At 36.6% G+C, this 120,156-nt stretch overlaps 9 protein-coding genes and 2 non-coding genes across 19 annotated transcripts; 6 read left to right on the top strand and 5 right to left on the bottom strand.

Moving 5' to 3' along the window:
* Positions 1 to 13,278: 13,278 nt before the first annotated feature.
* On the top strand, positions 13,279 to 14,941 carry tcf21 (transcription factor 21). Its single transcript, XM_052594647.1, has 2 exons — positions 13,279 to 13,872; positions 14,494 to 14,941. Exons 1-2 carry the CDS (start codon positions 13,438 to 13,440, stop codon positions 14,581 to 14,583), a joined length of 525 nt encoding a protein of 174 aa, XP_052450607.1. The 5' UTR covers positions 13,279 to 13,437; the 3' UTR covers positions 14,584 to 14,941.
* A 2,318-nt stretch (positions 14,942 to 17,259) lies between these two features.
* Positions 17,260 to 71,841, top strand: eya4 (EYA transcriptional coactivator and phosphatase 4). 5 transcript variants are annotated; one of them, XM_052594594.1, is made up of 23 exons: positions 17,260 to 17,397; positions 30,361 to 30,417; positions 30,760 to 30,828; positions 31,338 to 36,839; positions 45,264 to 45,335; positions 52,763 to 52,812; positions 54,194 to 54,312; positions 56,328 to 56,396; positions 58,224 to 58,301; positions 60,478 to 60,544; positions 60,726 to 60,868; positions 60,980 to 61,123; positions 62,010 to 62,083; positions 63,105 to 63,282; positions 64,315 to 64,451; positions 64,548 to 64,631; positions 66,546 to 66,635; positions 66,765 to 66,823; positions 67,014 to 67,174; positions 67,966 to 68,080; positions 68,168 to 68,289; positions 69,163 to 69,263; positions 71,183 to 71,841. In XM_052594594.1, the coding sequence occupies exons 4-23, from the start codon at positions 36,837 to 36,839 to the stop codon at positions 71,261 to 71,263; spliced, it is 1,947 nt and encodes a 648-aa protein (XP_052450554.1). In that variant the 5' UTR covers positions 17,260 to 17,397; positions 30,361 to 30,417; positions 30,760 to 30,828; positions 31,338 to 36,836; the 3' UTR covers positions 71,264 to 71,841. The 5 variants fall into 5 exon arrangements, with proteins under 5 accessions (XP_052450554.1, XP_052450551.1, XP_052450555.1 ...); XM_052594591.1 differs by having other exon boundaries at positions 17,261 to 17,397; positions 56,328 to 56,411; positions 62,007 to 62,083; XM_052594592.1 differs by lacking the exon at positions 69,163 to 69,263 and adding an exon at positions 69,006 to 69,106 and having other exon boundaries at positions 17,262 to 17,397; positions 62,007 to 62,083.
* An 845-nt stretch (positions 71,842 to 72,686) lies between these two features.
* rps12 (ribosomal protein S12) lies at positions 72,687 to 75,400 on the bottom strand. The gene is made up of 6 exons (XM_052594655.1): positions 75,302 to 75,400; positions 75,127 to 75,172; positions 74,279 to 74,395; positions 73,982 to 74,084; positions 73,197 to 73,298; positions 72,687 to 72,780 (listed from the first exon to the last, which is right to left on the bottom strand). Exons 2-6 carry the CDS (start codon positions 75,138 to 75,140, stop codon positions 72,718 to 72,720), a joined length of 399 nt encoding a protein of 132 aa, XP_052450615.1. The 5' UTR covers positions 75,141 to 75,172; positions 75,302 to 75,400; the 3' UTR covers positions 72,687 to 72,717.
* On the bottom strand, positions 74,154 to 74,238 carry LOC128012210 (small nucleolar RNA SNORD100). Its single transcript, XR_008182723.1, has one exon. It is a non-coding gene; the product is annotated as a small nucleolar RNA SNORD100 (small nucleolar RNA).
* On the bottom strand, positions 74,471 to 74,544 carry LOC128012701 (small nucleolar RNA SNORD101). The gene has a single exon (XR_008183184.1). It is a non-coding gene; the product is annotated as a small nucleolar RNA SNORD101 (small nucleolar RNA).
* A 174-nt stretch (positions 75,401 to 75,574) lies between the features above and the next one.
* Positions 75,575 to 77,602, top strand: zgc:153284 (uncharacterized protein LOC751696 homolog). 3 transcript variants are annotated; one of them, XM_052594660.1, is made up of 4 exons: positions 75,575 to 75,615; positions 76,048 to 76,169; positions 76,470 to 76,637; positions 77,426 to 77,602. In XM_052594660.1, exons 2-4 carry the CDS (start codon positions 76,125 to 76,127, stop codon positions 77,486 to 77,488), a joined length of 276 nt encoding a protein of 91 aa, XP_052450620.1. In that variant the 5' UTR covers positions 75,575 to 75,615; positions 76,048 to 76,124; the 3' UTR covers positions 77,489 to 77,602. The 3 variants fall into 3 exon arrangements, with proteins under 3 accessions (XP_052450620.1, XP_052450622.1, XP_052450621.1); XM_052594662.1 differs by lacking the exon at positions 75,575 to 75,615 and adding an exon at positions 75,729 to 75,747; XM_052594661.1 differs by lacking the exon at positions 75,575 to 75,615 and having other exon boundaries at positions 75,963 to 76,169.
* A 1,099-nt stretch (positions 77,603 to 78,701) lies between these two features.
* On the bottom strand, positions 78,702 to 87,596 carry LOC128011884 (SH3 domain-binding glutamic acid-rich-like protein 2). Its single transcript, XM_052594657.1, has 4 exons — positions 87,367 to 87,596; positions 81,668 to 81,853; positions 80,394 to 80,465; positions 78,702 to 80,030 (listed from the first exon to the last, which is right to left on the bottom strand). Exons 1-4 carry the CDS (start codon positions 87,409 to 87,411, stop codon positions 80,016 to 80,018), a joined length of 318 nt encoding a protein of 105 aa, XP_052450617.1. The 5' UTR covers positions 87,412 to 87,596; the 3' UTR covers positions 78,702 to 80,015.
* A 1,262-nt stretch (positions 87,597 to 88,858) lies between these two features.
* Positions 88,859 to 91,471, top strand: LOC128011857 (uncharacterized). The gene is made up of 2 exons (XM_052594617.1): positions 88,859 to 89,063; positions 89,852 to 91,471. Exons 1-2 carry the CDS (start codon positions 89,052 to 89,054, stop codon positions 91,085 to 91,087), a joined length of 1,248 nt encoding a protein of 415 aa, XP_052450577.1. The 5' UTR covers positions 88,859 to 89,051; the 3' UTR covers positions 91,088 to 91,471.
* Positions 91,472 to 91,515: 44 nt separating this feature from the next.
* LOC128011852 (uncharacterized) lies at positions 91,516 to 94,857 on the bottom strand. Its single transcript, XM_052594611.1, has 5 exons — positions 94,645 to 94,857; positions 94,326 to 94,474; positions 94,011 to 94,055; positions 93,378 to 93,410; positions 91,516 to 92,578 (listed from the first exon to the last, which is right to left on the bottom strand). Exons 1-5 carry the CDS (start codon positions 94,786 to 94,788, stop codon positions 91,516 to 91,518), a joined length of 1,434 nt encoding a protein of 477 aa, XP_052450571.1. The 5' UTR covers positions 94,789 to 94,857.
* Positions 94,858 to 94,898: 41 nt separating this feature from the next.
* lca5 (lebercilin LCA5) lies at positions 94,899 to 107,900 on the top strand. Of its 2 annotated transcripts, none has more exons than XM_052594580.1 (8): positions 94,899 to 95,312; positions 96,736 to 97,086; positions 99,986 to 100,527; positions 100,775 to 100,912; positions 101,033 to 101,129; positions 101,476 to 101,606; positions 102,161 to 102,404; positions 104,698 to 107,900. In XM_052594580.1, the coding sequence occupies exons 2-8, from the start codon at positions 96,744 to 96,746 to the stop codon at positions 105,492 to 105,494; spliced, it is 2,292 nt and encodes a 763-aa protein (XP_052450540.1). In that variant the 5' UTR covers positions 94,899 to 95,312; positions 96,736 to 96,743; the 3' UTR covers positions 105,495 to 107,900. The 2 variants fall into 2 exon arrangements, with proteins under 2 accessions (XP_052450540.1, XP_052450541.1); XM_052594581.1 differs by having other exon boundaries at positions 94,900 to 95,312; positions 102,164 to 102,404.
* A 1,443-nt stretch (positions 107,901 to 109,343) lies between these two features.
* Positions 109,344 to 116,003, top strand: LOC128011876 (high mobility group nucleosome-binding domain-containing protein 3). 2 transcript variants are annotated; one of them, XM_052594649.1, is made up of 6 exons: positions 109,344 to 109,511; positions 111,546 to 111,596; positions 111,752 to 111,781; positions 112,117 to 112,167; positions 112,454 to 112,561; positions 113,916 to 115,261. In XM_052594649.1, exons 1-6 carry the CDS (start codon positions 109,497 to 109,499, stop codon positions 114,132 to 114,134), a joined length of 474 nt encoding a protein of 157 aa, XP_052450609.1. In that variant the 5' UTR covers positions 109,344 to 109,496; the 3' UTR covers positions 114,135 to 115,261. The 2 variants fall into 2 exon arrangements, with proteins under 2 accessions (XP_052450609.1, XP_052450610.1); XM_052594650.1 differs by lacking the exon at positions 113,916 to 115,261 and adding an exon at positions 115,268 to 116,003 and having other exon boundaries at positions 109,347 to 109,511.
* The last annotated feature ends 4,153 nt before the right edge of the window (positions 116,004 to 120,156 follow it).

The raw sequence follows: 120,156 nt of genomic DNA, 5'->3' as shown, positions 1-120,156 counted from the left end.
GCTGAAGAGAAACTGGAGTGATGTTTAAGGGGAAAAATTTATGTGTTGGCAAGATATTTGAACAATTTTTTGTGGATTCATTTCAAGATTATGTTTGGAATGGAGCTCTTGAATCTACATTGAGTTTGAGATTTATGCAAACTAGTTTAACATCAACGCTGACTGGTTACAAAACTGGAGAACCAATAAAGTTAAGTCATTGGCTTCAACCTGGTGCAATAGTCATGTCGAGATTCATTTTTATGCTTTCCTCTATTAAATTATAGTTATTCAAGGCATTCTTTTGCAATAGTTTCAACAATAAGAACAAATTAAACAGTTCATTGTGGAATATGTAGAAGTTTGGTCATGTTTTCAGAAATCTATTTTTATATTTAAAAAAAAATGTTTTCTAATATTCTAAAATAATTATATTCTGCCATGAATTCCAGACCTTCAGTCTGAACTACGTGAGACTACTTCAAGAGTTTTAACTTTGATAAAGAATATCTTTTGGGATTCAAGACTTTAGTCTTTGCAAACTTTATAGATCTTCTTTATGCTTAACTTAAAGTTATAAGTTTAGTTATCTCTAGTTTAGCTGTGTTGGCTATTTAAGTTCAAATTTTAAGTTATAACTAATTGCAGCAACATTTTTACAGTAAAGAAAGTCAGGTGGGTTTGGAATTGCAGAAGGGTGAGTAAATGACAAAATGTGTTAATTTTGTGTGAACTGTTGCTTTGAGAGACAGCAGTAACTATCTAGGTGTGTGTATGTGTACAGGAATGTCATTAGCATGAGTGTTTTTCCACAGTGTATGAGTTCAGCTTCGTTCTTCTGCTAAATTCTGTCATGTTTACAAAGTGAGAGAAGGATGAAAGGACCATGGGGAGGAATCAGAAAATGTATAAGGTGTTTATATGTACCCTTGTGTGTGTCTGACTATGTGAGTGCATGTGTGAGTGATTGAAAGAAAGATTCATAACACATGAATCGCTCAGTCTTGACTATCCCCAAGTGTTGGAGTTAAATAAAATGGCTCAATCACCAGTCATTTCTCACCTCATCTCTGTACAACAGAGCTTAAATAGCTAATGAAGCTTCAGCTCCATAGAGAGAGTGTTTGTGAACATGGGAAGTGTCACAGAACGCCTGCAGCTGGTCTCTTGAGAAGCAGGCACACACTTAACACTGTGCTAGACAGACAATAAACAAAGATAAAAAACGTAAATACCGCCAACTAAACAAAACAGTAACAAATATGTTCAAAGGAAGAAAAATATCTAGCAGTTTAGCTTTTCAGAGTCACTGTTAATGATATTGCATTCCATGGTAAGAACAGATGGAGATAAAGAAGTACTGGAGAGAATAAGAGGTGGAAAACATGAGATTGATTGTGTTTTAATGACCCTTATTCTTCAGTTACTCTACACACCTAACACGTGTGTGTGTGGGCTTACTTAGCAATACTTTTGTGGCAAAATTAGATAAATCTGACAAAAAAAAACCTTAAATAAAATAATGGTTTAGGGTGCAATACTGTTGAAAAGTTTGGGGTCAGTAAGATTTTTTTAAAAGGAAATGCACAGATGCATTAAATTAATCAAAAGTGTCAGTAAAGACAGTAACGTTACAAAATATATATTTCAAATAAATGCTTTACTTTTTAACTTTCTATTCATCATTGAATCATAAAAAATAATGGTTTCACAAAAATATTAATATTAATACCAGCACAACTGTTTTCAACATTGATAATAATAATAAATGCTCACTTGAGCACCAAATCAGCATATCAGAATGATTTCTAAAGGATCATATGGCACTGAAGACTCAGTTATGCCACCACAGAAATAAAATAAATTTTAAAATAGATTCAAATAGATTAAATTAAATTGCAGTAATATTTCACGATATTACTGTTTTTACTGTATTTTTGATCAAGTACATCCTTGATGAACAAAAGAGATATCCTTCAAAAATATTACAAATCTTACCAAATGTTTCTTCTTGTCTTAAGTAAATGTGTGTGGTATGTAATGAAGAATGCTATTGATTAATAGACTTACTGCAGCATCTCCTTGAACCATTGCCTGCTTTGATGGACATTTTTAACACGTTTAAGTTTCACAAACACTCACACCCCAGGGACCACTTCTCTCTCCTAATTTTCCTTCCTGTAGGAACATCCTTTGGAAGACATTAGAGCGCATTAGACCAACCCCATCTGACAGAGCGCTGAAGGATTTTGAAGTGGCAGTTCTGGGGGTTCAGTCTCTGCTCTGACCCTCAATTCATTTCCCTCCAAGATTTACAAATACTGCAGTCCATGGGCAAGAACTCAAAGCCACAGATTCAGATCAGACCATGGCCTTTTAAAGGAGTAATTCAGCCCAAAATTTGTGTATGATATTCCAATTCATGTGAAGAAAAACACATTAGCTATATATGAGGAACAGACTGAAATATACGTTTCTATTCACTGATAATTGTCCTATCCAGCGGCCTGTAGCAGATGTTACTGTTGAATTCTTGTTCTTGAACCAGGGCTGCATTTCCCAAAAGCAGCATAAGTGTATTACTCCCAAATTACAGATAACATGGTGACAATGCCTTCTATACTTTGAATAAAGTAGGCCCAAATCAGTCTGATAGATGAAGTGTATCTTCCAGTTTGAAAAGTTATGAATCCATCAAAAAGTTTTAAATCAAAAGAACAAATGAAAGATTAATTTACTGATTAATTTGGAAACAGTTAATTTACAAACAATTCATTTATTGACTTATTCATTCATTCAGTCAACAACAATTAATTTACTAAATAATAATTAATGAATGATTCACTCATTTCTCTCACAAAGTCTTATAAACATACCACAGGGAAATAGGTATGATACTGAAATTTTCACTGGATGGCAACTTAAAAAATAATTTTTTGGAGTATTGATTTCTTAAATTAACTTTTTTTTTGATGATGATGATTTTATTACAGTTTTTGTTTGTTTGTTTTTTAGACATGCATGTTGGTTCTAGGTTTTTAAAGGAATCCTGTTTCACAAAAGCATAACATTTTACCATGTTTTAACACCAGCACACGGTGGTTTTCTTTAGAACTCAAATAGTGAAGGTTTGTAAAATGACACTGTTTAATGTAGGGACTCCATATCTGAACTATAAGGCCTCTCTGTGGTTGGAAATCTATAGAAAATAGAGAAAGCCATGTGTGTTTGTGTGTGAGAGTAGGGAGGCAAGTCATGTTCGGTATCATAACCGTAGGAGTATGAGACATATTGCATTAGAGGCAGTCACTATGTCCTCGCTATCACTGCTGTGATAGGTCTTCTCTCTGTCTGGGCAGACACTCGGCGGACTCCAGTCTTCCTCTCCACCTGATTATCAGCTCCACGCCGTGAGCTCAGTGCTGCAGATGCCCAAGGGAGCTCCACCTGAGCCCCACTGATATCAAGGCTTCCTGGGAGTGGGTCAGAACCAACCTCAAAACTGCTGATTACCATAATGTTTTTTGGCAGGCACTGTTTTCAGGATAATTTTGGTGATAAGACAGTGTGGGGAGTGGATGTGGGAGCAAATGCACACATGTATGAATGCATACCCGTCACATTAAACGGTAGACCGCAAAACATGATTTTTCTATCGGAAACCTGACCCTTGACCTCTGACGAGGAGAAAAAAAACACTATATATCCAAATCTTTCACTTTAACATCTCCCCCCTCTCATTTTAATTGCATGATATTAATTCCTGTTTGTAGATGTAAACAAGTGGTGTCAGGCTTGTCAAACAGACTGATGGAAGTATGATGCTGGAGTATGAGTTTAGTATGTGTATTTTTCACAGATGCAGCATTACGAAACGAGGCGCACAGAGCCAGCTCTCTTCCTCTCATTATCCTGCTAATGGGCCGACTGGCAAAAACACAGCCACTAATGTTGAGAAATATCAGATGTACAGTATATGTGAAAGGAAAACAGAAGTTTGTCAGTGTTTTGCATCAAATATAGTATCTTTTTATTCAAGCTTATTTCAGCTTGTGTACTGAAAACAACAACAACACATATTTCTGAGTGGATGGATGCCAAGAGATTTCCTATACTATTAGTTTTTGTTATTTTAAATAAACTTTTATGTGATTTTTTTAATATATTTTAATTTTTTATTAATCTTCTTCTTATTATTATTATTCATTTTTAGTTCAGCTTTATTTTTTTATTGATTTCCAGTTAGAATTTAGCTTATTTCAGTTATTGTCAAGTTGAAGATTTTTCATCTAATATTAACATTCTTATTTTAATAATTTATATTTCAGCTTTATTTCAAAATTAATTTCAATTTAATATTTTAATCTTTTAATCTTAGTAGACAATATATATTATATATAAAAATATATTTTAATATAATAGAAATAAATAAAATGTTTGTTTTTTGCACATTGTGATAAAAGTTCATTATTTTCCATAATTTATTGATAAAATTAAACTTTCATATATTTTAGATTCATTGCACACCAACTGAAATATTTCAGGTCTTTTATTGTTTTAATACTGATGATTTTGGCATACAGCTCATGAAAACCCAAAATTCCTATCTCAAAAAATTTGCATATCAAGAAAAGGTTCTCTTAACGAGATATTAACCTAATCATCTGAATCAACTAATTAACTCTAAACACCTGCAAAAGATTCCTGAGGCTTTTAAAAACTCCCAGCCTGGTTCATTACTCAAAACCGCAATCATGGGTAAGACTGCCGACCTGATGCTGTCCAGAAGGCTATCATTAACACCCTCAAGCGAGAGGGTAAGACACAGAAAGAAATTTCTGAACGAATAGGCTGTTCCCAGAGTGCTGTATCAAGGCACCTCAGTGGGAAGTCTGTGGGAAGGAAAAAGTGTGGCAAAAAGCGCTGCACAACGAGAAGAGGTGACCGGACCCTGAGGAAGATTGTGGAGAAGGACCGATTCCAGACCTTGGGCGACCTGTGGAAGCAGTGGACTGAGTCTGGAGTAGAAACATCCAGAGCCACCGTGCACAGGCTTGTGCAGGAAATGGGCTACAGGTGCCGCATTCCCCAGGTCAAGCCTCTTTGGCCTACAGAGAAGCAGCACTGGACTGTTGCTCAGTGGTTCAAAGTGCTTTTTTCGGATGAAAGCAAATTTTGCATGTCATTCGGAAATCAAGGTGCCAGAGTCTGGAGGAAGACTGGGGAGAAGGAAGGCCAAAATGCCTGAAGTCCAGTGTCAAGTACCCACAGTCAGTGATGGTCTGGGGTGCTATGTCAGCTGCTGGTGTTGGTCCACTGTGTTTTATCAAGGGCAGGGTCAATGCAGCTAGCTATCAGGAGATTTTGGAACACTTCATGCTTCCATATGCTGAAAAGCTTTATGGAGATTAAGATTTCGTTTTTCAGCACGACCTGGCAAGTACCAAAACCACTGGTAAATGGTTTACTGACCATGGTATTACTGTGCTCAATTGGCCTGCCAACTCTCCTGACCTGAACCCCATAGAGAATCTGTGGGATATTGTGAAGAGAAAGTTGAGAGACGCAAGACCCAACACACAGGATGAGCTTAGGGCCGCTATCGAAGCATCGTGGGCCTCCACAGGCTGATTGCCTCCATGCCACGCCGCATTGAAGCAGTCATTTCTGCAAAAGGATTCCCCACCAAGTATTGAGTGCATAACTGAACATAATTATTTGAAGGCTGACTTTTTTTGTATTAAAAACACTTTTCTTTTATTGGTCGGATGAAATATGCTAATTTTTTGAGATAGGAATTTTGGGTTTTCATGAGCTGTATGCCAAAATCATCAGTATTAAAACAGTAAAAGACCTGAAATATTTCAGTTGGTGTGCAATGAATCTAAAATATATGAAAGTTACATTTTTTTCATTACATTATGGAAAATAATGAACTTTTACCACAATATGCTAATTTTTTTTAGAAGGACCTATATATATATATACAGTATTGTTCAAAATAATAGCAGTACAATGTGACTAACCAGAATAATCAAGGTTTTTAGTATATTTGTTATTGCTACGTGGCAAACAAGTTACCAGTAGGTTCAGTAGATTGTCAGAAAACAAACAAGACCCAGCATTCATGATATGCACGCTCTTAAGGCTGTGCAATTGGGCAATTAGTTGAAAGGGGTGTGTTCAAAAAAATAGCAGTGTCTACCTTTGACTGTACAAACTCAAAACTATTTTGTACAAACATTTTTTTTTTCTGGGATTTAGCAATCCTGTGAATCACTAAACTAATATTTAGTTGTATGACCACAGTTTTTTAAAACTGCTTGACATCTGGGTGGCATGGAGTCAACCAACTTGTGGCACCTCTCAGCTGTTATTCCACTCCATAATTCTTTAACTGTTATTCCACAATTCATTCACATTTCTTGGTTTTGCTTCAGAAACAGCATTTTTGATATCACCCCACAAGTTCTCAATTGGATTAAGGTCTGGAGATTGGGCTGGCCACTCCATAACATTAATTTTGTTGGTTTGGAACCAAGACTTTGCCCGTTTACTAGTGTGTTTTGGGTCATTGTCTTGTTGAAACAACCATTTCAAGGGCATGTCCTCTTCAGCATAGGGCAACATGACCTCTTCAAGTATTTTAACATATGCAAACTGATCCATGTTCCCTGGTATGCGATAAATAGGCCCAACACCATAGTAGGAGAAACATGCCCATATCATGATGCTTGCACCTCCATGCTTCACTGTCTTCACTGTGTACTGTGGCTTGAATTCAGAGTTTGGGGGTCGTCTCACAAACTGCCTGTGGCCCTTGGACCCAAAAAGAACAATTTTACTCTCATCAGTCCACAAAATGTTCCTCCATTTCTCTTTAGGCCAATTGATGTGTTCTTTGGCAAATTGTAACCTCTTCTGCACATGCCTTTTTTTAACAGAGGGACTTTGCGGGGGATTCTTGAAAATAGATTAGCTTCACACAGACGTCTTCTAACTGTCACAGTACTTACAGGTAACTCCAGACTGTCTTTGATCATCCTGGAGGTGATCATTGGCTGAGCCTTTGCCATTCTGGTTATTCTTCTATCCATTTTGATGGTTGTCTTCCGTTTTCTTCCACGTCTCTCTGGTTTTGCTCTCCATTTTAAGGCATTGGAGATCATTTTAGCTGAACAGCCTATCATTTTTTGCACCTCTTTATAGGTTTTCCCCTCTCTAATCAACTTTTTAATCAAAGTACGCTGTTCTTCTGAACAATGTCTTGAACGACCCATTTTCCTCAGCTTTCAAATGCATGTTCAACAAGTGTTGGCTTCATCCTTAAATAGGGGCCACCTGATTCACACCTGTTTCTTCACAAAATTGATGACCTCAGTGATTGAATGCCACACTGCTATTTTTTTGAACACACCCCTTTCAACTAATTCAACTAATTGCCCAATTGCACAGCCTTAAGAGCGTGCATATCATGAATGCTGGGTCTCATTTGTTTTCTGAGAATCTACTGAACCTACTGGTAACTTGTTTGCAACGTAGCAATAAAAAAATATACGAAAAACCTTGATTATTCAGGTTAGTCACATTGTACTGCTATTATTTTGAACAATACTGTATATATATATATATATATATATATATATATATCTTTAATTTAGTTAACAATAATAATCCCAGTGATTGCTAGGGGAATGCTATGATGGTTTGGGTGGTTCCCAGGGTGTTACTATGTGGTTGCTAAGGTATTCTGAAAAATAAGGGTGCTTTGGATGGTTGCAAACTGTGTTTTTAAAAACAGTTAGGATGCATTTCACTGACTAAATATATCTGAACCAAAGGGTTCTTCCACAGCCTATTAGGGAAGACATGAAGCTGAAGAGAGTGACACAGACAGGAAATCTCCAATCTTTGGACACAGGAGGTTTGATAGTAAAGTTTTGCTGGGAAGTTTGGGGGTTGTTAGCTGTCTGAGCTGTCTTCACTGGTCTGTACTCTCATCCTGATGATAACGCACTCTCTGTGGACACAGAAACCTTTGGCTTTATAGATTGTACTGGCTCTGCTCATTTAAAAATCTTTCCCATGTGACTCCCTCCCACAGTACTCGCAAAAATAAAGATTGCATCCTTCCATCTCTTCCTCTGTCTTCCAATCTGTCCCACTCTGTCTCCATCATAGTTTTCACAGTATGAAGTTTCATGCACCTGGTGAGTTTGAGCATGTGTGTGAGCAAAGACTTTAAGCGATGAGAAGAGGAGCAGTAGGTTGAGTGTGATGAAGCTCATATAGACGAGAGAGTCATTTATCTCTGGCCGTGTGAGAGATATAATGTAAATAACCTCGGCCTCACACGATCGATTTATCAGACCTTCGGCTCAATCTCCCATAAACACAGCTTTGGGGTGACCCCACATCTGTCCGGCCGTCCACACATGTACAGCTTTAAGATGAACCAAGATTGTAAGAAAGCCTGCCTGCCTTTTCTAGAAACATATCTTTAAAAGAACTGCCTAGTGAGAATTATTACATTTGTAATAGTTTTCCGACTGAATAGAGCACCAACAATGGATAGAATGCCAATGTGTGTGTGTGTGTGTTAATTTAATTTTTTATATAATAAAAAAATGTATTTATATGTATTTTTTATATTTTAAACTATATTTTATAAATAGTGAAATTAATAAAAGAAAGACAATCAAAACCTCACTGACTCTGTATTTGAAGGTATGGATAATAAAAATAGCTAGGGGTATTAAAAAAATTTTTGGAACTATTCTAAGCATTTATTTTAAAACTGGAAAAGCATATGATTCCAGCCACATTGCACATTATACTACATTAATTTGGAGACTGAAAAACAGAGCCATATTTGACAATATATGGACCCTGATGTGTGTGTGTGTGTGTGTGTGGGCATGTTTTTGTGACATATCAGGACACAACTCTGTATAATGACATGGGTATGACACAGGTATTACAAGGAGAGGGTGACTTATGAGGACATAACCCATGTCCCCATTTTTCAAAATGCTTATAAATCATACAGAAAGTTTTTTTTTTTTTTGAGAAAGTAAAAATGCACAAAGTTTCCTGTGAGGGTTAGGGTTGGTGTGTGGCAATAGAATAAACAGTTTGTACAGTGTAAAAACCATTACGCCTATGGGATGTCCCCACTTTTCACAAAAATCAAACATGTGTGTGTGTGTGTGTGCGTGTGTGTGTTTCCACGGCTTCATGCACTTTGACATCTGAATGTGGAATTTGTTTATTAGAACAGTATTTTGAATGTTTAGGTTTGTGTCTGCTTGAAAAAATTCACAGTTCTAAGGAATAATTCAGCACATCACAGATTTACAACAATAGATACACCCCAAAGATGAATGATTGTTTCCATCTTTGTGCAATAACTTACAAAGACTGTATCGTTGACCAATGATAAACACTGTAAGGGTCTGACTTTGTTTTGAGCAACACCTGCCAAAGAACCCAGCAAGACAGCATCTCCTTTGTATTGTTTAAAGTGATTTTTCTTTGAAAGTATTCATGTCCGGAGTTGTAATGTCCTCCCTTAAACTTTGCGACAAGTCAAAACACTTGTGCATTCCGACTATGGACATTGACCTTGGCAGTTTGCAGCTCCAATGCAGGGGAGTAACACCGCCACTCCCAGCCTCCCTACCCCGAAACACACAGAAACACAAACACAAGCCACACACACATCCACAAATACAACACATGGACAGCTGCAAGACATCTTGATAATATCAGACAGCCAATCCATTCCAGGTCAGTGTTCGTACCAGACTGCACTCCATGCCCTCGTCTCTCTCCACACTTGCGTCCATGTCCCTTGTGACACAGTAACCATCCTACAGGTCAGATGCACAGACTTAACTGTATATGATTATCTAAACAAAAAACTACATCTTCGCTAGCCAACAGATTTGTCTCATACATTCCAAAGTATTGTATGTGTCAGGCTTCCACTTTTAAAAACAGAGTACTTAAGCAGCATTTAAAACCACACCATCTGTCTATATTAAACAGTTTGTCAGCTATAAAGTCTTACATGAGGTGTTATGTTTTTATTAAGCGCCTTCACAATGTTTGACCCAAGAGCTGCCTAACTGGAGAACTTGTATTCAAGCCAGTAAATGTTCTTTTTTTTTTGTCTTGTTTTGTTATATTAATTAATCTCTTTATTTTTTACCGGGGTCGTCACTTAATTTTTTCCCGTCCTAGAGTTTAGTTCTGGCCTAGAACTGCCATTTGTTAGTTGCCACGTTGCAGAGAGTGTGTCGTTGAGTACATGTAAGATTAAGTGTGTGTGCAGTTGCTGTTATCTGTCATCTTGCGAGTTGGGTGACCGCCTCTCCTTTTTGTTTGTGAGTGTGTGCGTATCTCAGTATTAGAGTGTGTTTGTGTGTGTGTGTGTGTGTGTGTGTGTGCGCTTGAGCTCTAAGTCGGATGTGGACATGTGAGTGTCCAGTTTCCAGTAACCTTTGACCCTACACAGCTAATTAGTGATCTCCTCACTAACACCACTGAGAACTTCACATTCTGCAGCATTTGTTCAATCATTTTTCATTTACAAAGACTGCTGCTCACCTGTTGCTGTCTGTCACCATTACACCAGAGTAACTCAAGGACAAATGAAATGCAGTTAGTGATAACAAAAGATTTCTGAAATAAATATCATATATGGTCATTATTTCCATGTATTATAAAATGCATGCAAAATGTGTATTTTGTAATGCCTGTGCTGTCATTTTTATTTATATAATTAATAATTTACTTTAAAAAATCAGCTCAGGCATTATAAAATATGTGTGTGTGTATATATGTAATATAGTTAATAAATTTGATGTTGAATCAAATAAAATATTTATTTCTAAAGCTTCTCTTTGTAATGCATACTTAATACTTTCTCATTTAACAGAAAAATAACATGAAATAATCTTTTGGGGTCATTTTCACATCCAAATATATGTATATGTTTATGTAAATATAAACAGTATATGTTTATTATTATTAACAACAACATTAATATTAACAATAATTGCAGTATTTAATTGGTCATCCTTTTTTTTTTTCTTATATGCATTTTTTTTCCACTGTAGATATTTGATTATGGCTGTTCCAAAAATAATGTATATATGACTATATGTATAATGACTAATATGACTAATAATAATGTATCAAAAATGATAAATGTAAACATGATTTCTGCAGGTCACGACTGAGTTCCTTTTATAATGTTATTGAATACAGTATATGAACTGTTCTGTATTAGGCTGTCTATTTATCTTTCTGGGTTTTAGTGTCAGGGAAGATGAGAGAGCTCAGTCTGAGACTGACTGTGGAAAATGGTGGCTATTTTAAGCTCTTCACATAATGCTGCACCAGGACAGGACGATTAATCTTATATCCCGCTTTTATTTTCTTTTGACCAGCCCACCCACCAGGGAGGAAGAAAGAGAGACACTCACAGTCAGAAAGACTGTTTGGCCCTATTGCCATATCCTCATACTTTTTATATACCAGCAATGAGCATCTGAAAAGGTTCCTTCAGTTACTTCAGTTTAAGATAATTGAAAACAACTCTCTTTGATTTATCACACCTGTAATTTCTGTAAAAACCTGATATGCCCCTGCAAGAAACAAGATCTGTCCACTCATCTGTCAGGTTAAGAACTATGGCAAGGTTAAAATACCTTTGGTAATTTGCTGTGGTAGAGAGAGAGGAGGGATGCTGTTTGTGAGACACCGGAACTCTGAGGTGACAGAGGGCAGATCTCTGGAGATTCTGTCTCCTTCTTTGGTAATCCCTAAATTTGTAATTAGCACGTGGACGTCCAGTTCTTTTTGTAATTTTACACATTCGTTTAATGTGCGTTCCTATAACTAAGTGCGTTTGAGGATGATGGGCACTGACTAGCATGCTGAGAGGAGAGCAGATGCCCCGCGTGTGTCGTAGCAATCATCACCTGATTTAAAACCGCTCTTGAGTCGCCTTCAGCCGCGCCACTTAAGAGCTCGCACAGATCGGGATGTTTTGGTTTGAATTAGTCGGTTGTATTAGAGACCGGTGTGGGATACCATTAGAAAAGCAAAACATGGGGTTTGGGGACACGGTGTATCCATTTCACGTGCCCCTCCGGAGGCGCCAGTGGGCCATTTGAGACGCTTCTCGTGGGATCCTATTAGAGGGCATCGGTGCTGAAAGCTGCACGGACTCTCCCACGAGCACTGTGCGATTACGCGTGGGGTCACCACTGTACCATTTTATGAATGCCACTGTTGCAGTGCGCGCACAACCGTTATTTCCGGTCAGATACTCATCATTAAAATCCTGTCAAATGCCACCTGACAAATCCTAGGAATTTAGAGAGCCTGTGCAAGTGATGCTCAGTGTGAACAAAAACATTTACGTCCGTCAGCAGTTCTACTTTAGAAATGTGTAGCTATTTTCCTATTCCAACAGACAAAAAAAATGTAAAATGTAATGTAAGCCTATCGTTTTAGTAATAATAATAAAAATATTTATCATCATTAAGTAAAACCGCTTTTGGAAAAAATACAGCTAGTTGCTTTAAAAATTGAATCTAAGTTTATTGTATATAGGCCTACTGAAAAAAAAGAATAGCAATTTTTCGTTTTTCAGTTCTGATGAGTAGACAATTCTTTGAAATTAAGAATATAAAAACAATTAAAAATACATTTCTCCCCAAAATTACGTTTCTTAACCGAATGAAATTGGAGGGGAGGGCAAAATGTTTTACTAATACTGAGAAAGGAAGATGCTGAATTGTGCTCTGAAAAACATAAATTTGATATTTTATTGGAAACATCTACAGTTATTTTAACTGTTTAAAAATAGTCTGAATGGATGCTTATTGTGGTTTTATTGTCATTGGATAACTTGTAGTATAAAGTATAAAGATATACTAAATAATACTTTTATTAAAAATTAAGTAAAATTTTAATTATGTTATACTACACTATAATATAATATAAATTAATAGGATACACCAAATTATTCAGAATAGCCTAAAAATGCACCGTGAATGAAATCCTACAGTATACCAAAGTTTTTTTCCGGGTTTTTTTTTTTTTTTAAGTTTCCTGAATACTTGCATGCGGGATAAATGGCAACATAACACTAGGCATATATCACTGCAAAACTGGTGATCATCGTTGTGATTATCTGTGCAGGTTTTGTGTTTGCATCCACTAGGAGTATGTAGCCGCGTGCGGGGGTTACGCCCCTGAGCGCGAGAGATAAATGGTAAGATCCTTCAGCTTGTGAGTTAAGTTACGCTCATCCTCAGCTCACGCATGACACGTTTCTGCTCCAAAGGAAGTCGCGTTATCTTCAGGTCCTTTTAGAGAGCAACAATCTCGCATCTCCTAAGACTTAACTTTTCTCCACTACATCCTCGTCCCCAGCTCAACATGTCCACCGGCTCCATCAGCGATGTGGATGAATTTCACGAGTCCGAGCTGCTGGATGGTCTTTTTAAATTCGGTTCCGGCAAAGATACATCAAATGAGAGCACGGAGGACAGTTCCAACTGCGAAGGGGCATCGGTTACAGAATGTACGGGGAAAAGGCGCAAATCAGCCGCGATGCGTAAATCGGCGCCCAATGGTGTGGCCCAAGAGGGCAAGCAGGTCCAGAGGAACGCGGCGAACGCGCGCGAGAGGGCGAGGATGCGCGTGCTGAGCAAAGCTTTCTCCAGGTTGAAGACGACGTTACCGTGGGTTCCCCCCGACACCAAACTCTCCAAGCTGGACACGCTACGACTGGCCTCCAGCTACATCGCGCACCTGCGACAGATACTCGCCAACGACAAATACGAGAGTGGCTACATACATCCAGTCAACCTGGTGAGAGACTTTTTCAACCTTTTTTAAAAAAAAGGAATCCTAGTAAACAAGATGTGTTTGTTGTATATATGGTATGTACAATGTAACATGTTTTTGTTATAACAAGTTTCCATCCATTTAACAGTATTTTATGTAATTTCTATTAGTTTCTATGAATTTTCGTAATTTAAATTCGACTTTCAATGTTCCAAAAGTTGACTTTGGCAACACTTTTAATTTACATACGAAATGGAGGAAAAAATTAAACTACTAAGTTTTAGTGCATTGAATGTTTTTAATTTATTTTGAACTAATTTGAGACAGAAATTTAATTTGAGAGTATAAATGGTAAAAATATCATGCCTAAAATACAAGTTCTGGAAATTATTTGTCTTTCAGAAACGATATGCTAGTTGACTAATACCATCTTGGTTTTTATTTCAATAGTGTGTAGACGGTATAGGCTACTTGACAAAATGGTATGGAATATCCTTAGTGTATATAGCTACTTTATGTAGATTATGTTTACCTTTATTTATATACATTTACAAAGCAAACATAATTTATCATTCCACTGTTATTTGGTGTGTTTGCCGATTTTGATTGAACTTTCATTCATATTTTTTTCCCCTTTTCCCACAGACGTGGCCATTTATGGTGGCAGGCAAACCAGAAAATGAACTTAAAGAAATGCTGAATACTACACGTTTATGTGGGACTACAGCTTCCTGAGACTCCAGATGGACTAAAAAAATGGACCTATTTGAAATATTTGAATTAAAGAAAAGTATAATAACACGTCATCTCCTATCTAAACACACGAGTGGGAATAACTGGGGACAACATCCTCACTCGCATTCCTGTAAAGAGAAATTTATATCTATTTAAATATTCACACGTGGGCCTTGCTGGTTCAAGGCAACAATGTGTGATTTTATGCAACTGTTTTTATAAAGATTCTGTCATCACATTTTTTATTAAAAACACGAGAAATCATTATACATAAGGCTTTGGTGACGCAATGTCCTAACGTCACGCGCCTTTGTTGTTGGCATTAGAATAATTGTAAATAAAAATGTTATAGATTCAAGTGGTGCAAGTTACCTCTTTGATCGAGCATGGACAGAGTTCATGTTTATTCACTTTGCTTTGACCTGTGTGAACCCTGTTATCATTTCGCCCCACCCTTTTCTCTCAAGATTTCTGGCAAAAAAGACATGGCACCCTGTCACCCTGCCTGCAGAAGATAACATGATTAATTCCCTTAATCGGAAGAAACATAAAGCTTCTCTTTATCATGATATATCTGTCATCAGATAAGCATGGTTTTAACCGTTTTGGAAATCAGAGCGAGCGCTTCTAAGTTAACAGAGATAGAGAAACCAAAAACTCTTTTAATTCAGAATTATTTTTTAAGTAGTCAGGCCAGAAAAAAAGTAGGCTGACGTGGTCTGTGTTTAAGGTCAGTTGTTTTTAGACCAGTAAATCGCGCAGCTCTTAATCTCACTGTGCAGCCGTTGTTTAATTTCGCGCGGGGTTGTGACCGTTATGTTTATAGCGCTCGGACAGATATTTATGCGTCACTCCTCCGAGGGGCGCGAGAGCACGAGTTACCCGGAGTTACCGATGATGGGACGCCCGATGTCACAGCCACGCCGCGGTCTCACAGCTTAGAAAAACACTGCCCCCGCGTATATAACTGTATTCCACATTAAACTAGTCATCACTGTTCTCTCGCTGAATTACAGAAATCCGCGCAGTGAGACTGACACAACGGTTTGATGGCGCAAGACAATAACAAACCCGCCGCCACCATCCATCACGCGCTGTTATTGTAAGGAGAGGCTGAGGGGTGATCTACGCGAGACTGAGAGCTAGGGAGGCTTATGCACAATTGGGCAATAAAGCAGTTCTAAACATTGTGAAATCTTCTGATAAGTCTTAAAATGAGATATGACTACAGGAATACTTTTTATACTCACACATTTTAGGCCTTAGGGTTTTAAATGAGATGTGTCGGTCACTGGGCTATTTATTTATAGGCCTATGCTTTGTTTTTGTTAGTTTTTTTAATTATATGTTTTGACTTTTTTTTCTTTTTTAATCAACAATACTATTCGGCATTATTTGAGATTATATTAATGGCAAATCCAGACTGACGCAAAACATTTGTTAGCCTATTAGAGCTGTCATGACGCCAATTTGAAGGCCTATCCTGAAGGCTAACTGGGTTCCCTCGGAAATATCCTTTTGCTTTTAGCACGGTGGTTAGTGATTTATGCGATTTTGCGTTCAATTTCACTTAAATCACACATGTTATATATCAAACTCAAAACACAAACAAAAAACAACAACCAAAAAATGTTGCTCGCAATTCGTCATGAAAATTATATATATATATATATATATATATATATATATATATATATATATATATATATATATATATATATATATATATATATATATATATATATATATGTAGCCTATAGCAAGAGAGAGAGAGAGAGATTAATAAATTAATATAGCTAGTGATTAGGCCTATGGTTGACTGTGCAATTTATATTGTAAAACAAAACATACAAATATTTTAAAGTATATTTTTTATATAGTTTTTAGATTAATTAGTTAATAAATTAATATTGTTAAACATTCATAATATAATCGTAGGCAAATACTGGTGTAGGCTAGTTGTAGCCTGTTGTTTAAGCAACAATTGGAGCAGTAACTTGAAGATTTCTGACAATCGAGATTTTTATATTGCCTATATTTTAAGACACTTTTTTAAAACACCACTTTTTTATTGTTCTTTTTATAAAATAGTCTCAATCTGCTGCGACAATTAAAGTGGCATTTTCTGTGTATACTTTTAAAGGCACTCCAGAGAATGTAAAAATATTTATATCGCACGCTCATAAGTTTTATGGGACATCTTTTTCTCACGAACGTTGGAAAGATCCCCTCAGAGAATAAGACAGAAAGATCATTTATTTCTCCCCTTCTTCGTCTTCTTTTTCTGTCATCACCTGAAAATCAAAAGAAATACTTTTTTTATTATTTGAAGGAGTTCACCTTACTTCTTGTGCGAAGCGCACGTTCATCGTATATATATATATATATATATATATATATATATATATATATATATATATATATATATATATATATATATATCAGCAAGGATAAGTCGATGCTCTCCATCACCACAAGACCACCGCGGAGAACACTGAACAGTGTCCGGGTCAGCTGCGCTCTGCCCGGCAGGGGGAGGGGGAGGAGGAGGCAGGGTCGGTCATTAGAAAGATAAAGTGGACCCTGGATTCCCATGCGCTTAGAGAATATGGCTAATTGTTTTGTTGGACTGCTGCCCAAAGCTCTCTTTTATAGTCCTAAAGTCTCTTGAGAGGGAACATTGGCATGTGGTCTAGATGCACATAACTAAAAACGGCCAGATAAGAGTGCGTGTATGTCAGCTAAAGTTTATGATGAGTCTTGGTTTTGAACGGCTAATGTTAAACCGCTCGTGTCTGGACTGCATCTGAGCTGGTATGTCACCCTTCTCTCAAAACTTTTTAGTGGGTTAACAAATTTATTTATACTTAACATAAAACAACACAGACATTAAACGACCAAGACCCTTTAAAATTTTATTTTGTGAGCGCGGTGGGAGAAACTGCATCAATCATGACACAAGAGGTTTCAGCACCTATAGACACGGAACAGCGACTGAAGAGCTCAATCAGTCTCACTGCTGTAGGTTACATCAGCGACGTGAAACCCAACATTGTAGCATTTTACAGGCTGGATTAGGACCAAGTGCACCACAGAGTAACGAAGGAACGAGTACATAGTAACAAATGTAAGAGTTTGTTTCACTGTAGGTCTGCTGGTGCAAGAGAAGCCTATAAAAATCAACCATCTGAAACGTAAAAGCTTTTAAAATAAGACGTTTAATTGTGCTACATTTTAAGTAGATCAAAACTAACAACCTGCGGTGGTGTGTTGTTTGGCACTTTTTGGACCACTTTGAATTATTACTGATGAAGATTTAAACTCTGTAAAATCATAAAATCGTATAAATTACTGTTTCATCAATTTTCAAATTAAAGCTGCGGTAGGGAACTTTTGACGCTCTAGCGGTTAATAAACAGAACTGCTTGCGTCTTGGAAGAACATCGTAGCCGGAACTAATTCTCTCTGTTTATGTCTATGAAGAATCACAAAGGTACTGGGTTACTCCGCCGCGGTACCCCCGAAGCAATCTAAAATAGTCCGAATATAAACACTTATTATAGGTGCAACCTAGTGATTCAGGACAAGCCAAAAACACGGTTTGGAAAATGGATTCATGGTGTACTCGCTTTTATATACATGTTTCTACATTTTGAACACAAACAAAGTTACGGACCGCAGCTCTGATTGGTTATTTTTTACCGGGAGCGATGGAGTTTCTGCAAATGGCAGTAGGACCACTGGGAGGAGCCAGAGGAGCTTGATTTTTTCAGATTATCTGTCTCATATTCTACTGTCAAGACATAATGACAGGTTTAATAAATATGTAAAAAATATTTTTTTTTACAAAAGTTCCCTACAGCACCTTTAAACCAAAAATAAAAAGATTATACTTAATATCCTGTTTTTCTCTCTCTCCATTATTATCTCTAATGTCTCTCATGGTGCTTGAATTCATTATCACTAATTAATTAATCAATATTACCTATTAATGACTATTAGTTAGAGCAAACGCTTCAGGTTTTTACATAATATTGGAATTACTTGTGGGGGAAGGGTGGACTGTATATTATTACACTGTTTAAAAAGTTATAAATAATGCAATGATAATTGGAGTACTTTTATAAAATAAATTAAGTGTTGCTTGCTCCTTCTTTGTAATTATATGTAAAAAAAAATACTTGCAATTTCTGAGATATATAGTCAACCTTTAATCATGTGTTTTCGTTCTTAAATTGTATTTTAACATTTTAGTGTTACTGCAATGTGTCGTGAAGCGTTCAGTGCTGGACCAACTTTCATGCAGAAATGCAATATTTAAACAGAAGGTCGACCATGTCCTGCAGAGGGAGCTAAAATACAGTTGTTCACAGAACATCTAGATTGTGTCACCAAGAGTTCAAGAAAATAGCCATTGGGTGGCAGTAAGACTGCAGACAGTCAACTACAGTATGATCTCATGGAAATCGTGCATGTATGCGTATATCTGCTATGAAATGAATAATTTAAAAAACTAAAATAAAACTGTTCTCACACTCCAAAAAAGTACCATGATTACATGCTTGTAGAAATCCCCCCCCCCCCCCCAAGTCTAGTCCTAAAGCTGTGTCTGTAGTGTGTTAGGTCCGTGTACGTTTTGATAGTTTGTTTTCCAATTTGAAATGAAATAAGCAGAAACGAGAAAACGGCCCATTTATTCGTTTTTTCGTTTTTTTGAAAAAAACGAAAAACGAGATTTCGGCTTGAGTTTTCGTTTTTTAGTTCAGAGGCATAAAACGAATAAATGACTTCAAAATCCGTTTTCCACATGTGGGCGGTCCTAAGACGCCCCCTTCCGCCGATTGGTCAAGCAAATCTGAGCATGTGACGTCATCAGTTGTCGCTCAGGTCTGTTCAACAAAATAATAGTCCTCTAACGTTACTATGGCTACCGATTCTTAAACTGTGCAGGGCAGGTCCTGTTGGGCTTTCTTCTGTGCAACTTTACGCGTTTCACAGAAATCTTTACATCAGAAATATTAAATATTAGTCTGCCACCAGCCCGTTTTAATTAGCGGTGCGGAGTTAAATCTGTGTGGTGAAGCTGCGCTAGACAGCGCCGAGCGGGAGAGGATCACTGACCAGTGTTCAGTCAGCAGTCAGAACTTGGGTACCGATGATGGGGAAATACATTTTTACTGAAAATGACCACGCGAGTATGATTGACAGGACGATAGCGGAGACAATTAAAAGCGCAATATAACGTCTGTTAACAAAAAAAAAAAAAAAAATATATATATATATATATATATATATATATAATATATAATATATTATATCAAATATAATTAATATATTATATAAAATATAAAAAATATATTAATATAAGCGAATTTGTCTTTGTTTTTAATAAAATAATTGTGAACCACAAACCGAGCCTTCGTTTTAAAGGGTGATTTCCAAATATATTTTATTTATTTGTTATAATATGGGTATTTTATGTCACCCGTCTTATTAGTTTGATTATAGTAGGCTATACGCGATTTTTTTTTTTAATTATTGTACTATTTTACTGTTGTTTTTTTTAATTAACAATATATCATAACAACTTAAAAAAATAAAAATCTACAGAAGAGATTAACAAGTAACATTGGTGTTGTCATAAGTTAACTAATCAATGGGAAATTTTCCTCACCGGCACAACCCTATTCTTAATGTTGGCTACATGTTACAGATTTAATGTTGAGCACATAATGTTAAAGGCTTCTTAAATACCATCACATTCAGTTGAAGAGTCAAGAAGGATGTGTTAATTTATTCAATCTTTCATTAGTTGGTGACCCGGTGTGATTATAATAGCATAAATAAAAAAAACACGTAATAGGCTATGTATGCCAATAGACAAAACACATCTGTTTTCCTCTAGATCACTTTACAGTGTGATGGAAATAAACTTTTCTTAAAGCGTGATGAGGTTTGGTAAATTTAAATCAACAACGTAAGAGGCTTCAGGCTGTCTGATGAACTCTGTATGGACAAACACCCAGCTTTGCAGTATAGGTGGCACAGAAACAGCATCTGACCTGGCATTTAGATGTACTTTACACACTGTCTATTGCAGCTCAAAGGAGGCACTGTGAATTTACATTACAATTTCATTCTAAGAGGCTATTAAATGTGAAGTGACAACATGAAACACTACTTTTAATATATATATATATATATATAAACACCAGCAGTTGGTGGCAAGTAACCCTGATAATGTTTAAATACCAATTTACTCATTTAGGCTCACAATAAGCAGATTACATAATTATACCATGAAAAAAAAAATATATATATATATATGTGTGTGTGTGTGTGTGTGTGTGTGTGTGTGTAAAAGCAAGAAGTCCAGTCCTGGCTGTATAATCAAACAATAAAACGAGAAACAATGAATGCAATCAAGAACATTTTTTATTCCACAGGAACTTGATCCAGTTCACTTGTTAAAGGATACTCCACTTTAAAATAAATTCTGTCATCATATACTCACTCTCATGTTTTTTTCAATCCTTTATGAATTTCTTTCTTAAGCATGAATTCGAACAAGATCAATTAGTATTTTCAAAGCATTTTGGAACTCTTCTTGTTGGAAATTGACAACACGTTCATTTACATTTACATTTATTCATTTAGCTGACGCTTTTATTCAAAGCGACTTACAATTGCTATATATGTCAGGGGTCGCACGCCTCTGGAGCAACTAGGGGTTAAGTGTCTTGCTCAGGGACACATTGGTGGCTCACAGTGGATTCAAACCCGGGTCTCTCACACCAAAGGCATGTGTCTTATCTACTGCGCCAACACCACCACCTCATCGTTCAAAAAGAGACGCAATGTCAGGACACTGCATAGAGAACTGCCTCTCCACAGCAACCTGGTCCTCTGTTGACTGACATGGATTCTGCCCAAAAGTTGCAACTGGTGTCAATGAAGATCTTGCTTCACGGTCATACCTGCCTGCATCCTCCACTGCATTTGGCAAAAGATCCACAGACACTCTCTTTTGGCATCCTCCATGAGCCAAAACATTAGGAACCCCCTTTTCTAATAATAATAATAATAATAATAATTAGACAAAAGAATATGTATCTTATCAACATAATTTCAGTAATTTGATAAGGAAAGGGACTTCTAGCAGATGATAGAAGGTAATTTACAAAATCTGAGGCATTCTTGACTCTGACACAGTCACGGCCTGTGACATTTACATTGGCAGTCGATTGATTCAATTACATATGCCTGTACTCTGTAAGATTTACTGCGATAATTAACAGGGCCTATCATGAAATAATATTTGCCAAAAGTGTTCAATTTTCCTGAATGCGCTGTAGAATAATTTACATCCAAAGATTTTCAACATTACAATTTTTAGAGGAAACGTTCTTGAACTAAAAATAGCAAAAGGGAGACAGACACATTAACTGTCATAAATGGTTAATGAAAAGGGTCAACTCCAGATACTGTACATCTAATTGGGTGTCAACTCTGTCAATTTTTTCTGTCATAAAATTTTGTGGTTACCATTGTGCTGAAGAGTATTGCTGTCAATTGCGATTGTCACTTTGATTGAACTCATGAGCAGGTGCACATGTGCCGAATGTGTCCATCCTGAGCAAGCATTAATGGAAATTGTATGTTAAGTCAATGTAACTCAATTAGGTTATAACGGCTTTTCCCTGTTTTATGTTTCAACGAACTGATTGAAGTAGGTCACAGCAACGACATTAGAATTTCTATGTAGAATCAGGTAGAAATACCTCCTTAAAGCAACCAGATTTAAGATCCACTGCTCTAGAGGTCCAAGATTGTATGTAATAAACTAACTTCCTTAACTGTATGTAGCTGTTGTGCTAGTCTAATTGCTTTCCTTTTTTTCCTTTTAAATAAAAAGAATCACACAATTGAAAGAATATGGCCTGAAGTAAATAACAGAGTGAATTATCCAGTGAAAGGGGCACTGATGCAATTAGTGAACCAGGAGGAACTGGACATGGAAGATGACCCGAAACGTTATTGCGTGTCTGCACTATCTTGTCAGGTTACTACAGTTCGTCTTGACCGTGTGGTGCAGTCCTGGTATGCTCACCGGATTCCAGGTAAAACAAAGTTTAAGTGTGAATTATGTAATAGGCATGTGCAAGTATCAACATTTCATATCACAGTAATTACTTAAGGTTCAAGTTTTTTAATAGTATTGCAATAAAGAACAGGTTTTTAAAAAATTTGCTTTGTTAATGACAAGTTTCAATTTTTGTGATGTATATTAAAATATCATGCAATATGGCAAAAAAAAGTATAAGTTTCAGATTTAAGAAACAAAATTAACCTAAATAAGCTAAATACTAATTTAAATAACCCTAATGCAAACATTAAATGAAAACAACACTTTTAAAAAATATAAAATAGTGGTTGCTTGCCCATTTATGATCAATCAGATCAGCCACAAGCTAATAAATTTCAGCAAATAATTTATTATCAAAGCAAGGGAATATTCTAAAATGCTTACAGTTTTTTTTTTCAACTGCTTACACACAAATTATTACTTGTCACACAATTTCTAAAACCAATTTCTAAAGACACTCAGACAACAGAACCACACACTAAATCTGCAAAACCATACACAAATGTTTGGCCTTTTACTCAGTTTTCAATTTCGTTAAACACTTTTTGCAAAACACAACACACAATTTTCTATACAACACACCAGAATCTGACAGGAAGTTTCTTGATTTCCTTTTATAAACACAACCAATCAAAATGCCACACTAATTCATCAGTGCCTCACACTAACTCCTCACATGTGCAAACACTTGTTGCTTTACTTAACAGCAACCAATCATAACTTTAGTAGTGGTCTATAAGCCAAAGGTCAAGTAATAGCTTTTGGATAATGGATGCAAACACTGCAGACAGAGTAAGAGGAGTTGGAGGGAGAGCCAGAGGACGAGTTCGACTAAGAGGAGGAAGGGGAGGAAGAGGATGAGTCAGAAATGGAAACAAGGCTACAGTAGTCGATCATGTGATAAACCATGGTTTAACAATGAGAGAGGCTGGACTGAGAGTAGAAAGAAATTCATAAAGGATTGAAAAAACATGAGAGCGAGTATATGATGACAGAATTTATTTTAAAGTGGAGTATCCTTTAACAAGTGAACTGGATCAAGTTCCTGTGGAATAAAAAATGTTCTTGATGGCATTCATTGTTTCTCGTTTTATTGTTTGATTATACAGCCAGGACTGGACTTCCTGCTTTTACACACACACACACACACACACACACACATATATATATATATATATATATATATATATATTTTTTTTTTCATGGTATAATTATGTAATCCGCTTATTGTGAGCCTAAATGAGTAAATTGGTATTTAATCATTATCAGGGTGACTTGCCACCAACTGCTGGTGTTTATATATATATATATATATATATATATATATATATATATATTAAAAGTAGTGTTTCATGTTGTCACTTCACATTTAATAGCCTCTTAGAATGAAATTGTAATGTAAATTCACAGTGCCTCCTTTGAGCTGCAATAGACAGTGTGTAAAGTACATCTAAATGCCAGGTCAGATGCTGTTTCTGTGCCACCTATACTGCAAAGCTGGGTGTTTGTCCATACAGAGTTCATCAGACAGCCTGAAGCCTCTTACGTTGTTGATTTAAATTTCAAAACACAATTCGACATTTGCTCGCAATGATTTTTTTTTTTTTTTTTTTTTTTTTTACCAAACCTCATCACGCTTTAAGAAAAGTTTATTTCCATCACACTGTAAAGTGATCTAGAGGAAAAGCAGATGTGTTTTGTCTATTGGCATACATAGCCTATTACGTGTTTTTTTTATTTATGCTATTATAATCACACCGGGTCACCAACTAATGAAAGATTGAATAAATTAACACATCCTTCTTGACTCTTCAACTGAATGTGATGGTATTTAAGAAGCCTTTAACATTATGTGCTCAACATTAAATCTGTAACATGTAGCCAACATTAAGAATAGGGTTGTGCCGGTGAGGAAAATTTCCCATTGATTAGTTAACTTATGACAACACCAATGTTACTTGTTAATCTCTTCTGTAGATTTTTATTTTTTTAAGTTGTTATGATATATTGTTAATTAAAAAAAACAACAGTAAAATAGTACAATAATTAAAAAAAAAAATCGCGTATAGCCTACTATAATCAAACTAATAAGACGGGTGACATAAAATACCCATATTATAACAAATAAATAAAATATATTTGGAAATCGCCCTTTAAAACGAAGGCTCGGTTTGTGGTTCACAATTATTTTATTAAAAACAAAGACAAATTCGCTTATATTAATATATTTTTTATATTTTATATAATATATTAATTATATTTGATATAATATATTATATATATATATATATATATATATATATATATATATATATATATATATATATATATATATATATATATATTTTTTTTTTTTTTTTTTTTTTTTTTTTTTTTTTTTTTTGTTAACAGACGTTATATTGCGCTTTTAATTGTCTCCGCTATCGTCCTGTCAATCATACTCGCGTGGTCATTTTCAGTAAAAATGTATTTCCCCATCATCGGTACCCAAGTTCTGACTGCTGACCGAACACTGGTCATTGATCCTCTCCCGCTCGGCGCTGTCTAGCGCAGCTTCACCACACAGATTTAACTCCGCACCGCTAATTAAAACGGGCTGGTGGCAGACTAATATTTAATATTTCTGATGTAAAGATTTCTGTGAAACGCGTAAAGTTGCACAGAAGAAAGCCCAACAGGACCTGCCCTGCACAGTTTAAGAATCGGTAGCCATAGTAACGTTAGAGGACTATTATTTTGTTGAACAGACCTGAGCGACAACTGATGACGTCACATGCTCAGATTTGCTTGACCAATCGGCGGAAGGGGGCGTCTTAGGACCGCCCACATGTGGAAAACGGATTTTGAAGTCATTTATTCGTTTTATGCCTCTGAACTAAAAAACGAAAACTCAAGCCGAAATCTCGTTTTTCGTTTTTTTCAAAAAAACGAAAAAACGAATAAATGGGCCGTTTTCTCGTTTCTGCTTATTTCATTTCAAATTGGAAAACAAACTATCAAAACGTACACGGACCGTGTTAGTAATGCTTTTGTGTGCGCCTGTGTCTGGTGAATCAAGGCTAAACTACTTCCATTTGTGTGAAATTGACCAGCTTTTCAACTGCCCCACCACCCTATGCACAGACTCTTTAAATTCAAACCAGAAGCCTACTGCACATTAAAAACACACAAAGACTGTCCTTCATCTCTTTAAGTATTTCATTAGAAAGTGTATTTTAAATTGAAGTAAATGTGTGTGTGCATGTGTATTTCGACTAATTTGGATAAGTGTGCAGTCAGGGGTGGATAGTGAAGTCTTGTAAACTCTGCCATGATGAAAGTGCAGCGAATAAATTGCACACAAGGTAAATGTTACAGGAACACGATCGTGAGCGTGTGTACAGGGTGTGAAATGTTTGTCCAGGTGGGGGTGATTACTGATTGAGTGGTGCAGTAGAAGAGTAATTCACTGTGAATCCATGTCCTTTGAGAATAAGCAGGTGTTTTTAAATGTATGAAATATTTTTTTAGGGGAATATTATGGGTTCAAAACAAGTTAAGTTCAGCTGGCAGCCTTTGTGGCATAATATTGATTACCAGAAATAATTTTGACTCATCCCTCACAAATTTGAGGTTACGGTGAGGAACTTGAAAATAAAAGCGAAGGAGGGCAATTCTCAGAGGACATATTAATTTTAATTGTTCTCATAAACACAATAGGTTTAAATCTCAATTAAATACATATCTTTTTAGCCAAGCATTCACATAATGCTGCTCATAAACCTATACATTTATATCTGATCAAATAGTTCTTAAGCTGTTGCCTTCATTAACTGAATGCTTGATGTTTACAAACCACACATGCGTTTTTGTACAGCTGTATATTATGGACCTTACTTGACACACTCATCTCTTAATGATGATAGAATTCTTCCATAAACATGCATCAAAAAATCATTTTGAAAGTGATTCCAATGATATCGGTTCACTGCATTGTTTAAGTTGTGGTTTGGATTCTGATGTTCCTTTAAATTTAAAACCTTTTTTAAGACTACATATTTATCCTTATCATTTTAGATATTTTCTTGGTGCCAACTGGCCTTAACCCAGATTTTTAAACTCAGAATATTCCTTTAAATACTTGTTTGTCTTTCTCATTTCTCTCTGTCCAGTCTGACTGTCTATAATGTTTGTGAAAATGATTTCATCCAGCACTATAACAACCACTGCTGTTTCTGCACCCACTTTCTTTAACTGAAGCTCAGCTGTGTGTGTGAGCATGTTAAAGTGTGTGCTGCTCTCTGCTCAAGCGTACACCTCCCTGATAGCCACACGGATTCAATTAAAGCTGGAATTCCCAACCTAAAGACTGGAATCATTCATGTCTCCACCTCCGTGATATTCCAGGGTGTCCCCAACCATGTACTCTGTGTTTGTACGTGTGCATAGAAGCATCAAGTCTGCATGTGTTTGAGAGTAGCTACTTCTGCATAAGCATGCAAACGCATGCGTGTGTGTGTGTGTGTGTGTGTGTGTATGAGGGGAATTCTGAAGATAATTGAGAGAGGGTGAGGTTCCCACTCTCCAGCAATGAACGCTGTAATAAGACTGTGTTTGGGCTGAGACAGGGAGAATGTCTGATTTTACCGTTCCTTTAAACAAAAGTGAACAGTGCTCTCATTCAAAACAGATGGTGAAGGTCAAATCGAGGAAACAGTGACAGGAGTGAATGAGGGAGAAAGAGCGACAGACAGACGGAGTGAGAGAGACAGAGAGGAAGGAGGACAATAGAGAGACAGATCGAAGAAGAGGTAGAGGGGAACTGAGGTAGAAAATGAGTGGAAAAATAAACTCAGCTGGACTTTCTAATCCTTTGTGGGATGGGAATGTTTATCCACTGTACCTGGATAAATGAGAGTGATGTAACCCTGATTAGTCAATCACTTAACTAATCACAAGGTTAAAGTGACGTTTATAATGCTATTGTATATTTATAATACATTTTTAAAATATATTTATTTTAATTTATATTGTAGTCATAGGCTTTTATGTTGACTTGGTAGCTATACTTAGTATTGATGTCTGTATGCATTGTTGATGCAACATGACTTTGTACTAACTTAACTATCATTATTAGTTCCTCGATTGAGTGCTTCAAGTTTTCATGCTTGCTTCTTTCACTGCGTCTCCGTTTGTCCACCCATGAGGCCACGATGCCCTTCCGGAGCGGCCAAGGATCATTTTTCACGCGACACCGGATAACAGTCTCCCTCCCGCTATTAATATTTAATCAAGCAGCGCGCCCGCTGCGGACAAATGATTTTTTATTTCTGACTGATGGCGGCAGCGGACTCGAGTTACATGCGTCATGCGGGAACGAGCCTCGTGTCCCCAGTGCTTCTGGCACGGCGCACATAATACACGCCAGTGCACGCGCTTGCCGCCAAAACCCATCAAGCGTTGCGCTGCAAGCACTAGGACGCGACAGTTTCATTAATTCGGGATTACGGAGACTTTTCATCTAATTTATATAGACTAAATTAGGTCTACTTATTACCCCTTGCCTGCTCTTTTGACGCTTGAGATGTGTGGAGATATCTGTCAGAGGTAAATTGGTCGTGTTGGCAGCTGACATAAATAGGCCCTATAAATCAGGATGTAGAGTGTTATATTCTACATAAATTAAAAAATGAGGAGGAACAGAGGTAAAACGTCCGACGAACCAGTCCAACCAACTAGTTCAGTGGTTCCAAAACCTGGTCCTGGATGCAACACTGCATGTTTTGCATGTCTCCTGAAACACACCTGATTCAGGTCATCAGCTCATTAGTAGAGACTCCTGAAATTGTCAGAGAACGGAAACGTGCAAAATGTGCAGTGTTGGGGTGCCTCCAGTACCAGGGTTGGTAACCACTGAACTAGTTGGTTAGTGATTTTATCGAGTTTATCAAATATTTTTCACAAATCTGTCTAATTCTATGTTAGTGAGCACTTTGCCAAGATATTCCATCCACCACACAGGTGTGCCATATCAGGATGCTGATTAGACAGCATGATTATTGCACAGGTGTGCCATAGGCTGGCCACAGTAAAAGGCCACTTTAAAATGTGCAGTTTTACTGTACTGGGGGGTCCGGAGGAGTCCGAAAACCAGTCAGTATCTGGTGTGACCACCATTTTCCTCACGCAGTGCAACATATCTCCTTTGCATAAATTTATAAGGTTGTTGATTGTGGCCTTTGGAATGTTGGTCCACTCCTCTTCAATGGCTGCGTGAAGTTGCTGGATATTGGCATGATCTGGAACACGCTGTCGTATACGCCCATCCAGAGCATCCCAAACATGCTCAGTGGGTAATATGTCCTGTGAGAATGATGGCCATGCAAGAACTGGGATGTTTTCAGCTTCCAAGAATTGTGTACAGATCCTTGCAACATGGGGCCATGCCATATCATGCTGCAACATGAGGTGATGGTCGTGGATGTCACAACAATGGGCCCCAGAACCTCATCACGGTATCTCTGTGCATCCAAAATACCATCAATAAAATGCACCTGTGGTCGTTGTCCATAACATATGCTTCGCCATACCATAACCCTACCACCACCATGGGCCACTCAATCTACAACGTTGACAAGCACTCACCCACACGACCCATACACACTGTCTGCCATCTGCCCTGTACAGTGAAAACCGGGATTGGATGTACTGCGAAATTCTTTGTCTTTGGAGATGGCTTATGGTAGATAAATGAACATTCAATTCACGGGCAACAGCTCTGGTGGACACTCCTGCAGTCGGCATGCCAACTGCATGCTCTTTCAAGCCTTGCGACATCTGTGGCATTGTGCAGTGTGAATAATCTACACATTTTAGAGTGGCCCTTTATTGTGTCCAGCCTAAGGCACACCTGTATAATAATCAAACTGTCTAATTACCATCTTGATATGCCACACCTGTGAGGTGAATGGATTATCTCGACAAAGGAGAAGTGCTCACTAACACAGATTTAGACAGATTTGTGAACAATTGCCAATAATAAAAACTTGTGTACATAGAAAAAGTCTTAGATCTTTGAGGTCAGCTCATGAAAAATGGGGGCAAAAACAAAAGTGTTGCGTTTATAATTTTGTTCAGTGTATATACACAGTAAACATACATTATGTAAACAAAACCTTTATTCTGGATGCAGTTAATCATGATTAATCATTTTACAGCACTACTTCATTAAACTTTTTTGTTTTGATATTTTTATTAACAATGTTTAGCAGTGCTTTATTTATAACAGCCCACATTATCAACTTTTAAAATATTATCTTTATTAACTGATGATGTCATTCACGCATCTGCCTTCTCATCAATTAAACTCAATTTCCCATGATGCCTCAAGAGACACAAAAGGTCACAACTCAGGCAATTCTCCTGTTACAAATCAATACTGGGAGTTATTGGCATTGAGCAGTAATTCATTAAGTGCCATATCAGATGCAGCCTAGTTTGGCACTTAACTAAAATATATCACCAAAATCATATGTAATGAGAAATATGTTTCATATTTGGAAAGTATCTCTTTACAATGTTTTATTCTGATGTATAATCCACTGTATCTAATCTGTATCACAAGTATTTACTGTTTGCACTCTGATCTTTAGGTCTGAATATCTGTATTAAGTTCAAATGGACATGGAAGTGTCTACAGAACTGTAAATGTAAGTATCTAATGTCTTAAAAATATTAGATATAAAACAAAAGTCAATTTACTATCTATAATACAAATTTCATAATAAAATGTTATAATGTTGTTTCTTAACACTTTTTTAACTACCTGTTTACTTAAAAATAAAACATTAGTGTGTGGGTGTATGTTATTTGCAGCCTTTTCCATTGTCTGGTGGTTTCTAGCTTCAGGTGTTGGTAAGGCTTATTCTGTCCTTTTTCCATGTCTTCGTTTCACTCGCTCTTTCTCTTTTGTTTCTGTTCTTTTCTTTCCTCTGAAGCTGTCTGTTTTTGGGACGGGCCAGGCTGAAAGGAGTTTTTTTTTTTTTAATCAGATCATTTACTAAGAGAAACTCGAGATGTTCAGGGACCTGTGTTTGCCAGAGACACACCGGAGGATTACGGTATGACCCCCTAGGGACGCTCACAAATGTGCACACAAACACCCACCTACATTCTTAAATGGGCACAAAAACAAATGTGCACAATCAGGAATAAATGTGCTGAAACACAATATTTATAACAATGAGGTTTCTGAGATTATGGCGATATCATTTGAAGGGGAGAAAGAGACACAACAGACAAACATCCCTTATAAACAGCGGCATAGATATTGCCTCTCATACACCTGGTGTCCCTGTCCGTACCTGTGAGTGTGCATAGCAGCTGTTGAGGCAGTCAGAGCCAGGATGTCCTGCACTACAGATGGTGCAAGCATGGTTGAATAAGTGATTTAAGAAGTTGAATAAGAAGTAATGATTTATTGTATTTAAACAAATGAATTTGCTCAGAAGGCTGAAGTATTCATGAATGAGAGGTTATCTCTCTCTATGTTTTTTAAATCCTGAATTTTGAAGTTATGCCAAGTACAAATACTCAGACTGTGTGAGCGTCTGTGTGTGTGTGGGTGAAGGGGACGGGATCATTTTACCCCAAAAATGTGGCAGCTACACAAAAGCATCCCATCCGGCTGGACCTGAGGGACCAGAGGAGGGAGGGGTTACCACGGCGATGGCAGAATCCAGGAAACTCGAGATGACATAAAAGAATGCATTAACAGAGAGAGAGAGAGAGAGAGAAAGAGAGAGAGGTAATTCCAAGAGGGCAAAAAGAGGTAAAACAAGTTAATCATTTTGAACTGCTGTATGAATGAGTACATGATTTGTGTGTGAGAGGGACAGTGTGGGTGTGTGCATTGTTTGTGTCCATGTTTTTTGGGTGTGTTTAAGGACACAGTGCGTCAGGTGTAACATTACTTTAGACAGATTCTGAGCTGTTCGCAGCACGTAATAAAACATACACATACAGTAAATATTACAGTTATAAATGTGAGTGAGCATGTGTGATATGTGACTACTGTGAATTAAGATGTATTAGAAAGGTAGAGATTGTTATCAACTTCAGTGTGTATTGTAATCAACATTAATCTAGATCTTTGTGACTGACAAGAATGGCTGCTGTCTCTTATATACTCTCTAAGGAAACAGCTAAGTTTCAGCTCTTTGTATGAATAGCACTTACAGTATTGCTTGTGTACAACTAGACCTATAAGTCTGGGTTAATTCACCCAAAATTTAAAATTGTGTCATCACTTACTCACCTTCGCATCGTTCCAATCATGTACGACTTACTTTCTTCTGTGGAACACTTTTTTTTTTGTCCTTTTATTGAACTTCATCGGGGGCCAGTGTTGTTCAGACTCCCAGTGATTCAAAACATCATCTTTTTGTATTCTGCATGAGAGCGAATGTCGTACAGACAGTGTTGGGGAGAAACTAGTTACGGTAACACATTATTTTACGGTTACATTTACTTTTATAATAACAATAAATTATGCACAATTACATGCAAGTAAACCTGAGACAAACACTAATCCTAACTCTAACCATAAAGTAAGTACAGGTAGTTAATCAGTATTACTCAGTACTTAAATGTATAATTATACTGTAAAAAGGAAACCTTAAAATAAAGTGTAACCCTAGTTACATGTAACATTTACATGATTTAATTACAAAATAAATATAAATAAATAAATATACCTATTACTGAGAAAAAAATTTGGAATTAAATTATTTACTTTACATCTGAATATTTGCACACACACACAGATATTTGATTTCTTTCTTAAATTGCATTTGAAATATGAGACACCAGTGTTTCAGAAAATTAGGACACAATAGGACACAAGCTTATTCAATAACGTCTTATTTTATTTTCTGTTTTCCAGTGTTTCCTGTCATAACTATGCAAATAATTGATTTCAAAAACAATATCATAGCTATTAAACTATATCTTATGATTTGAAAACAGCATTTAACCTCAGAATGATCTCAAAGTTAAAAGGGGTGCTGAAGTCTGATTTTGTAAAAAAGTAATCAGTTGCATTAATTTAATAACGTAATTCAAATAGTTACACTGATTAATTTAAATATGGCAACTTGTAATCTGTATTCTATTACATTTCAAAATTAACTTTCTCGGCACTGCGTACAGATTTGGAATGACATGAAGGTTAATAAATGATGAACTAACCCTTTGTTATAGACATAGACCCTGCATAACCATGCTGCAGGACATAACAGCCTTCTTAAAATTGAATGATAATAAAATTTACAAAGTTTTCTTTAATTCTCACTCAGAAACAAAGAAAACCAGAGCTTCTATTACCTAATGAAAAAATCATTAGCATTCCCTTGATAGCATAAGCCATGACCCCTTGAATCAAGGATATGGATTGGTCCTTCTCATCCAGGTTCAGGTCACACTTTTTCAGTTGCAGCCTTGTTAAATAAACGATTGCATTATTTGAAATGTGAGCCTGTGTGGTTTAAAAATAGTGAAGGTTTTTATGTTGTTTTATGTTGAACAACAGCTAATAATGGAACTATGTAAACACGGTACTCAAGTAATAATTTTTAAGGAATCTGCTTTGTTAACATATGAAAATAAAGGGGCCAAACATTGCAAAAATAATAATGGTTTTCAAAAAGATTTTGGACTCCCTCATTAGCCCCAATATTTTAAAGTTATTATAGGCATTTGGCAATAACTGATTATGCATTTGGGAAGTAAAATCTATTCCAGTGTATTGGTTTGCTCAGACTGTTTATTTCAGTGAACTCAACTGGTTCAAAATATGATTCACTAATGTATTACACCAACACTCATTCTGTTCTCTAGAGTTTCCCACTTAAAATTGTTTAAATCTCCACGGCAGCCATAGTTTCCACCAAAATATGAAAAAGTCACTACAGTTCTTGCTTTAACTGTAATAACAAAACAATAATAATGTTTTATAAGTATTTGTAATTTCTTTGTTTTTATGAATAACAATAACTATATAAGCAATAGTATTTTGAAGGAAAATGTGGTCTATTTTTGGTGAGGTTCATGCTGCATTTCATGGCTTTTTGTTGGTAAAATATATTTTAGTTAATACTGCTTTTATGACCATTTTTATTAGTTCCCATCTAAAGTTAGTCATCCAAATTTGTTCTTTACAGTCAAGCAACATTCAAACTTGAATCATTTAAAAAAAGATCTGTTTCAAAATAACAATCTGACATCACTAGTTTGTAGTTTAGGTTATCAATCAAATCAGTGGTCAGTGTACCACAAAAGTGTTTGTCCAGCGGTCGGCTCCTCTGATGACAGAGAGACTCCCTCTCTGGTTTGTGTGTCAATGCTGGCGCCAATGCTGGGGGGATTGGCTTTGTGTATGTATGCATGTTTAGATATATGTGTGCAAGTCAGGGAGAGGGCAGTATGGCTTTTTGTATTTGAAATGGTAAATTAGCAGATTCCAACCCTCCCAGTAAAGCCTTCCCTTTGTTTAAACCTTAATGTCATCGTAAATTAAAGGGTTGATATCCTCAGTTTCACATTTTTTTTGGTCTCTTGATCTTTATGTTGCTCTTACTCTTTCATAAAGACAAACATGAAGCACAGGAAATGAATTCAGGTGTCAGAGTCCAGCAAGGTTGGTTGGTAGACGGTGACTAGTTAAACAATGGGTCAATCAAAGAGAGTTACAGACCTCTGTTTAATAATGTGTACTGTCTAACAGAACCATCTTCCATGACAGATAACCAGTGATCTTAATTAGTTTCCAACAACACAGCAGGGTGCTCATCACTATACAGAACAGTGGCTCCTCACAGCTCAGAACAAATTCATTCTGTGCGCTTCGCATGATTTGATGCTTTGGAACTTTTAAAAATTAAGGAAAATGTGTAGTTTGATTATTGTAAATGAAAGTTAGCAACAGAGTTGAGTAAACAACCAGCTGAGTAAAGCAGATCACTGAAAAAGAAAAACATGTGTGCTTGCTGGGTTGCATTTTTTAAATAAAGGTCATCTTTACATTTTTGTGGTGCAAGAAAGCACCAAGAGCCATGTGTGCAAACCAAAAAAAGATTATACTTAAGATCAAATGTGTATTTGTGCATAAAGGACTAAGTAATTCATGCAAGTTACTTATCAGGATCCTATCACATTATTTTGAGGGCCTGAGTTGAGGAGGTATAATTAGAAAGTGATATTTGAGAGGCATTTCCAAAGCATGCTCAATAAATGTGCATAACCTGATATGATTTAAAGTGCCTCAAAGATCTTGCCAAAGTCAGATCCGTGTTCTAGGAGTGGGAGTCATGAGTTTGATTTTGGCTCGCTTTGTGTATTAATCCCAATTTGACTGTCACCCCATAATTTCCTATCATCTCTGTAAAGCGGACCACCACCAAAAAGAGATCTTTGAAATTGCACAATGTTCCTCTAGGCTGCCCTGACTTTAAAAAGTATGTAAAGTTCCAGTTCATGTCAGGGTATTTCTGAAGAAGAGCCTATTTACTTTCATTCTGGACAAGTTTGACTGCCTTGTAAAAAAAAAAGTGTAAAATGGGAAAAGTGAGTTTGTATTAACCCCTTGTCAAGAGAGTGAGTGAACATTCAACATCTGGAGAAGTCTTTCGAAAGTTTTGATTAACCAAAAAATTGTTTTGCTGTGTTGATTAATCAGAGCACAATTAAATTCTGTTTATACTTAATGTTATATATAATCGTGATTCACAGTTTCCCACTTTGTGCAGCTAAAAAGCCATTTAGACAGCTGATTATGATATAAAGCTGAATCCAAAATTTGTGCAATCAGTGTCCTTGTACGTTTTATTCAGGCTGATTTATTGAGGGCTCTGGCTTTGTCTTAATTTGGTGTCTCAAGGCTCTCTCCGGGCTCGTAATTGTCAATTTAATTTCACAGGGACATTTCACTAAATTTTTATGGTCATATTTGCAGGTGCAGGTCATTGGTATGAAATGTGTTTTTTTTTCTCTCTCCCTGAGCTGGTCGACAAACCTGTTCTCTGTCACTGCCAGCACTGAACTACGAAGTTGAGAGTAATTGGGGACCTTTCAAACATGAGGTCATTAGCTGTGGAGATATACCACACCTAGAATCAAAATGAAAACATTTCTGTTGATATTCGTGCTGGAAGTTTATAATTAAAGCTTGGAAGGCTAATTAGTTGGATTATTAAGGCATGTTGAAGGAATGTGCCTCTAATGGAAAATAGAAACATGTGAACCGCTCTGTTTTTTCACTCTTTCATGCAGTTATTTTCTGATCATGTCTCTGCTAATATAACCCTCCGTGTTTATTTCCCCTCATGCGCTCATTAGAAATGAAAACATTGTGCACGCTTTTGCTCGCAGGTCTTGGACAGAAGTGCATTGTATGTGTTTGTAAGTTCTATCAGGGATTCCAAAAAGAGGGAGGGTAAGAGATCAGCAATTCGAATATTATCCTTAGACATGGTCATTGTTGCCAGAATATCGAAGCCAGGGCCACAGTCCCAAAGCATGCTGGGAGTTGCATGCATTCCACTGTATCCACATCATTTTGGGGTTGCGGGTAAGATGGGTTCACTGTCTGATCAAGACTCATCGGTTAACAAATTAACTAATTCACTTTTCGTTTTTTAGCTCTTCACCATGACTGCTCATAAACTTTCAATTGTGGTAGCCCACTAATTAGTATATACTGTGAGGACACGCACATGCTGACTTCAGGCACCAGAGAATAAGTCAGTAGTCAGACACAAGCGCTATTGGCAGCCAAAGATGTGGTTTTGTTCAATTCACCAGACTAACATAGTGGAATGCATTCATATTCTAGCAGTCATTTAAATGGCAGTATACAGATGGCAATTATGTCAGATAATTTCTTCTCCACCTACACAAACATACTAATGCTTTATGAAGACATCATTCTGTAGTTTATAACCTTTCTGCTATACCTTTCCAGAGACATATAAATTGCTAGTGTAATTCCAGTGTCTGAGGGTTTCTTCCAGTCGCAGATGACCAGTCAGGATCCACTCTGGCATGAAGGAATGATTTGGAGTGCAGCTGAGCCATGGTATGTTACTAATTCACCTTATAATAAAGTACAATTTTTGACTACTCGTTGAGTCATAGTCTAACTCTAAACCAAGAATATTTCCTGCTGAAAAGACCACACTGGCTCCACACTGAAACTAAAATGGTTGCAAAAGTAACAAAAAAATAAACAGTTGTAACATCTAGACTTCTAGTGCAATATTTGTGTGTGCATATGTAGTTTTGTCAGATATCATGTTAGTGCACATCAGTGTTTCATGCATGTTGCAGTGAACATGTGTGATGTCTGATTGGCAAACAAATGATTTGTTCAGTGAGTATGCAATCAGTCAAAAGTTTGGAATGATTAGGCATTTTAAATGTTTTTGAAATATGTATCTTATGCTCACTAAAGCAAGCTCCATTTTTTTTTTTATCTAAACCCAGAAAAATGGCAATTAAATTAGAAAACAATTATTTTAAATTGTAATAATATTTCACAATATTATTGTCTTTTTTGTATTTTTGATCAATAAAAAAAATGCAGCCTTGGCGAGCATAAGAGATGATTTTCAAAAACACAAACAAAAAATAATTATTCAAAACGTTTCACCTGTAATGTGAATAGAAAAGTGGTATATTAAAAAAAAAAAAAAAACATTCACTGTTTTTACATTTTGGTTTAGCAGAGTGAATCCAGTAATAAAGTTGAAACAGCTGTAATGTAATCTTTGTTTAGAATAAGACTGTAAGGTGATTGTCATGTTGGAAGCATATTCTGAACAACTGGCTTGAGAATGTAAATTTGGCAGATAAAGTCAATTGGCTTGTAAATGTTTCACTTTAGAAGCCAATGGCTCCCTTGTCATTTTTTTTCCCTCTGGTCTGGAGCTCTGATGCATCTTTAAGGTACATGTCAAGCTCTTTATTCATTTAGCACTAAGCTTGCCTTGTGATACTTTAATGGAAAGTCCATGTGTCCATGAGAGAGAGAGAGAGAGAGGTTCTTTAGGTCCAGCCGACATGCTGAGTTAATGGAAGTAATCCTACACCCTAATGAAATAACAATGGTGCTGGACAGCACACAGACACAGACACAATTCTTCTCTGCCGCTCTCCTTCCCCTATGTCTCTCTCTCTATCTCTGTCTAGCTGTTCAGATATGATGTGCCCTCTAAACTCAGATTATGTGCAACTTTAGATCATGCATCGCCGCAGTGACCTCTAGACAGTGCATAGTCACATATAAAATTAGTTTAATTGCTGGCACAGACTGCATTTCCACAATTCTGTTAGTTTAGGGAGGATGGTGAAAGTATTTAAGTGATTTGACCTTTGCCCTTTTAGTGGATGATACCAAATTTGATCAAAAGATTGTTTGTCTGTGTGTTATTTGTTTGCTGCCACCTTGATGAAGAATGAAGTGCTTCAGTGGGATATAAAGCCTGGCAAATGAAACTCTGCTCTGTTAGTTACAAATATTTATGATTAGACCCAGAGTATCCAGTGTCTGCATAAAAACAGAAGTCAGAGAGTATACAAACACATAAATACACACTCTCCCACATGCACATAGACATGTCGGCTTATTTTCAAACTGACGCTTACAATAAATGAATCAAACGGAAACATATGCATTGTACTGTAAGGGGAAATGTCGTGAACAATTTCCAGAGGCAACTTCACTCTCTCTCACATGCAAAGACACATGGAACCTGATACCAAGACGTCTACATCAGCAACAATTCTAAAATAACAAACATGTCAGAAGTATTTCTGTCACACTCTCCTCTGGTCTCTCTCCCTCTGTTGATTGTTTCTGACTCGCTGAATTCACTTTGTAAGTGTTTCGGATTGTGAGCATATTTTCTGGGCTCCTTTCTTCAGGTATTAGCAGAATTTATGAGGTGTTAAATATTTCCTTTGTTCCCCGAGCAGGCAGCTGCTGGAACCATCAGAGGCCACACGGCCAGACCGAGTTCATTAGCTTGCTTAAGGAGCCTGTCTCTGGGGCTCAGTGACCACAGTCCTCCCCTCTCTACACTTATCAAGAGTACGGTTACAGCACTTCAAATACTAATGAAATCTATTAAATAATGTCTTTTCATTACAGTCTGCCATTGATGCATGAATCACCGTTGAAAATGCAGAGGAGAACTACTGCACTGTCAAGCCACAGTACATCAATAACACTCGAATAACAGACACTGGCACTTTACAAATGAGACTGGGACAGCATGTTTGCAGAGCACCAGCAAGCCTTTAGAGATGATAAACAGTCATATTTAATTATACAAAATTAATCACTGTCACCACAGATACTTCAATAAATGTCCACCTGCTGCTCTTTGTCCAACAACTTGGTTTAAATGTAAGTTCATTAACTATTTAATTAACCATTAACATTAGAACAATTTGAAAATGTGGTCATCATTTACTCATCCACATATCAGTCCAAACATGAATGCTTGTTTTTTCCTGTGGAAAATAAAAGAAATTATTGGAAAAAGAAAATAGTTTTGCTCACCATTGTTCTGATTGGCCACAATGTTTCGATCATTCATCAGTTAAAGGGAAAAAAATATTCAGAAAAGTGTTCTTTATTGTTAACAACCTTGGTCTTTTAGACTTTAAGTATACCAACTGAGCATTACTGATCAATTTTCTTTGAAAAACAGCTGAAACATTTTTTTAAACATGGGTGAGTAAATAATGACAGAATTTTAGTTTTTTTTTTGTGTACAACTTAAATCGCTATTAAAACTGCAGAAAAATGTGAAACTGCAGATGAAGATTACATGCTGCACTTATTGTTTTTCATACACTTATTGTGCAATATCTGGGCAACATGGGCCTATGTGCGCTGTGGGGGAGGGGTGGCATAAACCGTGCGTCTTCACGCCAGCATGCCAGATGCAACCCCATTCGCGCCCCTCTCGATGTATTTTTATTCTTTGTTTGACAGGCATCTTCTGGTTCTACCGTGTCAGCACAGTGCAGTGGCAGCCAAAAGTTTTGCACAGGTCTATAAATAAGACCCCGCTCAGCGCATGCTAGCCCCCCAGCCCCAAAAAGTACAGCCTGCCTGCACTTGCTCTTAAAGGCCTTTGTACTAATTTAATTTTGTTTTTTAAATTAATAGCTTTCTGTCATCCAGTTCCTTTGAACGGACTTTTGATTCCACTAAACTGCGCTAAAATACACTAAACTAAATACAAAGTGCTTTTAAAATGACATGGGCAGAGGTGTGTGCTCGTCTCCCTCGTGTTTTGAGAGAGTGGGGAAATGTTGTTTCTTTCCTGATGTTTATGGAGCCAAATTCTCATGCAGCATGTGGAGTTAAGCCTGCAGATCAACAGCAGCCCCCTGCTAGTTACATTCCACTCAACAGCATGAAATTCTTGTTTTCTTTCTGTAACAGTGTGTCAGTCAAACATGGCCCTCAGGAGCATCATTTTTCAGTGCTTGAGGAGGAGTCTGGCTAATACAGCAGTAATCGCTGAGCACATTCAAGTGGCAATTTACTTCATAGTGGAGCTTTATTGCTTTCTGTTGCACTCTTTTAGTCTTTCTTTGCTCATTGCATTTCTTTGATACAATACAGATTTTTTAAAAAGGCTTTTACTTGCCCACAGTCTGTTTGCTCTCTGATTTGTATTGCTCTCTGTAGACTCAAAATATTTTTTGCAATTTTTTTTCTGCACAATATTCACAGAGACTACCTGGCCGTTATGTCAATGTTTTTTTCCAGGCCAATTTGTGGCTAAGGATGGCCATTTGCTGTGCATGTTCTCAAAGTCAGTAAACTGCAATCATACAAGCATCAATAACTTCCCTGCAACTTGTGACGTTTTCCTGTTTCTTTCTCACGCTGAATTTGAGTCGGACTTTATCCACCCTCCACCTAAATTTTTGACTGAATAAACCTGAGCTATTTTAGTGGTTTGGCTACTCGAAGTGTTGATAAATGTTAATTAGAGGAGCTCTTTTCTCGCGGAAGTGGAAGTCCAATACTGTGGTGAATCTGATCCCAAGACAAGGGTCTGACTTGGTTGTTGTTGTGTGGTGGTGGTAAATAAAACTGCTGATCACTCGGACGAAACTATTAATAAGAGCCTCATCCTGGCCCTTGTGCTGTGCCCCATTACTGGCTTGGGTGCGAGCCAACAGCAGCACCACGCATGGCAGCTGCGCGCATGCGCATCAATGAGCGCTCTTGCTCCGCCGCTGCAAGAGAACTTTAATAATGAAGTAGACCACGGAGTGCGCGTGTGCTCACGTTAACTTCAGGAGCGTAAATTTAAGGGGAAAACACGGCTAGGGCAAGTAAGCGTTCCTCGGAGTTTGGGTTATAGTGGTGATCTGTCGTTTGGAGCGTTCCGCTCCGGTACAGCTCTCATGAACTTAGGGAGGACTTCCCCGCGAGCTTCACTGACAGTGCGTGCACTGACTGGCGTGAGCTGTTCCTCGCGCTCCACGCAGCTCGGCCACTTGAATATTTCTGGATGAGCATGTCAACAGAGTGAATGCGAACGGACCTTCTGGAGAGTTTGGAAATCGTAGCAACGCACAACTCATAAGAGTAAGTACCCATTTTGAATAGCCACAAAATAACTTTTTTTCTTTTGTGGAAAAGTTAAAAAGTTTTGCTGATTATTTATTGTAGCAGTTTACAAGCGTAAGATCAGTTTGTTGGAGCACCTGCTCACGCCTGATACTTTCACGTGATTTAAACGTCTGAGAAAATTGGTGCTCAAAAAAGGTGAACTAAATTTTATGTTAGATAATTTCTGCATTCCGCATGAGACGACCTATAAAACCTGTGGCACTATTATTATTTTTTATTTATTTACCAATTATCACTTTAAAATGTCAACATTCGAAATGAAAACTGCTGCCTGAAAATTATTAAATAGTCAAAGTGGTTCCAAAGAGACCTTTTGTTTTGTTTTTTTCTTTTTGGACTTTTATTTATTTTTTATTAAGATGATCAAGAAAATCGATTTTAAACGTTGAAAACTGGAGAAATGACCAAGTTTAATGGATGGGGAAAATGTTAGGACAGTGATACCTTTTACAGTTTAAGCACATTATAACATGTTCACTATTCTCGATTACAGGGATTTACATTAATCTCTTTCAAACTGAGTTACAGAAAGCGCACCATTTTTGCTTCTGTTTATTTGATTTTATTGTAGGCTACTTTATGGACGAAGTGCAGTGATTATATTCACATATATTCAAGAGGTCTTTTGATAGACTTCATTTATTGTAACTTTTTTTCCATTGAAAACCTACCGAATAGCCTAGTGGTTCTGAGTTTGTTGGGTGATTCCCGTATCCGTTTGAATCGCGCGTCCATGTCCGTTTTCCCATGCACGTGGAGTTTGTGTTTGTACTTGATACGGAGGAAACGGGAATATCATGCCGACACTGAAGCCGCTTCACTGCGCGTTGGCCATTGGTAGCTTTCTCGCGCTGTCGATAGCAGCTCGAGCCGATACCGGAGAAGGAGAGACCGGATTAGATTACACACTTAACACGAAATAATTCACAACACACAGGTCTCTCTGGTGGCTGGTAATATGATGGAGTGTACTAGCCAACGATTGCATAAGAGGACATCAGTGACCTCCTCTTTGGCCATCTCCAGGCCTCAAATTTTGGAGAAAAACTCGAGACTGGTTTACATCTATTTTTTTAAGTTTTGTAGGACACTTTGGCTGACGGGTTTACGGGGCACAGTCTTGGATTTAATGGTGCGACATCATTGTAAACGCTTTTTTTCCTAAGTAGATTGTAGAGTCTAGATGAAATCTAATAATAGGCTAGCCTTTGTTTTAATCTCATACAGTTCTCTTTAGTGGGTGAAGGATTTAATTGCACACACAAAAGTCAGTTTTTCTTCTTACTTGTAAACAAGAAAAAAATCTGTCCTTGATGTTATTTTGAAAGTTACACATCTGTAAATGGGTCTTGGTTCATTCCTGTTTTCGTCAGCCATATTGAATGTTTGTTGTTATTAGCCTAATTTAAAATAAAAACATAATGACATATAAGAGAGTAGTCATGTAGAATTATGAGTAAGGGTCAAAGGTAACCACCTATGGTGGATTTGATGTAACATCACACCCTGAACTGTTAAAAATGTATTTTCAAGATCTGTGCATTTGGATGCCATTTTCAATTTCACAACAGTTAACGACTACTATTTAGTAAATCCAGTAAACAGTAAAAAAATAAATAATAATGTTTATGTTTTGTCAGGAAAGACCGCTCTTGAAAATTAATTAATTAAATTAAATTTGTGGCATCTAAGGTATCAAAAACATTTTCACTACAGTTCCTAAGTTGAGCTGTGGTTCTTTTGGAAATCTTGCACAGACTGGATAGTTTTCTGAAGAAGTAAAAGGCTCTTTTATCAACATTTTGGAAATTAGAAGTTTCTCACGTGGTGGAGGAGAAAACATTTAGGCAATGCCATTAAACCTGAGGCCTGTCTAATAAATACAATCAAATCAGTTCTAATAGCAATGAGTAGCTAATGAATCTAATGCATTTAATAATAAAAAATCCCTTAACACAAAGTCTTTTGCTCAATTAAAAACCAATTGTTCCCGGTCCAGCTTGTTTGTTTATTAATAGGCGGTGTGTTTTGACAGTGGAGTGAGCGATGATGATTTAAAGGCAGGAAAACGAAGGCTTTGACGTATTTGGCTTTCCTGCGCGTTGCGCTCGTGCCGCGGCTCTGTCGAATCGCGAGCAGAATGCCGCTCCGCGTTCTTTCTTGACAATAGCAGTAAAGCGCGTAGGCGCGCTTTGTTATTTTGAGACGGATTGATCTTCTCTAGTTGGACCGTTTACAATCCCCAGAATGTTTCCTTATGTGTTGTTTACCTTGTTTGACTAAATCAAATATTTTGGTCTGCGACAGTTGTTGCATATCAGTGTTTTTTTTATTTGAAAATGTGTGTGTTGACAGAAGGCACATAAATTTCAGCTCAATGGTTCAGTTACGTGGTTAGTGTAATGTGTCTTCTGCTGGCTGTCCGTCTGTTCATTGTGTGTGTGGCTGCGTGTGCGCGCGCCAGGATGTAGAACATTGTGTGTGTGTGTGTGTGTGTGAGGACAGTGAGCTCAGAGGGCACTGAGTGATATCAGTAAAAATCAATGCTGCTCAGCTCATTCCCCCGCCTGAGCATTAAAGGCTAGAATTTCAGAACACAGCTTCACCAAGCAAATGAAAAATTCAAATGATCTGTTCTTCAAACTGTGCCCTTCAACTCTCTTTCTCTCCCTTCCACTCACACACACACACAAGCTTGTAGACAGTACATATGTTTGTTGGGACTTCCCATTTACATCTATTGTTCTTAGATCATTGTAATGCTACCGTAAACTAAAGCATATTCTCAAACAGAAGCATCATGACTATTTGAACGGACCTTTCAGGTTTTTGAGCAAAGTCAAAAATTGTTTCAATGAAGATAGAATCAGGTGTTTGTATATTGTATAATGATTTGACAGAAATCTTCAATTCACATAAAACTGGGCAGTTCAACTGAGTAGAATGCATGCTGGCTGTCAAGATAAAAATCAGTTTTGCTTGGTTTATTTAGAACACTGGCCTCCTTTTATGATAAACAAAAATAGCATTTCAAGATTTTATTTGGTCAATTTATGAATTCTTTGTGCATTTCTATAAGCAGGATTTTCTCCACTAGCTGCATAGTGAAGTTCATTTAGTGATTAATAATTTTTTTAATCCAATATAACCTGTTAATTTCAATTTTTTAATATTTATTTATTTATCTATTTGTTTTCTTTACAGTATGTTGTTTCTTGAGATATGCAAACACATTTAATGTAAAAGAATACAGCAGATCGCAGACTGGTTTGTAAACCACAGGTCTGGTACCTGCAGCAGGACAGAAAATAAACCCATTCTCCTCATCCTGAGGCTTTCAAGGTCTTACAAAGGGTTTTTGAATAAAAGTGCTTTTCATTACTGAGGCCTCGGGAGGTTTCAAAGCAATTTACAGAAGTTTCAAGCTTTTAAATGACAGGGGAAGGATGGGAAATTGAGAAAGATAAAGATGGAGGCTGGGATGGGGGGTGGAAGGGGCTTCAGCGGGGGACTCAAAGTTGTTTTTAGTGACTCCTGCCATCCTAGCATCACCGTTACCTTGACAGCTTGGCTTTTTGTGTGTACTGTATTAGTGCATTTGTGTTTGTGTTACATTGATTACATTTCTCTCATCCCATTGTTTAATGTTTACTTCTGTAAATTATATTTACTTCAGCCTAGCTGGCTATGATACAGTGAAGTTACCAGACTTCTTCCTTCCCCTCCTACATGCATATACCCACAGACACAAAGGGAGAGAGAGAGACCGAAACGAGAGAGGGATGCCTATGAATTCTATTGTGTTTATGGCGATTTTGAAGCATCCTTCATTTGCAGGTGTCTGGACTGTCGTCGAGGGGAGTTGAAGTTCACCTGATGGAGAATACACAGGAGCTGAATGAACAGAGCGTAAGTGAACTGCAACACACACTATTCAGATGTGTTTCACACCATTATGGCTTTAAGATGATCTTCTTCTCTTTCATTGTACTGAATTCATCACTCCGCTAATTCATTAAATTCAGAATTGGCCAGTGTATTGTGCAGTATCATTTGAAGAGTGTGTATGTGTTGTATATCTGGATGTGTGTGGGTAAAATCCCATCCAGCTGACTCTCTGTACCAGTGATTCTCAATCAGGGGTGTGCAGATCCCAGGAGGTACTTGGGAAGATATTGATTTTGGTTTGTTAAACCTATCCATTTTATCTTTAATGAAATGCAGGCATGGTGATTTGTAACTTGAATGTGCCAGGCTTCTGTAATGATAAACACAAAGGTTTGTAGCGCAAATAGTTTTAAAATGTATTGCACTATTATTCTTCTAGTTATTTACATACAGTGGATAATGAATCAAAAGTCTTTCTCATTCGCAGGAAATAGCTTACATCCACATCGAAAAATACGGAATTATTCTAAATATTTACTGTTTATCAGCACTCTTGGAATGTTGTTTGGCCAATCGAATTGTATCAAACCTGTAGCATCAATTATATTATTATATTTTATTATACAGTACTTGATTAGGTAAAAAGGTTGTTAAGTGTTTCTCAAGAAGGTGCCTCCAAAAGCGATCTTTCTGTTTATCAAAGAATCATGAAAAAATGTATCATGTTTCAACAAAAACTGTTTTCAACATTGATAATGACACATTTCTGAGCGTCAAACCTGCATATTATAATGATTTCTGAAGGATCATGTGACACTGAAGATTGATAGCTGCTGAAAATTCTGCTTTGCCATCACAGAAATAAAGAACGTTTTTAAAAAAGTTATCTTAAATTGTAATAATATTTCACAATATTGCGATATTGCTCAAAAAAAAAAAGGTTGAGAAATAATATATGCGATAATTGGAAAGATTGATCGTACGGTTTGAAGTGTGAGAGTGTTTGTGTGCATGAATGAGTGTCTGTGGAAAGGCCACCCAGGTGTGTACTGAGCAGCATTAGGTCTTTAATACACAACAGATGTCAAGCACAGTAGCCATATGGCCACCACGATTCACATACGCACACATTGTGACAGTACAACACACACACCGCTGAAACCATTTCAGCCTGTTTTCAATGCATTTGTGTGTCACGAGAGAGTCAGATAATTTAGTTTTGTGGAAAAAAAGCTTCTTTAAAATATTAATTCAATAGCATTCGATGAATGATTAAAACAGTCCTGCAGATGTGTTGCAACATCTCGTTCTTGTGCTTTTCATACACGTGCATGAGCATTCTGGAAAAGACAGACCGGCGTCCATAATCCAGAGTAGGACAGATACCGATCTGGGGGTGTTTGGGGTAATGGAAGGAGGGGAATGGGGAGATTGAGGTGTGGGTGGGAGGGGGGGTGTATTTTGTGACTCAGGGGATCAATGCTTTTGGTTCTGGAGGAAAAAAGCAGAGGAGTAAAATGAAAAGGGGGGTTTAGCTGCAGCCTTTTCCTCTGGTGCAGTCTGTGCCCCAGAGCCCCAGAGCAGAGACCACAGACAGAGAGAGAGGACTCAGGTTACACACACTCTCACACACACACACACACACACCTACAGAGAGGGAGGAAGAGGGAACGAGGCGAAGAGAGGAGAACAGAAAGCACAGCTTCACGCTCACATATTTACACCTCCCAATTTAAGTGTAATCAGCAAATAACCACTAACAACATACAGTACAGGGTCTATCGTAAGCTGTTAAACCTACACAGTAATATTTACGAATCTTCTGTACTGTGAAAAGAAGTAGGACTTGCTTTATAGTAAAACAAGCACCCTGTATTTAACATCAAAACAAACAGCAACCGAAATGCAGATACGAACTGAAGTTTGGCATCTCGTCGACATGAAAAGGATGTTATGTGTTTTTCTCTTTAAACTTGTGACAAAATTCTAATCTTCCTGATTGTTATTGGTTATTTACACCTGTTGCTTGTCTTTTACACTGTAAATCGACTCACATCTCACTAGTGTTAGTAGTCTTAATTCACTTGTTCTGAACATGTAATAAATATAAAAAATACCACATTTAACAGCTTTGTAAACTAGGGTAGCAAGTGGCGCTTTATGTACAATGAATTGAGAAGATATTTCAAGTTTGGGTACTGGGGTTCGAAAACGATGGTTAAACACAAATTCAGCTCTATAATTACAGAAAACACACTATCGTTCAAAGGTTGGGAGTCAGTATTTCTATCTTCATTTAGCAAGCACTTAATTGATTACATGTGACACTAAAGACTTCCACTGTAAGTGCATAGCTGTTAAGTTTTCTTCAAGATCCTTCCAGATCTTGTGTTTTAATACAAATGCTAGGTATTCCAGTCCTGACGTTGAGTTTGATGAGACTAAATTGTATCCAATCTCGTTCGAGTCGGTACAAGCTGTCAAAACAAAGCTTGAGCAGAGTGTATTCGTTCCTGAAGCTAGATGTAGATGTTTATACAGTCATGCAGATTTATTGATTAATACACATAGAGATAATTTGACAGTTCTCCTGGCGATCCTAAAAGCTGCATTAAGTTGTGGAGTACAATGTCACTAATGTGCACAGTGATGGTCCTAGTGTGCAGTTTCTGAAAGTCTTTCTGACAGCTTTGGGTCCAGCCTGAGCACATTATTTAACAAGCACATCGACATCTGGGAAGCAATTCATCATTTAATTAAATGCTCCTGAAACCTGGCCTTTCGTTAATGAGATTAATTTAAATAATTAACGAAAAGCTGACACAAGCACAAGAACTCATGAATAATTAAGCTGCATTTTTTTCTGCTGCAATCAGAGGGGAAGGGAGCACTTTAATGCTAGAGTGCTTTTTTATATAAAGTTTCAGCTCATTTCTTAAGATGATACACACACACTCCAATGCGCACATATAGAAACGTGTGTGTGTGTGTAAACACTCTGGTTGCTGTACAAAGATACATGAATCAATGAGCCAGTGGAAGAGAAAGACAATGTTACTCACATAGTTGCGCACACACACACACACACTCATTCAAAGCTGCGAAGGTGTGTCTGTCTATAGGGCTTGGCCTGGTGTCCAGTTTCCCACTGACCTCTTTCCCCTGGCGAAATATAGGCTACCTTTCCAATTTCATACACCAGGTTGACATGCAAACGGAGCAGTCCAACAAATGGGCTGCTGCCGTAACTGGTCATTTAAGTGGATTTGACTGATCAAAACCATATTTGTTCTAGAACGCTGCTGTATGATTGACTATGATTGTGTTTTTTTATATATTTTGCTGACAGATATGGCAGTTTTAAACCGATACTAGCATGTTATTCAGGCATCATGCTAAAATTTGCATTTACTAATGACATTGCAGAAATGCATTGTTTGTATTCAGTCGTTTTTGTATTTATTTTAATATATTAACTCAATGTTCACTAACAGGAGGTCGCAAAACAAAAAAATACTAGTATTTAGCTGGTCATGTGATCTCAACATGTCTGCATCCATGAAGTGACCCACGCCGTGCACAATAAAAACACTTTCAGTGGTATGTACTGACTATTTTTTTTACATTTATAAACATTTTATATTTAGAAATTGTTATTAAATTTCACAAATAATAAGAAACAATCGTTTTTTTTTTAATCAAATGTGAATTTTGAAGACTGAAGTGGTTGTAAAACATCCTCCAATAATCGTTTGTTTATAACTTAAAAAAAAAAAACTAAAAGTTATATTATTAACTATTAAATTATATTTTTAAAAATTATTTTACTGATATACTGGTAAAATTGTGTAAAAGTGTTTTACACATAATTTTGTATGTAAAGTAATTAATAAGGAACAATTATGAAGAAATAATATAATGTGTAAGAGATTTAAGCCATTTTTGTGGATGGATTGTACCAAATAAATCCAATCTCACTGCTATATTCTTTTACATGCGTTGCACAATTCGTATGAATTTGTACCAATGAACTACACCTAGCCCTGACCCTAAACCTACCCATCACTTGGGTCTAGACGAACAGTACAAAAACATGTGAGTGAGGTCATACGAAGTCGCCACCTTTAAAAAATACAATTGGTTGTGAGATAGCTTTGAATAAATATATGTGCATAGGCTATATTTAAATTATATACAGAGAGAGAGAATTTTATTGCATGTACTACCATGATACATTTTGGCAGTATTTACATAAATGATATCAAACCAATCTTGTTGGGATGAAATTACTAGTTTTTGATTGAGAACACAAATGTTGAATAGACTGATCCAGAGGAACAGGTTTTGTTTGTGTACTCGTTGTAATTTTAGTTTTTATTTTCAGTGTCCGCGGGGAGTCTGAATGTTCTCAGAAACTATAACAGCATAAACTACTGTCACCTCATCAGAAAACCCTGAAAAACATGCATGTTGTGTGTGTGTGCGCATTACATACAGCCTTTAGCCCTGTCACACACTCTCCGTTCTTTTCTATTTCCTTTTTCTTCTCTCTTCCTCTCTCTATTGCCTTCCCCTACCTTTAAAGAAGAGTGTTTCAGGGAGGGGACACATCAGATAATCTTACACCTCCCAGGGGCATATGCTGAAATGTGTGTGTGTGTGTGTGTGTGTGTGTGTGTGTGTGTTAGAGGGCAGAGGGGTGGGGGCACAGGTAACAATGTATTTTACATGAAAGGAAGAGTATAAAGTTACAGTGCTGATAACCATACTGAAAGCACAAAAAAAGAACAAGAAAAGGGGGACTGTTTTCTGTGTGTGCGTTTGTGTGTGAAGCATCTTTACCCATAAGCAGATCTAGAATCTGCATATAGAAGTAAGCAGAAATGCCCTTGCATTTGTTTTGGCTACATTTAAAATGTGGTGTGGAAACAAATTTCGCTCAAAAATTGCATTTATAAACACAAAATTATAAACACTTCAAATATAAGCACCTTTAACCAGCCTTAAATGGTTTTCTTGTCTTAACTGGACTCTTAACCTGGTCATGGTGGTCTGTTGACTGTTTTAGAGAAATCCTGGCCATGTTTCACCTGGTTAGGCAGGGAGACCATCTTCAACAAACTCAACACGGCAATGTTTTGCACCATATACTATAATTTTTGGCAAAAATATTTGTTCATGAATACATTAATAAACATTATATTTCCAATTGCAGTTTTTTATAAATAAAAACGGATTTTTTGTTTGTTTAATATATAGTGTTGGGAAGTAACTTATTACATGTAATCTGAATTATGTAATCAGATTCCATAAATTAAGTACTTGTAATATTATTAGATTACATTTTAAAATGCTTATAATCAGATTACAGTTACATTTTTACATGATTATATATTATTCACACAATGGCAGTACAATATTTATAACTCATTAATTCTCCCTTATTTTTCTTCTATTTATCTTTTAAAAAGGTACTTTTCTAAAAAACCTACTGTCTGTCACACCATTTAGCTTTGACTATATTCACAATACAGAATGGTCATGTAAATGTCAAGTAAATAACTTTGGGATTCATGCTTTTAAATTTTGGAGAAAAACAATGTGTGAAACAATTATGAAATGTATCATAGATTATGAATTGTAAGTTTAAAACATGTTAGGTAAAAAGTCATCAAATATGTAGTCAGAATACATTACCTAATGAGTAAACTAGATTACGTTACCATCATGTAATATGTAATCCGTAACAGATTACAATCCTAAATGATCTACCAAGCATTGAATATATATTATTCTTTTGTGGTAGGACCATTGAAAATGTTGTCAGTTCACATAAAAAAATTAACTAGCCAAGAGAAGAAAAAAAAATTATTGTTGAGACCATCTTATACCCGTCAAGACTGGCAAAGCAGCTTGGGCTGGCTTAATATTTTTATAATTGTATTTTATTTTTTTCAGCAGGGGTACCTTTGGTACTTGCTTTTCTAACCGCCTGCCAAAGAATTACTTATTTCACTTCATAAATCCATAAACGGCGCACAGTTAAACGGTCTTAGATCATTGTTCACCATCAGGCCTCTTTGGGAGCTGGATCCTGCTGGGCTGCTCTCAAATGCGCTATTAACAGCTCTAAGAGCACAGATGCTGCAGGACAAGGAAGTAGTTACAGTCCGAGAGAGATTTACAGTAGGCTTAGAGCAGCGTACGATCACCTGCTGTCCCTGAATGTGTCCGGCTAATTTAAGGGGACCATAATGAGTGTGTCCATCCTCGGCACAAATCAAAACCCAGAACCAGAGAGATGAGCCTAAACCACAGGCACATTTCTGAGAGGAGGTTTAATACTCCAGGGTCATTGGTCGAATCAGCAATAACACTGTATATTAGAATGATTTCTGAAGGATCATATGATATTGAAGACTAGACTTATGATGCTGAAAATTCAGCTTTGGCATCACAGGAATAAATTGCATTTTTAAAAAATATTAAAATAGAAAACAGTTATTTTAAATTAATGATATTTCAAAGTATTTATTTTTAAACAAATAAATGCAACCTCTGTGAGCATAAGAGACTTCTTTCAGAAACACTGAAACGTCTTACTGACCCCAGATTTATTAAAGGTAGTGTATGTGTGTGAATATGAGTTGCTGGTTGCACACTCCAAGCGTTCTCCCCAAAAGCACACGCTACATCTGACACACACGTGTATATGTGCATGTGTGCTCACACACAGGTCTGCATGTGTGTTTTCAATTAAGACCCAGATGACTACGAGCAGTTTTGGGAGGGGAGAACCGTGTAAATCGATTGTGAGAAGTTTATAGACTTGTGGCACTCTTTGATCCTTCCTTTTTGTTTTACAGTACGTTGTGTTTTAATATTCATATACATATTCAAGTGTAAAACATGAAAAAGTAAACATGAAGTTAAGTTTCTGTGTGAATGTAAAATAGTAGGAATAAGGCGGTTTTGACTGGTGTCCTTGAGAGTAAGAAAAAAAGAAAGAAAATCAGAAGATTTGGAGAGAGTTGATCACAAGGACAAATTCAAAGAGGAAAGTTGCAGTCGTGGTTTTATTAACTCCGTATTGAGTAATATTGAGCGTGACAGAGAGTAAGAACCAAGATAAACTGCCAGAGATAGGAAAGAAAGTATTTTATGTGTGTGTATGAGAGAAAGACAGAAAGATTTTTGCTATGTATATTACTGAGGAGTTTTGTAAGCTTGTAATATTGAATGTTTTGAGATTTTTTTTTGTTATTCATATTCTCATTCAGTGGACAGCATATGCAATGGAGCAAATAATCATGCTGAAATGGCAAAAGTAGCTTCAAAAATCATGAGCAAATGCCTGAAAAATCACTTTCAGACTGAGACTGCAATGCTTTCTTCATCCACTGAATGAGAAGCTAATACATCAACTGTCTGCTCTGGTCTTTGCACAGGTGAAGAAATCTACCACTGATTCCCATGCTCCAGACCCAGTAGACAACAGGTAAAGTGAACACACATATTCTCCCCTGGAATCCATTTAGGGTGTTATTTATGAGTGCCCATGACAGTGAACTGTGGGAGTGAGTGATTTCATACACATAACGACAGAGGGAGAGATAAAGAAAGAGGGATGGTAAAGTCATTGTGTGTGAGTGGGTGTAAAGCAGACTGCTTCACCTGAATAAAACGTGTGTTAGAGCTCTGTGTACTTTGGGATGCATTCAGAAATGTCATGCAGATGTTTATGCTATAAACAGAGAAAAAGGAGCAGCTCTGTTTCTTTTTGACATTACATTATGAGCTGTCTTTCTTCATTTGTCCTTTGGATTAAAGTGTCTGCTAAATGCTTCAATGCAAAACTAACTTTTCTTTGGGGGGGGGGGGTGTATTGTTGTAGTTCAGGGATGGAGGGATGCATGGAATACGAAATACTACTTTTGTACTTAAAATAATAATTTGACACTGAATTTCTTATTTAATTTTTACAACAATTATATATAAAGAAAATAAAGCATATATGTATTTAAACATTTGTTGGTTATGATTATGTATTTGTGTATTTATTATTTGCCATAATATTGCAATAAAATATATTTACTTCATATAACAATATTTCATTGTCCAAATAGCAAAATGCAAAAAAATTAATTAAAAAAATTCTTACTGCATGCAATAGTATTTTGTGTAGTTTTATATATTAAAATATTCTTGAGATTGAGAACATTAGGCAGTTTTGATTCACATTGCAGGCTGTTTAACATAGTAACAAGAAGATACATTGTGGTTTTGTTACTCATATTTTCATGGGAGTGAGCTAATATTCCATAAATGTGTCACTACATGGAATTTTGAAGGAAAAGAAAACTATATCCTAGATAAACATGACCTAGATAAACTGCTTTCCAGCTTTTTTGAGGTAAAAACTCTAAGAAGATGCACAAGTTGGGACAGATATTTTCTTTATCAGATGGTTTGACACATGAACGGGGGATATATTATACAATCTTACAATGCCAAAGCATGTTTTTGCTCACATTTTCTGGTTAGTGAGTGTTACGGTCATGTTGGGGTCAATAAGATTTTTAATTTTTGAAAGAAATTAATACTTTTATTTAGCAAGGATGCATTTAAGATTCAGCTTTGCCATGCCAGAAATATAAAATATATTTTAAATATATATATTAGAAGAGAAAATGGCCATATCAAATTGAAATGTTATTTCAGAATATTACTGTTTTCACCATGCTTCTGATCAAATAAATGCAGAATTGCGGGAACATAAAATACTTTTTTTTTTTTTTAAATATTAAGAATTCTTACCAACTCCTGGTTTCTGAATGTTAGTGTAAATGTATTAAAGATCAATTTTTTTTCTGTTACAGGGCCTTGGACATGCAGGATCTAACAGACCCACAGCACTCTGTTAACAGTGGCAGTGACGGCTCATCCAAACTGGACAAAAACATCCTCAGCAACAACATCACGACCAATGGAAACGGAGGTATGAAAGAACGACAAATCAAAGAGCAAGCAAGCAAGAAATTACGAGCATACATGAGTGAACGAGCAACATATTAGCTGATAAATAGGGCCTTTCAACCACAGCATTGCTTTGAGTACAGGAAATCAGCTTTGGAGCAGTGCACTCCACGTTCATCGCTGTTGAGTTTCTTGCAGTAATTGAAAGCAGGGTTCAGTCGTGGTGTGTGATGTTCGGATTGCAAGGATAAAGTGTTTCTTGTTCTGGTGGTTTTGGTGCCATCCAAAGTGGGTTTGGTGGATTAGTGGCGTGTGTCAAGATGCTCTGAGCTCACACTAACCTCAAAGGTCAAACGCTGCATACAGGCCTAATTAACACAGAAGAAAGCGTGTATGTGTACAAGCGTTTTTGTGCTGAAACGTTTTCCAGCACTACTCTGTGCGTGTTTCAGCAAGAGCCTGGTGCACAGCAAACTATTTCCTGCGTTTAAACTCTCATTTTCTCTCTGATGTCAACACACGCTCACTCGCTTTTCTCTCCTTGAGGAAAACGCTGAACAAACGTTTTAAGAGAGGACGTTAGGCAAACATACACATGGCTAAATAGACTCTCAACACCCCTAGCAAGCTAACCTTTGATGTATGGCTATGACTGTGTGCTACACAAGAGAGGTAGAGAAGTTAAGGGACCCTGTGTGTGTGTGTGAGCTCATCTGTTTTTGACATGTAGTGGAATAAAACAATAGCAGAAGTCTGAGAGGGTAAAAGCAACAGAACTCAGTAAATCATTTAGATTAGAGCTCAGCTAATGATTTTAACAGCTTGACATACACACACATTCACACACACACTGGGATTGTGCTTCTGCCAAAACAACGACATATTCAACATTCTCCTCTGTCTACCTCATCAGCTCACAGCCTAGACTGAATCACTCCATGCACACACACACACACGCAAGCCGCCCACACAACCACCCACACACACACACACACACACACACATCCCAACATGAATCCCACTGCCAATGAAGCCTCATTCATCTTACTTTAGAGGACTTCGCTTTTTCCCTCACAAACACACACACACTGATTCAAGAAGTTTTTTCTGCAAATGCGCCTTTGACAGAGCTGTCATAATCTCAGTGTGGCAAAATATGGTTTTGGAAACCTTTAATTATTTATATGAAGTCATTTCTTGTTATGAGAACACCAGGAACGATGGCTGCACTATTGGTAAATGTTTGTTTTAATGAAAGTGAATTTCATTATAATGGAATTCTATGGGAATCAATAAAATGTTTTACTTTTCAGTAATGGTTGTACTCTTTGCCATTAGTGAAATGTTATCAGTTCGTATACAAGAACTTTACATAGAACTTTACATTTTACAGTGGCCACCAAATGTACTATTTGGACGCTTAGGTCAAATTTAAAATTCATGAATTATATTGTATTGGATAACAAAATATCATCTATCAAAATGAGATTTGTAAAAAAAACTTTAAGTACTAACATCTCTTTGTAATTTCTGCAATTACTTTTAACCAACTTTTAGTTAATGTAAGAAATCAGTGGACCTAACCTAGAAGAGTAACCACAGATGTAATTCTTAAAATTTTTCACAAATTTTTGACAACCAATAAATATCTGAGTACATTTAGTCTTCATTTTGAACACTTTAGCTGTTGTTTTGTTATTTAAAACCTAACAAATGCCTTATAGTTTTGTTTGAAAAGTGTTGAAAATATTGGTAAATATTTATAATTTATTTAAAAATGATTTCATAGTAATGTGCTTATATTAATAGAAATGATAATTTATATATAAATTTAAATTATGTTATTATAAATTTATTTATTTTTAATATTACTATAAACAAATCTATACAATAAATGCTATCTAGTGACATTCAGTGTTTTTAAGTGTGATGTAAGTGTCCATATATTTCTGGGTCTACCTGTATGTACTAAATTTATAATAAATAAAAAAAATAACTGGGTAATACAGTCCACTATACATCTGACTCCGCCCCCAGGAGAGAACATGACAATTCTAAACACGGCTGATTGGCTGCTGGGCTGCAGTACCCCGCCCACTGCCCCAAGTATGAAGAACGATGGTATACTGCATGTGTTTGTGGAGTGTACAGTATTGTTCAAAATAATAGCAGTACAATGTGACTAACCAGAATAATCAAGGTTTTTCGTATATTTTTTTATTGCTACGTGGCAAACAAGTTACCAGTAGGTTCAGTAGATTCTCAGAAAACAAACAAGACCCAGCATTCATGATATGCACGCTCTTAAGGCTGTGCAATTGGGCAATTAGTTGAATTAGTTGAAAGGGGTGTGTTCAAAAAAATAGCAGTGTGGCATTCAATCACTGAGGTCATCAATTTTGTGAAGAAACAGGTGTGAATCAGGTGGCCCCTATTTAAGGATGAAGCCAACACTTGTTGAACATGCATTTGAAAGCTGAGGAAAATGGGTCGTTCAAGACATTGTTCAGAAGAACAGCGTACTTTGATTAAAAAGTTGATTATAGAGGGGAAAACCTATAAAGAGGTGCAAAAAATGATAGGCTGTTCAGCTAAAATGATCTCCAATGCCTTAAAATGGAGAGCAAAACCAGAGAGACGTGGAAGAAAACGGAAGACAACCATCAAAATGGATAGAAGAATAACCAGAATGGCAAAGGCTCAGCCAATGATCACCTCCAGGATGATCAAAGACAGTCTGGAGTTACCTGTAAGTACTGTGACAGTTAGAAGACGTCTGTGTGAAGCTAATCTATTTTCAAGAATCCCCCGCAAAGTCCCTCTGTTAAAAAAAAGGCATGTGCAGAAGAGGTTACAATTTGCCAAAGAACACATCAACTGGCCTAAAGAGAAATGGAGGAACATTTTGTGGACTGATGAGAGTAAAATTGTTCTTTTTGGGTCCAAGGGCCACAGGCAGTTTGTGAGATGACCCCCAAACTCTGAATTCAAGCCACAGTACACAGTGAAGACAGTGAAGCATGGAGGTGCAAGCATCATGATATGGGCATGTTTCTCCTACTATGGTGTTGGGCCTATTTATCGCATACCAGGGATCATGGATCAGTTTGCATATGTTAAAATACTTGAAGAGGTCATGTTGCCCTATGCTGAAGAGGACATGCCCTTGAAATGGTTGTTTCAACAAGACAATGACCCAAAACACACTAGTAAACGGGCAAAGTCTTGGTTCCAAACCAACAAAATTAATGTTATGGAGTGGCCAGCCCAATCTCCAGACCTTAATCCAATTGAGAACTTGTGGGGTGATATCAAAAATGCTGTTTCTGAAGCAAAACCAAGAAATGTGAATGAATTGTGGAATGTTGTTAAAGAATCATGGAGTGGAATAACAGCTGAGAGGTGCCACAAGTTGGTTGACTCCATGCCACACAGATGTCAAGCAGTTTTAAAAAACTGTGGTCATACAACTAAATATTAGTTTAGTGATTCACAGGATTGCTAAATCCCAGAAAAAAAAAATGTTTGTACAAAATAGTTTTGAGTTTGTACAGTCAAAGGTAGACACTGCTATTTTTTTGAACACACCCCTTTCAACTAATTGCCCAATTGCACAGCCTTAAGAGCGTGCATATCATGAATGCTGGGTCTTGTTTGTTTTCTGACAATCTACTGAACCTACTGGTAACTTGTTTGCCACGTAGCAATAAAAAATATACTAAAAACCTTGATTATTCTGGTTAGTCACATTGTACTGCTATTATTTTGAACAATACTGTACATACTGTCTATGATAGCACGTGTGTGAGTGTTTGGGTACAGTGCTTTGGAAGGTTTGCTTTAGTACTTTCTGAGTTTGTTTGATTTTGAGAGGTCTGAGAGGAGTTTGATAGCTGACAGTATACCTTATATCTTTCTTGGTTTCTCTTTAAGTTAAGTCTGAGCCTCTGAACAGCAGTGAGACTGTGAGCTCGGCGGGAGACACTGGGCTGGACACTTACACTGGGTCAGGTAAGACATCCACACACACACACACACACACACACACACACACACACACACACACACATGCGCGCACGCACGCTCACATGCATTGCATTCAAAATGCTTGCTGTAATCCCGCTTGGGAACTTGCTGAAAGCTCTGAGCCCTCAATCTTTGTACTGCCCTTGAGATAACGTCATCAGAGCCACAAACTCTTTATTTAGATCAATGTGCTCACACACAAACACACACATGCACTCAGAGACTGAGAAACCCTCTGTCCATGCGCTCCCCTGCAGAGAAGGTTGAGGCCCTTGCTTGAGCTGACAGTGTGATGTCTCTATAGAGAAGACAAAACCATGTTCGTTCTTATTTTTCCAGTAAAAATGATTATTAAGACCAGATTTACTAGGTAAGTCAGACCTGTTTTCAGGGAATATAAAACCCATATATAGTATTTTTTTTTTTCTTGTTTTAAGTATGAAAAGGTCATGAGTTAATGAAAAAAACATGAACATATAGTTTTACTCATTTGTAATAAAGCTATTAATAAATAAATTGGGCTTGAATAAATATATACTCTATAAAAGCTTTTTTTCACTACATCTGTAAAATATCTATAAAGGCTAAAGAGTATATCTATTTTAAAATGCAGTGCTTTTCCACTGCATTGTACGGTATGGTTCACTTTTGGGGGGTTTTCCACTGGGTACAGTACCTGGTACCTGGTACATTTTTTTACTTTTCATGTCTGGAATGACATAAAGAAATAGAACAAACCGAGACAGAATCAATCCAGAAGTACTGTTGCGATGTCTCCAAAACACCTCAAGAAACCTACCTGCAAAACTACCTGAAAAACAATGCGCAAGTGCACCTAGGACAAAAGCTTCTTTATGTATATAGTGGTCACACCAAATGTTGATTAAATTTAGTTAAGTTAATAGAAGTAAATTGATAAAATCTATTTATTTTATTTTTGACGGCATCCTCACTTTACAGTATTTTTACACAAGTGCCTAAAACTTTGCACAGTACTGTAGCTTTGCAGGTTTCTTGAAGAATTGCCACAGTTCTTCTGGATTGAGTCTGTCTGGCTGCAGTCAGACTCCTTGTGCAAAAAAAAAATCTCACTGTATTATTACATTTAAAGGCAAAAATAATGTTTGATAATGTAAACTGATTTTTACCACTGACACACATAGAAAAAACATAGAAATAGCGGATTTAAAACCATTTTTTGTTGGTGAAAATACCAGTGGCCTAAGACTTTTGCATATATATATATATATATATAATATATATATATATATATATATATATATATACATACAGTATATGTGTGTGTGTGTGTGTGTGTGTGTCTGTGTGTGCTCTTGTTTTTGTGACATATCAGGACACAACTTTGTATAATGACATGGGTATGACACAGATATTACAAGGAGAGGGTGACTTATGAGGACATAACCCATGTCCCCATTTTTTTAAACTCTTATAAATCATACAGAATGAGTTTTTTTGAGAAAGTAAAAATGCACAAAGTTTCCTGTGAGGGTTAGGGTTAGGTGTAGGGCCATAGAATATACAGTTTGTACAGTATAAAAACCATTACGCCTATGGGATGTCCCCACTTTTCACAAAAACAAACGTGTGTGTGTTTAAAACTAAAAGTTTTTTTTTCTGAAAAATAAGTCAAAAATAGTGATGATTGTGACTGGGAAACGTTTCAGCTCAGGAAGGGAATTATGACAAGCAAATGCCAAAATTAGTTTTTGATTTTGCATCTCAAGCAGAAAAGAGAAAGAGAAGGAAGGCAGGAGAAGGAAATGAGGACATTCTTTGATGTAGAAAGAAGATTTTTGAGAGAATAGTTCCTGTTATTATTTTTTTTCTGCTATTTCTTAAATTGAATCCAGCTGGTGAGAAAGACTGTGAGCTGTCAATCAAAAGTGTGAGCTGTGCGTGTTAGTGGATTTAAATTGAAGGCTCTTGGCAAAATCTCTTTAAATGGAAGAAGTCCTGCACACATTTTATTTTATGGTTGTTATATGTAATAAATTACACATTTAGTCCAACGACAACTGACGTGCAGTACTGACTGCTGATACATCCCAGTAAAGTGTGTGTGTGCGCACCATTGTGTGTGAAAACGATTCAGTCTCTCTAACTGATTTCTTTATTTTTTTATTTTTTTTTGATGTAGTTATAAGCAGCAGTGGATTCAGCCCTCGGCCGACTCACCAGTATTCACCTCCTCTCTACCCCTCAAAGTATGACACAGACACATTATGATTTATAAATGTAAATGCAAAAACATTTAACCATCTTCACTGGGGTCAACACACTGATGAACCAGACAAATTAACAATGGCAGTTGATGTCAAAAAGGCAGATGACCTTTGATCTAATCAAATGAAAGCTGAATGTTTTGATTTTGCGTTTGATTGGCAGGCCTTACCCCCACATCCTGTCTACTTCCGTGGCTCCTCCCATGTCGGCCTACACGGGCCAATCACAGTTCACTAGCATGCAGCAGTCGACAGTTTACACGCCCTACTCTCAAACTACTCCACCCTACGGCATCTCCACCTATGGTGGGTCTTTTACCTTTTGCATTTATAATAGCATATTTGATTCATGTGAAAGAGCCTTTAGTATAAATCCAGTTTGACTGACAGGTCTACTCTCTTGATCTTGAGCTACAGATTTGGGGGTGATGTTGCCAGGTATAAAAACAGAAGGAGGGCTGACACAAACCCAATCAACCCTCCAATCAGGGCTCAGCTATAGCCCTGGATTTACCACTCCTCAGCCCGGACAGACAGCATATTCACCCTATCAGATGCCAGGTGAGTATGTTTATGCAGCCAAGCATAAGTGTCTGTAACTATATTAACAATACTGTACAGCCTAAAATGCTGTACACAGTAGAAGATACAGATGTTATGTGACAAAAATAACAGTCACTTGTAAGATCCGCTAATTACTTTTTAAAATTATGTAATTTAAAGGAGCAGTTAATCAATTTAAAAAAAAATATTATCAATATTTGAGATTATATATTTAATTATTGCTTAAGGTACGTATATTTAAACATTTTACGTATCTTAAGCAATAATTAAACATTTTTGGAGAACCGAAAATATTGTTTATTGCCATAAAACGGCAGTTCATATGACTAGGATCTGAAAAAACACAATAAAAGGAATAAATGATTTAAGTCTTTTGCAAAAAAATGTGATTGCATCTAGCTAAGATTTGATGCCATTTGATTTGCTTTAACATATGTAACTAAATGCAATTTATTATTTTGAATTCTGGATGTGATTATCTGTGTTGTTATTGCTGACGAAAACTATTAAAAACATTTTGTCAATTGAAATAAAAACTGAAATAAAAATAAATGATTTTAAAATAATAAAATGTAAAAAGAACAAAATATTAAATATTGTATAAATAATACTAAAATAATAACTGGTGCTTTTTCCTGTCCTTTTTGATGCTTGACAGCCTATGGTCCCTATAAACTGTGGTTGTATTGCTAGTGCTGTGTCAATTGTTCAAAAATACTAGTGTGTCTGTGTGTCTTTGTGTACTGCAGAAAAAATAACAGCATACAGGTTTGGAACAGCATGATAGTAATAAAGGACAGCATTTTCACTTATGGGTTTTTCACTTTTTGGTGAGTCGATCTGTTAGTCGTTGACTCACACTGGCTTTTCTCTCCCTCAGCAGGGTCAGGTTTCACAACCTCTCCTGGTCTCTACACATCCAACAACTCCAATCCAGGCAACTTCACCACACAGCAGGTACGGTCACATGTGCACAGATGAACACACACATGCACCAATAACGTCAGAGTTCAGCAAACGATTGAGTCTTTTTAAAACAGCCCAGGCCTCTTAAGAACAGATCGCCATCCTTCATCTGAGAGAATTTATGCTTTTAGGACTTAATGTTTCCCTAAACTTTTATGATTAAAAGCACTGCCAATGAAAAGGACCCAACTACACTTAGACTCCCACTGATGAATTTAGCTGTGTAAACAAAGTGAGGTTCTGGCGATGGTTGAAATGAAGGAGTAAGCGGAATTAGGCTGAAATGAGAGAGTGAAAGCAGTAGTGGAGTTTCGCCGAGAGCATTTTACTGCAGCGCTCATGTTCTTGAGCGAGTGAGTCAGTGACAGTTTTAGAGTCATCTCCCGTAAGAGATCCTTCTGTGTCTGCACATGTTAAACTCTCTCAAAGATACAAGAGAAATCAGGGAGTGATAAAAAGCTCTGTGTGGATGAGCCAGAAATCTGTGTTCCTGTCCTATTACTTGAAGTATTTTTCTCTTTATTCTTCCCCTGATAAACCCCCTCTCCCTTTCTTATTCATTCATTTAGGAACATAAAACCTATATTCTTTCCACACTTTACTAAATTATAGAGGGAAGTGGGCAAGTTGTAACACTCCAGTGTTTATTTCGTAGGGTAGATCTACTGTACACTGGCTACAAAAAAGCTATTGGTTATTTCCACTGTTATTGATTTAGAAAAAAAAAGTTCATTGAACATCCATGTGACGACATCCCCCAATAGCAGGCTTCAAACATTATAAAACAACAAGCAAAAATGTGACATCACACCACCATAACAAAAAAAATGTTTTTATTACATTAACTGCATAATTATGTGTGATTGCATCATGTATATTTTTATGTATCACTTAAAAATACCCTGTCTGCTTTCTGGTCAGATTTTGGTTTTGTGTTGGATTTATACTGTATTTGTAATCAATGAATAAATAAATGAATATTTATTATTTGGATTTTGTTTGTTTGTTGCAGGAATATCCCTCCTATGCAGCTTTTGGGCAGAATCAGTATGCTCAGTATTACTCCACCTCCTCCTACGGTTCCTACATGACATCTAACAGCTCATTGGACGGCACAGGTTCTGTCTCCAGCTATCAGCTGCAAGACTCCACCCCCATCATGACAGGCCAAGCAACTGACCTGAATCCAGGTAAGTGCACAGAACATCCTAGCTATCGCATAACAGTGAGCTAAAAACTCCTTAAAACACCTTGTTTTGAATCTAGCAAAACCCCCTAGCATCATGGAAGTTTTTGCAGAGGCAGTGTTCTTAACCAAGTGTATAAAACAAGTTTTACCTCCTAAACATCTCTACTGTTATCCGTTATCTGTCAAAAAATGGGATCATTGCCATTCAAGTTTAAAGTTAATCATTCCAATAGAGCAGCAGATGACGCAACTGAAAGTTAGAACGGATGTTAGAATGTTCTGTTACTGGGCTTTTGGCACGGAGGTGTCGTGTACTGTAGTTGTTGATTATGTTAGTAGAGCGATGGTGATTGGGGGTTTTGTCCAGCAGGCCCAAAATTCAGTGGGGTCCTAAAACTGCATTTTTCAGTGATTTAGCTTGGCTGCTGTACAGCAAAGCTCATTACAATAAAGGTTTGCTCACACGCATAGACACAAAAACATTTTGTTCTATCAGATGTGCCAATTTCCCACTTTCAATACTTATGTAAAACATGGTTTTTGTTAAATAAAAAAAACAGACATGAGAATGTACAAACTCAAACATTGTTGTTTTAGATCCACGTATACAATCCCTGATTAAAAAGAAATACTGTGACAGCAAAGTATTATCTTTATTTCTTTGATTTACAGGAATGTAGTCCTATAGCCCATATATCTTTCAGTTGAAATGGCTCAGACTTACATTTTAGTCTGGGACTAGGCTTAAGCCTTGTCTGTGAAACTGGGGGATAAAGTATTAAACCCCATTCACACCAAGAGTGATAACTTTAAAGATAACTATGGAAGTAACTATATTAGCATCCACTCCACCGGATGATATCGTCTGTTTATTCTAAGTGCACGCTCGTCTCGTCTGCTTTACAATAGCAGGATAGATTCTGATTGGGTGTCAATGTTTGTTACAGCAGAAACTTACATATTCAAGCCAGTGAGTAAGCTTTTAGGTAGCTTTGATGTGTATCATAAATATTTCTTGGTTCTCTTTTGCAAGGTGAGTTTGAGGCGGGGCAGAGCCCATCCACGCCAATCAAGGAGATGGAGGACCGGGCGTGCAGAGGGGGTGGGGCTAAAGCAAGGGGGCGGGGCAGAAAGAACAACCCCTCCCCACCACCTGACAGTGATCTTGAGGCATGTACTGTATAGATAGATAGATAGATCATCCTCTCACTACATAATCCCTGTGTCATCACTGTTTGTGTACTGAGATCAAACGTGTTTTTACAGAGGGTGTTTGTTTGGGATCTGGATGAGACAATTATTGTCTTTCACTCACTCCTCACGGGCTCCTATGCACAGAAGTACGGCAAGGTGAGTGCAAAAACATGTACTATGCACACATATTAAAACACACTTCCCTCTTCTATAGTGACAGTGAGAGTGTTCCTGTGAGTCCTGATTATTCTTAGTAAGCAGACAATATGGAAGGGAATGTAAATGCTTTAATTAGTATTGTTTTATCTGATAATAGTCATAAATAGTTTAAGTGTCATGCCAGTTCAGTTTTATTCTTTATTGTATTTTTACAATGAGCCATCTTTTGATAGTTAGCAACATTTAGAAGTGCATTTAGATGCACTGGTTAGTTTTTTTTCCTTCAAAAAAACTAACACATACAGTAAAAAAAAGTTTAAGATTTAATATTTAAATTTTTCACTCAGAAATTCCTAGTATTTTTTGTAAAACATATTCCAATCATTTTTTACTGACAACTTAGAAAAAATATTTTCGTGTGTATATCTCCATAATGCAGTAATACATTTGGAATCTTGACTCAATATCAGGTCTCCCACAGCTGTGCACTTCTTCCATAGGCAGAGCGCAGAAGAACGGAGTTGTTAGATTTGGCACTGTAACAGCCAGATTCAAGGAGTGTGAAGCGTCAGTCTTCTTCTGACACCTTCCCTCATTTCTTGTCGTTCAGTTGGTGAGAGACATAGAGACAGCTGTGGCTATTCACGGCTCTGGGGCTATTTCTGCAGGCTCTGTGACGATGAAAACCCTCCGTTCTTAGGCACTCTCGTCAGAGACATTGCACATGCTGTCAAGCTCAAGTGCCAGCACACACCGGTAGATTAATCACTGAAACGATTGTGAAATTACTGAACCTCAAGAGTTCAAAAGTGGGAAAAGCAGCTCTACGCCAATATGTCTTGAATTGTTTATTTTGATTGAAAAAAAATGGCCTCAATTATTTTTTAACGTATGCTTAGATTAATTTTAAACATTTTCAAACAGTTGAATCATCATTTCCAATCTCTGTCAGTTTTGCCATTAACTGTGTGTGTGTGTGTGTGCTTTTCTATTCTCGTTCACTGTCTCAGCCAATCAACTCTGTGCCAACAAACTCCATCACATATGATGATTTTTACAGCTGGGTGCCCTCCGCCTCTCTCGTTCTTTCACTGTGTGTGTGTGTGTGTGTGTGTGTGTGTGTGTGTGTGTGTGGTTTGAAGGGTGAGAGCGTCTGACGTTCTGAGACAAGTGTAGTATCTGTCATTATTTGATGGAAAAGTGGAACATTTTATCTACTGAGCAAAATGTGAATTTGAAATATTCATATCGAGCCAGAAATATTTATTTATTTATAAAGAAAGAAAGAAGGGTGTGTATTTTGATAGTTTTTCACATTTAGAGTTTGGTTTCTATAATAATAATTCTTTAGAACTCCAATATGTGGGTTAAAATGAAAATTCTTATGTTATTAATTCTTCTTTTACTGGCTTACACTGAATTTTCAGTTTTCAAAATGATGTCATCAATGATGAGAAAAAATCTAAATGATGTTATTGATGGATGCAATGATTTAATCGTCATTTTTGTATACTGAATTTTTTCTATGTGCACTTCAAGGTTATTTTCCGTCTTAACTTGTTCTTTACATATAATTAATCATTTACATTTATAGCTGCCTTTACACTGACTATGGCTCCATTTGCCATCTAGAGGAAAAGTTTTACTGAGCTGAGCTTGTTGCAATGCATTCTGGGATTGTCTTCTCTGAAATCGATTCAAAGCTGTCTTTAAATATGGCCAAACATTATGGATTTACCACAATTCTGGAATAGCCTCTGAATTAGGAGTGTCCATGACATCTTAAAAAATGCATACAGTGTCCCACCAACAGCTGTGAAAATGTTTAACTATGTTCGGTTTGTTACTGGTGGTGGTGGTGATGAATGTTGTCATGTAAAATATCCTAACAATTATCATTTGAATTCTCAGGACCCTCCTTTGGCTGTGACTCTTGGTTTAAGAATGGAGGAGATGATCTTCAATCTTGCTGATACACATCTATTTTTTAATGATCTAGAGGTAAGCAAACTGCTCTCCTCTTGTCCCCTTTGTCTTAATTGTTTCCTCAGTCTTTTTCCAGTCTGAGTGTCTCTATGACTGTGTGGCCCCCTGCTGGTTAACAGTAGTAACCCCACTGTGTTTGGACAGGAGTGTGACCAGGTGCACATTGATGACGCCTCTTCAGATGATAACGGACAGGACCTCAGGTGAGTTTATCATCAGAATGATTTGATTGATTTAACCGTATTCAAACTTCGATTTCAAACTATTATTTTACAGATAACCATTACTCATTCAGCTGTAACACACAAAAAGTCTTAAAATATGTCCTTAAATCTGTCTGAATATGTGTTTTGCTTGTATGTTAAACAAGATTGTTATTGTTTTTGTCAACAGTACTTACAGTTTTGCCACTGATGGCTTCCATGCAGCTGCAACAAGCGCAAGTCTCTGCCTAGCAACAGGTGTTAGGGGCGGAGTCGACTGGATGAGGAAGTTAGCTTTCCGATACAGAAGAGTCAAAGAGTTGTACTGCTCTTACAAAAACAATGTTGGAGGTAAAATCTTATTACAAGTTGAAATATCGTCACAGTCATTTTTACAGGATTAATTCTAAATCTCCATAGCTGTGTTATTTAGTATTATTTATATACACGATTATAGTATTTATTAGGGATGAAATGATCCAGTTAGTCCATGATCCAATACATACCTAGATTTTTAACTACATTGTTCAGTTCAGTTCGAGTGGAGAAATTCTACATATGCATCACAGAAGTAACAGGACTTATGACATTCCAGGAAATCCCTAATATGGATAAAGGCCTTGATATTGCTGTAACTGAATAAAAAGAAGAAGATGATATAATGTAAAACATTTTAAATGATAAAATGTGAGGAGAATAAACACTTTTCATAAAGATGAAATGTATTTGTAAGCCATTTCTAATTGACATAGCCTTTATTACAGTATAGAATATATTTGTTTTACCTCATTGTGTGATAAGATTTTTTTTTGGGACAACACACAGCCAGTTCTGAGAGAAACATAACACACTGAAATGATTTAAACGTAAAAACGTTATTAGGAAGACAGAAAAGGACCAAAACGGTGGTGATTTCCCAGTCTAAATGTAAATACAGTGTTTTTATATATTGTATTAATAAAATGCTCTCAAATGTTGTCAAATCCTTATTTTTTTTAAAGTGATATTTTAATAATTTCATGGTTTAACATTCAAATTCTGCCTAATTAGTGAACCAGATTGTGCCCATTAGTATCCCCAGTTTCATGCCATAATATACACTACATTTATGAATATGGTGTTTTGTTTATGATCTATTTCAGGGTTGCTGGGACCGGCTAAGAGGGAGGCGTGGCTCCAGCTGAGGGCAGAAGTTGAGGCTCTCACGGACTCCTGGCTGACCACTGCACTCAAGTCCCTGTCAATCATCAGCTCCAGGTCCGTCTCTGTATGCAGCTTTCTTTGTCATTGAGAACTATAGCTTAACACAGCAAACAAATCACAATCTCTATCTCTCTTGCCCAGGAGTAACTGTGTTAACGTTTTGGTGACAACGACACAGTTAATACCTGCACTGGCTAAAGTGCTGTTGTATAGCCTGGGCTCAGCGTTTCCAATTGAAAACATTTACAGCGCAACCAAAATAGGTGAGTTCAGATACCGGTCCATACAGCAGACTTTGTCTTGAGTTTATCATACAAACTGAGTTGAACTGTTTATTTCCATTTCATTGAACTGTTGCATTTCATTTCTGCAATCAAGGGTGATGTAGAGTTCAGTCTGTGCGGAACATGCTTTGGCTCACATTGTTGCATTAAATCATAAATCAAAACAGATCAGGATGACCTGGTCGTAACGTCCACATTCACTCTGTCTGATCATGTGGAATTGATTCGGATTTGCTGACCTGTCATCATCTTCCAGGGTTAAATTATTCTTTCGTTCCGCTCCTTTATAAACAGCCGTGTTCATTCACAATGAGTTTATTCCACTCTCTATTACGAAACACCCTTTTTTTGAGCTGATATGTTGCTTAACCAATATAGTTACAACTGCTTCCTTCAAGGCCTCCTTTAAATGTAAACCTGAACCCTGGCCATGTGAATTGGTTCAAGTCAATACATAACTAAAATGTCTAAAACTTAAATATATAACAATGAATTTAAATTTAAATTAAATACAATCAAACCAACAATGAATTAATAAACTACTGAGGGATAAAAAAAAAGCCCTATTTAAACAGTAATTGTTTCTCATGAGAACGAAAAGAAAAAGAAAACACATACATTGCCGTGAACAGGTTTTTGCTTGTTCACCCCAGGAGCGAACCGGATGAGTTCTGAGCTATGCCTTGTTTCTGCAGGTAAAGAGAGCTGTTTTGAACGTATAGTATCCAGGTTTGGCACTAACATAACGTATGTTGTGATTGGCGATGGGCGCGATGAGGAGCATGCAGCAAGCCAGGTAAAATCTCCCGTCTGACCCCAAGCCTCTGACCTGTCACCTTGTTTATGTTGCAGGCAAAGAGAGTTGCTTTGAGCGCATAATGCAGAGATTTGGCAGGAAGGTAGTGTATGTTGTAATTGGGGATGGTGTGGAAGAGGAGCAGGCCGCTGCCAAGGTAACGACCCGCAGGTGAACCGGAAGCAGTGTGTGGCTTCTCAGATTGGACTTCCTGCCTGTGTGTGCTGTAGAGCTTTAGATGAAACTGATCAGCAGCTTGTGCACTTCATTTATTTCCTCATCTGTAGTTTCCATGTGGATGTCTGTAGCGGTTGCTTTTTGCCTCTTATCATCTGAGACCAGCTTTTCTTTCTCAGATCCCAAGCCATCTAGAACAGAGCTATTCAACGGAGGTTCTCCGGGGTCACAGGCATCTAATCACATCCGTAGTTTCCTGCAGTCTGAGATCAGTCAAGTTAACCTCCTGTAGATGATCTGCTGAGATGCTGAACCTAAAGGCCCAGTTGAATACTTGCGTTCTAGGATTTCTAAACCAAGTTTGTGTACATTTATTGTTCAAATGTTTGGGGTCAGGAAATCTTTATTTATCAGGGATGCATTCAATTGTTCAAAGGTGACCGTAAAACAAACTCACTGCATACATGGTTACAGAAGATATCGGTTTCACATAATTGCACTTTCTGATGTTGTAGTTTCCACAATAAATATAAAGCAGCACAACTGTTTTCGACATTAATAAAATATATGTCTCTTGAGCAGTAAAACAGCATATCAGAATTATTTCTGAAGACTGGAGAAATGTGTGCTGGAAATTCAGCTTTGCCATCACAGGAATAAATTACATTTGAAAACATATTCAAGTAGAAAACAGTTATTCTAAGTTATAACAATTTCTCAATATTACTGTTTTACTATATTTTGGTCAAATAAATGCAACCTTGGTGAGCATAAGAGACATTATTCAAAAACATTTAAGACCCCAAACATTTGAACAGGCAAAAGATAAATAAATAAAAAATATATATTGAAATTAGTGCTGTCAAACGATTAATTGCGATTAATCGCAAACAAAATAAAAGTTTTTGTTTGTATAGTATTTGTGCGTGTGATGTGTATATTTATTATCTATATATAAATACACATGCAGTATATATTTTGAAAGTATTTCCATGTCTATTTTTAGATTCATACAATTTATATTATAAATAAATATATTTAATATATAAACATAACACATTTTTCTGAAATATATACATGCACGTGTGTGTATTGATATATACATAATAAATATACACAGTACACATACATATATTATGTAAAAAAAAAAACTTATCCTGGATGCGATTAATCGCGATTAATCATTTAACAGCACTAATTAAAAGCGTTTTTAATTTCACAAGATTTTAGAGTGCTAAGTTGAAGGTTTTGTGAATGGTTTATTTAAAATATAGTTCAATATATAAAATTAGTAATTAAAATTATATATGAATATATACATATATACATACACACACACACACACACACACTTACTTATAGCACTTTACAATAAATTTCAATTTGTTAACATTAATTAATGCAATCGATTCTATATTTCTACATATATTAAAACAACATTACTATTAAATGAAAATACAATTTGTAAATTTGTCTGTCATGCATTAACAATAAACTGTAGTATAATTAAGATGAACCTTTAGCTAGATTTAAAAAAAAATACGGTAATGATTAAAAAAAATACAAATGTATAATTATGTTAACGAATTTAAACATTTTGTAAAGTGTTAATGTTTTTGATCTGGATAAAAAGTGTTGGTAAATGCTTTACTAAACTCTTTATAAACCCACTGTAGTATAAGAGTGTGAGTATTGAGAGGCTGTTGTTTTGTATTCTGGGTTTTCTCTGTGTGATCTGGCTGTTCGATCTCTCATCTCGTTTTCAGAAATGAAAAGAACACTTGTGCTAACACAATAATATTAGACAAAACCTTAGTAGCAACATGCCTGCATGGGTATTGCTAGAAAATTTTAAACTTTGAAGCAAATGCTATTTCTGATTTTCTTTTTCTCCTCCCAGCACAACATGCCCTTCTGGCGGATATCCAGCCACTCTGACCTGCTTGCCCTCCATCAAGCACTGGAATTCGAGTACCTGTAACAGTCAACACCTGTATCATAGGCCTTTTTTGTACAACTATTTAAGAACAAGAGTACACTGCAATCTCGTTTTGTCTTTTTGATTCTTTTTAAGAAAACTCTGGCTTTTAAGATATTTCTGCACTGTCTTAAGAAGACTAGGACAGACTAGGATGAGGGAAAATGCGATTTTAATGGTCAAACCAGGCTTGTAAAGAGCTTACTAAGGTCTTACGTCACACACACTGCATTTCATGTCTGAATGAGGCAAGTTCTTCGTCTTGAACCACATATATCCTCACTCATCTACAGGAATCACATTATCTGTCTATACAGTAGACTTCATTTCCACTTAAACAACTCGAGCGCTGTACTCTAATCAAGGATCATTTAGAATAGACACATAACTCATGTAAATTATTTTACAGTTACTAGATTTAACACTAAAGGACGCTGTTTTCACATGGTATCATTTTGAGTTTGTTTTTTTGTAAGTTTTTGGCAAAAAAAGTCTGTGTATAATTTGTTGTGCCTTATGTATTTGTGTGTCAGTTTTTATTTTGAGAATGTATGTAGATATAAAAAAATGTAAACATCTGAGATTTGAGTGGTCTTTTTTTACATGTTGAAAAAAAACTGGTGCCTCTGAACAAATCAGTTTTTTTTTTTTTCCTTGCAAGTCAAGACAGTAAAAAAAAAAATAAGTATAGCATCAAGGAAGCATTACCTTTTAAAGCTTCAATAAAGCTCTGGTTTCATTCTGACTGACCATTAGTTGTAAAGTCTTAAGCAGGCATAATGCAGAGTTTTCTTCCCAGAATGCAATTTTTTTTGTGTGTACATTTAGTGACAAATTTTTGTAACTTTTAAAAGGCAAACTTGGAAAACAAGTAGAACTATGTCATAATGAAAGACCTTTTTTTGTACCCCCCCCCTCAAAAAAAAAAAAGTTTGTTTAGAGTTCACATTTCAGTTAACACCAAATCTAAAAATTCAAATGAGGATGAGGTTGCAACCTGATTGGACATCTTTTAAGACATTTTACAAGCTTGCAGAACATCCAAAACCAATGCCTGTGAGACTGGGTTAAATGCGCTCATTTGAGTACATAAGGTGGTATTTTTATCAGCTTATAACTCATTAAGAGCTTATAACATACGTGGAATCAAAACAGCACCAGGGATTCCTCCGTTGCACACACAAAAGATGTGCTGTATAGACTGGATTAAACTGTCAACATGGCTCCCAGGAGAAACCCCAGGTAGGCTGGAGCATTTTGTGCTTTTTACAATTACATCTGAAGAGTGCACGTCCTGTATAATCAGTCGAACCGCGCTAGAGATTGTTTGCGGTTGTTTCTACCATTTCTGAATTCAATTCAGAATTTGCATGAATTGCTACAACTTCCAAAGTAAAAAAAAAAAAAAAAAACACATGCAACAAGAAACATTTTCCAAAGAGCTTTTATTTGGCGCCTTATTTCTTAGATTTGAAGTACTCCTCAATGACGTCCTTAGCCTGGGACTCTTTGCCATAGTCCTGCAGATGGAGACATCAAAAAAATCAGATGCACATTATCTCTTTAACATTTATTCAAATTTAAAACGAACACGACTCAACGCTTGCTATAAATTACAACAGGAAACAATAAAAATTATATAAAATATAAATATATTCAGTAAATTTAGCTTGTTGCCCTTCTAGGGACCTCAAGAATCAAAACAGGACCAAGAGGCTCGTGTCCAGGCGCTAAATCTAGCCAAGATTATTAAAAACCAGACACAGGGCATGGAGAGCCAGCATCTGGACTCGACTTGGCTCAAATATGAAGCCCTAATATTCTTATAATAATCACTAATAGTAAAAACCAAAAAGGTATTTTCCAACAGGTTTTCGATTTAAGTCAAATTAAAAACAGACTCCAAGTGTGATCAGGACCACAGTCAGACACCCACCTTAATGACTACACAGCTGCAGCCCACCACCTTGCGGGGTTTGCCCTCTCTGTCGATCTTGCACAGACCAACCCACTCACCAAGTTTCTTATTGTCATCAACCTACAAGAGAGCACCGACACAGTTAGAATTTTATGACTCTACACTTTTAAGCAGCGATTTGGACGTTTTTAGTTCAAATCAGGCTTATGCGTGCCAAATAAAAAGTTCTTGGCACCATTCAAGAGAACACGCTTTACATTTTGGACTTAAGACATTTTAACGGCTAATAAAAAGTACATACGTCAACATTCTGAAGCAAACGTGTTACTAGCCACAAGAGTAGTCTTTAGCTAACTGCAGCAGTTAAGATGTTCTGCGTGGTCCGAATCAAGAGCTCACCTTCAGGTCTCTTAATACGGCTTGTTACAAACATCAGTCATCATCAGGGGATTTTAATCCTGCTCCTGGAGACCTATACCCCTGCATATTTCATGCCCCTCATATCTAAAACACCTGCAAACAGCTCTCCTAATGAGATTATCAGAATCATTAAAGATTGCATTAAAGAAAAAATACAATGCCATGGTTCTCCAGGTCCAGTACCAATCATCTTTCTTTCTGTGGTGGAAATTATACCCTTCAATTTACTGATCCTCTTGCCATTGAGTTTGAATCCAAATTGTAAGAAACAATTGTGAGGAAAGTCAGAAATTGGGCAGTTTTTCTCTTTTATGGCTGAAAGCGCTTCCATAAATCCCGATAAATGTTGTATTAAAATGTTATTCTCATAGCCCTCTCCTCACCTTGATGAGGTTGATCTGATGCTCGGCACAGAGAGCCTCCACCAGCTTGACGTACATGGGCTCGTCACAGTTTCCTGCCAGGACGCAAAGATGAGCCTGACGCCTGTCAAACAAAGAATGACCATGATAAGCCTTCAAATCTCCTCCAACGGGTTTGACCGATCACTTCAGCAGTATCTCAGACAGAAATTGGGTAACGAATGGCAGTTATCCTCAGAGACTTCAGTAGAGGGAGCCAAATCATCATCATAGACATACAGTAACATCTTCCAGTATATTAAATAAGTCACTTCTTACTTGTCGAGGGCCTTGGCGGCCTCACGGATACCACGGGCCAGACCGTCGTGGATGAGTGCGGTCTTCAGCACTTCAGGCAGAGCCGTGTTGACATCCATCACACCTCCGGCAGTGATGCTATTAATGATACAAGAGGATGTTATTGAGGTGCAAAGAGTCAGATGTGCGCACACATGCATTTAACAACCTGCGGCTTCTCAGACTGGATGTCTCACTCATGATTAGAGTGAAGGGGTATCCGACTAAAGACTTAAGTTCATCATAGCCGAGGTCACCATAAGAAAAAAAATAATATAAATCACCACCATCCAACGTTTAACTAAAATGATTTATCATGGCATACACTTACAAGAACAGAAATTAATTAGTTAATTAGAGAGGTTAGATAAATATTCAAACCCTGTATGGCTTCATTTTGTGGTACAGGAGTATAAATGCACGTGTATATAGACGTTCATAGATAAATGTCCAATATATTCTCTTTCTGGTACATTTGAAGTGAATAGGAAACGATCGAAGTATTGTGAACTTGTATTAAGCCAAACCTGGCACAAAACTACCATATGGCTTTAAAATACGCTGAATACAAGTGGACTACTATTAAGAGTTTTGCGAACGTTTGATTCAGCTTTTGGTCGCAGTTTACTTCCATTGTACAGAAAACAGCGCTCAAGATGCCGTTCTTATTATTCTTTGAGGAGATTAATAAAGTCATGTGGTTCCTAAACATTAGGGTAAGTAAAATTAATTTTAACCGCTAAATGAAGCCATACAGAACACATTCCATACCAACTGTAGATTGTGCAGCGAGTGCTTTACTGAAGTGTGCGGAGAACACAATCACTCACCCTTCCTCGGCCATTGTAGATTAGCGATGGATGAGAGGATATACTTCTGAAATAAAGGCATAATATAATCGATATATTAACATCCATTCCTTACGATACATATTTCAGTGGTTTATACGCAGGATGCTGGCTATTGAAGACAGATTCAGTCGGAGATTACAAAAACTCGCCCTACCTTCCCTCTGACTGCGAGTAAAGAGGACGTCATAGCGTCGACAACACTGTTTTAAGCGCAAAAGGCCGCGATGGTGTCCATTTCACTGCCTGCGTGGATAGATCCGCAGAACTCTTTTTTTTTTGGCCTTCGATTACTTACTGCGTGTTATTGTTTTTATGATTATTTAGAAAATATGTCTCGAAAGTATTAAGAATTCCGTTTTATATTTCTGTCTAATCCACGGCGATGGCGCAAGCATGTCAAACCACCACTAGATGGCGCTGTCCCCTCCGCACATTATTCTGTGCCAAGATAGCCATTGCCGCCAAAACGTATGTGGACATTTATACTTAAAATGTTTAATTGTAAAGGGATTAAACAACATTTAACTTTATGTGAGAACAATTTATATAAGAGCTTTTTTTCGGAGTTTAATGAACCATATTAACTTTTAACCAGCTAACGTAAGTGTCAGTGAGATTATATATTTTGATACGCGCTGCAATCAGTGCGTTAATGTGCAATCTCGGTATAAATTCCAACTGCATGCAAGTTTAGGCATGCCACATTGATGTCTTGATGTATGTGTGCGGTTGGTGGTTTGTGTGTGTGTGTATGTGTGTGTGTTTGTGTGTCTGTGTATGTGTGTGTAAGAGAGAGAGAGAGTCTGTTCTTGTGGTAGGTGGGGCTGTGGTAGCTGGGGGTGTACTGTCAAAACTTGCCTTCCTGGTCCTGGAGTTGGCTGAAATTGCTTTTGTTTTAAGGGTTCCAGCTTACTGAAATAACAGTCTGCTTCTCCAGCTACTTTTATTCCCAACAAACCTTTGAGCACTTTCAGAAGATGTCCATCACGGTGTATTACAGCAGTGTGAGTGGCTCTAGAGAGGTGTGTATCTGTATTTCTGACTGCACAGTTGATAGTCTACTTGCTTTTTGAAACTATATGATATAAACTGATTTTTAAAGAGTGCCTGTTTTTGTGCTTACATGCTAGATGTCTTGTGTCAAATTAGAGGTTTGTGTTTTAAAAAATTCAACTGTAGATGGTGAAATACATTGTTATTGCAAGAGATTTGAAGTAAATAGCTAGTTGTTCTTGTCACATGTCTTTAAAAACAAGGAAGAGAAACCAGAGTGTCATTGTGAGTTGTCAAAGGTTCATTGTTTTCCATCTCTGTTTCGTCAGGTGAAGCAAGCTCAGTCTGAGATTCTGCAGTTCCTGGATGCCAAGAAGATCAAGTACTTTGCTGTGGACATCGCAGAAAGCAGTGACTTCAAGGAGGAGATGAGGAAGAAAGTGGGAAACCCCTCTGCGATGCCCCCTCAGGTCTTTAATGGAGACAAATACTGTGGGGTAAGTCTCATCTGGCAGCCTTGTTTTTGATACTGGTCTGTAGATCAAGAGAGAAAAGTTGCTCCTGTTTTTCCTGCATCAAATCAACATCAAGTCAGAAATGGTCCGTTGATTTAATCTTCTAAAAACAGATAGGCTGCATCCTGGCATTCAAATCAATGTTTTTATGAATTTAATTTGAAATAAGTTCAGTATCCACAAGTTTTTCTGTTAATTTTGAGTGTTAAGCCATGATAGGAAAAGGAAGTTACTAGGAAAAGGACGTAACATTCAGGCCTTGATGTGTCATAAAGCATAAACAGAACATGGAAATCTCCTAAATGAACTAGATGTATTTGTTTGGGTTTTAAACAAGCATGTTGAAACACTGAGTCAGTTACTTAGAGGTATACAAACCAGGGCGTAATAGTTTGTAGTGTATGTTAATGCTATTAATTTTGCTGTGCACAAAACACTTGAAACAAGAGTTTGTATATAGACACTGGAGAGCTGTCAGGCTCCTGCAGTTTCTTACACACCCTTTCAAACACTCCGGTCCACTATAGATGAGTGCACCAGGGCATTCTTGTGATAGTCTGCCACTCTGGGAAGTGAAGCTCAGAACACTACACGCTGTTTATAAATCTGCAAGAAATCGCACAGTTCAGATCCCACACATGGAGTGCGTCTGGATGTACTTTACCAGTAATGCACTACTAATTGCTTTCAAATCAAATTTTTCCTTTCTCATATTTCTTATTTGTAAAGACTACATAAAGCTGGTTTTCATCTGTGTTTGTGTTTTATAGGACTATCAGAAGTTTTCTGATGCAATGGAGGATGGGAAACCAGAGGCATTCTTCAAACTCTGAACTATTGTTGGCACGCAATACTAAATCCTTGTATTTTTAAAGAATATATATGTCAAAAAGATACATTTTACATCAATAAATGAAAAAAAATATCTCTGCTACATTATGTATCTTCATGTGTACAGTATCACTTCCTAATTTTGGCCACTAGGGTGCAGTAATGTCTCGATTATCTCAAATGTATGAACTATTGGCGCATTTAATCCGCCTGATGCGTTTTTAAGCAGTGAATCTTAAAGGTTCTAAACCCATGACAGTAGCTTAATAGCTTATTAATTATAGTTTCAGGTAGTGTTATATTAAACCTTCATCAAGCCATAATCATTATTGATATCATTATCAAAATTGAATTTCAATTAAATTGTAATATTTTAATTACTGTGCACTATTATTAGTATTCACATTCAAATATCAAAAGAAAAAACGTAGTTATAATTCTTTTTTTAATTAAAAGATAATGGCTGTTATAAAGTGTTCTGTTTGTTAGAATTTTAGATCAATGTTTTTTTTATGGAAAGTTAATTGATTGAGGGAGGTATTTACTGGAAATTTAATAAAGAAATTGGTGATTGGTGGAAATTGGCTTATGGCAACAAATGCAAACATTAAACTGGCAGAGATTCAGATAAATAATTTTTATAGTCTGATTTAAAATAATAATAGTAAGTCATAGAGACACTGATAGGAGTTAAATACTTAGACCTTTTGTATTTTGGAGGACATGTTTTAAAATAAACTTTAGCGTCTTAATTAGCTTTGAAGTTAACTAATATATTATTGTTTATGCTTATTAATTAATTATACAAAAGTAGTTTGAAATCAAATAAGACCCTCTATTAAAGACTTTTGTCCTGTATGTCAAATTGTTATTTGAACACTGTATCTGTCTATTTTATTAGTATTCAACTCATGTAGCAAACATCTGTCTCTATTTATAGAGGAACAACATTTTTTCACGCTCTCTACATCAGCCTCTTCTGCTTGCTAATGTAAAACTGCCACATGCAAAAGCATGCTTCTTCAAAAGCTACAGTATGTTGCACACACTACACTATATTTGGACAATTAATCCGGCACAGCATGCTTAAGAAAAAAAAAAACATATATTTAAATGAATTTTGATTGTAGGATGCCAGTTGGTTTTATATTGTTTTATATATAATATTTGCCTAAATTGAGACTCTCTTGAGAAACACAAGAAATAATCATTAAAGCAGTTTTTGAATATACTTTATTAAAAATGAGATTTTTTAATTATTCATTTCAATTATGAAAGCAAACAACAGTAACTTCATACATACATCAGTACAGAAAGGAATGATTGCATTTTACAGAATGTGTGTATATGTGTGTGTTTGTGTGAGACATACGTAAAACATAATTGTGTCCTGAGAATGGTGTGTGTGTGTGTGTATGTGTGTGAAAACATACATGATTATTCATGTGGAATCATTTAATGAATGGGAGGGAGGAGTGGACAAGAAGCACATATCACAATGAACAGTACATGAAAATGGCAGAGAATGTAGGTTTAGAAGTGTTTCTGTATTGTTTGGGAGGAAAAAATCTAGAATAGACTGTCTGTAAACATTAAATATGTTCTACAAAACCAACTTTGTGAGTAAAACCAACTATTTTCCCCAGCGTTTTATAATGTAAGTCACTACATAAGCTACATAAATGGGTGAGCTGAAAGTTGAGGCATCACAGTGTGCTACATGCTACATGCTAACATACCCCTGAGAAGAAAAACACACAATTAAAGAGGAAAAGATTGAACAAGATATGAGTTCTTAAGCATGTTTTTCAGTAGAAGGAACAAAAGGCTTTAGGAATGGGATGTGAAATTCCAGTAATAGAGCATACAGTGTTTAAATACTGATTCAGGACCAGTTTTACACTCAGAAAAGCTTTAAAGAGCCATTATGTGTCGTGGAAAAACTGAGCTCAGATCAGCGCTGTTCCACTGAGCTCTTAATTCAGGTCAGGATTCTATTTCCTGTTTTGAGGCTGTTTTGGCTTTTGGTCTGAACTTCTTTTTTACAAATGGATCAAAGTCTGCGGAAAGACAACATTATTCTGAATTCTTCTGCTGGTTCCCTACATTTCCTTTTGGAAATGTAAACAAAGAACAACTTACAAGAGACGTGTACATGCAACCTTGCATGCTTATTATTCTCTTTGTCTAGATTAACAATAGAAGTCCTATGCACACAGACATTAAGTTCACTTTCTATCTCTGTATCACTTTATAAAAAGCAGAATAGGTTTTTCATGCAACACATGTACAACAAATGAAACAGAACAGCAACGCATATAAATAATTAACTAGGCCATATAAAACATTATTCACCCTGTGTATGTGTGTGTTTGAATAAGGAGAAGTTTGTTAGCTGGAGGGCAGAGTGTGTTTGGCAAAAGCATTGCTGGCAGTGAGGGCTTCAGCCCGGGAAACGAAAGTTACATCACAGGAAAAAGAGAGGAAAAAGCACAGTGTTTCAGTCGAGGGAACTGTCAATGACACGCTCTAGGATTCAGAGTCCTGCAGAGAAAAGAATTTAACTCAGTTAGATCTCAATCCTATTCTGTAATCCGTATTAAATATCACATTAAACCAGTGTAGAGCCAGTAACACAATATGAAATAAAATTAAAACATCCACTATAAAAATTGCATAGTGTTTCATAGAATATATTCTGAAGTTCATTGTGTTTTTAAGCACAAATCTAAAAACATTAATGGTTCATACATAAAACAAGAAAATAAACAGCCAGAAGGGGAGGAAAAAAATAAAATAAATTCAATATATATTCTCTGAAAACTGGTTTTATTAACCTTTTATTATGTGTTTAAATTTTTTTTCTCCTTTTTATTAATAAAAAGACAAGCTGGAGTGTGTTTGTACCTTTACAGGGGGCAAACGGAGGAACGAGAACACTGTGTTCGTCTCTTTAGACTGGAAGAAATCTTCATAATCCTGCAAAATGACAAAATGATAAATGACTGAGGAGAGTTTTTAGCAGATGTTTTTTGTGCCGTTTGTCTTTCAATTTGTTTATAATATTGGCATTTTCTGCCATAAATATCAAACCAAACTTAATAAGTGAACCTGCTTATTCAGATTATATAAATTATGCTATTTAACATCCATTAGTGTAATCTAAAATCAAATTACTTCAAATCAATTTGCTTATTAATGATATAACTTTATTCATAACAATTCTCCATATAAAAAAAGCACCTTGCACATAAATTCATTTAAAAATACACAAAGAAAGTTCAAATGTGTCTTGCTCTACATTAGTGTCAAACAGTTAATCGCTTTGACGTGAAGGAAGCGGATCTGCTGTTCTGATTGGTTAAGAGAGTTGTTGGAGGCGGTGTCTAAGAGTAATTAGGATTATTGTGAGATTACATCAGTGGGGCACTCAGCAAAATCCAGACGCTTCCATGAGTCAGTCCCAAAATATACAAACCTTTTGACTCAAGTTTAAAGTGATGAATCATTTCTAAATTAAGATTCAAAATCGGTTAATATCTTTCCGATTCTTTAGCCATTTATGGCAAGAGAGTCACAGTGGCATATTACACTAAAACTCTATTTGATAAATAGAGAGTGTGAAGGTGTTAATGTAAGTATTAAAATGTGGTTTGCCTGCAAACTTTAAGATTTTTTTATTATTATTAAAATGCCCCTCCCTTTTCACAACCTTATAAAGGGCATTTCATGCTTTAATGTGATTGGCTAGAAAAAACACAATTAATCCCACTCTAGAATGCAATTGGCTGGAAAAGAGAACACAGCTTACACCATGGATCTTTGTATACATGCATTGATTTTTAATAAACATCCTCTCAAACCAACCCAATGTGGACTCATTGGCCAGACAGAGAGCTTTTAGCTTATCATTGATTTAAGTGTCTGAGAGAAACAGAGTATTACTTCAGCAGAATCCCCCAGACGTCTTACAGAACCAATTAATATGCATGAATTGAGGTCTGTGTCGGTATATTGATGAAGATATCACCAATGTGTGAGTATCTAACAATAAATTTGCTTCTGAAAGAAGATTATTGAACATGTTAAGTGAGCGTGTTTTAATAAAAGAGGGTGCATCACCTGTCCAGTGTGTGACGTATCAAGCATATGGATTAGAAATTGAATAATTGATAGCTCACACCGCAGTAGTGGTCTCCATTGAAGATCTGAGGGGGGAGAGGATTGCCCTTTTCAGGTCGTTTCTCCTCAGGAATGTTCTGGTACATCCAGAGCCTCTGATCCTCCAGCATGGTGATGTCCACCTCCTCGAAGCTGATCCGGTTGGCCTCCAGAAAGCCCACGATGGCCTGCTGACGTTTCTTCACCTGAGGAATCACACAAAAAAATTCTTTGGTCAGTGATCTGTGATAGATATTAAATGATCTATGTTATCAAAGTTATTAAATGTATGATTTAACATTTATGAGTGTATGAGTAATTATTCACTCATATAAATACTATATAGTTGATTCTTTACAATGTTGATACTTTGTGCATTTTTACAGAATTGTAAAATAGTAAATATAGTATTGATTGAAAATAATATGTGGTGCAATGATATTAACTAATTAAAAGTGTTATTAACTAATTTTGGACTCGTCAACCTTGTAATTTCCAGCCTTGAAACATTCTGAATTTGACAGTGTTGGCGAAAAAGTAAAAGTATAAAGTATTAATATACTGTTCTAGATTTCTGTGTGCATTAGTGTCTATGTGTCCTTTCTGAAAACACACAGATGGAAAGCACTCAGTGAAATTCCCATTAGTCAGATGTACAGGAGAATATTGATCAGCAAAAGGATTTATCTGAAACCACATGTACAACACACAGGAGGGACTTCAGACACGCCTAAAAAAAATCCCTAAAACTTTATAGAATATGACTATGCATTCAATTTCGATTGCCTGGGAACACATGTTAGGTAAAAAATTGATAGCCTGAATGCTTTTTTTTTTTTAAAGCACATCAAATTTAACACACAAACCATGAAAGACTTTGTGTGTATATTTCATAGTGTCTATTTGTGTGGTCAAAAGGTTATTTAACATCTGTTCTATGTCTGGCGTCCTGTGTTTCTGAATCCTTCCCCATATTAACAATTAATAAACATTTTGTCCTTATCTTGCACACTTGTCTGTCACCCTCTGCGCTCGGCTCTCCGTTGTACTGTTAAAAACTCAATAGTTCCCTTCCAGTGCAACAACGACAAGTACATTTTGCAAAGAATAAACATGTCTCTCTTTAAATTCCTAGCTCTTGTGGTTAATGATGCATTAAGTAGTGGCACACAGAGATGAAACGATTTCCAAAATGATAACATTCCTTTTATAAACCGCTTCCTCAAACGAACAACATAGCAGAAAGGGATAGTTCACCCAAAAATGAAAATTCTAATTCCTCACCCTCATGTCGTTCCAAACCTATAAGACCTTCGCTCATCTTCAGAACAAAAATTAAGATATTTTTAATGCATTCACATAGCTCTCTGACACCCCTACAGACGATCAAGGCTCAGAAACATAGCAAGAAGATCATTAAAATAATCCATGCGATATCAGTGGCGAGAATAGATCTTGTGTGCAAAGAAAATAAAAATAACAACTTTATTCGACAATTCGTCTCCTCCCTATAGCTTCATTTTAGAGAGTATCACATTCATAACCAATGCTGTTCTGTGTCAGCAGCACTGTACACTGATACGCTGTTTATGTTATTTACGCTTTGATCTGAACGTAAACAATGTATCTGCATACATACGTTGCATACGTTGTTTATGTATGTGATACGCTCAAAAATGGCACTATCGAGTAATGCAGAGGAGACGAATTGTTGAATAAAGTCGTTATTTTTGTTTTCTTCACACACAAAGAGTATTCTCGTAGCTTTGTAAAATTATGGTTGAACCACTGTCACATGGATTTTTTTAATGATGTCCTTACTACGTTTCTAATCCTTTATCGTGTAAGGATCCTTGCTGTCTATGGGAGTGTCAGACGGCTCTTTGAATGCATGACAAAAAATATCTTAATTGATCTCAACTTTCGAAGATGAACAAAAGTCTTACAGGTTTGTAAGGTCATTTTTGTGTGGCCTATCCCTTCAACTGATGCTTCAGTTTTAAAATTTAAAGAACTTTACCACTGTTGCAAAAACCTTTCATTACATGAAAATATAACAGACTGTCTTTTTATATATTTTCTCACCTTTTGTGTTTCATAGAACAATACAGGTTTAACTAAAACCATAAAGTCATAACTTGAAATAAAACAAATATAAACTTGAATAATAAAAAAAAGAATAAAAACTATACAGACATAGTTTAAAAACAATGACAAGAAAGCAACAAAACAAATTAAAATAAAACAGAAAACTAAAAATAAAAGCTGATTTATTTGCCTGGTTGTATAGATAGTACAGTATCAATGGTACTAAAATAACACTGGTGTGTAACTAATGACAGAATGTTCATTCATGGCTTAACCATTTAAGATAAAAAATTAAACTAAAAACGTGTGTAGAATCTTAAATCTTTAAACTATTAAGCCATATCTATACCTTTAGCTGATGATATAGCTACATGCATTTTCCCTCAACAGGCTCCAGAACTAATACTTCAGTCTGCGCACCTAACCACAGAAAATGAGGCCTAGTTTCAACAGCTGTTGAGAGGGTGTGACTTACAAAATCACACACCTACACACCCTAGTTTGGCAGTACTAAAGTGTGGTTTTGGACATATCCATATTGTGGAGGAGGACAGATGGAGTACAAAAAGTCCCCTGCCTCACCTCGCCTGTCTCTCTCCCTCTCTCTGCTGACTTTGCAGAGCGTGTTGCTGGGCGGCCAGTGCATGCAGAGCTGTTCAGATGAATTCTGTCACTAAACACACACATACACACACCTGTGCACATAAAAAGCACGAGTGACTAAAGATTGATACTCAGTGATGCATTGATGAGTGAATCATATATCTCTCACATGTTTGACTGCAAGAAAGAGAGTGATATTCTTTGTAAAGGTAGAGAAGCTCTCCATTAAACATTAAACTCTGTCTGTGCTTTTTAAAAGCTCTATAAAACTCCCGGCCTGATAAACTGAAAGCAGGACAATAGCAGCTCTAGCCTTGTGTCGAAGCAGGGCAGCCACACAATGCAGCTATTGTTTTATCCTCAAAACAAAACACTGCAGACATAGCTATTCTCTGTCTATATGATTCACTTTAAGAACTCAACTTCTTTATGTCTACAACAACATGTTAGTTAAGATAATAAATAATGTTTTCTGTAAATATTCACTATCATTAAGTTACAAACAGCATTCACCTGTCTTTGAGTGCAAGTTGTTGAATCAGTCGTTCAACCGATTCGTTCAAAAAACGCGGTTTCATTCATTAAGGAATAAAATGCCACTCTCTGTGAGACGCATAATGGTGATGACTCATTTATTCAGAAAGCAAAAGTGTCCAATAAGTGCTATTTTATTTATTAGTAAATGCCATTCATTAATGCTTTGAATAACCTTTTTCTTTTTAATTTAAGTAATTTTGTTATGTGTATTAGTTTATTTTTAAAATATTTATATCCATCTGTAGCACCAGTTTTAGTAATTTAGCACTTAAAAAACTGATCTATATCAATTACTATATTACAAATTTTTAGTTTTTTTCATTTTACATTTTCATTTAATATTTACATTTTATTGTGTTCCAGCTTTCCAATTTTTATTTAATAGATTTACTAGTTAATAAAATATTGTTTAAACAATAAAAACAAAAAAACTGATTACAGAATAGTTTACAGAGGTTTTGTTAATGTGATCACGAGGTGCTTTGCTACATTTAAATTACATTTGTTAGGCTACTGATATGATTTGGTTTTGAATGTACATTCTTTTTCTAATTTAAAAATAAAAAATACAAATTATACTACATAGAGTTTTTGTGAAGTTTTGCATGCGTAAAACTTTCAGTTAAAAGATGACGTACACTTTTATAAAAAGACAAATCCCATGAGTGTGTGTCATCCGGTTTTAAATCAATGAGCTGAATGCACTCTTACCACTCACTTTCTTAACACACTTAAGCCTATATCAATGTCGAACCTGTCTCTCCACTAAGCCTAGCTGACTGAAAATCACTCAATGAGCGCTCTCAGTCACAGTCTTTCACTCAGGTGGATGAGTGTAACGGGTGGAAAAGGTTAGTCAGGGTATGACCTTTATAATCCCCCTCTGACCAAAGTTTATGAGAGCTAATGTGAATCAGTGTTTGCTAGCTGTAAGTTAAAATATTAACCGTTACTCATTTGATCCTAAAATCGGCTGCTTTTTAGTACAGGTTTCATCAGCCATCACTTGCTTCACATCCTCTTGACAAAAAATAAGTTATTTAACAAACACATATGCAAACAGAGTGAACACACACACACACACACACACACAGTAAGTCTGCCAACCCATCACATGCCACTTATTCGGTGAAACATTTCATATTTATTTTCTAATGATTATCCTAGAAGAATGTCAGCATAAAGGAGATGTTTGCCTATGAGAGCAGTGTGTGCTGAGGCCACGGAGACTTAAAAATAGCTCTTTTTGGGTAAGCAGTCCTGGTCCTGAAGAAATAAGAAATCTGTGCATAACGCATTTAGGCTATTACCTCATTCTGGTACTATTAGGTTACAGTACTGAACTGTACATGCTTCTCTAACATCCAAAAACACATGCTTCATCTCCATATCAAAGCTGTCAGATACACAGTGAGTCACTGTGCAAACATCATCTGATAACCATCAAACGCCAAATGAATGACATTACATGAAAATATGAATACAGTCGCCCCTCCCTTCTCCCAGTCTCCGTTCAGAGACTGTGATCTCCTCATTTAAAGAACTAAAAATCAATGTCACTGGACCAGCCTGCTAAAAGGTTGAAATATAATCCCAGCTCTGAATGAATCAGGACATTTCTTGTGCTCTCCCTGCAGGCTGTATAACAGAGCGATTAAAAACGAACTGATCTGTACGCCAGTGATTGTGGCATTGGAGTTGGCAGTGGGGTTGGCTTTTACTGTAAACATGCACTTTGTCCAACCTAAGTGTATGGCTGTTTGCAGTGCACCGAGGTGGACAACAGTTTGGGTTATCTCAAATACATCATAAACCATAAAAACTGAAAAGCATTTGATAGAAATAATTTATGAATATATAGATCAGAACTGAGTGTGGCAGTGGTTATGTAACTAATAGATTTTAGTCACCATAAGTCATATCTACCCAGAATGTTCTGTCATGTGTGGCTTGAAAACAGCCCCAGTTTGGCATCAACTTGTAATGTAAATGTAAAATACCAAAACGTACCACAGTTACACCCTTAAACCATGTGTTAGGAAAATTATTCTTGGAGTGGCATGTAAATACCATGAACATGGATAAAGGATTAATGGTTTCTATTAAAAGTACCATAGTATTGCTATTTGATTCAGTCACTGTACCATGGTATCGCCTGAAAGAGAGGGTGGGTTTTCCTGGATGGGTTAAGTTTATGAAGTGGACAGGGCTTCCTTGAATATAAACGACACTCTTATTGACATATTCATATACAGTATAACTCGCGTGCACATAAAAACCTTACAAAGTGCCATAAATGTAGCTATCATGAAACGAAGTTATTCGTATAAATCTATGCAATACATTCTTACGTTACATTTTTAATATATAAAATAGATTATAAAATTAAAGATCACAGATTAAAAATTTGCTGTCGTATGATGTAATTCCCGGTAGTCTCCAGTTTTACAACACGCAACTCTAAAATTCGCGGTGTAAACATGTTACTCACCGCGACAGACCCGGAGGAGGACGCAATAAACACTCTGATGACCATCTTAATCGTCCTTGCCCTCTCGCGGAAGACTGAAGGCTTGGAAATGTTGCGATCTCCCTTTCTATAGACTTCTTTGGATATGCGGTGACGTCAACGCCACCCTTTGAAATGAAAGTGTGTGCGCGCGCCCGGTGTTCTATGATAAAGCCGCTCGCGCTCCATCAGTGTACTTCACCCGGGAGCGCGAGAGACTCGCAGCGCTTTTATCCTCTGGCTTCAACTGAAGCTGTGGATCATGGGAAATGTAGTTTCCATCTCCTATAAAAATCCGAAGGCTATAATGTAAAATACCTGAAAAGCTACGTAAATCCTGCTCTCATGCAAATATGTTACTGCCATAGTTAGGATGTTGCTGCGAAGTGTTATCAAAATGAAATTATATGTCAAGCTGCTGAATATAGCGAAATCATTGTTGACATTATGCGTTTGTGTAGCCTACATAAAAAGGCTTTATTTGAGTTGGTTTCGTGATCTCCAATTTATATATATAAACAACATTATTCTCAATTTTTCCAGAATTGTGCAGCTCTGGTTATGTTGTTTATTGCTGCATATAGTGCATTGTTTTAATAAGTATAATTTCATAAAGTATAAGTTGATCTTTTTTTTCTTCTTTTTTTGCATTTTGCATTTTGTGTTTTTCAGTTGAATAAAATAAATGTCCCTATAAATTTCTTTAAAAAAGTCTAAATGAAATTTGATTTGATTTAATGGTTTATTTAAAAGGGGACAGTGCAATTTCTCTCTCAATAGGCTCTGCTTTTAATGTTGGCAGACATTACTGTTAATGAGCCAATTTTTTTGTAAAGGCCTTGTAAGTGTTGAGCTGTCTAACCTCCTCAGGTATAAAATTCCATTCAGTAGCGCCCCTCACTGACCGTCTCGTTCTCGTGAACACAGTCTTGTGTCTACACACACACACACACACACACACACACACACACACACACACACACACACACACACGTATTAAAATTAATTTAAATAAAAATATTTTAAATCAACAAGCCACTTGTGGTTGTTGCTTAATTTTGCTAATTTTCCAAGTTCTATTTATTAATTTATTATTATTATTATTATTATTATATTAACATGGTATTTATTTGGTCATTTGCATGTTTGTTCTTACTGTGAAGACAAAAATATATTTTAAATCTAAAATGTTTTAAATCAATGGAACTCAATGGCATTTTATTATTTTGATTTTATTTAGATATTTATAATTTTCATTTAGCATTGTTTCCATTGAAAATAGATATTTTAACTTTTATCTTATAATTTATCTGTCATGCGAGTGTTATCATCACTGAGTGCTATCATAATAACACCAATCATACTCGAAATTCGCTTTTAAAATATCTTTCTGACGGATTTTTGCTGCTTTAAAGAATCACCGACGCCTGTCGCCTGTCTGTCGATGTAATACGCCTTATTCAGCCCGCCGCCATTTTGAATCGAAAACGAGGCTGTGAGGGTAAACCGGAAATAACAACAACTAAACATGGCTGTGTGGACTACGAACCTGTCATTTCTTCCTCCTCTTACGCTCAATATTGTGGAGTCATGGGCGGACGAAGGATCAAAAATTCCCAGGTCTATCCTCCTGAAGGGTTACAGCAACTGGATCGAGGGTTATATCCATGATGTTGAAGGTAAACCGTTACTTTTTCAACTTTCTTGTGAGGTTAGCTTAGCATTCTGCATTGAAGATCACGATAGCGCAAATGTTGCCGAACGACCTAACGTTACATACTGATTGTATGTGCTGCTAACATTAGCCTCTTAGCCAACTCGAAGTGTTGAACTGTAGTGTTTGATGTCCATGATACCTGTGGTTTTACAGTGAAGAGAAACGAAGCAGGCTGTAGTGTTAGGGCCCGGTCTTTTCGCTCGATGCGAAAGAACGAGCCGCCTTACAACATGAAGGTATTTTGTGTTATTGTGAGGAAATTTCTACGTTACACCCTCCATGTTCAGGAGGGTTCATGTTGAGTTCAAGTTTTGGTCCTTCGTTCATTTTTGGACCTTGTTTGTATGTTTGTTCGTTCGTTCATACTAAATACCAGGTGTTTCTAGTAAGCAGCGTCATTTTAAAATGCAAGTTGTTATTGTTGACATGAATATGGTCTTAAGTAGTTTTTCTGATCTTTAATGTTGTATATACATTTCTTTATATAAGTACTACTGGGGGAATAAAACGGTTAGGCTGATAGCTGTTTGGGATATAAAAAAACAAACAAACAAAAAAACATTAACTGACGTATCTTATTACACAGATGTAATAAGTAGATTCTAACTAATTACTTTTTTATATCTTGTTGTAACATAAGTGTAACTTAGTTATACCAACAACCGTTATAGTTGTGAAATACTTTAAGACCAAAGTATAAAAAAAAATTAGTTAATGTCTTTTTCTTAACATTTTGTTGCTTTTTTGCAGGTGGAGCTGGCTTCAGAAAACCCTTTTATCCGAGACACCCACTGCACTTGTAAAGCAGGATTGGGGCACTGTAATCATTTACTAGGACTACTATACACACTGGCTCACTACCTAAAAATGGAGCATAAATGTGTACCACCAAGAGCAAGTAAAACCTCTTTGCCTCAAACATGGCATGTGCCATCAAGAACATTAGGACTAAAGCCAAAGCCAATCAGCACAGTATCGGTTTCCAAAGTAAAACCACCAAATATTAGTACCCATAGAGTAAACCGCACAAGTGAGGGAATTCTTCCAAATGTTTACTGCCCAGTCCCTGTCCCATTGCCCTGTAGTGAATTTGAAGAGAATCTGAGGGAAAACCTAAAAGCATCAGGCAGCAGAAGCCACATGTTTAAACTATTAACTGCCAGTAACCAACAAAAACAACTTGTCACCACAGAGTTCGGCGACTTACCTTTAGGGTCTGTTTTATCCTACCAATTACCTCAGCAGACTGTGTCCTTTGAAGAGCACCCTACACTGCCTCTTCCTCCACAACCATGCTCCTACGCAACTGTATTAAACCAGGAAGAACATGATTTCTACGGAGGTCTGATAATTACATCAGAAGATTCACTGCACCTGGAAAGTGGAACCAGGGACCAAAGCAGCATCACTTGGCATCGGCTACGCGCAGAGAGGATCACATCAACATCTTTTAAGCGGGTCTGTTCTAGAGTTAAAGACTTTGACAAGTTAGCTGCTGACATGTGTGCAAAACAAACCATTCAGACCAAAGCTATGAAAAGAGGCATACAACTTGAGCCTGTTGCTGCTGCAGAATATGAAAAACTCACTGGAAACAAATTGTTTCCCTGTGGCTTAATAATTAATCATCATGCCCCTCACCTAGGAGCCTCACCTGACAGGAAAGTAGTTGACCTTACAGCAGATCCTGTCCACGGTCTTCTCGAGATTAAATGCCCAAACAAAGACAGCTTCAAAAACTGCTCATATTTGACAAATGCAGCAGGGAACTTCACTCTAAAAAAGACCCACGAGTACTACTATCAGATTGTTGGACAAATGGGGATTAGTGGGTTTACCTGGTGTGACTTTTTTGTCAAATGCAATAGTGATTACCACCTGGAACGTATCCATTTCAACAAAGATGAATGGGAGGAGCTGAAGTGTAAGCTTGATTTTTTCTTTTTCAGCTGTTTCTTACCTGTTCTCTGCAACAGGAGAGTGTAAACCGAAACAAGACCTCAAATTACCCTTTGAAGGGATAGTGTAAAACCTGTAGTGATTTTAATTCACCATCTTTATAAAGTGTAAATATGACAAATGAAACTGTATTCCTATGAAATGCAGAATGTTTTAATTCTCTCAAACTTCAGACATGTCTGTAAATAATTAATAGTACAAGTGTTATTACAAAGAGAAACTAATTAAAAGGTACATTTTTATATTGAAATGCTTTTGTAACAAAAATGTGGTAAGAATTACAATATTTAAAAATTCAGTATTATAGAAATTGTATCATTTTATTTAAAAAATATCTAAAAATTTTAAATTTTTTCTTAAATATACATGTAATCCAGTGTATAAACTATATAATAAATATACAAAATTGCACTTTTGTGATTCCATGTGCACTTTTTTTGTTTTTATATGTTAACTCAAAACAGTGGACCGTGAAAATTTGTGAGGATAGAACACACAGTCCAGAGCTGATTTACAGAACCAGCCAATGACAAAGGAATCACACGATCAAAAATGTGATATTCCTTGATTCGTCGAATGGCCCGTTCAATGTGAATCCTCAAACGAGCAATGTTGTGTGTGTGTGCAAGATCCTCATTGCTGAACTGTCCACTTGGGCCGAGAAAAGGTGGAATAACTACTGTGGCATTAATTTCATCAAGTAGGTCTTTGATTAAAAAGCCTTTGTCTACCATCACAGCATCACCCTCTTCGAGAAGATTCAAAATGCCAGATGACTTGGTGATCTCTTTATCAGAGATGCTTCCGGTGTAAAGACTGCTCACAAAAGTCATGCTCCCATCCGGGGAAATTCCAACCAGAGATTTGAGTGTAGTCGTGCCTTTGTAGTGTGAGTAAGTCTCAGAGTTCAGTACCTTAGAGCTGGCAGATTGGACTCGAATTTCAGTACAATCCAGGATGACTCTGGTTTTGGGGTAGAGAGCTTTAAAATACTCTGGCATAAGTTCATCAACTGCAGATCTACTTGGCCATATAGGCAGACTCCCCAGCATGAAGTACAAATAATTTGCCCAGGTTACACAAATTCTACTGACTGTACTTTGTGAAACACTGAAACGCACAGCAAGGTCTTGTTCAAGAAGGCCCAATCTAATCCGGCAAAGAAACAAAAAAAACTGATTAAACAGGGAGAGATGTTGAGCCTGGAATCCAACCCTCAGTGAGTGTTGGTTTGTTTGATTGATTCTTTGCACTTGAGCCCATGAGGCCATGCTCTGTGCTGTGGGCTGTAGAGCCAAGAAAACGGCTCTTACAGTGTCATAGTCAGGGAACCCAGTGTAAAACTGTATGAGTTTTGGATTACCCATAAAGTTCTGAATGCCAAACTGATTACTTCTGAGTGCTTCATTTTCAGCAGACAGACGAGAAATTTCCTCTTGTGCAGCCACAAGCTTCTCCTCTGTAGTCATGGGCTCCACACAATAGTCATGATCAGTGTTTGGCATCTCTGTGACATGACTAGATTGAGAAACTGAGAGTGTTAATGGGACATGTACATTTTCTTATAATTAATACACAAGTTTTGACGCATATCTGTCTTGTTGCACTCGCTTATTCAACGACACAAGAGTCCATGATGTCCTTTTATTTCTTAGTTTATTTTCAACATCAATCGTTTAACACTTCTTACAGTCTTCTCACATAAATCCACTTGGTTTACAACTTATATATTACAAAAAATAATATATATATATATATATATATATATATATATATATATATACACACACAACAAAATATAACCAGAACATGCAACATAACACAAATAGTTGTGATACTCAATTTAAATAATTAATTATGCAATATGGCTCTTACAGAGAGAGAGAGAGAATGAGAGCAGGCAAGTAAGATTTTATACACCTATTCTATATTCATGTTTATTTCTCATTTGATGCATTTATATACCGTATTTCCGCACTGTAAGGCACACCATAAGGCACACCTTCAATGAATGGCCTATGAGAACTGTTTTCATATATAGGGCGCACTGGATTATAAGGCGCATAGAATAGAAGATACTGCAGTCAAACGTTTGACTGGGTTTGTGTTATGCATCCACTAGATAGAGCTGTGATAAAGGGAATGTCAACAAAACAGTCATATAAAGACGCCTTGAGCGCCTTGATCCATATATAAAGTGCTCTGGGTTATGGGTTATAAGGCTTACTGTCATTTTTTGAGAAAATTAAAGGCTTTTAAGTGCGCCTTATAGTGCAGAAAATATGGTACACATTTTGTATGATAGATTTCTACTAACCATTCTTCGTTGCTTGGTCCATCCTTTGTAGAACTGTAGAGAAAGAAGAGAACAGTCATGTAACAATAGTAAACAGTTGGTTGCATAAAATAATGTGAACACCAATTATTATAGGGGTTAATAACATGTATGTAGTTTGTGGGGGGATATTGTGAATATAATTTATTCATATTTTTGTTTATATTTTCTTGTTTGTCTATTATTGGTTTTACGCAGTGTTTAGTACTGGCTGTACTTGAGTGTGAAATTGGTAACAGGTTAGATATCCAAATAGAGCTAATTATCAGAGCCTATTTAACAAAAACATCTGTAACCTTAAGCTCAGTTGTTGTGCATTTAAAAAAAAACAGATTTTAAGATTAGGCCTATGACTAATTATTATTATGACTAAATCAGTGAAAAAGAATATAAAACAAAAAGTGAATGATGGGGGCCATCAAACACTAATAAAGATTGTGAACAAACAACTTAAAGAAATAATAGCTATTTTTGCAGGTATTAATATTTTGTGCAACCTCTGTTCTGTCATTGATTGAACTATACAACTTGCATACCACGATAATGAGACACAAAACTTTTAGAGTAACTTAACGTTAATTTACATGTTTATTAGTTTCCTCCATTTCTGCTCACCTTTCATCTTCCTCATGTTCTTCCTCTAAATGCCATTTTTCTTGTCTAAAGCAGAAACAAAAATAATGTTCTGAACATAAATTTGATATTTTAAAAGGGGCTGATACCAAACAGTACACAGCAAACTATTAAATACATTTCACTTTGCATAAAAATAAAGTTTCTAACCAGTAGTATTTTGTAAGACTTGACATGTTTATATTTATTTCATGTAAATGTATGAAAGGTGCTTATGACCTAGCTGTACGCTCTTATCACAAATTAATTATTTTAATCTATATAACATCATTTGAAGAATAGATCTTTTTCACTTACGATCGTAAGGTTTTCCTTTCGTTTGGCTGTTGAGTCCATGTAAACACGGAGGGAACTGAACCTCCCTTTAGCTTCCTGATTCCAGTCAGTGTCCTTGAAAAACATTCCGGAGAGAAATGTTTCGAGCACACTCGTGTGTTCTTTGTAATCTATGAAAAATTGAGATTTTGAACTTAGTTGTTGTGGTAAAATATTATATTTTAGCTATATGCAGGTGTTTAAAGGAAAATAAACATGCTCCCGTTAGAAATTAGCGTTTAGCCAAAAGGCTAACGTTAGGGTACACAGTCCTTTTTTTCCATAAATGCAATATTGTTACCTGAAAATTAGGTCCAATGTCCCGTCGAATTTTAACAATCCACTTTTTCTGAAGTTCTCTGTCCTGTGGAAATTTGTGAAATGACGTATTGTCTTTATTTTGACGGCTAAACGACCGGCATCCCGGTACACAACAATACGCCATAGTGAACGCTGCTGACTGCTATCCCTCACAGCCTCGTTTTCGAATCAAAATGGCGGCGGGCTGAATAAAGAATCACCGACGCCTGTCGCCTGTCTGTCGATGTAACATCAGCCTTGCTCAACAAGTGACGGACGGGGACGCGCACGTTGCCATGGCGAAGCGTCACTATGACACCGGTAGCAGAAGGCGAGGCGCGGATTCAGAGATTTCACCAACTCCTTCAGTAAAGCACATATTCCTCTTCAAAAGCTACAATCGCCTCTATAATCGACATTAGGAGCTGTCAGTTTAAAGGACATACGACCAAAACAACCGCTTTCGCCCTCTGTTTACCGAATCGAATACGGTTTTGCTAATCGTTTGGCGTCGTCTCTACAGCAGAGCGTGTTATGTGTTGTCGTAGTTGCACGATATAATCCCAGCTAGCTCATGTAGCCGGCTAGCGAGTTTGTGAGCCGTTAACCGAGCCACATTATGAAGAAACTGACTGTCTAGATATGGATACTTAGAAAGGCAAGAAACTGGTAAGTAACGTTACTTTTACAATTATTTCTCAGACGTTGTTGTAGCAGTGCACGTACAGCGTTTACTATTGCTTTTGTCACTTTTTTTTATCAACACAAAGTACGAACGATCAGGTTGTAAACAAGAAACTCTAGCAGCAGCTTAAGATATATACACACACGTTTTAAGAAACAGCCTTGTTTTGTTTTAAACGAAGACACGTTGAAGGACACCTGTAGCTGGAATTACTGTTGAAAATCTCTTTTGTTATTATATTTGACAACAGCAACTATAAAAACTCCATTATTGTAAATTCATCACAATATTATTTTATATATTTGGAATATAGCCTATATATTTTTTATATAATCTCTTTAGGCTCCTATTTACTCAGGATTTAGTCCATTTTTATAGGAATATCAACCAAACTGACATGAATGCAACTCTAATTGATTATAACTTGGTTTGAAATAGTCTGTACGGCAAGAATCAAATAGAGCTGATATTTATTTGGTGACGGCCTCATTTGACTCAAGATTTCCTTAATTTTCCTATATTTGAATATTAACTCAAAATTTTTGACTCTAACTTTAAATAATTCGTTTCTTTTTGCAAAGATTTTGATTTATGGTTCTTCAATAATGGGTGACATAATAAACATTTTACCAAACAAGAGGGAGGTGAAAGGTCAGGGAGTAATTATTGTGTTTAGCATGAATGCCATTAGGGAATGAATGATATTATTGGCCAGTTACAAAAGGGCAGACTCAATCTCCATGGTGACGGTGAGCAGAGAGGATATCAGGATTCAGCAGGTTCAGGGACAGAAAGAGCAAGACTTGCCAGTAGCTTTACAAACGGGTCATAAATCATGCTTTTTTTTTTTTATGAGGATTTTATTTTATCTAGCTTTGTTGTTTTTTGTGACACTTGGTGATTCCTTATTTGTACTTCTGATCTTTATCAACTATTAGACTTCACAAACACAATGTATGCCCTGATTCGATAAGACAATGTCTGGTTAGAACAACAAATTGAATATGCAGTCTGGCTTAGTGTTCGAGACTTGCTCAGTTGTGACTAAATTGTAGTAATGTACATAATTTTATGGCTGAACACATTGTTGTAGTGGCTGCACGCCACATTGCTAGATGGGAATTAATAACACATCACAGTTGTTAATGAGCAACAAACATGACAGTGGCTTGATGCAGACTTGATGAAGCCTCTCAGACAGCTTGAGTGTTTAGTGTCTGGTTTTATGTCACGATTCGCTGAAGGCTCTCACACGATCTAATTTGCATACATGCCGTGTCATAGCAATCATGCCTTTTCTGATTTGTGTGTTTGGATGTGTGTCTGCTACTTATTAATTGTGAGTGAAGCACATATTCGGTCCAGTCTCAGTCTGATCTGTCTCGATCATTGTGAACTGTATTGCAGGGAGAGACATGGACTTGCATGAGGATAATCAGGAATCCGAGCACAGCCGATTGTCTCATCATAGTGACGGGAAGATCTCGGAATCTCCTTTTCGATCTGGAAAACAGGAGAAATACCGGAAAGACAACGAAAGCTTGGTTGAGGATCATGCACGAACCAGAATGCGAAAGCCGGCCGGAGACCCAGACCGGGATCGCTGTTCGGATGGAGAGCGTAGCAGTCCCTCTTTCTACTCGGATGATTATGAAAACGCCTCACACTCAGACCGGTCTCTCTCTCCGTCAGCCTCTCCGTCTCCACAAAGAAGAGGGAGGTCTAAAAGAGTGTCCAGCAGCCCCTTACATCGAGCAGGTATGGGCATGCGTTATATGTAAACATACAATTCAGATTCAAAATCTATGTAGAAGAATTTAGCGCAAACCTATAAATAAACAGGACTTTTAAGGATTTTGAAACAAAAAAACTTCATGATGTAAATGATGAATAAATATTTAAGATTCTGTAAGATATCTAGGTCAATAATCTAATAAGTACATTTGTAAGTACACTGATCATGTGAACTCAACATGATCATCACAATTTGAACAAACTTGTTGAGTTCATATGACTCAGCACTGTACCATATTTATTAAATATCTTGTTTACTTCTCCTTTTCACAAATCATAATGGAACAAATTCATCTGCAATTCAGAAGGTCAAATAATTTGTATAAATTTTCTTAAGCACATGTTATTAGTTTACAGGTATAATGTAATTAACATGATGATCAAGGCCATCAGCAACCAAATCCTGTGGTGTCTAGACGTGGCCAATTTATTTATTTATTTTTTTTTTTTGTGACCAATCATGTTTCTTGAGACTCTTTTATTGCTGAGGGATGGGCAGCAGTGTAAGTTTCTCACTCAAAAGATACTATGTTGTGCAATCATATAAATGAGTCCTTGGTGTATATATCTCAGGAAACCTATGAAGGACATGGCCAGATAACATTTCACTCCAAAAACTAAAATAAATAATTATATTTTGCTTAAACAATATAAAGCCAATTTTAAGGACCAAGGTTTTTGCCTTATAAAAATATATCACAGGTAAGTACATTTACAGAACGATTTTAATACCATAATGGTTCACAAATAACAGATTTTAAAACAGATAACAGATTTTTAAAATATATTTTTTTACATTTAAATGTAGATGTGCATAATTGTCAAAACAATAATGCATCGATGCAACACATCCTAATGACCCTAAAAATAGGTTTCAGTTTCTTTGTGCAAAATGTAATTTCACATCTATATTTTTTTATATATTTATTTAATTATTTATTTTTATTTTGTTATTTGAAGTCAAATATATTCTGGATATCAACCTTTAAATTGACTGAAGCATCGTCAGAATAATGTTGTGTTGTGCAGTACCAGTAATGACCAGCAGATTGCAGAAGAGACATTTAGCGTTGTGTCATGTAAATGGAAAAACTATTTATTTTTTTAATTAATACTTTTGTTCAGCAAGGTTGGATTAAATTGAGTTCCACTATGTCGTCTTTTTTTTTTTTAAGCTGTACATGTGGAAAGTGCAGTTTGATGACAACATCGCATGTTGTTTACTTGATGTGCTTATGCGCCGATAGCTAAGTTAACAACACAGAGATATTTGAAGCAGTTTTACTCACCGCCTGCGGTTCCAACACACGATCGTGACCCTTTTTCATTGGGACTGCATTATCCTTGAGAAATAAACGATGTGCAAATCCAGCGTCAAACTGGGCCTTGTTTGTAAAACAAGCATCTTCGAAATGCAGGGAACAAACAAAAACACTTGCACAACTCCGTTGATGCTCTGTAAAATAAACTCCATCCACTGGTCCCTTAATGCTGTTTTTTTTGGTAATCTGTGCAGGGTTGTCTTGCCCTGGCAACCAAAAACACACTTCTTTTGTAAAAATTCGGTCTCTCGCTCTGATCAGTGAATGTCTCTGCTTTGATCAGTGAATGTCTTGTCTATGCTCCACGGGAGCGCGCTCTTCCGGCAGAAGTGCCCTTAGGACCCATATAAGGAAATTCCGCTCCATCTAACGCACACAGAGTCATACTTGAAAAAACTTTCTGAAACTTGTGACAAACCGGAAGAGGTATTTTTGGAACAAAGATACTCCTTCAAACGTACAACTTAATTTTTGAAACTTTGTCCATGTTTAGCATGCGAATCCAACTCTTTAACAGTGTAAAAAACTCAGTATGCATGAAATAGCATTTCACCCCCCCCCTTTAAATAGCACAACTGATTTCAACACTTATTATAATAAATAATAAACGCTGAAAATGAACGTGGATTTGCGCAGCTTCTCAGTTAACAATGGCTCTATGTGAAATCACGCACCTGATGGAATTTACCGCTGATTAGAGAACCGGCTTTACTGACGAGATGCGCATAACGATCGGCCGATCGTGATCGGCGCACCCCTAATTGTGAGAGGGCCGTGTGTTACCGCATCCCATATGACCCAGAATAATCTACCACAAAGTTAACAAAATGATTCACTCCACTGTGTTGAGCGAGAGCGCTTCTCTGTTGCCTTCACGTGCTATTGGAAACTTCCTATTTCCCGCTTATGAACTCATGATTACGAGCTCCTTACATTCTTTTCTGTTAAAAATAACAGTGGATAGTGGTATGTGAATATTGATGCTTAGCCTAAATAATTTGATCGGGAACATCCCCTCCTGTAACCAATGATTTGTCTGTATGTGTATTCAGAGCCAGTGAGCAACAGACTCTCATAATAATAAAAAACTGCGTTAACATGCGATAAAATAATTGTCTGCTTTAATAAATTAAAGCGTTAACGCTATAATAATGTGTTAACTTGCCCAGCCCTAATATATCATTTATTCATTTAGCTGATGGTTTTTTCCAAAGCGACTTACAATTGCTATATATGTCAGAGGTCGCATGCCTCTGGAGCAACTAGGGGTTAAGTGTCTTGCTCAGGGACACATTGGTGTCTCACAGTTGATTCGATATATATATAGATATATGTAAGACTACTTTTAAAGACACAAAAAAAATATTTTGAAAGTTTTTGCAGTCCTGTTGTAACTGCACACACACACACACACACACACACACACACACACACATATATATATATATATATATATATTTATTTATTTATTTAAAAAAAAGTTTTTTTTTTGTGGCTTTATTTAATTACTTATATGTATTTACATTGGTTGTTCTTTTCAGGTGTACGTAAAGGTGTGTCACGCCGTTTCCCACCCCACTCCCATCATCCTCAGCAGCGGTCAGGAGACATCCGATCCCAAACTTTGAGTAAAGATGCTCCATCTAAAGAAGTGGACCCGGTCACCAAACGCATGCTGTCTGCCCGTCTGCTAAAGATCAACGAATTGAAGAATGCATTGTCTGAGCTGAGGCTGCATGCAGATGAGTTGCAGCGTGAGAACCGTTTATTGCGACAGACGCAGCTGCGGCAAGAGAAAGCCCTGCATCGCTACAATGACACGGAGAGCGAGATCTCGCAGCTGTTGTCTCGTCACAACAATGAGACTCATGTACTGCGTGAGAGGCTGAGACGCAGTCAAGAGAACCAGCGCACAGCTGAGCGCAGCCTCAGGGAAACGGACGCCCAACTCCAGCGTTGTCGCAGCCAGCTGCAGAAACTGCAGCAACTCGCAGATGACCAGAATCTTGGAGAAAGGGAGGAACTCTCACGAAAACTAACATACACTCAAGGCAAATTTCAAGAAAGTGAACGCAGAGTGAAGGTAAAAAAAAAAAAAAGACAATCAATCAGACAGTGCAGAGTTCAACAATAAGGATGACCCACTGTCCCAGGACAAAATGTAAAAAAATTTGTGTGCGCCTTAAGATAATGTCTTTCCATAAGATATAGGTGATATCCTTTTTGTGCAAACCTTCTTATTTCCTTTATATGTTTATTTTTATCATTCTTATATCAGTAAATATGTTTTTTTTTCATGACTGTGTGTAATGTATGTAATGCGTCATCAGGAATTGGAGAAGAACACAGAGCTGAGTAATGGGAGCTTTCAGAGGCAGCTAGCTAATGAGAGGAAGAGAACTCATGATGCACAACAGGAAGTTAAAGCACTACAGGAGGAAGTGGAGAGGCTTTGCACTAAACTAAAGGTACCAAAGTCTTTACATAAAACACACACCAATCACATGCAGGTTTTAATTAGATTTTGATACATTTAATCACCAATACATCATGTCATAGATTAATTACTCTTTTGCATCTAATATCAGGAGAAAGAAAAGGAGCTGGATTCTCGAAATATATATGCTAACAGGATGCTGAAAGCTTCTTCCAGAAAAGAAGCTGAGAATGGCAGCAAGCGCAAAGGTAGATCTAAGTCCCATTACACAGCTGTACTAGGCACCTTCCTCCCAGGGCCTTCTTAACATTAGGTTCATAATTATTATTCGCAAACAGGTAATGACTCCACAACAAACATCTTACTATGGTGATTGTATTCTTGTGAGATTCACTAGTGTCTCCATTTGTAATTACAGTGGTTCTACTGATTAGATATATCACTTTGACATTTATATCACATTCTTCATTCAAACAAATCAAGTGTTTGAAGAGATATTGTTGGGGCACTAAAGGGTGGAGTATTACATTATGTATATCTGTGCGACTTTAACCTATGCATTTTGCCACATGTTTGTTTGTTCATGTATTGAAGTCTCCAATACAACCAGCACTAAGGCAGTACAGACAGAGGACAGGACATCCTCACTGGACTTCCCATCACCACCTCCTGTTACCAACGAACTCCCACCTGACGACCGGACTGATGATTACCTCTCTCTGAAGGCATGTATAATCTGCTCAGTAGAGGTCTTATAAATTACATGTCTTTTTGTGTTTCATTTTCTGAATCTTATTTATTTATTAAACATAAGAGAATTGTTGTTCATTAAAATTGTGATTTAGCTTCAGTTTGTTATGTCATGACTGTATTTAGCTTTGTTTAAAAATCTAGTGAGCTGCTTGTTGTCTTCGATAGCGGCTCACAAATAGCACTCCATTTAGGAGATTTCAATTTTGAATGGTGAGAATGAAAGTACATCACACTCAGATACTGGGTAAAGTAATACATTTTCATTTACAACTATTATTAATGGACAATTTATAGTAGACCATATTCTCTGCAACTGCTGCTTTCGAAATATTTTCAAATATGTTGCATCAGTGATGCCAAGTGTTGTCTTTTAAATGATAGCGACCTGCCAAATTTAGACATCATCAGGATTTGGTGCAGACTAAAATAGTATTTCATTGAGCAAACTTTGTGGAAATTATGAACTTTGTGTTTTACTCTATTCCAGTCCTTCATTTGTCATTCATTTTCTTCAATAATCTATCAGCAGGACCAGCAAGGCAGGGAGCAGAGATCAAGAGAAGCGAAAGAATGGAAGATTCAAGAGTTTTGGAGGGAAAGGGAGAAAGAAAGAGACATGGAATCTGAGATGGTACCAACAAGGGAGAAGGAGAGAGAAGAAAAGGCAATGCGTGACAGAAATAGAGAAATGGAGCTGCTGAAAGACCAGGAGAGGCAAAGACTAGATCAACAGCAGAGCTCAAATCAGAAGAATTCAAAGGGAAACAGAGGTAGGAAAGTAACTGGTCAAAGATGCCATCCTGCTGTCTAAGTTTAAAACAAATGGACATACACGAATAAATGATATAATTAACATAAAAATTTGTGTAGTTTAAATACAGTTAGCTAAAATATAGTTTAAATAGTAGAACTAAAAAAAGAAGCTGAAATAACTACATTTTTCAATCATGTACAGACTACAGATGTATAGTGAAAGTGACGTGACATTCAGCCAGGTATGGTGAACCATACTCAGAATTTTGTCCTCTGCATTTAACCCATCCAAAGTGCACACACACAGCAGTTGGGGGTTCAGGGTTCGAAATGAGGGGGGTCTGGGGGGGTCCCGGACCCTCCATAAGTCATAGGGACCCCCCATAAGAATTCCTTTTTGGATTTTGGGGGGTCCCCCACAAAATATTTTTACATTAAAAATTATTGTGAAAATTATAAGTTTTAGTGACGTTTTGTATTTATAACAGTAATTAATTTATTTCCTAGCGCGAGGCAGCAATCAGGGCAGCTATTAGCTAAATGTGAGTTCAGCATCACAGATTGTTATCGCAGACACGTACTAGATGAACACGGCAAAACGAGACATCACAAAGAGTGAAATCCTGAATGAAAATCCTGTAAGTGCTTCGATTGTGTTTATATCTCCTCCATAATTGCTTATAGTAAAATATTAGGAGTTTGAGTTCCTATATCAAAAGTTGCATTAAATAGATACCCAGTGTAATGATTAGAAGAGTACGTTTGTCAACGTTTCTTGCTAGCTGTAACTTATGTGTATGAAGCCAAATGATCTGCCAGCTAACAGCAGAACGAGCAGCTGGACAAGTTATTAAAAGCTAGCTTAACAATCTAATTGTCCAGTCAGTGATTACGAAAGATAACCAGGACTTAATTCAAGTCTGTGAGTTGATTCAAGTGAATGTGATTTGAGCATGAATGTACATGAGAGCTTGGTAAAGAAGCTAATATTATTTTTCTTAATTTGGAATCCTGCACATGGAGAGAAAAAGAGGAAAAATAAATATCACCAAGTTTTTTTCTAGGGTAAATTGTGCTTATGTGATAACATGACTGTTGTTGGGGGAAATGGTAGATATCAGGGATGCAAAAACAGCACGCTTTTCGGCGCCTCCCGCCTAGTGTTTCTTTTACTCTCTATGGTGTCTGCATCAAATTCTCATGAAATTCTGCTTAAAAAAACTCCCTGTCAATACAGAACGAAATATGCTGTAGCCGTCAATACTGCCGACTTTGTTTTTGCTGTATCAGTAGTAGGTTACATATTTATGTTAAACATCCAAATGTAGACTGATCTGTCTGTCAGCGCACAGAGCCACGCAGTCGCAGACAGCACGTGAAGTTTGTGAATACCAAATTCCCTTGTCTTTCTTATCAATTTGTGTTTGAACAAAACACGATGTGCTCGAAAAAATAAGTCAAAGTGTCTGTTTCAACGAGTTTCCTCGTAAACGCAGTCAGAGAAAGAAAACAGATGCGTGTCATTACCAGTATTAGATACATGCATTCGTCTTAAAGGGACAGCAACCCAATATACCTGCAGCTGTTTGTGTCACCAAAGTTTAGCAAAAAACAAAATAGAAAGAGAGAGAAAAAAAATTGTAGCTAAAGGTAAACTGTAATGAACCATATTTAATGTATACAGTGAAGGCAGTGTTATTTTACATTTGATTATTTGGTTTCTGTAACTTAATAAAGTTAATTTACCCGAGAAACCAAAAGCACTGCTTTATTTCACATGTATTTTTGTTCTATTGCATTTATATATGCTTGTACTTTGTTTATTATTTTCTATGCAGAGGCACTTGGCCTACCCTACAAAATTAACCCAATCATCCTAGAACTTTACAAAAAGAGCTACTCAAATCATCAGGTGAAATTGTTTTCAGGAAGAAGAGGAAGGAGTAGTAAAGCAAGAAGAAGTGATAGTTTTTCAGAATTTCATTTTACTCTATGTGCCTATAGGGGTGGGATGGCAGGGGTTGATGGCAATGTAAGTATCTAGATAGTTGCAGCAGGGCAAGGGAAAACATCCCAAGACCATTATACCACCTTCAACACTGGTCCATATAATTTTGCCTACAATATATCGTGTAGCAAGGCAGTCTTCAGAACCTTTAATAATTACATTTTAGGGGACCCCCCAAGAGTCCTAAGTCATTTCGAACTCTGTGGGGGTTCGATGCCTTGCTCAAGGGGAAACTTCTGAACAGTAGTGGATTTGTTGAAATGCATGTTTGTATCTACAGTCATTTGGTTTCTTTTAAATAGGCCTGGACCGAAAGGAAGAAGATTGGAAGAGGATTGACCTGTCTATATCTCAAAAGGAGGAAGAGAGCAGGAAGCAGCGTGAACTGGAAGAGGAACAACTTAAAGCAAGAAATCTGGAGATCCAGGCCGTCAGTCAAGAGAGTGCAGAAGAGGAACGTCAGCGCAAAGAGCAGCTACTGGCTAAGATGCGTGAGATCGAAATGCAGACTCAAGGTCAGGACTCGGACTTCTTTTCCGATGACACGGGAAGTGTCCGCTCTCCTCCACGGTTGTCTGAACAACGCAACCACAATGGTATTTTCAAATCCACAGAACCAGAAGAAAGCACAAACACATTGGCGAGTGGGAGAAGAGTGGGTGGTCTCCGAACACATGGACCAAGTGAGGATCTTGATCTTGCTTTTGGCAGCTACGCCCCTTCTTTTGGTAAATCTGCCCCCCGTGTTGGTTTAGGTGCACGCAATGCAAACCAGCCACCTCGACCAATAGATGAAGGGCTGGATCTGGGGAGCCTAGTTAAAGAAAGGAAGTCCAACCTCATGCAGCAGCTTTTTGGTGCCTCTGCCACACCACCTCTTTCTGATCCATCCAGCAGGATGGAGATCCTAAGCCCCCCTCTAACAAGCCAGTTGACATCAGGACCAGTGGGTGGACGCAGGAGGGACACAGACACACCAAATGAACTAAACATCAGTTCCCTCCCCAACAATAGGAGCGCTCTGCATGTCTCTGAGAGCCGACCTGCGGTCAGGGCCATTGCATCATTTGATGATGACATAGAAGAAGTCACACTCTGAATAAGGAGCTTTTATAGCCAACAAGAAAGAATCCGTTTTTTGAAAACACAAGGAAAGAATGTTCTGAGCTCCCTTATGAAGTAATAGCTGATTAAACAATGTTTAGTTTGCTAATATGCCTCTCTTTTCTAACACCTCCGGTAAAATCACACAAAAATACTTTTTCAGTGATACTTTTTTCATGGTTAGGTTTGCGCAGGGTCCAATATTATTAACATTCGGTGCACACTTAAGGCTGTAAAAGCACGGAAGGGACTGGACAAATCTGTGGATGATCTACTGACAATGCGCAAATTAAAGAAAGAACACAGACGCATTCAGATCCATAATGACCAAAGTAATCTACCAAGAGCTGCGGCAGTTAACAACTATGGCTGCCATGTCAAATACAAAATGGGTTAATTGGTGGCAGTTAGTGGTAAACTGACTACCGCAAACCTTGAAGTATCACACTGTGTGATATATTTAAATACTCCACTCGATTAGGGGATAGTAGGGCGATTCCTACAAATGGATATACTTTACATTAGTTTTTTTTTTTTTTTAAACACCAACTGTATGGCCCTAAATGTAAAAAAAGGTCACCTGTAGGCAAGAAACTTTTAAGGAACCACAGTTTAGTTTTGGTCAAACTTTAATAATGATAATCTAACCCTTGTTGATGTAAAAAAAAAAAAAAAAAAGAGTGATTCATATCAAGAATGTACGACCCGTCAAAGAAGGACAACATCCGTTGTGACTTGCACGTCGTCTAAACAACTTATACCTCAGTGGAAAATTATGAAGTTTATCAGAGATGCTTAAAGGCATTTAGGTGCTTATTTTTTTGTCAAAAATCTGACACATAGTGACCTTGCTGATTTTGGTGGCTAAACATTTAGAAAATAGTGAGGGCAAAAAATCTGGTATTTTGTTTAATAAAAATAATTCATAAAACACTTTCATGCTGAGTAAGTAATATTTAAAGATTATAAAACTGTACATTGCCCCCTTGAGTGGTGGGGGAGACCAGGTCAATTTGGACTTTTCCTCTGTGTTCTGTTTTTACGGTTGAGAAACTCCCTTGCATACCACATGGAAGGAATTTAGTTAATGTTAAGTTAATGTTGCATTTGGATTTCCTGAACAATTTACAAGAACGTGATCATTCGAGCTAGAGGGTGATATGCATTAGCTGATAGTCTTGTGTAAGATTCGGTTTATGCTCTGCACTTTCAATACTGATATGAGTGTGACAGAGCTTTGCCCTCTCAGAGAGCTACGCTGCGGCTCGGCTGACTCAGGCCTGGCCTGCGTCTTCTCCCACACAGCACTTTGTCTCTCTCCCCTTGTCTCATTTTAGATAAATGTTAAATGTAGAGTTTGTAGTTTATAGATGAAACAGTGAGACAAATACCCAAATTCTATCTATACAGGAAACCGAAAATATCAGAATATCTAACCAAGTGGCATTTTCTCAAATTAAACAAACTGGTCTCAATTTGAGATTTTGTTGTACTATTTAACATTTATAAAGCTTATTTTTCTAAATTGAACTTGTGCTGTTAATTGGCTCTTGGTTTGATATTTTATTTAATACAGTGATTCTATGTGTGGTACATGTGCACATAATGTTTTTGCTTATATGCACGGTATGATCCTTTTTACATTAACCATTTAGTAACCAAAAAAATTGGAAGTAATTTGACTTGCACTTGAATTCACAGCTAATACAGCGTCTTTGTTTGCCTGCTTTCACATAATGAGTTTTCAATTTTTATAAATGCGGGGTTATCCCTGAGAATTTGGTGGTTGTTTTACATATTTTGGTGTAATTAGAATATGTTTTGCTTTATACAAACTGTAGTAATTTGGTATTTATTAAAGCATTTCAGGGGTTTCTCAAGTACTAAGACATCTGTTGTGAAATTCTAGAAATGATGTGGTTGATGTTGCTTATTGTGACTTTTTAATGAGGGATGTCACAATTTATACATGGACTTAAAGCCAAGTTAGATTTACATTTGGAATCTATTGTAAACACGAATCAAATACTTAACTATGTTTCATTTTCAAAAGAATCTCAGACTTTTCATCTCATGGCCATCATTACTAAATTTTTTTAAAAGAACAAAATCCGGCAATAATCTCGTACTCACTGATGAGTTTTATTGTTCTGTCAAAATTCTCACTGAGAACTGACTGATGCTTTTAATGGTGATCCATCAATTAGTTTTCCAAAGCACTGCAGCATGTTACTGTAGCGCTAAAATTGTTCATTGTGAAAGCAAATATTATTTATGATATTACAATGGCTTGAGATTGATTTTGTGCTTGTTTTTTGTTTGTTATCTGACTTTGTATTGTATAGTAGATTTTGAAATGGTGATTCTTGATGATCATTCAAATACAGTTTTTATGGTTAAAGTGTGTTTGTCACATCTTTCCACAAGCTTTTTTAAAGAGAGATGTTATCAACATCATACACACTGGAATACGAATAACCATTAGTCAGCAGCACATGACGTTGTGTATGGAGTGATCTCCAGAATCAGATCCATAGACGTGTGTGTGACCTAGAAATTTATGTTTGCTATGTGAACATTCTCTGTCATTTACAGGAAACCTCTGATTGTCTTCTCTGAAGTGACAGCAAGCTTCCAGAGGTACATGTGTGTTGTGAAGCATGGTAGAATGTTAGCCATTGTCAAGTTGGCATAGAATGTGATCCATTGTAAGGTCATGGCAGAGATGTGGCCATTGTGGAGGGATGCTGTTGTGAGCTCGTGGGCAAATAGCTCTGTGCATTTAACCTCGATCACATGTTGTGTGATTCAGTTATATCGATGATGAGACAATTATAGGTTTATAGTGTGAATCTTGTGACACCTGTCAAGAAAATGTCACATTTCTTTATGTTATATTTCATAAAGATGTTTTGCCATGTATCAGAGATGCCCAAACCTGGGCCCGTGGGTCAATGTTGGCCATGATAAATAATGTCATAACACAAGAACAGGCAAAATAGGAGGAAAAAAACATGCCATTGAGGCATATATTCCAAATAAATTTTTATTTTATTTTTTGCATAGAAAAACAATATTACTAACATTTCTTAAAATAACTTCAAATCAAAAATATATATTTAAATTTTCTTGAATAATTTAATTGAATTATAATATAATTGGATGTAATGCAAAATGGCACATTTAGACCTGTATAAAATCGAAGCCAATAAGATATTTTTGCCACATACATCAATTATGATTATTTATTAAAACATGATAGTATTTATTGTATTACTTTCAATGTATGTTTATTTAAATCATTTTTGGTCTTGTGTGTTACAGTCATATTAAGACAATTTAAGTTTTAAGGAAAATTTATCTTTTGATTTTAGGTTGAAATGTGGCCTTGTCTGTGACTTCTGTGAGATTTTTAAATTTAAATTCATTCATGCTTATTTAACAGGAGTGATACTGAAGTAGAGGCATCAGCTCAGGTAAATAAATGTTATTTTAATACAAGTAAATGTTATTTACACCATTTCTCTATTTCAGTGTACGCTTGCATTTCTTTTGAGGCCGCGCATACGTTTCCCACACAGCCGAGCGTGCGGTGTCAAGCTTGGATTGGTGTGTCGTCGCTTTATCCCCTCTCACGCGGACCTTTAAACCTATCCAATACAAAGCGCTCTCATTTGCATACACAGAGCGCGTAACCAATGATGTTGAGCGGCTGAAGAGTTTTCCAAAATTCAAACCAATGTGTGAGCGCGTTATATTTACATATTTGCCTCGCAGACCAATCGCTTTGAGGAATGACTGTTAAGTGTGGACCGATCTGACCAATGGACAAAGAAGAGGGTAGAGTCTGAGGTCTGCATAATATTAACATGTTATTACCAGAGGTGTTTTAGATATTGATCCTGTAGTCTGTGGTAGTTAAACTCACTCACCCACCTCACAGGTCCATACCTGCTTTTCTAATTTAATAAAACAAGTGACAGGAAATTTTGTAAAAATGCCCAAGAGGAAGGTAAGCCAGTTTATACTTTAAAATCATCACATATCCTTGATTTCCCCTGATTTTTGTTTAAATAAATAGCGGCTCGCGTTTCACCGACGAGAACGTACGCAGCAGCGTCGAGCAGGTAAGACGAGGATCAAGTTTTTAAAAGCGTTCTATCCTAATCCGCGGTTTGGATTATGGAATCCTGCAGCAGCAATGGAACGTTCGGTCTTTTTTGCATTCGATCATCGTCACATTTGCTGATTCCCTCCATGATAGTTCGCTGTTTAATAACCCGATGCCTCTTTCGCAGTGAAGTCGCCACTTTGTGCGCACTTGTGCTGAATGTCACTTTGCGGTGATGCTTCAGTCGGTTGGAATCAAAACTGAGCGATCTGCTTATGCAGAATGAGTACGATACTCGCTCACCTCCATTTTAAGACGTTCGTTTTTTATTAGCTCATTTTCGTCGATCGATAGAGGTCCTCATTATTTTTGTATGGCCATGTTTGAACCGACAGGCTCTTCCTCCACCCCCATTGCGGAGCGGCAGACCCGTATGTAACCGAGCGCTCTTTCAGTCACACTCAACTCTATAAAGGCGATTGTGGCGGTTAGACAAAACAAAACACGGCTGAACTGTGGACTTAGTAGGGTGAAACTATTAACAAAAAATCATACTAACATCACAATGTTTATTTTTTCTCTTTTTTTTTTTAAATGCTCAAATGATGCTTTATTTATATTGATCCACCGAGCTTCACTATCCTTCATCAGCGGAAGGCGTCGAATAATGCCTAGCATTTTTTTTTTCCAGTAATTAAAAATCCATCGAGATTGCACTCGTGCTTTATCAGGCAGAGATATGTTCATGATAGAGGCACTGAAGGGTGAGTTTCCATAGTGGGAGTGTCTCTTCAGTTTACAAGACTTTACAAGAATAGGCGCCAAAATATGTTTTCCAACAAATATAAAATAAAATAAATTAAGAGCGTTTTAAGTTTTTAAATTGAGCTGCCTTTCCATCCAGACAAAGTTCAAACACAGAAGGTCAAAATATATTTGAGCGGTTTATTCAGCTTATAGTATTGTTTTTAAACAATGATTTTGTTTGTTCCCCCTATGTATAAACATTCAATAAGCAAAATAGAATAAGTCAAAATGTATTGAAACACACAAAAATTTTGCCATGCTGTAGATATTACCTTTTGGGTCTCAAAATTTTTTTATCAACTCTTTTTGTAAGGCTGTATGTATATCAATATTGCAGCTAAAATATAGAACACAAATAAATAGAATGTTTTTGGTAATAAAAATAACCTCATGAAATATTTTATCACAATTAATTGACTTTCAACAGATTATGTCAAAATGACGTTGTATGATTTAATGGTTGGATACAATTGAGAAGATGTAGACCTCTGAGGTGAAGCTACTTTATTAAATAATGATTCATAATATCCACTTATATATATATATATATATATATATATATATATATATATATATATATATATATATATATATATATATAAATCTGCAATACAATCTAGTTTTCACAACAAGAAAAGATGAGTTTTTGTATCTAATTCTCTCATGTATGCACAATTGCAGATGTATAAACTGAGTATATTATGAAATGTAATTAACACAGATCTATATTGGCAACCAGTTTATTTGCGAGTGAATATGTGGCATATTAAATTGTGCCCAGAGGGATTATCTAACAAAACAGCAAAAAACCAGAGCCAAAATACCAAACACACCATAGGCCTATGTAACATCTGTGGCAAAAAGCAGTCTATCTGATTATACCAGTGAAGTCTGACAGACAAAAGCTATTGAACATTGTTTATGAAATGAGCTGAATTAGCATTATCTTTGCAAGTGTCAATTTATCAGTTAAAAAGATAACCTGTTAGCATCTAAAGGGTGATAAGAACTTTGTCTCAGAAGTATTTTTGCATCTTATTTAATCTATCTGTCACATGAAATAAAAATGTATTTGTGTGAAGAAATGTCTGTATGTACAAATTTTGCATGTTTGTTTTGTCTGTACAGTCACCCGAGGGAGCAGAGGCCAAAGACGCCACCAAAGTTACAAAACATGAGGTAAACTACCATTCTCATTCATTTCTTGACAGTGCAGTTTAACCCTAAAAAACATTGCTGATGTCAATAAAATCGATTAACATGTCATTATTTTGGTTTAGCTATTTCCAATTTTATCAGCTTTTTCACACTTTCAATGTTTCTTCTTCTCTTAGCCTACTCGGAGGTCAGAGCGTCTTTCCTCAGTAAGTGTCTTTTCTTTCTTTCTTTCCATGTGCCCAGATGTTATTTGCATATACCCTAGAAGAGTTAAAAACCAGTGGAAACCAGTTTTAGAAACAAGTTTTCATAAACATGAGCAATATAGTCCTATCACATGCCCTCTAGGTATTCTCAACTACAAACACATTCATAGTGTCTATGTATTTATTCAATGATACGCTTTAGATGTGTTTGCTTTAGTTGAACTAATACCTAACCACTTTATTTTTGTGTTATACATAAATTTGCCTTTTTTTGTTGCCTTTGTATTATTGGTTTTGATATCCTTACACTGTTTTTAACTTCTTTCAACCTGTAGAAACCAGCTCCTCCTAAAGCTGAACCAAAAGCCAAAAAGCCAGCTGCCAAGGTAATAGCTCTCTTTTCCTGTATTCTGTCTCTGTCTTTGTGACATTTTAGCATGTTTTTGCATGTGCTTTGCATTGTAGATAAGTTCTTTCCTGAATATATGAAAGCATGTTGATGAAGCTTGTGTGTTGTATGGACGATATTAACTTTTTAGTTGCCAGTTTAGTAGAATTTCCACAGTAGAGAGAACTGGCGTGATCTGGTGCTGGCCGGTGTATTTTGGAGCATTTAAACTGGTTTGGGACAGAATTACTTAACTCATTGTCCCATTTCTGTTTTCTGCACAGAAGCCATCCAATGACAAAGTGGTAAAGGAGAAGAAGGGCGGAGCCAAAGGAAAGAAAGAGGAGAAAGAATCGGCGCCCACTGCAAATGGAGAGACCAAGCCAGAGGAGGTGCGCTAACTCTTTGTGGTTGTTAATACCGTTGTGTTGCATTTGCAGTAAGACCTTATGAATGTTTGGCCATTTGAGAAGATAGAAGGAATATCTATGTGGCCTTAATTGAGAAAGAGTGTGAAATTTAACATGAAGAGCACCGAAGTTTGACCGAAATTATATATACTCCCAAGCCTTTATTTTCACATTACCGTTCAAAAGCTTGGTGGTGGTAAGATATCTTGACGTTTTCAAGAAAGTGTTCTCTAAGGCTGCATTTATTAAATCAAAAATACCTGTGACCCAGTGGTAGAGCATTGTGTTAGCAGTACAAAAGGCCGTGGGTTCAACTCCCATGGAACACACGTACTGATAAAAAACAAATTATAGCCTGAACACTGTAAGTCGCTTTGGATAAAAGTGTCGGCTTAAATGCATAAATGTAAATGTAAAAATACAGTAAATAAATATTGTGATATGTGACAATTTAAAATAAATATTTCAATTTGAATATATTTTAACAAATATTCCTGTGATAGCAAAGCTACATTTTCAGCAGCCATTTCTCCAGTCTTTAGTGTTACATGATCCTTCAGAAATCATTTTGATATACTCATTTGAAAATCATGAATACTTTATTTTCAGGATTGTTGGATGAGTAGACGATTCAAAAGAAACACATTTATTTGAAATATAAATATTTAGCAACATATTAAATGTCTTTACTGGTATTTTTAAAAAAAATTATACATCCTTACTGAATAAAAGTATTAATTTCTCCAAAAAAAAAAATTAATCTTATCTACTTTTAGTGCAGCATTGGTAATTTAACATTGCATATGGCATATCAAGTTGCTATGTAGCTTTTATATGAATTTGGTCTCCCCTTCCTCAAAATGCTCTGAGATTACTTGAATCGTCCTCTAGGACATGAAAATAATTTTCATAGAACATTTGTTGTGTGAACGAGAATGAAAGAGCAGACATGTGGAAGAATGACCTAGTTACAGGCATGTTGTGGTGAAGTGTATTCTGGAAGTCTTGCACTGAAATGACTGGGTGTGAATTGGTGGTATTCATGCAAAGTTCTTATGGGTTGATAGTGCCAATGGCAACTTTGTTTTAAAAAGTAATGCAACTTTTTTTCATCCTCATATAATTTGTCCTGGTTTCCTCCTTGCTTTTCCAATTTTCGTGTGTCAAAATGAATAAGGGAGCATTACACATCAAGATTTTTCAGTGCTCTGTTTTAACTTGAATTAAATTATATTGACCAATGTCTAAACATCTTTTGATATATCCCTTTTCATGGCTTCTGAAACACCTGCATGTGCCTGAACCCTCACACACGCACGCACGCACGCATGCACAGATCTGTGTCTCACGCTCATCTGTCAGTGTGTCATCATGGAGAAGTTCCGCCCCCTCCTTCCTGTCCATCCGAGGGCAGAGTGAGAGTGTTAGAGTAAAGGGTACGAGAGTTTGTAGAGTGCAGTGTGTGCTTGTGTGCTCTTCGCCATCACATCTAGATATATATTCAACCATCTCTTTATCTGAGACCATAGAAAAAAGAGAAATGAGCAGAATTTAATTACATTGTGAATGACTGGTAGCCAAGGTTAACAAAATGTTGAGTGCATTAATTTTGATATTATGGATCACAACTTTTTGTGAAGTTGAAGTGTGATATTCCAGAGTGTACCCAATTGCAATAATAATTACTGTATTCAAAAAGGTTTTCAAACAGTCATTGCTCAGTCTATCCACATCCGGTTAGGATAGAAGAAAGTATTTATTTAAAAATACACTCTTCACCTTGAATTTAATTTAATTTACAATTTAAGTTGATTTACTTATTATAACGTAAACATAAGTATCTGTTTTTTTTCCTGTTGTTTTTTATAAGGGAAGTTGTTGAGTTTAAAGGAATAATTCACGAAAAAATGAAAAATTTCTGGATGAATGGATCATCTACAGTGAATGGCTTTGTTAAATGTTAAAACAGCTTGTAAAAGCATTACAATAATCCACAAGTAATCCAAATGACTCCAGTCTGTAAATTAACATCTTGTGAGGTGTAAAGCTGCATGTTTGTACAAAAAACATTTTTTTACATCAAAACCATTACAAGTCCCCTTTGGCTAATACTACTTTCTCTAGTGAAAACATTCTGAATCAAGAGAGAAATATGCTTAGATCCAGCACCATTTACAAGTGACAACATTTCAAAACAGTTAAAGATAAAACACTTTAATACTACAAACAAGCAGCTTTTCACTTCACAGGATTCTAATCAATGCACCAGAGCTTTGCAGATTGCTTGTGGATTATTGTGATGTTTTTATCAGGTGTTTGGACTCTCATTCCGACGGCACCCATTCACGTAAGAGGATCCTTTGGAGAACAAGTGATGTGATAAATTTCTCCAAATCTGTTTTGATGAAGAATCAAACGGATCTAGAGTGAGAACATTTTCAGCCATTTACATCTTTGAGTGAACTATTCCGTTAACAAATTATTTTATGATTTTTTTAATTTGAGGTAAGTTGTGGTCATCATTTGTATGTGGATTTACTCATACTAACTGAGTGGCTTTTGTTCTGTCTGTCTGACTTCACATCAGGTAATCTAACAGTTTTAGAAAAACGTAAGTCCTATCAAAACGTTCTCTGCATTAGGAAATCATATTCTTTTTCTTCTGTGCTTTTCCCCCCCTCTGTATAGGGAACTGAGGCCAAGACTGAGGCGAAAGAGTGATTGAAGTTGTTTTCTGGAATAACAACGAACATTTTTATTCCTACTGAGTATTTTATAAAATGCAAACTTTTTTAGACTTACCGTACTAGATATCCTTAGCTAAAACTCACACTCCCCACTGAAGCACCATACCTGTCTCCTTCTCTTTCATCTGACAGAAAGATAGATTAATTTCAAGGAAAACAACAGTTACTCTTGGAAATTTCACCAGCAGCTTGCCTGCCAAATACAGCCACTTGGAACTTGTCACATCCAACCTGTTAAAAGCAACCAATTCATCTTTTGCCACCAGAGCACATATCCTTAGCTCTATATATATGGTTACTAAGGTGCAAGTCTTTGGTGTGTATTGTCTTTGAGTCTTGTTATTTAATTGGTTAAATATCATTAAAAAAAAAAAGAGCGAGAGATACAGAAAGGGAGCAAATGTGGCCGAGAGATTTAAATTGTAACCCTTTGCTTATTTATCTCCTTTGTAGCATTTTGAGATTCAGGCGTTTTCTTTTAAAACTGCTGAATTAAACATGACCCTTAACAGTGGCAGAAATCCATAGCAATAAACAAGTGGTGCTTTGTGCTAGAAGGTTAGGTAAAAGGTTAGGTTCTCTACAAGAACTGAATCTCAGAAAGATATACAAGTCCACTGAACTGGTTTGAGATACCCTGTAAAATGTTTTCAAATAAAAAATGAATAAACGGTCAATTGACTCTTGTGTGTTTATTACTAGTTGTTGCTTTAATGCTCCATAAGTACTACGCTCTCTTTATACAAAAGTTCAAAGCAGTTGTTAAGTGTTGGTCTAATATTTTGGACTAATGTTAGAAATTAAAAAAAATTAAAAAAAATTGCCAAAGTAGCTCAACTTATTTTTTTCTGTTTTTCTTACTAATGTCTTTCATGAATTGATTTATTCATACATTTGTAATTAGAATTGAGTGAAACTTATTCTTTAATAGTGCTCTTAAAGGCCTAGCTCACTCTCAATTGGCTTTTCTTTAGAATATTACTCCTATTTTGTCTTTCATTTTTGTGAACATATGAAATCTAAATAAGCACGCTATTTCTTCAAAAACACAAGTATATCACAATTTTTAAAGTAACAGTTGATGCCACTATGAAACTGCACATGATGAAATGTACATAAAAACATGGTTATTTTTCTGCTGTGGCTCGTATTTTCTCAGTTTATTGTAATATTGGGTTAGATATACATCTGTGAACTAAAGCAGGTTTTTAACTTCTCAGTGATGCATCAGAAATCCAGATGTGAAAGAAACGTAGTGCACTTTCAGCATGTGTCTTCCTCAGGAAAGATTTAGAAATTTCCTATCAAATGTCACATGATTTAAAACAGCATATTACTGGTTACTTTAAAGACTGCTATTAATAACAAAAATGCAATTCATAGAAAGACAGTAAAAAAAATGGCAACACTGTAACATAGTTACATTTGTGGAAAACTCTTGAGGGTCCAGGGTGTTTAGTTTAAAGCTACAAAAGCCATTCAGTATAGTTCTTTATACACAGACACATGTGACCCTAAACACACATGCACACTCTCACTAAATACAACTGCTGATGTCAGAAAGTGAAAGGTCAGCAATGCCATGGGGAGGCAGGAACAGAGAAGAGGAAATGAATGGACTGACAACACTCGTTGGTCTGGACTCCTGTCTTTCTGCAGGCCCAGCCAATAGACCAAAAGCACTAGATTGTAATAATCTGTTTAATGATCACACAAGCAACATATTTCCGAAGTACAGAAATGCAAGTGCTTCTTTCTTTTGTAAAGTGATCGGGTTGTTATAGAGGATCTACGCTTGTCAGGAACACTGTGCATTTTATAGTGTTACTGTTACTTGTTTGTGATAAAGATGCCTTTACAAAGTAGACCCACTGAATTTCATGACATTTCAAATAATTATTTAACACTGAATATTAGTTTAAAAGTGCTCTAAATAAAATGGAACAGGAAACTTTATTCACATTATTCTTATCATCCACATTGCTTAAGTTTAAATAAACATACCATGAAAACTCTATATGTAAGACCAAATAATAATGCATCAACAAATTTAAGATATATTATGTATTATACATTGAAGTATAGAATTAAGCCCACATTTATGTACTGATTGATTATGATCAGAGTTGGGTATAACGCGTTACAAAGTAACGCGTTACTGTATTCTAATTACTTTTCGTGGTAACGCAGTAATGTAACTCATTACATTTAAAATAAATGTAATTTGATTACAGTTACTGATGTCAATAAAATTAAGTTACTTGCGTTACAAATGTATTAGTACTACGAAAAAATATTAAAGTAAATAAATTTAAATGCATTTCTAATCACGTTTTGGGGCGGCTGCGTCAGTTATTGAGCATGCGCTTTAATGAATTACTGGAGAACTCGTGCTGCTAAAATGGACGGAGATTTTTGTTTAAGATCGGGAGGGAAGGTAACTTCTGGACAGGTTTCCTTTTTCAACGCCACATATCGGACGAACGAGAGTGCAAACGCACAAGTCAGCAATATTTCTTATTTATTGGCCTTAGAGCTGTAATCGGGCCTTAAAAGTTAGGCCTGACAGGACCGAAGCTCGACAGGTTTCGGCCCGAGCCCGAAGTACATTTTGATTGACAGCCTTTTAAACCCCGAACCAGTGTGGAGCGCAGCCCGACATTCAGATATGCGCATACACGCACAGCTCTTTTGCCTTTTGTCAACAATGAGTCATTTATACATGTTTTAACATAATTTATTCATAACTAACGTAGACCACTTGGAAGTTGGAATAAAGAAATAAAATAAGTCCTCTGTAACATCGTATCTCAGCACTCTAAATAGACATAGACTCATTTAGCCTATAAATAAACCAACGCACCAATAAAAACGATCTTTTTTAACAGATTAAATTAAGATATGGTATTTGGCAATAACGAAATTAAGATAAAGGCTCTGCCGGGTTTGCTTCTCATATCAGATGACATTTAATAAAAGAATAATGCGAACATTAGCGTAAATACTCTGTCCACATTATGCATTTAAGCCTTAATGAATATATAGTTATCATTTGAAAAACCTTTACTCACAGAGATTAGGCTAGGTCAACATGTTTTTGTGGAGGAAAATGATTGAATCCACTGTAGATGTCTTCAGCCAGCTTCAGCGCGTTCCTGCGCTCACTGATGGTGCGTCATTATTCACTCATCATTCTCATTATAAGCATGGTCAAAACTTTTCCACACCTCAGAACTTTGCTTTAGTTGGTGGTGCAACCAAAACCTATTTTCGCCAGAGGCAAGCCTCCGTTACACCTACTCAGCATCCATTTCACATCTTTCTCGCGCTAATCGATTTACCTATCAATTAATATTAATTTACCTCACAAACCGGTGCGCAAGCCCGAACCCGCGTTTAGATGATATAAATTAAGCCCCAACACGAGTTTTTTTTACATCTATATTTGTGTAATTGTTTAATTAAAATTGTAAAATGTAAATGTAAAATTAATAGTTTGGTCAAAATCGATTCCCTATTTTCATTTTTGAAACTTTTTTTGGTTGGTCCGATCGATTGTGCAATCGATTTTCGAACGAAAAGTGACAGCCCTATACGGATATGGAGTATGAACTAAAAAAAAACATTCGATCGTTTGGAATATGTCTCCACAACCGCAGACATCTGGACTTGTAATAATAGAAGCTTCCATGGAACGACAGCCCATATGTAGTTAAGACATACTGTATATACATTTAAAAAGACTACAGTTTTCATTATTAGGCAAGTTTATGTTAAGAATGTTAAGTTATAGAAATGCATTGGATCTTTAATTCAAGTTTTCATATTTCTGTAATATTTTTCAGTCAATATTAAATTATGGAAAGAACTGAGTTTCACTTTTTGTAGTTTTTTTCCTTGTAGGTTTAATAGGTTTTCAAAGTAACTTGAAAGTAAAGTAATTAGTAATCTGATTACTTTTTACTTGCAGTAATCAGTAATGTAATCAAATTACAATTTTAGAGCAGTAATTAGTAATTTGTAGTGGATTACTTTTTTTGGGTAACTTACCCAACACTGATTATGATACAGAACTGTTGTGGTTGGTGCTTACACGATTGTATCCCTCACTTTAAATATTTTAATAGAGCCAATAATAATTATTATTAGAGGTTACTCTTTGTGAAATGTTTTTAATGGTCACGCTTTCATTAAAAATTATTATTTTAGGAGACTATAACTATCTGGAATGCTCTGTTGAATCTGCCGAGATCCAAGAACCCTCCAACTTGATTTATTTATTTACCCTTATAACCTTTGACCCACGTTTGGCCCCTGAACTCATCCTCTGAAATGATGGTCCTGACCTCCAGTGGCAAGAAAAAATACTGCACGCCACTGATAACAAAAAAAAAAAACTTTTTTTTTTTCTTTCTATTGTCAGAACCAACTTGTGAAGTTTAATGCCTACTCAGCCACTTCACCAGATCACCACAGTTACTCAAAAGTGCGATACGTTGCATCAGTTTGCTATATTCATGTAGTTCTTAAGTATCTGACTGTTTTTCTCCTCCACACTTATACTCCCAGTGTCAGTAGTTAAGCAAGTGTTACACCACCAAATGCAGTTAAAACTAACTCTTGAACTCAGGATTTTTCTAGCAAGGGCACATAGCAAAAAGTCACAGATTGTATCAGTCACCTTTTTAGCTCAGAGAAAAAAAAAAGGAAAGGCAAACCTCAAACATTTCCTTTGTCTAATGCCTCACCCCTTAAACCAAGAGTGCAGTAAATCTATCTGAATTTGTGATTATGGCAATTTTAGCGTGTGCAGACATACATAAATAAAAT

Source organism: Carassius gibelio, chromosome B23, assembly GCF_023724105.1.
Source record: "Carassius gibelio isolate Cgi1373 ecotype wild population from Czech Republic chromosome B23, carGib1.2-hapl.c, whole genome shotgun sequence".
In the NCBI taxonomy this organism is placed as follows: Eukaryota; Metazoa; Chordata; class Actinopteri; order Cypriniformes; family Cyprinidae; genus Carassius; species Carassius gibelio.
Note: the sequence above shows the minus strand (reverse complement) of the source record. Positions and strands in the feature narration are given on the sequence as shown.

Bases quoted from the DNA above. Each gene is read 5' to 3' on its own strand.
- tcf21 (XM_052594647.1), top strand. From the start codon at position 13,438: ATGTCCACCGGCTCCATCAGCGATGTGGATGAATTTCACGAGTCCGAG. The intron at 13,873-14,493 runs GTGAGAGACTTT...CTTTTCCCACAG, and splicing joins ACATACATCCAGTCAACCTG to ACGTGGCCATTTATGGTGGC.
- eya4 (XM_052594591.1), top strand. The intron at 62,084-63,104 runs GTACGGTCACAT...TGTTTGTTGCAG, and splicing joins GCAACTTCACCACACAGCAG to GAATATCCCTCCTATGCAGC. The intron at 68,290-69,162 runs GTGAGTTCAGAT...TTTATGTTGCAG, and splicing joins TTACAGCGCAACCAAAATAG to GCAAAGAGAGTTGCTTTGAG.
- rps12 (XM_052594655.1), bottom strand. The intron at 74,085-74,278 runs GTAAGAAGTGAC...TTTGTTTGACAG, and splicing joins GCCGCCAAGGCCCTCGACAA to GCGTCAGGCTCATCTTTGCG. The intron at 72,781-73,196 runs GTGGGTGTCTGA...CTCCATCTGCAG, and splicing joins GCAGCTGTGTAGTCATTAAG to GACTATGGCAAAGAGTCCCA.
- zgc:153284 (XM_052594660.1), top strand. From the start codon at position 76,125: ATGTCCATCACGGTGTATTACAGCAGTGTGAGTGGCTCTAGAGAG. The intron at 76,170-76,469 runs GTGTGTATCTGT...CTGTTTCGTCAG, and splicing joins GTGTGAGTGGCTCTAGAGAG to GTGAAGCAAGCTCAGTCTGA. The intron at 76,638-77,425 runs GTAAGTCTCATC...TGTGTTTTATAG, and splicing joins ATGGAGACAAATACTGTGGG to GACTATCAGAAGTTTTCTGA.
- LOC128011884 (XM_052594657.1), bottom strand. From the start codon at position 87,411: ATGGTCATCAGAGTGTTTATTGCGTCCTCCTCCGGGTCTGTCGCG. The intron at 81,854-87,366 runs GTGAGTAACATG...GTGATTCCTCAG, and splicing joins CCTCCTCCGGGTCTGTCGCG to GTGAAGAAACGTCAGCAGGC. The intron at 80,466-81,667 runs GTGAGCTATCAA...GTCATTTTGCAG, and splicing joins ATGGAGACCACTACTGCGGT to GATTATGAAGATTTCTTCCA.
- LOC128011852 (XM_052594611.1), bottom strand. From the start codon at position 94,788: ATGGCGTATTGTTGTGTACCGGGATGCCGGTCGTTTAGCCGTCAAAAT. The intron at 94,475-94,644 runs GTAACAATATTG...AATTTTTCATAG, and splicing joins ACATTGGACCTAATTTTCAG to ATTACAAAGAACACACGAGT. The intron at 92,579-93,377 runs GTTAGTAGAAAT...TTCTCAATCTAG, and splicing joins GGACCAAGCAACGAAGAATG to TCATGTCACAGAGATGCCAA.
- lca5 (XM_052594580.1), top strand. From the start codon at position 96,744: ATGGACTTGCATGAGGATAATCAGGAATCCGAGCACAGCCGATTGTCT. The intron at 100,528-100,774 runs GTAAAAAAAAAA...ATGCGTCATCAG, and splicing joins AAAGTGAACGCAGAGTGAAG to GAATTGGAGAAGAACACAGA. The intron at 102,405-104,697 runs GTAGGAAAGTAA...TCTTTTAAATAG, and splicing joins GAATTCAAAGGGAAACAGAG to GCCTGGACCGAAAGGAAGAA.
- LOC128011876 (XM_052594649.1), top strand. The intron at 111,597-111,751 runs GTAAACTACCAT...TTCTTCTCTTAG, and splicing joins CCAAAGTTACAAAACATGAG to CCTACTCGGAGGTCAGAGCG. The intron at 111,782-112,116 runs GTAAGTGTCTTT...TTCAACCTGTAG, and splicing joins GGTCAGAGCGTCTTTCCTCA to AAACCAGCTCCTCCTAAAGC.